Source organism: Sphaerodactylus townsendi, linkage group LG11, assembly GCF_021028975.2.
Source record: "Sphaerodactylus townsendi isolate TG3544 linkage group LG11, MPM_Stown_v2.3, whole genome shotgun sequence".
Classification (NCBI taxonomy): domain Eukaryota; kingdom Metazoa; phylum Chordata; class Lepidosauria; order Squamata; family Sphaerodactylidae; genus Sphaerodactylus; species Sphaerodactylus townsendi.
In genome coordinates this window covers 44,862,991-44,986,582 of record NC_059435.1, presented here as the reverse complement: position 1 = coordinate 44,986,582, position 123,592 = coordinate 44,862,991, and the positions used below count along the sequence as shown (strand labels likewise).

The following is a 123,592-nucleotide window of genomic DNA, read 5'->3' as shown; positions in this document are numbered from 1 at the left end:
TTTCTAATTAATGGGGTACTCCTAATTTTCAGTAATACACGCATTAAGGTGGCAATTTTGAATAGCAAGATGGCACACCTACTTGGCTTTAATTCAGTCTACCAGCAGGCCAATCACCACCTGTATGCAAGCATATCTATTTGCAAATTGATGGGCAACCTGCAATTTGAAGGAGCGTAGCCTTTGTGTTCATGTATGCAAAAGACAATGAACGACAAATCTGTCTGGCAAAACTCCTTTGTTTCTTATGCAAGTTATAATATTCCCTTGATAAATGGGCTGTCTGGATCATTTCTCAGATGTACAGGAGAGGGACCTAATCTCTGCTGCTCTTCACTGCAGATATGTCTTAAGGGTAGTACTATAAGGTTCTGTCTGGTCCAATAACTCTTCCTGGCTTCTCTAAATAACTTGTTGCTCAAATATAGACTGAACTGCTGCTAGACTGCCCATCCTTGCTTTCCCCCTTGCCTGCTGACTCACCAGATGGTCCACCTGCTTGATTATCTATTTCCTGGCTTGACTCATTTGTGCCAAAACCACCAGCCTTAACATTGTTGAAAAAAAGTTGCTTGGAGTAACTGATTTGTGGATCACTGCCATAGACACTAACTTGGTAGGCAGATTCGATCTCAGCATACAGCTATCATCTGAAATGAATGGCATTCCAGTATACTGGCTCAGATTGTTTTGGAGATAGAAAATGCTGTTGTCACCACCAATTGATGGCAATCCCATAGGTTTTCAAAGCAAAAGGTGAACAGAGGTGATTTGTCATTGCCTGCCTCGGCATAGCATCCTACAGTTCCTTGGTTGTCTCCCATCCAAGTACAAATCAGGGCTAACATGAAATTTCCAGGATTTGATGAGACTGGGCAAGCCTGGGCCAAATATTTTTGTTGTTCTGTTTTCACATATTTATTTTATTAGCTTTCACGTTTTACTGACGTTTCATTATCTTGATTTGTTTTGTTTTAGTTAGGTGCTGAACTGCCTCCAGAAAGGTGGCATACAAAGGTCCTAAATAAATAGATACTCTCTGGGATGAGAGCAAAATAGTTCAGTTCTGTTTATTTACAGTCATTTGACCAGAAAAATGGTAGCACAAGCATTTTCTAGTCAGCACTTAAAGAGAATCCCCACAGTAATTAGAAGCGCTACAACTACTCCCAACACTAGTTACTAAAGGTCTCTTTTATATACCACTTGTTCTTCCATTTACAGTTTAATCCATTTTAGTCCCTTAGGCTTGAGTGGGGCTAAATCTGGCTTAAATTGCAAAATGCATGAGCTTTACTGGGTGACATATTCCCAAGTGCTCAACCTTCTTAATTCAAGTTAATGAGAAGGATGCCGCTAACATGACAAATGCAAGATCAAGTACCAGATCACTACCCGTTTTTGTGGAAAAGACAGGGGAATTGCTCGAGTGTTGAAAAGCAGAATCTAGCAGTCTTGGCAGCTGTAAGCACGGAAGCTCGATTGGTACCTGCCTGCATTAGAACTGGCCACACCCTTTTCTGGAATATCAAGAATGTTGCAGGGTGGAATGGAGGTGTATTAAGCAGAGCTTTGTGTGGAAAAGCTTGATCTGTACTTGGCGGTCTTGTGTCTAGCCACAGACAGACTATGAGTTCTCTCCTTTAATACACATCCAATTTTACCCGCAAAAAATTACAGACATGATGAAATCTATTTTCCTTTTTAAAAAGCAATTATAAAGAAAGGCTTTCCTGAATTAAACTATTCATAAGGGCACGTTCAGCAAAGAGCCAGCTGTATCAGAAAGAAATTGTGTATTATAAGCAAAAATCACACCTTTAAATCCCTCTTACCTGTTTTCTGCACAGAAGGAAATGGAGAATGGGGTTGCCAAGAGTCACCATGACCCTTCTGACAAAGATCCCACCCCCTGCATGTCCCTGATCCAAACCATGAGTCTAATTTTATATTTTACACACATTCATATGAGTATCAATATAGGACACATTTGACAAGGTGAGCTATATTTCACAAACACTTAAATCTTTAGTAAGTAAATCTGTAAGGAATCTATGTAAGTTTACCCTGATATCTTCAGCTACTGCAAAAGTTAGGCCAAATTAATTATGCAGTGGTGCTGGAGGAGAATTGATGGGATCATTGGGATTGATTTTGCTGGCATGTTTTTAAAGATTATGAGCCCCATCCGAAGAGGGGGGATGAATTAACTGGTGGGAGTGGCAGGATGATCATGCTGGTGGATTTGCCTCCTGCAGGGCACTTATTCTGTTAGAGGAACAGATCCCATCAGGAATTCATATTCTATCAGTTTCTACTAGCATGGCCACACTGGCCAAGGCTAATAGAGAGGCTGATGGGAATTGTAGTTCCTGAACATCTGGAGAGCCGCAGGTTCCCTACCCCTGCGCTAGAGAGTAAAAACCATTGCTGCGAGGCTGCCACTACCCTCCCCCAGTAGCGGGATGTGGGTAGGATGCTGCGGCAGCATCCCTGCCCCTCAGCTGCTGCCACCACATGGTGGGCGAACGGTGGGCTGGTGGAAAGGAGCCTATTCCACACTCAGTCAGCCTCCCTCTGGCCTTGCTGGAAGTTGTAAAATTGGTGTGGGCCGCAATCCAAACTTAAGCCAGCCTTTTGGCTGGGGTAAGTCCACTGTGGCCCATTGAGGCTTCTTGGTGGCGGGGAGGCTGTTGCACTTTGTGAGCCTCTTTGGGAGCAGTGGGTTGGTGCCAGAGGCATAGCTCCAAGGGGGTGGGGGGCACGCCCCTGTGGGGGTGTGGCGAGGGTGTTCCAGGGGTGGGGCATTCCGGGGCAGAGTGGGGGCAGAGGACACACTGGTGCGCAGGGCACTTTTCCCCCTTGCTAAGCCTCTGGGTGGTGCCACATCAGTGCCATGGCCCACTGCCTCCACTGTGGTTGGGCTGACTGTCATTTGTCGTATAACATGAAGCTTAATGTCTACAGTAGTAAAGCAGCATTTACAAAGAAATATTAGATATCCCATAATACAGTTACAACCCACTGCCTGTACAGAGTGTAAAATGTAATTAAATCTAATTGAGGGGGGAAGCAGTTATAACTTTTGTCCCCTGTGTATAACTACTACAACAGATTAACATTCTGTTACCACGGATCCATTAAAAGTTTTGAGAATGTTTACATTGTTTCTAAGCCTGAATATCTATCGATGCATTGTTGTGACTTGATCCTCCATGTCCTGGGAGGCAGAAAAATGGTGGCCACCGTTGAGCCACAATGACACTAACTCCAGTTAGTTTATCCATTTGTCTGTCAGTGCAGCATTTCATTCTGCCAGAGTAATCAAAAGGTCCAGCAATTAAAATGCAGTGGAAAGTGCTGCTGTTAGGAGACTGATGTTGCAGGACATGTACATTCATCCATCTGATCAGGAGGATGTGCACCAAACTAATTAACTGATTATGGTGCTGATTTCCATAGGCAAAGAAGCCACAGGGTTGCTTTTCGTGGTTTCTGAATCTGACTTTCGACTGTGCGTGCGGGTGTTTCTGCACGTATGTACCACCTTTTTTTAAAAAAAAATGCTAGTAAATTAACCTTTCTCTCTTCTAAAGGGTACATTCTCCAAACTGAATGCCTCTTCCTCTTCACTGATCACCCCCATGCTTCAGAATGCATGCCTTCCAACATACAAACCTACTTTATACCAAGACATACTAGCCCTCTGAGAGGTTGAGAGATGCCTGGCCTTTTGCAGGATTCAAGCCTATACTAAAATTTTAAAAATGCCAACGTGTCATGCCCATAGAAACAAGTTGCAGGATGTATTAAATGTCCAAAAAAAAATGTATCTAAAGCTGTGGTGCCTTTGATTGGGAGAACCATGAATTGGGAAACCCAGAGTTGGCAGGCCTGTAGCAAGAACTGCAAACTCTGCAAAAAAACAACAACCCCAGATCAAAAATATCTATGACACCAAACTAGTTGTCCTCAAATTGCTGTATCCAGGTAGATAACTGGACTATTCAGTGGCATGACACTCACGCAGAAATTTGTAGGCCTAAACATGACCTTCTTCTCATAGTATAAGGGTTGAAAGTAATCTTGCTTTTGTGAACTTGATTTTCCCCATGCTTTATCCTTACGATGCTTACTAGTGGATGTTCCTTTAAGAATTCCATTCTTTAAACATTCCACCAATTGATTTTTCTAGCTTGCTGCTAGTATTCTTCTTCCCAGTATCTAATGAAGTTGGTAATAGCTCATGAAAACTCATGTACTAAAATGTTTTTAAAAACCTCAGGCAGCACAATCAGGAAGGGAGCCACACTAGGCATGGTGCAGCAACGATGAAGCCGAGCCACCTCCTAAGTGGCTTGCTGCACCATGGCCGCCAAACCAACAGGGATCGCCTCAACCCCCCCCCATGGGAGCCACTGTATGCAACTCTATGGGCTGCGCCTATTTTTTCAGCAGCGCAAGTTTGTGCCAGCAAATGTTGACATTCCTGTGCTGAAAGGACTCAGGGAACAGACTAATGCCAGTCCCACCCCTGGGCACAGACCAGCACAAGCCCCTGCCCCAGAGGTATGCTGGCATGCATGGCACCCATGTGTGGTACTACCATGCCACTCCCTGGCATTTATACCAGTGCCCGGGTCACGCCACCTCCTCAGCACCTGCCCCCTGGTGAATCATTGCATTTCTAGAAGTGCAGCTGCATTTTTAAATGGGAGAAAAAGCAGGTGCCCAGTTCTAAAAACCTGGGAAAATAAAAATATCTTCAACAAATGCCTACAATTTAAAAAATAAATTAGATTCTGACAAATGGATACCAGGAGGAATTTTACTGCCTTTGAACTGCAGAAAAAAAAAACAGCTCTTACCTCAAGAAACTACCCATCTTACCTCCAAAGGCTGAACCCTAAAGAGCAGGGCCTCTGAAGAAAACTGAGAAAGGGTCATGCAAGATAGTGGGGCTGTGCTTCTACACAAACTCCAACAATCTCCAAGTTCCCAGAGGCAGCTAGGAATGTATATAAACTTACAAAACTTCAACTATATTGATCAGTGTGCCCTCAGTCTTCACTCTGCAGGCTTTGGGCCTGACACACATTATCAATGTGGGAGGGTGGCAAACCTATTCTATTAAGACATTTTGACTGTGGCAAAAAAAAAAATTAATACAAAAGCAATGCACCAATAAAGTTCTTCAAATTCTCTGAATCTGCATCTTGCAAATTGGTGAACATGTCCAAGTCAAGTTTTTCTACTCAAATTCATATTTGCTCCTTGCTTGGTATTCTTCATATGTTTGGTATCTTTTAGAGACGCTTTCATTCAAAATTCTATCTATCCTGTGTCTGAGTGCTTTGGGAGTTTTAAAGATTTTGTTTGTTTGTGTCACCATCACACGGGAATCTGTCTCCTGCACATCAATGGCTCATAGGTTGCCATATTTCATATAGGGTGGCATAGATGTGTTAATCAGACAAGAAAAGCTGAAAATCAGGATTGGTTACAAGATGGACTCACCTTTTCTTAATGCGCTCTACAATCTGGAAGTGGTTCTGAGTGACCATCTGGCTCTGAGATTCTAAATGGTGCATTTTTCTTCATCTTTGATCAGAAGACAGTCAGCATCTCTCTGATGAAGGCTTTGCCAAAGTAACCAGTTCCTTTGTGCTCTCATGACTTGACTGAATAAGTGAAATATCTTGTATATCAATTGCTCCCAGGATGTCGCTCCTACTGCTTTAAAATATGGCTCCTTGATTAATTAATGGGGTATGAGCCATAGGAAGTATACAGCCTTTGAAGTCTATATTGCCTTCCTATGTGCCTCCAGGAAAAAAATATTGCTATTGATCTATAAAGACCTAACTATTTGGACTCATGCCTGACAGATCTTCTCTCCAAATTGTATCACTGTGACAGCTGACAGTTGCTACTTCCCCTAACATCTGAGTACTTTAGGATCTGGGGGTAGATATTTACTCAGTAAAAGTCCATTTGTCTGTCAGAGCAGCCAAAAATATAAGATCAATCTCCTCCTCCTCCTCCTCCTCCTCCTAGGCTGCAAGGAAACTAGGCAGGTGGAGTTCTGTTCTGTATACATAAACATAACATCAGATGATTGGGCAGTAGATAAGCTACCTAAGTTGGCACCAGGTGGGAGTTATGAGCATAAATTCTGAATGAGAAGTCCCCAGCTCACATTGTAGCTTGTAGCTCAGTGGGTGGCCTTAGACAAGCCACTGTCTCACACCCTTTGCTTCAATCTGTAATATATGGATAATACTGCCCTGAGGGTGACTTTAATAATGTATGTGAAGCACTTTGAGAACATAACAAAAACAATGCCGCACTCAAGTGATCTATGGGGGGAAAGCTGTCACTGCAAACAGTTATGATTGATAATGTACCTTCCAAAATCTGGTCCAAAGTATGGTAGTCAGGCCAGGAGTGGGATACTGGGATTATATCACCCCTGTGCTAAAAGGTCTTCACTGGATTGGCTGCCTGTCTGTCTGTTTTCAGTCACAATTTTAAGTGCCAGTTCTTTAATTTGAGGGCCCTAAATGGATTGGGACCAGGGTATTTAAAGGATCATATCCTCTCATATTGTCCAACCTGCCTGTTAAGGTCTTCCTCATAAGATCTTTACTTTGTTCCTCCCCTTTCAGAAGCGAGGGAGGTAATGATCAGAGATTTCATTGGTGGTACCTTGCCTTAGGACAGTTCTTCCCCCTGAAGCTCACCTTCACCTACCCTACTATATTTGAGGTGCCAGGCTAGAAGAAGAAGAAGAGTTTGGATTGATATCCCTCCTTTCTCTCCTGCAGGAGACTCAAAGGGGTTTACAATCTTCTTGCCCTTCCCCCCTCACAACAAACACCCTGAGAGGTGGGTGGGGCTGAGAGAGCTCCAAAAAGCTGTGACTAGCTCAAGGTCACCCAGCTGGCATGTGTGGGAGTGTACAGGCTACTCTGAATTCCCCAGATAAGCCTCCACAGCTCAGGCGGCAGAGCGGGGAATCAAACCCGGTTCCTCCAGATTAGAATGCACCTGCTCTTAACCACAACGCCACTGCGTAGGTTTCGTTTTATCCTGGCTTCTAATTAAAGAGTTGATTAAAAAAACACAAATTGTTACAGTTGGCTTCTAGCATGAGATGTGTTTTAAAGGACTGTGTGTTTTAGACTGTTTTTATGATCTTGCTTTTTTATGATGGGTTGTAATGCTGGAGGAGTCATTGTTTATTAATTGTTTGTTCTCATTGCAATTTAATTTCTGAGATGGTTCAAGCAGGCTGAATGGATAGATTGCATAGAAATTGGCTAAATACATTCCTTGGTTTTAAAAGACTAGACCAGGGATCGGGAACCTTTTCAGTTCAAAGAGCCATTTGGCTCGCTCGCCCAGCCCCCGCTCGTACGCCCCCTCGCTCACCCCCCCCGCCTGCTTGTTTGCCCACTCGCCCCCTTGCTCGCTCCCCCCACCCGCTTTCTCGCCCGCTCGCTTTCTCGCCCGCCCCCTCGCTCGCTCCCTTGCTTGCTCACACCCCCGCCCGCTTTCCCGTGCCCCTGCCCCCCTCGTGCGCTCACTTTCTCGCCAGCCCGCCCACTCGCCTCCTCACTCAAGGCACCCCCCGCCCGCTTTCCCGTGCCCCCGCCCCCTCGCTCGTTCGCCCACTTTCTCGCCACGCCTGCTTTCCCCTGCCCCCCTCGCTCGCCCGCCCGCTTTCTCACTCGCTCGCCTGCCTGCTTTCCCGTGCCCGCTCCTCTCTCGCTGGCCCGGCTCACTTTCTTTCGCCAGCCGCTCGCCCCCTCGCTCAACGCACCCCCACCCGCTTTCCCGTGCCCCCACCCCCCTCGCTCGCCCGCTGTCTCGCACCCCCCGCCCGCTTTCTCACCCACTCGCCGCCCCCTCACTCGCACCCCCGTCCACTTTCCTGTGCCTCGCCCCCCTCGTTCCCCACCCCTCGCTCGCCCCTCTGCCCTGCCTCGCTCCGCTCGCTTGCCCTCTTACCTGCTCGCCTCGCTGCCTTAATTTCTGCCCAGGCTTCCCCAGGAAGGGGCAGCCATGCCAGAGCCGCACGAAAAGCGGCGAAGAGCCGCTTGCGGTTCGCGAGCCGTGGGTTCCCAACCCCTGGACTAGACAATATATTAAAAGCATTTCTCCTTGGCTTTGAAGGTTGGGTTCCTAATGCTCAGACTTTGGCCTGAATTTTGGCAGTCAATCTCAGGGTGTCAAATTGCAAGTCCCTTGTTATTCAACAGGACTTAGTCCAAGGAAAGTGCCCCTTAGGTTTGCAGTTTGAATGATCCAATATCTAGGGATGTATTGGAGTACTACCATTATAGCTGTTCAACATGACCTTGCTAGCACTGAATCATGACATCATCAGCATCTTTCATAGGTTTCAGGGTTTTTTGCTGCTAAAGACCTGCAAACCTCTTCTCAAGGTTTGTTCATATTTTTAGCACAAGTGTTAAAATGCAGTTTCCATTTAAAAAGAAAAGAAAGCAATAAAAGCTGAAGGAAGTGATCACAGAGGAATTCTGTGCGTATGAGCTTAAGATGAGTTATACTTGACTAAACTCAATGAAGAAATTCAATAATTCTGTTGGAGACTGCACTGTATCCTGAACTAACCTAATCAGAATCCCAGTCAGGTCTACTCAGTGAAGCTTACTTCCAGGAAAATGTTCTTGAGTTTGCCATGTAAGAGTTCCTCATATCTTAATTATCCAGGGAAACTGATGTAGAGTGAACGGAAGGTCAGTTTTGTGCTGTTAAAACCTCCCAATGCAACTGGACTTGGTTAATTGTGGAAAAAAAACTCAGAGAATAGCACGTTATTCTGACATAGTTCAACTTTTCCTATGTTATCAAGACCAGGCATTTCTATGACACATTCAGTGTGGACATGGAGAGTCATCCAAGTAGTCTTGTCACTTTTTCTTAGTACTGAAATGAAAAGGAGATGTTTTCTCATTGACTGACTGAAGGAAAATTGTGAGTAAATGACAATTACACTTTTCAAAATAATCCCCCAGTTCATCAGGATCGTTAATCGTTCTTGTATATTTCAGTGGAGTTGTGCAATCACATTTCTCTAGCCATTAAATCTTGTGTTTGGCAACTTCTGAGGATGGGAAAACATCTATCCTTTCTTCCCAGTGTACATAAAACAGTGCACAGAATAAGCCCTGCAAAGGTCATGCAAGAGAATTCCCTTCCTATATAATATTATGACCATTTATAAACCTGTCAAGATCCTGTTGTCCTGATGTGCCCTAGGCATTAAGATGATTTTCAAAGAGCAATAGTATTTTTTAGAGCCAACACCTGTCTGCCAACACAAAAGGTCCAGAGGGTAGTGGAAGATATGCAGAGACAAGGATAAATTATCAGAACAGAGGCTTGCCCCTGCAATCCTCGCTTCCAGTTTAGATTTTTTTCCCCAAAAAGAGGTTAAGTAGTGAACAGACTGTGAGGAGAAAAAGGTCCAACAGACAGCAGCAGAGCTACTGCGAAGGAAATACTGGTAGTGAAAAGCATGTGATGGAATAAAAGCAGCGAGCAGCATACAAGTCTTCTTAGAGCTAAACTGCTTGTTTCACCTCTGGCCAGTCTTCAAAGGGAAGGCACTCGCAGGCCTCATAAAAACAGGGAGGAAATGGCAAGCCAGGCCCTTGACATAAATTGCTCAACTCATTGCAATAGTGAAGCTTCCCCTCTCTACTATGTCACTACCCCGGCATAAAGTACTTCAAAACAGAATCAAATGCAATCTGGAGCGGGATAAAAGAGCAAGTCCAAAATAAATATCAAATGGTAATGCACAAAAAAATCGTCAAGACTTTAAAAAGCAACAGGTTTGTATCCTTTGAAAAGTTCATAAAGAATACATTAGAGCTGTAGGAAAAAAAAATCTAGAGAGATTTTGTATTTTTTTTAAAGTACTTCAGTTTTCTGGGGGATGTTTAATTTATTCCAAACATTTCAGAGATCTAATAGAAAACAGGAGTATGGATTTGATGAGCTCAATTGGATAATCTTTTCCAATACGTGTTTTTCCTTTCTGAGGACATTTGCATACAGATATTGCATACAGAATATTGTTGCACGTTCTTTTCAGTTATACAGAATTTTGGCAGACTAAATTGGGTTACGTTTTCTATGCAGCCTCAGGTTTCTCTAAGAAATGTACTTTTCAGTTATGCTGGAAATGACATTAGAGTGAAAAGATGCAACCTAGGGATGTATGCCAAACAAAGTTTGTCTTTAACTGTAGTGAAGCCTATTCACACACATACATATATATATATAGCCAATCATACATGTAAGTCATGGTTCACTGCAGGAATCAAGTAACAAACATATATACATATCCGTACTTTGTTAACAGATTGGATTTTGCTGATCCGTTCATTTAGCAGAAGCTCTTTTTTCTGACAGGATGGTCATCTTGCATCTAGGAAAAGTCATCTTCAACTAGCAGAGAAAGAAGAAGTCATCTTCATCTAGCAGAAAAAAATGCCTCTGTTTAGAGGTGGATTTACAGGATCCCAAACACTATAGCTAACTTTTCTTCAGATCTAGTAATTCAAGAGCAAAAATTTTTTCCTCTGGCTGACGCTACTTTAGGACATAGGATTCCACTTGAGAGGGGGGAGGGAAAGCTGAAAAAGCTGTTTTTTAATGGAAAAATATGGGAGGGAAACAATTTTCAGTCTTCTCCCAATACACTTTGTATCTGTCCCCAACTCTACCTTGTAGGGAATTTGTTTTGACTCAGTTATGAGACATTGATCGGCTACCATCAAATAGTTTGGCCCTCAGAGTACTTGGTAGTGTAATATGTAAAATTATACACAGCTACACTGAAGCATATATAATGGAAATCTGGCCTGGCTACGATAGCACACAGTACAAATTAAGGAACAGGCCCATCCCATTATTCTGTGTAGGCAATCCCATTCTGACACCAATTAGTAACTTTCAGATGAAGTATTTGAATTAATGCATATTTCATGCTTCCATTGTAGTTAGATAGATAATAGGTATTAATTTCTTTGCTGAGTAATATTTCAATAACTAGTCTGAGCATACTGGACTCTTCCATAACTATTCAGATTGATTCATGATAGTGCCAAAAAGCCGTGGGCCATGGTGTTGCCAAGATAGGAATAATTGCACCCATCATTAAAAGCTTGCAGCCCAGTCCTGTGCACGTTTCCACAAAACTCTGCCCCACTACATTTAATGGGATTTACGCCTAAGTAAAATGGATGTAGGATTGGCACCATACCACAAAACATGGGAACTTTATATAGCAAAGAGGCACACTCTTTCTAGCCCACTGAATTCTAAAGGGCACAGCTGCTGAGGCAATGGTGAGGAGACTAATGGGACAAAATTCCAGGTCCCAGAATCACTCTGGGGGTCCACAAAGCTGGTAAGGTCATGTGATTTGCTTTTAGATGATGATTGGGCTAGATGTGCGTGATGTTGGGCAGAAGCCTATAGGAATGTTTGTCCGGGGGCCTGCGGTGACTCTTGACAGCTCTGCTGAAGGGTGCAGCTTAAATAAATTTAATTAAAGCTGGAGTAAAGTGAATGAGGAGTACATCCTGCTAAGTCATGGATTAAATTTTCAATATAATATTGTGCTAATTGTGTTTAAATTCACTACTTTGTTTCTAATTATCTAAGTGTTTTGAAATGACTGAAAGAGTGCCTTAGAAAAATATGTACGCAATAGCAAATCCATCCAGCAAATCTGGCACTGTTGCAGGGTTTTCTAAACAAGCACTTGCCAAACCTGTTCTTTGATCCAACAAAACAGCCATAATTTAAAATAAGGCCTACAGGCTTTCAAGGAATCAGGGAGGGATTTCATTCCTTTCTCCTTCCTTTTTTCCCCAAGGGGACCGCTTCTCCTTGCTGAGGGTGTAATCTACAAAGTGCTGCTCCTTCCTAAATTCTACCCAAATAAATGGGTCTTTCTTTCACTCTGCGTGTGGGGAGGGGAGCCCTGTGCCTTGTGTGGAATGCAACACCTTCTCAGGGACCACATTCTTTATCCAGATGCAGACTTGCAGCTTCCGTTGTAGACTAGAGGGCAGGCTGTGACTACTCATTTCAACTTAAATAGCTGTATAATAGCTGAAAATTAAATGCTGCTGAACAAAGTACTACCAAGATAAATGACCTTGGCTTAAATTATAAAATCAGATGTATACTGAACACATAGTGAGTCAGACTAATGGGCCATCTAATTTAGTACTGCCTTCTCTGACCTGCAGCAAGCCCCCAGGTACAGAAAGATCATTCCCAACCCTTGCTACCTGAGATCTTCGCTAGAGGTGCCAGAAATCTGCAGCATGTGAAGGGGATGTCCATTGCTCAGCCGTATTCTTTCCCCTAAAGATGCAAACTTTAAGAGCTGGTATAGCATAATGAGTGAGAACGAGCTATGATTTGGGAGGCACCCATTTCAGATCCTGTTTCTGTCATTGATCCACCAGTTCTACAGCCAAAACACCCAAGTGACTCCTTGAAATTACACAGTGAGGAGTGTGCAGATATATGGCAGGGACTCTGCTCATTCCCAGCATCTGTGGCACAGGAGGTGACTGGTGTGCCACAGGTGACTGGGTGCAAACGAAGTACTTGCAGCAGTATCACAAAGTGCCATGGACTCGAACATGACTAGGTGCAGCACAAACACAGGAGGTGGTTTTGTATGGGAAGCAAAATACTTTGAATTGGCCCTGTCACTAGAACTTAGGTAAACCATTCCCTCTCAGCCTCCGTCTCTCCCCTCAATCTTCAATATTAGAAAAATAGCACTTGCTTACTTTCCCATTGGAAAGTACAAGATAATATGGAGCACTTTGAAACTGTATTATATGAATGCTAAATGTTGTTATAAATGTACAAGCAGGACATGTATGAAGACTAATGGGAGAATCTCATCTTTTCCAGGTATCTCCCTCCCCATATTATTTCCTCTTTCCTTCACCCTGGCAGTCCCCATAGCTTCTCTGCTTTTCTTCTTTCCTTCTCTTCCACTCTGTAATCCACTACCCAACTTACCTTTTTCTCTCCCTCCAACTTTAGCTCCCCCCCTCCACTCTTCTTGGCTGCCTTTCCCTTTTTCTTCTCTCCCACCTATGTTGTTTATTCTCCCACTCCTTAAGCTACTTTTTCTTTCCTTCCTCTCTTCCCGCCTGTCATTTACTTTTTTTAGTACCTTCCAAGCACACACACCTTTTGCTGACAGGAAACAAGAATCGGAAGGCACAGTCAGTTTGTTGTAATAGCCTAGCAACTGCAAAAATGATCACAGACTCATCAAAGTACAGTCTTATAACATCTCTGTGGGTGTTGATCTCCTGCTTATTTTTATTTATATTATTCACAGTGCAATCCAAAGGGGGAATAAAAGTGCAGTGGAGGTGGCATGACTTCGGTGCCAGCGTAAATGTCCTTGTGTCCGCATCAGGGGCATTTACAGCAGTGCCAGGCCACATACACAAGCACCAGGGAGTAGTGGGGGCATGACAAAAAGGCACCAGTGCAGCCCTCATGTCAGTGCACCTCCAGCACAGGGGCTCCCACAGGGGCTTGCCAAGGGGGTGTTTCTAGGGGCAGTTGATGTTAGCTCCATGAGGCCTTTTGGGCCAGCAACGCCCACCGTCTATGGTGCAAAGTTACACCTGCAAAAACTGTAGCATAGCCCATAGAGCTGCATTATCAGACTGCAAAAAAGCCCCCCCCCCAAAAAAAAATTGGCACAGCTCTGCTTCCATGGCAACAGTCAGCTCTGGAAACTAGCCAAGCAGCTGGCCAAGGGGGTTGCAATAGAAACTAGTCCAGACTAGTCCAGGGGGAAAGCAATGGAAACTAGTCCAAACCCAGAGGAGCATTCACCTCCTGCAGCTCCAGTGCTGCTGGCTGGGGGGTGGAGCATCATGTCACCATCTGGCTCCTCATCTGGAGAGTCCTCTGAGTCCCTAGGTTCAGCTGAGCCTGGCTGGGCCATGTCACTAGCACTATGCACCAGCAGTCTGATACCTTGGACTGGCACTTTGCACTGTGGGGCTGATCCACTACATAACCCTTCCAGGACAGCAAAGTCCACACCCCCTGTGGGACAAGCCCTCCATCTGAATTTACTTTGTGAGCTGTATGGCAAAGCAACCTGGAACCAGCAGCCAGAAAGCCAACAGATAGCGGAGATGCCACTTCCACAGGTGAGCTCCCCTGCTGCCTTTGCCTGGTTCTACCCAGAGTTGCCCAGTAGTCAGTCACAAGGGCACAGGCATGGCAGGAGGGGTGAGTAGTTGCTCCCTTCCATGCACCAGAGAGCACCATGGCCCCTCGCCAGGCTTCCAGCAAGGTAAATGTGATGACTGCTCCAACCTCTGGACAGCTGGACAAGACAGGGAGTTGGCAGTGGCACAGCCCCATGTTAGGATAGGTCTGTGGGCAAGCCTCCAGCTCCATCCTCGGAGGTGTCACCACCTCCACAGCAGCAACACAATTGCCAATGGCCTGCCCCTGCCAGCCAGGGTCCTCCCTTCCCAGTTGTCCCCCTTGACATTTGCATATGCTGATGGACTGCCAAGGAAGGACTAGGGTGACCAGTATGGCTGCAGTGGCCAGTATCACTGCAGCAGCACATGATGGCCTGTGCTAATGTCCATGTCTGTCTGCTTGCCCTGTGTGTGGGAGTCACCCAGGAGGTTGGTCCAGCCAGCATGTGTGGGAAGATAGGGGCATTTTGGGGCTCCCTGTGCCCACATCAGGGATCAGTGTCATCTGAGCTTGGAGGTCCAGCTTTCAGAAGATGGGGCTCAGGACTACCCTGGTTGAGGGAATCTGGTTAGATGTGTGCAATTCCCAGGAACATCCATGGGGCGGTGTCTTTGCAATGCTTGCAATTGCTGCATCAGGCTGGCATCGGGTGACCTAACCAGATATAATGATGACCCAGAATACTCTTGCAGGAAGCAGGACTTCGAAACTCAGAAAGTGAAGCTGCTCCTTCCTTTCATTGGGGAACCCCTTCACATGTGAATACTGGAACACTCCATGTTGTCCTTCCATGGATTTTGGACTGTCCCATGGTCTTCTTCTCATCCTTTTCAGGCATTGTGGATGGTAGCTGGGAGCTCATATGCCTAGTCCCACCTTTCCCTGATCCTGGGCTAGCTTTGTTGGCTCTCGCCTCCCCATTCCTCTGCTCCCCTGATGGATGGCTGCTGCCTCTTTGTCAGGGTCCTTGCCCTGCCCTCTTCACGCAGGTGCTTCTGTGCTGTAATTCCAAGTCCATGGACTGGCTTTTTGCTCTGCTGCCCCAAAGCTGGCCTTGGCAAGTCGTTTAGAAAGTAGCTCAGCTGTGCCATTGTTGCTCCATCTCTGACCACAACGCAGCTTCCCCCTTTCCTGCCAGATTGTCCTCCTTTCTGACTGGTAATCAAGGCAGATTACACAGCGTGCAAGCAAAAGGACAGGACATCTAACAAACAATTCAATTGGATTTTGATTATGAAAATCTGGAACCAACCACAAATCTAAAAACAGAACTGAAGCAAGCATAACTATTAACATGACATGTACAACAATGAAATATTACATTGTGCAAACGATACAATTTATTGTTTTTCTTATGCCATTAAAAGTTTTTGAAATTGAACATAGTAGTACAGAGCACAGTCTTTAATCCCTTATCCAAGTATCTTTTTGAACCATCTAGTTACAGTACAGGCCTATAATCTGTGTGGAAAAGGATGGCAAAGACATTCTTTCTAATATTTGGAGTTTTATTAACTCCAACATTTAATATAATTTATTTATATTCCAGAATTTTCTGAAAATCTGGGTGTTTCCTCGAGTTTGTTCTTGGCCTCATCAAACAGATTTTTCTATCCTCACTCTAGAGCTTAATTCAGAATTTTATATAATGAGAATGTAAGAGCCTTGTTGTTTGTACTATGTATTCTATAATTCTCTTTTCACATAGCCAACCAGATGTCCTTTGAAAATGTATAACGATAGTAAGAAAGCAATAGCTTTCTCTAATTATTTTTTCTGTCAACTACTATTTCAATGGTGCCCTGGCATTCATGGCTGATATTTTTATAGAGCAGTTTTCCAGGGATTTGTCTGATCCCCTTTGTACTAGAGCAATGGGGGGAAAAACTTTACTTTCAGGGAACACTGAAGTCTGCCATAAAACCTGTGCTTATCCTACAGGATTCTCAAATGCCCAACCATAAACTACTTATTAGGTTGTGTGATCTGGCTGTCACTCAGAACTTAATGTCATGTAGAATCTTCATTGTTAGTGAAGTCTGCGATCCTTGATAACTAGAGATGCCAGACTTTCTGTATGAAAAGTGAATGTCTGTTGCTAAGCCACAGACTTTCCCCTAAAGTTAAGTTTGGAAGCTCATTGGCATAGTGTCATGACTGCGAGTTGGGAAGTGCCTCGTTCCAGTGCCCATTATTGAATGCTTATCTCACCACATATGTCTCTGAAGGGGAATGTATGGTTCAAGACAGTGGTGGGATCCAAAAATTTTAGTAACAGGTTCCCATGGTGGTGGGATTCAAACTGTGGCGTAGCGCCAATGGGGCTGGGAGGGGCATGATGGGGGCGTGGCCAGGCATTCCAGGGGCGGGGCATTCCTGGGCGGGGCTGTGGCAAGGATGCAGCTGCTGCACCGGTCCTTGGGCAGGAAATGAATGCACACAGGCTTAGGCTGCCATGCACACCAGTGCACCTCCTGCTAGACTGCTTCAAGTTCTGTGCGCTACTGCTGAGAGGAGGGGCGTAACTAAGGCAAAAATCACGTGGCAAAATCACCAGTTAGTAACCCCCTCTTGGCACACACAAATAATTAGTAACCTACTCTGGGGAACCTGTGAGAACCTGCTGGATCCCACCTTTGGTTCAAGACTGAAAGAATTTTCAACTGTCAATGTTACCAGTACAGGCTACCACAAACTTAGTAGTAAGTTTTTGAAGATCAACCAACAATTTTCTGTGCAGTGGCAAATTGGCCCTTTGACTTACTCGGACAATTCTTGTTGGACTACTAAACTGAAGGACTGCTGGTGGCCAGAAGCAGGTTAAACTAAGCCTCCGTGGTTTGGCAGTGTTTCACGGCCACTTAGAAGAGGTCCACTTGCAGGGGCCATAACAAGTGTGAGCTCACTCATTGCTTCCCTTCTCACCATCACCAGTTTAGTATAAGACATATGCCCTGTTATTGTTGACACTATTAGCTAGTTTTAAGCTGGGCAGCTCCTGTAATTTATGCCTTGACTGAACTGGTCTCTAGAGTATGATAAAAAAAATCCACATGATGGATTCAGGAATAAGTATGATGGATTTTAATGGCCCAGTTTGTGCCTGTTTCTATGGAGAAAATTGTTTTATCTCTGTTATCAAAACACCCTAAACTACTTGGAAGGAAATCTCACTGAAATCAATGGGATTTACCTTCAAGTATCTATGGTTATGATTGGACTATCATCTCAAATGGTTTCCAAAAATACATTTCTCAGTATTCTTTATAAAAGAGTTTTTATATGGGCTTATTTGTTCCTCTCTGGATTATCAGGTCTACAAACTCAGTTATGAACATGAAAACAAAGTTATGCTTTTCCTGGCTCAGACATTTATAAAGCTGAATATTATCACCAGTAATCATGTTCTGGCAATCAGAAATCTTGCTGATGATGCATGAAGCAATTTTGTTTAATTATTGTGACACCCGCTATCCTAGCATTGACTTTTCACATTTCTTTGTTATACAAATCCACCTGTCCTTTTTCGTACTCTGCCATGTTTTCTCTTTTTGTACTCTGCCATGCCATGAGCAGACCACAAGCACATAAATAGTCAATGATTCATTCTCATTGGTTAAAATGACAAGGCAGGAAACTGGAAAAGCCAATACACATATGCTTTGCTCACAGACATGTTGCTCCTGGTGGGCAGGGTGCTGTTAGGAACAACATTAAGGAAGAGTCAGAGATCTGTTGAAGAAGGAGGGGGATTGGCAAACATTCCCCTTTGCATATGTGGAAATTATCAGTGGGCTCTAACCCACTGAGTTCACTGGGATTTACTCCCAAATAAATTGGTATAGGGTTATATTAGACATGTGCCCTGCTGCGCTGTGAATACAAAGAACTCAAACTGATTTGGACCCTAGAGTCAAAACTCAACAGCTCCAGCATAAACTGAAAATCATGTCTCAGGTCCACAACAATTACATGTTTGCTGCACAAAGCGCTAATTGTTACAGCCCCAGACTTGCTCAAAGACAGTAATCAGTACTTTAAAGTATGATTCTTGTTTTATTGATGACAAGCATAGAATAGCTGATAGCTCAGTGTTTGGAACCCTTACAAGTGGCAGATTATGTTTTCCTAGCTGAAATATGTTAGATCCCCCCCCCACACACACACACACATGAAGCAAGAAGACACACACACACACACACACACAGCTCCCAGAGGTGAAGAGGGAGGTCACATATACATGCACATTCCAGAAGAAGATAATATTCTTGAGCTGATAACTCTTTTTCCCAGTCTGAAGGAGCAGAAAGCCCCAGTAGCAAGAAACATGGCAGGACCTGGGCTAATATAGTGGAGGCCATGACACTAATATTCTGAACTTCCAAAAACTATGGTCCGAAGTACATTATATTTAATTTAGGGAGATGAAATCAGATGAGAAGGTGGTCCAGTTCAGACATGTAACTGGTATGATGGAAGAGAAAATGTATGAACCTTCTTTAAACATGTTTTACAATGTGGGTGGTAGGCACTTCACATATGTGTGATGGCTTCATTCATAGTCTTCCCTTTGTGCTTAAAGGGAAGAATGATAGATAACAGGCAATCAACTGAATGAGTCTCCATATGGAATTTCTGTTTCACAAGTTGCCTTCAATAGAGAAGAGCACCGAATTCTTGCTCCTGGATTGCTGCCCAGTGAAGTGTTTGAGTTACAGGATAGTCTCTTTCACAGGTGAATTCTGAATCTAAAAGGGTATTTCAGTTATCATTTAAAGTTTGACAAAAAGTTCTTGGAGATCCAAGAGGAGCACAGATCAGTTGCAGAGTGGTCATTATACACCTCCACAGAGTGCCATGATTATTTATTCGTATTTTCTCAGTCTGTGTGATGGTGATTGCATTATTATTACATAAATCTAAAAAATAGCTTTCACCAAACTCTGGTTTCATACCATGGATTTAGTTATACCAGATGTTTAAAAGAGATGGAAGAGAGCTACTTTTAGCTTTGCATATTTCCATTTCCAAGACTTTGCAAAATCAGAAAATTGAATTAAAACTGGGTTTCCAGCTGTGTTCTGTGGAAAACTGAGGCTCCTTAGAAGATTGCAAGATTCCTCAATGAGATTGTTTTATTTTACTTAAAACATTTCTATGCTGCCTTCCCTCCCAATTCAGGCTACACAAGGCAGCAAATATTAGAACAAAACATTAAAATATTTCTGATAATAGCAAGTATTTTATTTCAGGTATTATTTCAAGTATTATTTCATTGGAAAGACAAGGATTATACCTGAGACCTTCTACATTTACAGTGGATTTAAAGTGGATAGTTCCCATAAAAGGAAATCTTCCCCATAATGTTTTGTGCTACTACAGAAGACTATTCTAAGAGGGTGTTCATGCAAGTTGCACCCCATAAAAGACCTAACTTCCCGCCTCACATAGTAAGAACAAATTCACGCACATGCTGCACTGCAGTGCTAGATTAATGCATTTTATACCTCCAATGGAAATAATAGGATATACACCTCAAGGAAGGGGTGGGTGGTTTCTATTGTGAAATAGTTTAAGTAGTTGATATCCAGTGGTCCCATTTTTGACATCTGATTCTTGCCCATTATCATACAATTTTGCATTCCAGACTGATTCCCTATTAATTAAAAGAGGTAGCTATATAATGCTTTTCATCACTATACTTAAAAAAATAATAAAGCTGAATTGTTCCAGCATCTCTGGCATCTTCTTGTTTCTTACGCGAGGCAAGGGAAATGATAATGGCAATGATTTTCACTGCTGGGCAAGTATAAAACTATCAGAAACAGTGTACAAACATGCCATGTGCATGCCAAACCCCCAGCAGAAGGTGTGTGCATGGATGAAAACTCATTTTTCTTTCCACTTGTCAGCAATCCACCTAGTAAGATATCTTAATAAACATTTTTGACAATTTAGTGTTGAAACATTTAAGGCTGACAGCTTGTTTCATAATGGAACAGATATGAGAGTCGTCTGTGGTTTCATTAAGGCATCTATTGCTTTGATACCTGAGGGTCTGTACCAAAGCCCACTGACGTCAGTGGAGGTAATTCCATTGACTTTTAGGGTCTTGGATCCGGACATTAACTCTTGTGAAGAAAAAATGTTGCAGCGTGTGCCCCAGGTGGAAACATTCCTGTTTCCTTCCTTGTTCTCAGTATGCATGTTACAATATGAAATGGAAGAGGAGGTAAAAGAACAAATCTGGAGGGTAAGATGTAAGATGGAAAAGATTAAAACGTGCGAAGGAGAGGCTTTTAACCATTAAGAAGAAGAAATTATTTTTGTCAGTTGTGGCAAGAAAGATGACATTGTGGCTGCTTGTGTGCCTTTTCAATTAATGCTACCTGGGTCAAGTTTCTGCCCTAGAAATAGCCAAATACAGGCAGTGGTTATTTTGTTCATAGTATGAGGTCTGTCTTATTGATATTGTCATCATATTTTACATATTAAGTGATATTCTGCTCTTCTTCATATGTATTGCTTTCCATATGACTATGCTTTTCTGAGTGACAGAACTATCACTCAAAAACTCACTTCTGATCAAAATCTGGGACACATGTTGGCTTGGCTCAGATGGCTTGGTAGTACATGAACAAGCCTCCCTTTCGTCATTCCTTAGAAAACAAGAGCAAGCTATTGTCCATTGTTTCATCTAAACTGACAAACAATGGACTTGATCCAATCAGCTTTTCTGTTGGTGAAAAAGATAAGAGAGGTTCCCTTTGACTACCAAAAAAGACTGTACTGAAGGGAGGGGGAATCTGTGGACTTATGTGGGCATCCTGCTCAAAATTGAGGTGTAAGAGTCAAGAGAGGGCTGAAGTACTAACACTTAGATGTTGTTCCAGTGAAAATGGAGGGTGAACTCAGACCTTAAATACCCCTCCAAACATTTTCCAGACTTCATGAGAGGTTACTCTTTGGACTGCTGGCAGAAGCAAGGCCATTCCTAGATATACTGTAACAGATTTGCTTAGTAAGAAAAAAAAATTATAATGGAAAACCTTAGTCATCTGCGTTGTTTTTGTCCATTATCTTCTCCCTCCTGCATTCCTTTTCCAATCGCCATTAGGATTTTGTTGTTCTTCAGAGTGGTAGAGGGGAAAGGATTTTGTTTTGCTGCAAGTGTTCATAAACTTTAATAACAACCAAAACATAACTTAATGCAAGTGTTCTTCTTTTCTCCATATTTCCAGCTTGGCTCAGGATAAAAATCATTTTAATCTGACAATGGCCCTGACAATGGCCTTTCCAACATTCTCTTTCTTCTTGTGTAAAAGTTCCTGATTATTTAAGGTTTTTTTTAGAATTCACATGTTTTACTCCATCTTGTGATCCATTCGCCATAGTAGAAGGTTATTTAGCTTACTTCCTTGCAAATTTAAGGAGCAGCTTTTTACTCTTTATAAAATCAGCCATTAGAGGAAGCAAAACACATGCAGAACTTTTTTAAAAAAAACAGAGGCCCCTTCCGCACACGCAAAATAACGCATTTTCAAACCACTTTCACAACTGTTTGCAAGTGGATTTTGCTATTCCGCACAGCTTCAAAGAGCACTGAAAGCAGTTTGAAAGTGCGTTATTCTGCATGTGCGGAATGAGCCCAACTGAACAGCAACATGGAGATGAGGAAAAAGAAAATGCAGAAAAGCCCAATGGGTTGGAAGCAAAGTTACACACAATAAATGTCTCTAGATTTTCTTTACTTTCATGCACTAGTTACACAGCCTGCACCCTACCTCCCCCCACTCTCTGCAATCATCTAACTCATCCCCACTTTCCCATGCCTGCTGTTTACTCTGAGTCTCATCCAGCTCAGCTGGTCGGCTTCCATGAATCTCTTGTGAGGAGCCCAGGCTGAGATATAGCCCTGGCTGCCCCATCCAACACTGGAGGTCTGAATGTTGGCTCCCTCCCAGGCCCTGGCTCAGCAGTCCTGCTGTCATCCTGGGAAAGCCAGATCCTACCATCTGGTGGCCAAAAGTTGCAGCTGGGCCTGAGCTGGTGATGAAGCTGCCCTCCCTCCAGCAGGACCCAGTAAGCCTGAGAAGGCATGGGGAAGGTGTGCACTGACACTCCCCACCCCCAATAGTTGGGGAGGCTCCTGGACTCATGGCACACTTGCGAGGAAGGTGGGAAGGCTGGATGTGGGCTGACAGCCAGACAGGATATGAGTCAATAGGTGTAGTGCTGAGAATAATAAAATAGGATATTGGATTCTTGGGTTCAGATCCCCACTCTGCTGTGAAGCTTTGTGGGTGATCTTGGGCCAGTTACTTTCTCATCCTAAACTCCATCACAGATGAGGACAAAATGGAGGCACATGGAAGAATGTGTTGTGCTCTTAGCTTTTTGGAGGAAGCTGCCTGGAGGTAAATTCTCCGGATGGGAGTGGGAGGGTGTGTGTGTGGAACAGTCCTTCATTCCTTCTCAGAGTGCCTTTTTTGCTGTTAAAATCAGACTCACCTCTTTCAATTGCACTATCTGTCTTGGGCACTTTTGGAGTCTAGTGCCCCTCTCTCCAAGCAGAATGTTTTAGAGTCTGCCTATAATAGCAAAGAACCCACTTCTCCTGCAATTTCTGCTGACTGAGAACAATCCAATATACAGTAGAAAAACTGTGCTGAGGCACACAGTAAGGTTACACTATGAGGTATCCTATAGAAGCAAAGTGTCTAGGTACTGTGTATTATTTTATTACCATATTAATTACATCTAAACTCACATAAGACTGTTACTTCACAGTTAATACATTCTTTTATGTGTCCAACATCTCAATATAACTATTGAATAGTTGCTCAACAATACATGCGAAAAATGGATTATACAAGTTGATGTCCAAAAGTACAAATAGTCACACAGCATCCAAAGTAACACATTTAAATGTCATTTGTTTTTCTGGGACGACGTCAGTACTCATCTCAATTTTGTATTAGAATGTTCATTAATTTTTGAGGATACTTATGTATTTTCAAGGATACTGCCTTCTTTTTGGAGGCTAACTGGTAGTCAAAGAAAATAGTCCTTCCATGCTCTTCCTGCAGCTAAAAGACTTGAATTGCAACCCTGGAAAGATAAATGCCCATCTCTGGTAAATCAATGGATCAACGACCTTAGAACTTTATCAAAATTTGAATCAGTATTTGACTATGGACTTATTTTTTTTTAGCTATTTGGAAACCCTTTATAGAAACTTATGTGTATATTTGCCACCACTATTGTTATATGCCTCTATCTTATATATACTTTTTTCTTTAATACTGTTCAGTTGCTAGATTTTGAGATTTCCTTCCCCCTCTCCCCCTTTCCTTTGAAAAAAAAAGAAATTAAAAACCCAGACCTCCCACCTGCTCTTTCGAAGTGATCAGGGTATGGTGTTCCATGTTTAAACAGACAGAACTGCTGCTGACACGTCTAAGTTGGCCCTGAGCAACTGCATTAAATCCGCTGTTCCAATTGATTGCCAAAATAAGCCACACATGCTGAATAACTAGAAAGACTGTCACATTTTGTAAACAGGAAAATCTGACTGGCTGCAACATACTGTGTGGAAATATCAGGTTACCGCTGTGACCATTCTTTGGCAAGTTAAGAGGAACTTGAAAAGACACATTGGAAGAACAATGGCCAAAGAAGTACAAACAAGAAGGCAGATATGACTGAGTGGATCACATATACACAATCTGAATGTATACCTCCTCAAATATTCAGAGGAGGAGCTGTATAGAAAATTGAATGAAGCATGAAACATTGGAGCATAGCATAATCAAACATCAGGATTTTTCCATTTCTGTCATTTTCCAAAGGCAGCAACCTCTCCTCTTGAAATTTCCATTTGGATTTTCTTGAGTGGGGAAGAGAGCATCTATCCACAACAAATTCTTGTTTGATTATCAAGTGCTGCCTAAAGATAAGCGCCTTATGGACCTATGATATGTAACCCAAGGTAGATACTTCCTCATGACATAGCATTTTTGTTGAGCTGAGTAAAATAGCTTTCTGTGGCCCTATTCCTAAGGAGAAAAATAGTTCTCAGAGTCTTGTTGGACTCAGGCCTGGTTCAAAGGTGCAGAAGAATGAAATGGAGAAGAAATAGTAGAATAGACCGAACCATTTTCAAGATTGTGTGTGTGTGTGTGTGGGGGGGGGGGGGGGTCAGTTGTTCTGTAACACTCCAGGGAAGTAGAAACTAGCAAAGCAGGGAGAAAAGTTCAACTCCTTTTTGCTTGCTATGCTGGATTTTTGTTTGTAGATGATTTTTTTTACACCTGTGAAAATTTTGAAAACTTCATGGTTGTTGAACTGCAGTCTGACACTGTGCATTCATACCTCATAATACAACCATCTCATTCTTCTGCATATGTGTACCCAGACCTTTAACTCCACTTAATTACCATAGTTCTTTTTCCCCCCTCCATTTTTAAATTCTAGACTACGGTCAACAGCTACGTGATGCCGCCTTGTACTGAGTGAGATTATTGGTCTATCAGTATTGCCTACTCAAACTGGCAGTAGCTGTCCAGGGTCTTAGGCAGACTACTATCTGGTCCTTTTAACTGGAGATGTTGGGGACTGAACTTGGGATTTTCTGCTTGCAAAACAGGTGCTCTACTATTGAGTTATGACTCCTTTGGCACAGCTGTTGTTCAAAGTGATACATGATAACGGAGAAGGAATCAGTGGCTGGTCTGTTTGCCTCCAACTGCATGATGGCCATAGTTTTCTTCTTTGGCTGAAACTCAGAATAAGGAATGTCAGAATGAATATTTTTGTGCAAAAGAAGAAATGCCTTTTAGTGAATACTTTGGCGGTAGCTCAGTTCCCTTACTCTTCCCCTCTCAGAAAAATTCTGAATTTATGCTTGGGGGCTAGCGTGGCCAGAGGTCACTCTAATGTGTACGCTCCATCTTTAACAAAGGCAGTTTCTGACATCACTAACGGGACGAGATGCTCCCATGACATTTCTATAAAATATTTGTTTATATGACAACTTGGAGACCTGGAAGAGAGATAAACAATTTGGACATTCCCCTTCTAAAGCTCAATAACATTGCAGAGTATCATCCTGCTCCTCCAGCCCTGAAACTCAGAAGGCTAGGACTGAATGCAGGGACAGCTAATAAGTTCCCCATCTAGCTAAGGTCCAAAACACTTCCCCCCATTCCCTTCTCATGTAGTATGGGAGACACTGAGGGAGTGAGTTTGGGTTGGAGAATCCATACTTCAAGATATGCAGGCCCTAACCCTAATTTCAGTCCTTTTTTGGTTATCATGAACTTATTTTTGTTCTGTCTCATTTGCAGTTCAAAAAGTCGTCAAGGAGATGTGGGTAAGTCGGACAGGAGAAACCATTTTTTCTCATGCTAATTAATCTGTACTGGCTGCCCATTTGTTTCTGGCAGGATGCACTAGCAAATGCTGGGAGATTTAGGGGCAATGTCAGAGTTTCAGGAAATGTAACATCACATCCTCTGCTGTGGAGTTTTCCAAATCTCTATGATAAGAACAGAGAGACTAGGAAAATTTCTAGAGCCTTACAGATGATGTGACATTGCTTCAAAGGTGGAAGATATGATGTCACAGACAATATAAGGCCTACAAAGGGAACTGAAAGAGCAGCAAAATAGATATAGATATGCAAGCCATTGCGCTTGTTCATCTTATCTCCACTACACTTCTGCTAAATTTTAAGCACAAAAATGTTATCACGTCTTGGATACACAGGCATATATTTGGAACTGTTATGCCTAGAAGGAAGCAGAAATTCTTTTTAGTAAGTTCTAGGAACAGATGTTTGAAGATTGCCATCTAGTGGCTATAAGAAGTGAGAACAAAAGCATATTTTATCATCTGTATGGTATATCTGTATGCATATCCACCTAGTTAATCACAAATCATGTATCTATATCTGTCTATACCTGTACCTTGGACTATGACCTGTAGAAATTCATAATAATTGCCACAATATTGTCAGGACTTGCTCTGGCCAATCCTTAGTGTGGGAAGGAGATTCCTCAGAGTTAAAGACAAGAGAAGCCCCTCCTATAGTACCTACTATATCCGAGGCTCCATGTACCCTAGAATCTTCCGTGGGAGGCTCTGGTGGAGGGAGGGGGGTCCTCTGTACACTATAAGATTCGCATCCAGTGGAACTGGCAGATCAGGAACCTTCTGAGTGGATTTGTCTACCTCCAGCATCCCCACAGTCTTTCCTAGGACAGTAGAAACAAAGCAAGTAGAGAGCCAGAACTGAAGCTTGGGTTAGGAGGAGGAGTTTCTGCGTCCTTGCTCAGGAGGACAAGACAGCACTCTAGAGCAGGGGTATCCACCTCTGACCCTTCAGATGTTCAAGGATTATGATTCCTATCAGCCCCTGCCAGTATACTCTAGCTATGTATGGACAAACACTGTTTCTCATGGGACCAGGGTGTCAGGGGAAGCCTAGTTATCTACAAAGCATGTGATTTCATAACGTCAAGATCAAAAAAAGAATGCCCCAGATGGCAATGGTAACATATAGCAGGCTGGTTACATATATCTTATAGCAGCATTGATTTGTAGTTACAAGCAGTTACATTGAGCTAGGAATGCATCTAAATCACATAGGCCATTTCTGCACGGGCATTTAATGGCGGCCTGGAGACAGCAAAAACGCCGTCTCCAGGCCGCCATTCGCACAGGGGGCGCAGCTGCATCGCAGCCGTGTTGCCCTTGCGCCGCCTGCCAGGCCCGAAGCCGGCGTTTCCCCAGAGCGCCGGAAGCGGCTCTTGTTGAAGCGCCGCCCCGAAGCCGCTTCGCGGCCCGAGCGGCAGCGGCTTCGGGACGCCTCCCCCACCTCGGCACCTTACCTTGTCCCCTTGGGCCTCCGGCGCGTGCGCCCGAGGCCTGGGGACCGCCCCCACCCCCTGCCCTTAGCCCGCTGGAGCTGAGCGGCGCCAGGCTGCCAGGGTGGTGTGTCCCCAGGCCTCGGCGGCAGCATGACGCTTTGCGTATACCAGGCTACATGCTGGTCGAAGCTGGGCCAAGCGCCGGCTCCATGGCGCTCGACTTGCCCTGCTATTGCCAGGACCCTCCGTGCAGATGGTCCCAGCGTCGTCGGGTTGGCCCGTGGAAATCGCTTGGCTGACCCTGGCCGGTTTTCGCCTCACGTCTTGGGAAAGCGGCCATAGAATCTGCAAATCCCTGGCATTCCCTTTATGCTTTATTTTTTATTCTGTTATTGCTTTTTTAAAATGTTTGGTCTTCTATTTTATATTTGCATTTTTAGCTCTGGTTTTTAATTGGCTTACTAGTATATATTTATTGTACTGTTTAAAATGTTAGCCTTCTTGGCAGTTCTGATTGGACAAAAGGGTGGGATGTAAATGTTATTTTTTAAAACCCAGAGAAAAGTATGCTTTTGTTGTGAATGATAAGAACATTTTCACACTTCATCAGCTGTTCATAACACAATAGGCCTGTAAGTTGTTAGTTGTACATGCCTTCGCTATACACATCAATGCAATTCAAACAAACAGTTATCTATTTATGATTTTGGATGTGTTGCTGAGTTGTGAAACCATGTTGTGGTTAATGAGAAACAGCAACACAGCTGATACAATAGCATAACATTTAAGTGGTGAATTCAGCAAAGTTCGGTAAGAATTACATTCCAAATGTATGGAACATGTAATAGTCATTTATGCTGAGCTGTTGACAGAGAAGAGATGTTTCCTGGCAGCTTGTAACCTTTATGCAATTGGGTGGCATTATTTTTGTCAGGAAAGGGAAGTGAAATTATTACATAGCCCCAGGGTATTAAGAGACATATAAGTAATATGAAGGTGAAAATGATGAACAACATATTTATCTAAAGATACTTGCAGGTTTTTCAAGTTTCCAATTAATATAACAAACGAAAATCTTCCATTTTTGGCCACGTCCTTTACTGACAGTAGATATAGTCCATTCTTTTCAAAGGCAGATACAATATTGAAATACCTTTCTATACCTTTTGTGGTGGGCAGCCCAATCCACAAGCCCCCGGTGGCCAGGAATGGTGCTGTCACACCACCATGCCACCTCCAGCGGGCTTTCAGGCAGTGTGGAGAGGCAGCTGAAACACGCCCCCACCCCTGGCCTGCCTGAAAGCTCTCCATAGGGTTCAAAGGAGTCAACCAGCCCTAAAGCCCTGGTTGAAGCTGACTAAAGTTGGCTCCACCCCTGGGAACAGCTTAGCCTACCCTCTGTGCTCCGGTATCCAGTTGGACGCCATTGTACTTCCACGACAGAATCTACTTCTAGGTTTTGTCATGGTGGAGATGAGGGATGCCTTGTCACTGGCACCTTTATTCTTTTTGCTGGTGAGGGTGCCTCTTAAGCCAGTATGGTCCTGTACTGCCTCCATTTGCATCCTCCCTATAGTTTGGGCCATTGGTTATATAACAGATAAATTTTTGTGTCAGTTTCCCAGTAGACCACAGAACCTTGTAATTGGTAATCTGCTTCACACAGTTAAGAATAAAAAAGAGAGGGGATTCCAACCTAACTCATGTTCTCCACACCCCAAAATTTTGTAAGTCAATCTCTCTAGTAGCTATCCACAATGTAGTGCCTATATGTGCCATTATGTCCAGTGATGTGTTTCCTAATGCCCACTAGCTGCTTCCCCAAATTTGAGAGTCTATCCTAGCTTTTCTCCTCTTCACTGGAGTAGAACTGTCTGTTCATTGATCTGCTCTAGAATCTTTCCTCATGTTGATGCATGCTGACTGGGCAGTAATTATTTGGAACTTCTTTTCCCCCTTTTTGAAGGTGGGGACCACATTTACCTCCCTGCAGTCTTCTGGGACATCTGTTCTCCAGAAATTCTCAAAGATTATTGTCAGTGGTTCTAAGATGACTTCTTTCAGTGCTTCGCCTTCATTTTAGAGCCCTCCCGGGCAGTCTGACATATCTTTTGTTAAGCGACCACTTCCACTCCACCTGGCACACCAAAATTATCAATCAAATAAACAACATAGGTGTATCTTTTGATCAACTCCTACTGATGGACGAAAGACAGGCTTTTGGAGTTTTGAAACAACGCATTACTCTCTTGACATTGAGAAGAGGCAGCTTCTCACAGCTGGAGACTGGAGAACTTGTTCTCCCACATTTTATGGCATTTCACCACCATTGCCGGGTTTTATGGCTAAATATATGAGTAATCTAATCAGTCCACATCTCCGTAGATATTTTATGCTTGCTTGGCTTAATTTGCTACCGACTGCCCAAACAAGAGGCAGATATCACGGCATCCCACAGGAGAACAGGACTTGTTCCTGTGCAGCGGGCCTACCCGAAACAACTGAACACATGCTCCTTCATTGTAAAGATTTGGCAGACTATTGGTCGCTTTTTCTTGAGGCCATCTTGAAGAAATTTTCAACAAGATCAGACAAGGAAATAGTTTCATACTTGCTTAGTGACCATCATCCCCACACTACTGAATCAGTTGCCAGGTTTTTAACAAAGGCACTTGGATCAAGAGTGAAACCTTTGTGTAAATTTTAGTCAATTGGTTTTAACATAATTTGTATTTTACCACTCTTTATATGCCATTAAAGGTTTTGTATTTGTATTTGACTTCTTCCAGTTCTTTTAATACCCTTGGATGTAGTTTATCAGGCCCTGGAGTCTTGGATTCATTTAGAGTAGCCAAGTATCCCTGGAATACCTTTTTATCTATTCTGTGCTGGATTTCCCCTACTGCATAATCTGCTCCATTTTTCCTAGGTTTACTGTTTTCCTTTTGGGAGAAGACCACAACAAAAAGGTGTTAAATTCTCCATCCCCTGTTACTATTGTTTGGGTTTGGGAAGGCAAGGAGGAGCAAGAAAACCTGAGGAAAACTAAATGCATGGTAATTTCCTTTGTTTACCCTGAGAAGAGAGAGAAATTGTACTTGAAAAGCTTTCAGAAGCTGAGGGGATTCTCTGATATGACAGTGGGGTGAGTGCCAAAGGGGGAAATGCATATGTAACTCAGAATCAAACCCCAAGGGAATGTACACTAGAAGTGAAGGAGATCACGTGTGTAAGTTGCCCGTTTGTGCCTGAAAGCATTGTAGAAAAGTCTAACTATTATCTGAAGTAAAAATTAGTTTAAATTCAGCCAGATTTCTCCCTTTTCTATCTGGAGACCTGTGCTGCTAGTTTATTCCTTTAAGACTATCCAGTAAATAGACAAATCTTCTTAGTTGATTTATTAATCCAGCTTCAGTGATCTCAATAATCTCCTTTTGTACCACAAAATTTATCTCACAGCAGTGAACCCAAAGCTTGTACATTGCTACCTGTAGAACATCTGGACACTATGGGTTTATAGATCAAAATGAAAATCTTAAGAGGCTGTATGCATCCCCTCAGTAAGGAAAAAAAGGCCTTTCATCCCACCCTACTCAATCTAAATGCCTACTCTATCTGAACCCATCCCACCCTACTCAATCTAAATGCCTATCAGTGAGTCAGACTGTTCAGTCACATTCCATTTGATCTGTCCTTATAGAGTTCCAAAGTAGTTTTATTTCAAACATGGTTTTTGTCACACCTAATATAAATATCATGTTTTGATGTTTAGTTTTGCTTCAGAACTGTTTTTTTCCCCCCTTGCTGTAGGGAGTCATGTCGAGTGAATTACTTCAGGGTTTTTCAGCACTTTAAAAAAAGACATGGTGGTATCCTTGCTGCTGTTCATATAGCTATAAGGAATCCAAGTGTTCTCACTGTAAGTTTTGCATTGTTGAAAAGTTTGTAGATAAGATGGAGGCTACCACACCAAATTTATGATTAGCTATGTTTAGCTTTTTCTTATCATCAGTCTTTTTACAGGAGTAATGACAAAGGAGTACAGAAACGTATGGAGTTCATTCTTCAGGACCATCCTTTTCAAGTTTGCATAACAAACATACATTATACATGGCTTTTAATTGGCTCTGTTGTCATGAAGAATGGCTCTTTCCACTGCATATAATTTCTGTTAAACCTGGCACTCTGTAACTGCAATGCTAAATAGAAACATTGTTCTGTAAACAAATGTAAATACATGTTTTGAAGTGGTTTCACCATATTCTTCAGATCTTTCTTCACCATTAGCAAAAATGGTAACAGCAATGGCAACATCGTAAACCCCAATGTAAGATGCATGACTTGCAAATCTTTATTGGTGTGAACACATTGTATTCAAGTGTATACTGTATGGTTCACAAAACACTTAGACACAACTTGAGTCAACAAGGATGCAAAAGATATGCTTAGTTTGAAAAAAACCCCACAGTATGCTAGACAATTCAGAAAAGATTCAAAAGTGTTTTCTGTTTTCTGTGGTTGATTAATGCAATAAAAATACAATAATTTGTTTTATTTATTGAATTTATAGCCCATTTTATTGAATTTAAAGTCAGGCTCAGGATGGCATACAAGCATATTTAAAAAGTGGGTAACTAACACATAAAATCCCAAGCACGTATACCATTTTAAACCTCAAAATGACAAGCAAAATATAAACCTATGAAGAATCACCCAAACATAGCTTGGATATAAACCCTAATTAAAATACTGCTGGAGTAAGGGAGGAACCACAAAGAATGACAATGCATTGATGCTGTATTGTTATTTTAGGGCGCACGGATGTCCTCAACCAAAGGCCTGATGGAACATTTCTGCCTTACAGGCCCTGTGGAAATATTTAAGATCCCACAGGTCTCTGATGTCAGCTGACACAGAGTTCCACTAGAGCTGGGGCAGCGTACTGAAAGTGGGAAAAACTTGGAAAGACTGTAATCTGTGTCTTTCCAGGTTTTCCCCCCTCTCAATAAATTGTTTTTCAAACATCCTTTACTCTTATATTTTTGGAAAGAATGCAGCTATATGAGTTAATATGCTAAGGGAAAGAATGGTGCACATTTTCTTGGTGGAAAGATACTGCTCAGATCAACACCATTCTCATTTCTTTAGTCTCTCACAGGCACCTTTTCCCAAACATTTTTCCCTATGTGGCCACCAGAGGGCTTTTTGCGGTTGTTTTTTTCTTAGTTGAAGTTATGACAACCTTTTACCATTGATCTCTACTGTGTGTAAAGTACTTCAAGTCACAGCCAATTTATGGCGACCCAGGAGGGGTATAATACCATGCATTCCATCTTCCTAAGAAGCCAATTTCTCATTTTCTGTAAACTGGAGATCAATTACATTTCTTGGAAATCTCCAGATGCTACCGTAAAATATGCATTCACACTCTTTGGGTCATTCTGTCGCAACGACGACCCATTGATATATCTGAAGCTCCCCTCATTAAATCAAAACCCGTGTTTTATCCCTCATTTTGCCATGGACACGCAAAAAAGTACATCACGAGCCAGCCATTCTTCCGGCCCATCTCAAAGTGATTGAGGGAGGAAAAGAAGGAGAAAAGCGCACAGCTTCCACCAATCGACCCATGCGTGCGAAGAGAAACTCAGTCTAACTGGACTTAAACCGGGTGAGGGATCAACAAAAGGCTCAAAAGCCACGACGCAGTCTGAGAGCCACCTCCCTCTGCCCCCATTCTATAATCTTCACGCAATAGCTGCAGTCAGCTGATTGGCGTTCTCTTTTCTCCGCCTTTCGCGGAGAAGCTGTTAGGATGGTTGCCCGGGAAACGCGGGGACAAAATGGCTGCTGCTTCTGGGGGCAGCGGGGGGCTCAAGGGCGAGGAGGTAGGTAAGGAAAGGCGAGGGACTCTTTCACCTGCTGTGTCCCTGGCAGGGATCCTGGGGCTCTTCGCTGAGTCTTTCACGTAGAGGTAGAACTGGACCTTCTCGTCCAAATGTCCCTCTTCCATCACAGATTTAGACTATTTATTCATCGAAAGTATGTTAGAGATTGTGGAGAAATAAAAATAAGTAACCGACCAAGGAACAAGGAAACTTTTTCATGAACTGGGTAGGGCTGAAAGGAAGGGAGGGGACAAAATAACAACTAAAGGGTGTTTTTAAGTCAAAGAAAAATGCACCTGGGTCAAGGGAACTCCTGGTTCATCTTTGGCTTCACATGTGTGGTCATGTGATCAGTCCATAAATGAAGGGGCCTTCCTTCTATCCGGAAAGGTTTAATATAATGCGCGGAAAAGAGCCAGTGGGGTCTCAATGCGTGTAATCAGGATCCTGTCAAGTGCGTGGCCATGATTGTCTACATAACTTATATTTTTTAAAAAAACCTCATACTGGTGGGTGAGCACGTTCACTTGTGCTTCCTGCTGCAGGGGCATACACTGTCAGCACAGTAACGTGTGCGCTTTTGTAAAGCTACAAATCAGTCCACACTCAGTTTGTTTTATGAAGTGAGTCAAACACTGCCAAGTGTCAACATCAATTAACTCAGTTACAGAAACTTTCTTTCTCTCTCTCTTTGTCCCTAGCAAGGGTGAAGCACCAGCATGTTCCCTTCAATATTCTCTTTTCCCACCTTTGCTTCCTAAATGGAAAAGGGACATTTAAACTGCAACATTCACCTTTCTTCTACTCCAGTCCTGTAACTGTAAATCATATTTGAAAACTTGCAGGCAGTTTGCTGTGCCTATACGTTTTGTATTCCATTTTACAGATTGGGAACTGCGTTGATGTAGAAACAGGAGGTATTAATCCAGTGCTACAGTGGGAGTGTATAGTATACATGAACTTTTGAGCCAAATCTTTTCCATTCCAAGACCACCCCTGGACCATTGTTTTGTTCACCATTACATTTTCTGTTAATTTATCTTCAGTGAATGTTAAATATCTGACTATTAAATATTCGAATGTCTTCCCTAAACTGTTAACTGGGTTGTCTGACACAAGTAGTAAGAGATGAAAAAAATCAACAGTTTTACCATCATGTATCACCTGTATTTTGAATACATCAGGAAAATTAAATGCTAAGAGGCACCAAACCCACATTTATTGTGTGCTTTTAAAAATGATACAGTACTTCAAAAATAGCAGTGAAACAAACAGCAATAAGAGAAGAAGAATAGTTTGGATTTATATTCCTGTAAGGAGACTCAAGGTGGCTTACAAGCTCCTTTCCCTTCCTCTCTGCACAACAGACACCTTGTGAGGTAGGTGGGGCTGAGAGAGCTCTGAAGAACTGTGACTAGCCCAAGGTCACCCAGCAAGAATGTAGGAGTGCGGAAACACATCTGGTTCACCAGATAAGCCTCTGCCACTTGTGTGGAAATGTGGGGAATCAAACCCGGTTCCCCAAATTAGAATCTATCTGCTCTTAACCACTACACCATGCTGGCTAACAATGACAAGCATCAGTCAGGAGAAAGTATGAATTTATTTCATGCTTAAAAGCTACAAACAGTATCATTCCAATAGTTCTTTCTGGGCAGGCATTCCAACAGCATGGTTCCACAGAGAAGGACGTATCTTGTTAGTACCTTCTTAATATCTCAAGTTGAGAGCATTCATTGCAGGGCTTTTGATGATGGGATGATGATGTAAGTGAACAGATAGATTCACATGGAAGAAGGTGGTCCCAAATAGTTTTGAATTTATAGTATAGTTACAGGGACAATCCACCCCTGAAGTGAATACTGCAGGATAGAGGGACCAAAGTCAGGAACATTTCTTACACATCAACTCAGTTGTATGAGAATGTTTGCAAGATATTCTACAGAATCTCCATTTAAAACATAGTATGGATAGATGCGACCAATGAATTTTAGGACATTAGAAATTTAGGAGAAACCGACAAACTTAAAATTCCTTCATTCCCATACACTTCAGTGGTATATAACAGGAAAGAGTATGGATACCATTCCCGTAGTCAAAAATCTGTCCTCCCATGAGCCTTCTGAATGAGCAGCCTGATTCTGTGGGATAACTTCAGGATTGTAATGATGGTAATTTAACATAATCCTCATCCTAAAATCTTGGAAGTTCACTCTTTTGCTTTTATAGATATAAAAACGATGAAGCAACATTCTTGGACTTGACTGGTTATTGTGGGTTTTCTGGGCTGTGTGGCTGTGGTCTGGTTGATCTTGTTCCTAACGTTTCACCTGCAACTGTGGCTGGCATCTTCAGAGATATATCACAGAGAGAAGTATGTTACATGCTGTGTACAGTGAGAAGGGAATATTTAGTGGGATATATATTGTCCATGTCTCAGGGTGGGGAACCAATCAGTAAGTGTTTGGGTGGAACTTTGTGGCTGACTGCATTGTATTGTGGGTGGGATTTTCAGTCCATTTAAATTTGAATTCACAACAACCAGTTGAGTCCAGCCGAGAAAGTTTTCGACAATTCTTGGACTTGGTTTATGGAAGCATATCTTAAGTCATTAATGGTTCTGCAAATGCTGGAAAGACATATGTGTAAATGAGGCTATAAGGAAAAAGAATGCCCTTTCCAAAATAATAGTAGATTGTCCCTCACTAAAAGATCTTTCATCTTGGGTGCTGTGTGGTTTCCGGGCTGTATGGCCGTGTTCTAGCAGCATTCTCTCCTGACGTTTCGCCTGCATCTGTGGCTGGCATCTTCAGAGGATGATCCTCTGAAGATGCCAGCCACAGATGCAGGCGAAACGTCAGGAGAGAATGCTGCTAGAACACGGCCATACAGCCTGGAAACCACACAGCACCCAAGTGATTCCGGCCGTGAAAGCCTTCGACAATACATAGATCTTTCATCCTAAACTTGTCATAATAGTTTTATCCTGGCTTGGGATATAATTTTATCTGATTATTTTCTGTTTTTTGTCAGCTCAAATTCAAGTATATTTATGAAAAATATGGTTATCTCACTAGCTCATAACTACAATGGATACTGGGGTAAGTTGGACAGCTACATATACCGTCAGTGATCGCACAGAAAAGTTCCGACTTCACATTTGGGGTTCTATGAGTTAGTCTTTGGTGACTCCACAATAAAATTGTGCCAATGTAAACTTGTATTCACACAGCAGTAGTTGATTCATTAACTTGATAGCACTAGAGTATTTGTAACCATATGATTATAGACAAAAGTCTGAATATGTGACATGTAGGAGTGAAGCTTTTTCAAAATCTCACCCCTTTAGGCTGGTAAATCATTGAAAGCAAAGAACTAATAGCTGAGAGCTAGATGAGCAATTCTCTTCTCTGTTTCTTTCTCCATCTTCTGGGAACCTGTTTTGCCCCAGGACAGGGTGCTTGTCTTTCCCACAAAAATGTAGTAATGTATGTACTGAAGTTAAATTAAGGAACAAAGATTAAAAACCAGAATGTAATAGCTGTAGGTATATTTAGAAACACTTACAAACAAATCCTGTGTTGTGACTTTCTACTTCTATATCTAATATTTTTGTTTGATTATAGGTAAAATTTCTGTCAATGATCTATTTTCAGGTTTTAAAACATCAGTTGAAGATATGTGGCTTTAAGAAAAGTAATGATGTCACAGAGTTGTATCTAGGAGAAAGGTAATTCATTTTGGCACTATTTGATAGCTCCATAGTCAACTCAGAGGCCTCATTCATCCATGAGTGACTGATTCAGTTTTACAGTTTAGGAAACCAAAACACACATTTGCTTCAATAAACAAAAAAACATGTTGGGCAAAATAAAAACTTAAACACGTTGCAAATGAAGACTAAAGAGAATTTTAATAGTGTTGATAGACAATAAAGTACTCTTAATAGCACCCTATCAATTAATTTACACTAACATGGAGTGTTAATAAAAACCATTAAAAAGTGGCTTCATTAAGAAGACAAGTTTGAGCCACTTGAAAAATCTTTACTTTAAAAAAGCTCTGTTTCTTCTTAATGAAATGAAACATGGCATTGAAAAAGATTACCGATTAAGCTGTGTTCTTGAACCAGTCAGCAGTTCACCATGTTTACAGAGCCCTTCGGGGATGGGGCGGTATATAAGTCCAATAAAATAATAATAATAATAATAATAATAATAATAATAATAATAATAATAATAATAATAATAATAATAATAATAATAATAATGTTTTTCTTGTTATTAGCACTCTATGTAGCCATACGTCAGTTGTGATTTGATGGCCTACAGGAGGAGCCTACAGGAGGAGCAGCAGTGGCGTAGGAGGTTAAGAGCTCGTGTATCTAATCTGGAGGAACCGGGTTTGATTCCCAGCTCTGCCGCCTGGGCTGTGGAGGCTTATCTGGGGGATTAAGATTAGCCTGTACACTCCCACACACGCCAGCTGGGTGACCTTGGGCTAGTCACAGCTTCTCGGAGCTCTCTCAGCCCCACCTACCTCACAGGGTGTTTGTTGTGAGGGGGGAAGGGCAAGGAGATTGTAAGCCCCTTTGAGTCTCCTGCAGGAGAGAAAGGGGGAATATAAATCCAAAACTCTTCTTCTCTCTATGTTAACATAAAAAGAATGTTAACAATTATTTTTCCTGTTTGGAGTTATCGAGAAACTTTTTTGATGTTATCAACACCTTATGTTAATATGTTGTTAGTATTGTTGTCAGCATCCCATGTTAGTGTAAATAGAACAAATATAGTCAGTACTCCATGTTAGTGTAAATAAAATAAAACATACCTTGCTGTTTGATGCTTACAAGACACTCTTCCTGTGGTCATTATGTTAGTGCAAGTGTACAAGGTTAAATTAGCACTTTATGTCAATGCAAATATGTTATTAGCACTCTTGTGTTAGTGCAAACAGAAAAAAAACATGTCGTTATTGTTGTCAGCACACCATGTTAATGTAAACAGAACATAAAAACCTTTCTATTTGATGTTTATAAGAATGGCATGGAGTTAGGTTCTTTTACTCCCTTTCTCCATATTCTTAAACTGGTCAGTAAGTCTTTTCTCCCCTACCCCATAGAAGGTGAAAGGAGAGAAGGTCCCAATTTATCCTGTTCGTGGTTGCTAAAAACAGCCCAGTCCTATACAGAGCTGCACACATATGGACTTACTGATGCACAACATAGAGCAAGATCAGACTGTAAGCTTTTCTCTCCTCTTTTGCATTGCTTAACTTTGGCAATTGAGGAGGAAAGCTGGATGCCAGGTGCCAGATTTGGCCTAGAAAATACTAGTTGCCAGCCCCTCATTGGCCTGATTTGACTGGTAGTTTAGGCAGAACATTTTCCAGAGGTTAGAGCTCAGTTGCCACTGAACAAATCCATTGACATATCAGGGAATGGTGGAGGAAAGTGCTATCAAGGCACAACTGACTTATGGCAACCCCATAGGGTTTTCAAGGCAAGAGATGTTCTGAGGTGGTTTGCCATTGTTTGCTTGCACATGGGCTGAGATAGTTCATAGAGAATGGTGACTAGACTGGGCTAGGATCACTTAGCTGGCTTCATGTGGAGGAGTGGGGAATTGATCCCAGTTCTACAGATTAAAGTCTTCTGCTCTTTGCAACTATAGCATGTTGGCTCTTTTATCAGGAAAGAGGAATCAGTTCTGCTTCTGGATGATGTTCCATAGACATAAGATTTAATGCTGATGTCATGCCTCTAGAGACATTGTCACTATTTTCCTTATTTAAGTCTCAGTTGTACCCTTAGTTAGAATGGGTTTAGTTACCTTTTGTACAGAATTCTGTGGGAGGGAACCTTGGTTAGACCCCGTCCCTTTAAGAAGCCCTCTAGAGGCAAAACACTTTAGCATTCTTATTGGTTAGCAGTTCCTGTTTTACAGTTCTGTTTTTAGTTCAGGTGTCTGGGAAAGGCTGGAGACAGCAATATCTCAGACGTTTAAGGTGTAAAAGATCCATGATAATTTAAGTAATCCAGTTCCAACAGAATTCCAAGGAAACAGAGTCTAGTTAGAGGACACTGGGAGAACTCAGAAGAAGAAGCAAGTGGCACAGACTTCCTTGGAAGCAGTTAAGGAAACAGTTGGTGTCTGCAAATTCTTCAAACCATCTCCAAAGGTTTCCAGCATTTCAAGTATTCTTTTATTAGATAGACTTCATGGAAGGAGTCAGAGTCCTAAACTTTCAATATCATTAAACCGTTTTTGAACTGTTACTTATTTGTCTGTGGGTCTTACACTCTGGCCAAGTGCAAGGCACCTGATTTTTAGTTTGCTTGGGGAACAGAGCAGCTGTCCCATTAGTCACTGTCATTGAGCATAAATTGGTCTTTATGAAAATGTTGGGAACAGAACTCAGTGTAGTTTGGAATTCCAGTGGATCAGTCTAGGATTGCCATCAGCCTGGAAGAAATGTCCCTTTAATAGAGGTTTAATGGACTGTTATTTACCAAGTAATATTATTTACTTGTATGCTATAAGAAGCTTCAGCTGCCCATTTCCACACATCAATTCTATGCTAAATGGTCAGGACATTTTTCGTGATACCTTTAGGCAATCCTAAATTGTTCTCAAAGATGTATTGCCTGGTGTTAATATGACCTGATGGTCTGCTGACTGGAAAAGAAAACTAATCTGTTAAAATCTGTGCATTACAATTTGCAGTACTATTAAAAGAACATAGGAACGCTTGCTTCAGAGAGCTGTCATCTTCAGGAAATTGATTAGTATAGCAGTATGCAGGAAGAGAATGCTGGAGGCCTAAAAAGTTCAGCTTAGAAAGGACATGCAAAGACTAGAAATCTTTTCACAAACGGGCAGGCTTTTAAAAACATTATTGGAATTAAGTTCTACTTGGAGCAAATTATATGCCTTTGGGTACAATCATCAGGTGAGTTTCTCAAGTTTTGTTCCATTGATTAGCTGAAGACTAAGGTAGTTTGAGGAGTGCAATATGATCATCAAAAGGAACAGTGTAAGCCTGGAGATATAGGAAGCGTGGAGCCAATTAAAATGAAGTTTATAGTTTTAGAAGGGAGAGACAAAGTAGTAGAGACAGTGTACTAGAAAGTCAGTAATGAGATGCCTTAGTTTTCTGTCTCCGAAGCATTTCAAAAGTTTTTTTAAAAAATGGGCCAAGAGATGAGAATTTTTGTCCAAGCATGTAGAACCTGGCCATTTTTGTAATTTTTAAGATATTTTGTTATAAATCAATCCTCCAAACAGAACGAAATAAAAAAATCAGAAAATAACAACAGTCTACAGATAAGTATCTATAAAGGTTTCCAAATATCTAAAAAACATGTCCATGCACAGTTAACATATATATTCTGTACATTCAAATACTGATAAGGTCGTACGGTCCTCAGTCTATTGGTTACTGGAGGTGGGCATTTAGCTTTGCAGTTTTGTAATAGAAGTCTTTTAGCAACAGCAAGGACTCACAGGGTCCATTTCCCCTAATCATCAGTTAGCCTCCAGGAGACTGGCAAAGTTTGAAAGCACATAAGCATCCACAAAATCAATGAATACTGTAATACAAAATTTAAATGAATAATTGCTTCCTCCCCAAAAGACCAAATAACTGGACAGGCCCAAAGCATATGCTTAGAAGATGTGACATGTGACAATGCCAGCAGAAACTTTATTTAGTTCTTTACTAACAGTCAAGCATTTCATAAACATATATTTTTTTTGCTGAATAAGTTGCAGAAATCAGGCCCCAGAGAAACAATAGTTGTGGAGCCTGGTCATGTAAAAAGTCATGTAAACTGTAAACTGTAAACCATGGTTCAGTTATTAAGGTACACTATTGTCAAAACTGAATTGGCTATCTTGAAACTTGAATTCAACTGATGGATTAGCCAGCTGGTTTTGATAGAAGACTGAAACAAATTTCATTTGGCTTCCATTATGAGCATTCTATTTTAAGACTCTTCCACCCAGTCAGCAGAATAAACAGAATATAGTGGTGAGAAGGGAAGGTGGGAGAGGGAAAGAAGGTCTACCTTCAGATTTCCCATTTGTGATCATGCTAGAGTCAAAGAGGAGAGAAAGAGAAAACCAGTGAGAATCTTAAGTAGTACTGTGCAGTGATCAGAGCTGGCAACGTTCCTCAGTGTTCCAGACTCACCAGAGGACAAAGCTAGATGTGATGTTGGGAGGCTGGTGAGTGAACGTAAAAGTGAAAATTAAGTTTGTGGTACATATATGTGAATCAGGGCCGTAGTATTCAGGTAGAGGGAAGGAGTGTTTGACATTTTAATGTCAGAGGTGCTGTTGGGCCTGCAGGAGGTAACATACAGATACCTATATAATATAGCAATTTAAGTTTATGTATCCTAAAATAGATAGCCAGCAGGATGCTGCTGTTCCTTACCCCACCATGCTCCTTACTATTGCCTGAAGATCTTCTAAGTTTGTGGTTAGTGGGAGACAATGCATTTGTAGATGTTCTCCTCCTCCAAAATTATTCCCAGCCTTTTATCTGATGGGCTCAGATAATCACTCAGAGAGCAATCCTATGCAGGTTTACTTAGAAGTAAGTCTCATTTTATGTACTGTGACTTATTGCCAGGAATGTGTTTATTCCAGCCAGAGCGCTGTGGTGTAGTGTACTGGATGTAATATATGGATATTTAAAAAATAATTGTACTGTTATACTCAATGCTTTATACAAGAAACATTAGTAGGAAAGGTACCAATGTGGTGTGTGAAATGTATGAGTTTATGTATAGATGCTTCCAAATATCTGGACATTTTAAGGTAACAGTATTGATTAGAGACAACATCAGTAATGTCATGATCTTAAATACCGTTGCTACATAGGTTAACAGGATTTATTTTATAGTGATGATGATGAAGAGTGCAATCCAAAGGGGGTGGGGGGCTGAATGGAACCATGAAAGTGGTGCTGAGTTTGGTGATATTGGTGCCCCCTCTGCTGGCGTAAAGGGTGAATACACCAGCAGGGGCTATTGTACGTGCTGCTGACCCTCTTCCGCAGGAGCTCATGCAAGTGTAGTTGGGGGAGGTCCAAGGATGTTCCTGGGGGCAAAACAAACTTTAGTTGGCTCCCAGAACTATTCTGGCCTGGGAACACCTCCTTTTTGTGGCACAGACATATGCCACCAAAAAGGATGGCGTAAGTCATCCTTGGCGATGGGTTTCCTGGGGAAGAGAAGAGCTTACTCTCTTTGTCCCCCAGCACCTGTGCCTCCAAAGGTCTCTTTGGAGGCAGCATCGTACGTGCTGCTCTATTGCCCCCCCCTTTGGTCTGTACTGGAAATATTATTAGCATTAGGATCTATGTTGGTTATCATTTTTGTATCCCTTTTTAAATATTGGAAACCACTTTTTTTAGTAGCAGAGAGAGTCAGAGAGAGTAACAAGAGTCAGAATAGAAAATAATTTAATAAAGAAATAATAAACCATGATCTCTTGACAAGTGTAATATTCAGTCCTAATGGTGCATATGCACACTTAGTAATTAAAAATGCCTATTTCATACTAAGGTAGTTGCATAGCCTCTGCAGTGCTTCTGTAGAAGCTCTTACAGTATAACATATAATTGAACATTAAACTCCTGAAGAGTTGCTTGAGCACATTTTGTTTGTTTGCCTGAAATTTATGAAATTTAGACCCAACTTTTTTTCTTAAGGCCCCAACGTTGGCAGGCTCTTGCCACCCTTAATTTTAAATTGAATTATCTGTTGAACAATCAGGATCCTATGTGATTGGAAATTTTGGGCAGTTTTCTGATCAATACTCTGGATTAATCTTTTGGATTCTCTTTTCTGTTCATAGTATTCTTATATCTTTTGGACATTCCTTCCAGTTCTCTCATTCTGTTTATTTGTATTTGTCAATTCTCGTTTCGATGCCTGATGAAGGTTTTTGAACTGAACTGATTTTTAAAAAATTAAACATTAAAGTTGTATTACTTATTTCCAGAGGTTTGAAAGAAGTCCCTGATTTATCACAGTTCCGGATACTAACGTATTTGTGGCTAAATAATAATAAGGTAATCAGGCTTGAAAATATAATTTCAATGTACTATATTTATATTTTGTAAAATCATTGACAGTTAAAGTAATGTTCTTTGTAACATCTGAAGCTTTGCTAAATTCCACACTTAAGAGTTACCGGTAATTGATTTTAAAAGGATAGAATAAAACACATCTTCAGTTCATCCAGTGGAATGTATGACATTGTATTGTTTTGAATGTATTGTTCTCTTTATGCTTTATATGTGTGACATTTAAATGTGTGACACTGAAAGAATTTTGACTGTATTGTTCTATTTGTACAAGTATCAACCTATTTTGGGAAAGACACGCTTGGGGTTGAGTACTTTCTTTTAGCCAGTGTTACAAACATCATTTGAGCCACAACCAGCAAGGCTGGTTTCTATGTTTCTATGTTTGAAGTATTTGGGCTTCTAGCTGTCACTTTGAATATGAAACTCATTTTGAAGCATGAAACCAGGTGGTTTTAGGCAGTTTTTCAAAAAGGTGGGTGCAGCCTGTAGAATCTCAAGGCAAAACATATCCATATTTAACAGAGTTCCACTATTTCATCAATATAGTTATAAATATATATGTGTGTTTTTAAGATTAGAAAAATGTATCCTCTACATAATTTGAGAGTGTATATATTTTGTTGCATTGAGAGAGTAGTAATTGTATGCTATGTAGCATTAACTGTGTTGATAATAAACATTCTTGACATACAACAACAGTTAGCCAGTAAGCAGTCTGCTGTTTTTCATACTTCAGTGCTGTGCAAAAGGCACCTTCCTGTTGGAATTCTAAATGCTCTTTGTGACCTTTCCCAAATCTTTGTGGGGAATTGGGAAGGGAGACAAACTCTGCCCTTCAATCTGAATTATCTCTCTTTTTCCTGCATGTCATACTCCCAATCTAAAACAGAGCTCCCATGTATCTGAGAATTAAGCTGTAAAATTTGCCCATAGCTCCAACCATGGCACATGTTTGATTTGACAAGACCCGGGAGGGATCCAGAAACACTGTCACTTATGGTCAGACCCTGTCAAACTTGAGTGGGAGATCATGAAAAGAACTGTGACTGGCCCAAGCTAACCCAGCAGGCTTCGTGTGGAGGACTGGGAAATTGAACTATGTTCTCCAGATTAAAGTCTGTCGCTCTTAACCACTTCACTACGCTAGCATTACCACTTCAGTTTATGAGAATTTTAAACCAGAATTACTGTGCTGTAGTTCTTGGTTTAAAGGTGGTTTCCAAAGACATGTTAGGCCTCATGGAAATGGATGAAATCATGAATATTTTATAGGTTGATGATTAATGTTAAAAACTGCTTGTTTTCATATTGTACATTTATTCACTGTGTCATATTTCTGTTATTTTGGAAACTTTGCGGGAACATTTGAATGACAGATCAGAGCCAATATATTTAGTTGCAGCTCTCACTGATACAAAGACATAATCCTATTATTCTGATTTTCACATTTCAGATTGAGAAATTAACTTTTTTGAAGCACAACTGTTACTTGAGAGAACTGTACCTCAATAACAATGAAATCAGAAATATAGCAGGTATTCTGTTTGCTGTGTTTCTTTTATACAACAAATGGTCTGTGATTTCTGTGAATACAGATATATTTGAATAATGACTAAAATTGTTGAGCGAACTAAATATATATGGCACTTTGTGTAAAAGTGTAGGCAGGAGATGATGTAATTGTTCTAAAGAATGAACAATATACTCTTAAGACTTTGCTATTTTTTGTTGCCATTGTTGAGCATGAATTACCCCATAAAATACCTGTTGTGAAATTCATTCTTTATGAGGAGGGCATCTTTGATGGATGGGCAATTCCTTTCATGGGTGCAGAAAGAAGGGAATAATTTCCTGATTCCTTCATTTTCTGTTGGGAGGCACCCTCTTCCTCGTTCCTTTTGCTTGTAGACTTGGACAGGAACTTAGCAGATCTTGAAGAGTTCTGCCTTTGAAACATGTCCAGGCTAGGATCCTTTCCAGTCTTTCTTTTGGGCTCTCTGTAGTCTCCCTTTCTCATTTTTTCTCTCCCTACTTTTCGGTCTTGCTTGTGGTTAATAAAAAAGAAGCTTTCTTTAAAAATTTGTACTAATTCTGCTGACTCAGCCTAGTTGATGTCATAAACCTACTCATCTGAAGGAAAAACCCCCAAGGGATTACAGTGTAAAAAACAAATCAGAATCACAATACACTGGGATAAAAAAAACACATTCACAATTATTTGCTCCACAGAAAATTAAATAAATAACCAACAGATGTAAAACATCTACAGAAATTACAAAATGTGACCAAAAGGTAAATAGTAAACAATTAAGGCAGTAAGAACATTCATGCATTAATAGATAAATAGTTGCAGAGATTGGGAACAAGAATCTGGATGTAATCCCGTTCTGACAGTTTTCGTCAGCAGAAGCTTAGTCCTTAATACAGTGAAGAAAAATCCTAAGGAGTAAAAAAGGAACTGTACCAGTCGAACCATTTATAAAGAGGTTGGATTTTCCTATTGTGATTTTGGTTTGTTCTACTGAAGAGGCCTTAGCTGGGTCTAGAGGCCACTGTGTCCATGCCCAGATCCAGGAGAGTCCTGAACCTGGAAGTGACTGATTGACAAGAACTGGCAAAGCTTCAGTGTGAAGCCAAAAACTCAACTCAATGTAGACTTCAAGGCAAAAAGTTTGGCACCAAATCATGAATGTTCCAAAGGAACATTCAGGGGTGGTTAGAAAGCAGCTTATCCTATTTAACAGTAAGCAAATTGTAACAATTCAACAGGGTAGGCTAAGTTTCTTCATAGCTGTGAACATCTCAAATCCCCCATTCTCCACTCAAGACAGAAGATTTAATGGTTTCTGCTGGCCCATAAAACTACTTCTGTCTTGTAGGAGAGAGCATCACCAACCTTGATTACAGCCTTTCCCCCCTTTGTTTCCAATTAACATTTTCTTGACTTCAGAACCATTTTAGAAGGACTACCCTGTTCAAGCTAAGCTTTCTTTCAAACCATCTCTAGATATCAGGAATCTGTGTAGTAGATACCATCAAACACTTTCCTTCCATCCAGGTGATAAATTTGGTACCCTTGCAACAAAGATTCTCCAGCATATACTCAATATACTTCATAGTCCCTGGTAAATAATGGCTGTGGACTAGTACTGTACCTCAGACACATTAACCAGTGTAGCTGGCAGGCCAGCTCTCCAATGCTTGCAGTATTCAGATTAAAAGAAGGCCAAAGAGCAATTGTGGGCCAAGGAGGAATCTGGCACGGCGATTCTTGCTGGTGATCACTGATGATTCATGCATAGGGATCACTTGGTCTGAGGCCCTTAGGTCATGCTTCCAGTTTGCAAGGTAATGGACATTCAGGCAGGCAGGAAGCCTTGAAATTTATTATGGTTGCCGATTAATTAATTAATTTTATTGAATTTGTGTACCGCCCTCTCCTGGAGGGCTCAGGATGGTGTCCAACAATCATATACAAACATTTAAAACAATCATATACGACATTTAAATTAAAAGAGTCAATCCCCACTAAAAGGAACCATAAATATATGATTTCCATACTTTCAGACAGCATTAAAATATTGAATAATGAGGAGATTTCATAGAATCAGTAGATATACAGCATACATGTAGGTGAGTGAGTGAACTAAACAAAGTACAAGATTCCAAGAGTTGCTGTATTACAATCTGCCCAGTGAAGCTCCTGTCTTTGATTGGACTTGTTCTATACATGTACATTATTGCTGTTATGTATATCTAATGGGAATTGTTCAGTAATATGTTTGTACATATTTTCTTGTTTCTTGTTCTGCACTTCATTTGATTTTCAATTGCACTGCCTATGCCCCAGTAGTTTTCTCAGCAGCATGAAGTACAGTGATTGGTTCTTTGTTCTGTTAAGAAAGCGATCATGACGAAAAGGCAAGTGCAGTAGTATTGAATAGACTGGTAATGTGGTTCCAGTTCTTAAAATCATCAAGATAGAAACCAGTTAGTGAATGGCTCTGATCCAGTTCTTTTGTTCGAATTATAGCAATTGGTTTTATGTGCGGATGATCAGGTTTGATTGGAGCCAGTAAGGCTACCCAGGTGAGGTCCCCCCCCCCCCCACAATCTTTAAGCTGATTCCATATTTTACTCTGGCTCTTTCCGCACGGGCCGTATAAAGCACCCTAGGGACGGCAAAAACGCCGTCCCTAGGGAGCTGTTCGCATGGGGGTTGCAGCTGCTTTGCAGCCGCGCCACCTTTGCTCCTCCCCAGCGGCGTGAAGCCGCCATTTTCCCACCTCGCTCCCCGAGTGAGGTTTTTGGAAAACGGCGGCTTCCAGCTGCTGCCGTGCAAACGGCAGTGGCTGGAAGGCGCCATCCCTCCCCCCTTTCCTGATCGACTTACCTTCCCTGCAACCGTCCGGCGCGTCGCCGAGGCCTGGGGACATGCCCCCCAGCCTCGGCGACGCGCCGGACAGTCGCAGGGAAGATACGTTGATCGGGCGATGGCGCTCTGTGGCGCCGTCTTCCCTGTCATTCCCCGGGGGGGGGGGAGTTGGGTCGGCGTCATGTACGCCGACCCAACCCCCAGCGTGGCCGTGCGGAAGTGGCCTCTGATTGTGTTACTGTTAAGGTTTCATGGAATGTGAACTAGCAGCTCTAAAATTTTCAATTTAGATGTAAATATTTACAGGCCATATTGCCTTCTTTGTATATATTATCCTAAGAACCCAATCCAGTGTGAGAGGACAAATCCCCCACTTGGATGCCTACTCCATTGACATAATGGACACCCCCACCAGCAGTAAAGGCACCCCTGCCTCTGGGGTAAGGTTGCTGCGGAGCTCCATGGCACCCACATCCAGATGGCTGTGGCACCCATCTGACACAGAATTGCACTCCGATGGGGGAGGGGGCATTCTGGGGGAAGGTATAGGAGTGGATCCAACTGCAGGTGGCTTCTACTGGGCTTTTGGAGCCTAGACACCACTCGACCAGCCCCAAACTTGCTCCATGTTTTTCAGGTGCAAGTTCGGCTCATTCCGCACACGCAGAATAATGCACTTTCAAACTGATTTCAGTGCTCTTTGAAGCTGTGCGGAATAGCAAAATCCACTTGCAAACAGTTGTGAAAGTGGTTTGAAAAGGCATTATTTTGTGTGTGCGGAAGGGGCCTTCCTTTCCCCCATGGGGTTCCCAGAGACTGAAGGATTTCGCAGTTCTCTCCCTGCCCATGCTGCCGGAAAACCTGATAGGAGGAGATGTGGTGGTTTTTCCCGATGCTCCCCAGCTCCCATTTGGATTGGGCTGTTAGAGTATCTGCGTATTTCACATTATACAATGCAGCATCAATATGTACATTATTGTTATCATTACAGGTTCTCTTAGACATGCACATTCATTGCAGATCCTGCTGCTTCATAATAACCAGTTGAAGAACCTGGAAACAACTGTGAAAGAGCTAAAAGGAATGATGAGTCTACAGACCTTAAGTAACTTTTTTTCTGTATAGAGCAACAGTGACAGGACCCCTACTAAAATATTTCATATCCGCTATTTTTGATTTGAAGAAATGGAGTCAAAATTCAACCTTTTTAAAGGGTCATAGTTAAACATACCACTATATGTTTTAACTAGTGTAGGTATTTTTTTAGTATACTGAACAGAGCAAGGGTTGAATGAAAATGCCTGAGACTCTTAAATTTCATATTAAGATAAACAAGACAGTGCTGGCGCCACTACGTTTTGCTGTACAAAATTGCCTTCAGGGAAGTAAGATTATAAGCTGTTAACCTATGGAAAGTGAAAGTGTAAGAAATCTTTCTGTCTCTCTTCTGAAAGAATGTGCTCATAGATCATACTAGGCTTTCAGAACTTTAAAAAACAGTAACTAATTTAATGTCGTAGTAAAGTAACTAATGGAAGTGTTTAATATCACTCAAACTTCATATAAATTCAACAGGCTGAATGATGGCTAACAGTATAAAGGTGACTTGAACTTGAAGCTGAGCCAAGTTGAAAACAAGTCAAGCATATAAGGATGGTGCATCAATCATATTATTCCCTTTCTTGTTTTTAGGATACATCTTTGAATTAATTAACACTGGTTAGTTCTGCCTTGACTATTAATAGACTCCAACAGTCAATATTGATTGTCCTAAAAACAGATTATACAGGAATGAACTCAAGTTACCCTTTTAAATCCACAAACTAGCATCATACCATGATCAATGGACATGGCCAAATAGTATGGAAAAGGAAATGCTGGTAAATAATGGCATTTAATTAGGCTTAACTGTACAGCAAGTAAACTTCACATTGTGTTCAATTTCATTGGGTTATAATAGTTCAGAGTCATTTCTTTGCCTCGAGACACCCAAAACAACATGCAACACTTAAATTCAGTATCGTTATTTACATAGAAAATATGTATTAAAATACAAAATCAAAACCAGCATGTGCCTGTCCGTGTGAACATGTTTGCATTACTTTCTTTAGCTCTGTTTTGCCTTTCAGTATTTGTAAATGGAAGAGCAATCTAGCTGCCCTGATAAAATAGTATTTCATCCGTTATGTGTTATATATGTGCTATATATTTTTCTATCTGTGTGAAATTAGAGGCTGTATGCACTGTTCAGCATTAACAATATTTGTAGAGACTATGAGACTAGCTGTTTCAGAGCTCTGGAAGCAGTGATCTTTCTGTTACTGCCATCTTGTGGTTCTTTGAAATGAAATTAATTTTCTTGTTTATAGTTATGCAGCAAAAGAATTCTCAAAAGGAATTGCTTTTTAAAAGGTGGAAATAAATGCAGATTCTCCATATCGATCTATTTTTCAGGATCATCACATTATAGGTTGATGATATGTACACTGGGCTGTTACCAGAACAGATCACTAAAATATTTCCAAGAATAATATTAGTTCAACCATTAGGTATTAAGTGCACTGTGACTTAGCACCAATTTAGCAACTTACAGTCTTATTAAACGTTTCCCAGTGATGTAAAGAGAAGGAAGTTACACAACTTGGTTTAAGTCTTATGGCAACAACTCAGCAGGTTGTAGGGGGAACTCTGTAAGTATCATGGCACTTCTGAGGTTTTTCCTAAAATTGGGATGGGTAAGTGACAAGCTTTTTACCAGCTTAGGCTATTTCACCAGGTACAGCCATACTGGGAAAATAAAAAATAAGATGCACCTGAATAACCAGGGGCAGCCATTGCTGCTGGGGTGAGCAGCGCAGCAAAATAAGGGGTTGCAAGGTAGGAATTGCATGCTGCAGAACCGCGTGCATTGATTGGCTCCCAGCCGCTTTGGCGGGAGGAGCCCGGGTATATATAGACGCCTCTCCAGGTCCGCGCCCTTCCCGGCGGCGAGACCCAGCAAGGCGTGGCCCACTCCACCCTCCCTGTAACTGGGTTGGCGAGGGGTTTTCTTTTGGGGAGCCTTACTGTCAGCGAGCCTGGCGGGTTTGCACAGCGATTAATGTCGCTACATCATGGGGAGAGAACGAGCCTTCCGGCTAGGGCTCCTGCAGGCTTGCGCCCTATGAGGGCCGGGTGGGGCGGAGCAGGCTGGCAGGCCGGGCAGGCTGGGTCGGCTGCCCGGACACCCCAGGGAAATTATGAAGGGTGATTGGAGTTGGGCCGGTAAGGCGGCCATGGGCTTAGCCGGTGCCCGACACCCCAGCAAAGGCAAGGCAGGAGGACGGGCTGTGTGTGCGGCCTTGGGGCTTAACCGGTGCCCTCGCTCTCCTCAGCATGGGCGTGGAAGAGGGTGGAAGCAAGGAGTGTTATCTCTGGGGCTTCCCTTCCCGCCAGTCCCATATGATGGGATGGGATGTGCGACCCGTTTGCCGCCCAGCTCTTTTGTATATAGTTATTGCTGTTATGTTTGACATTTCAATAAACGGGCTGCGGCCCATTCCTTTTCCAGCCTGTCGTCGTGGTGTATTTATTGTGCAAGTAAGTCTCACCATCTGCAGCAATTGGTTATTATTGCACATGTTTTGGTGACATGCTGGACTACTGTAACATTCTCCATGTGGATCTTGAAGATAGCCTGGAAACTTCACCTAGTAAATGCAGTGGTTAGGACTGAGTGGGGTTCTTGGCAGATCTGAAGTTCTTTGGTTTATTGAACAATTGCAAGCAGGTTTGGAAATAGGTCTGCTTTGAAGGCAAGTGGGAAAAAACTTGTAAGGAACACAACTGCACGTAAGGAAGAACTCACCTGTATCTACACTGTGTCGTTGACTTAAACGATTGCAACTGTACAACTGAGCTTAAGACATAAACTGTGGCATAAGGCTTAAACTATTGCATCTGTATAACTGTTTGACCCAGGTAGAAAGGTAGCATTCTGCATGGTAACTGTTGCCCACATAACAAGATATTTTGCACAACTGAAATCACTCAAATTTCCCAACAAATAAATGAATAATGTGTATTGAAATATGGATTGTTATTGTTCAGCTTATTCTTTGATCACTTGGTGTCTCTGTTTCCATTCCTGCAGATCTGTTTAATAACTGTCTGTCACAAGATTGCAGATACCGTCTTTATGTTATATACCACCTTCCTTCAGTTCTGTTGTTTGATAGAAAAGGTATCAGTAGCTTTTATTTTCATCACAAACTGGGAGATGTATTACATGTGTAATTATTTTGGTCCAGAAGTAGAATTGTTGTTGGACATCCTCAGGCAAGGAAGAAAACAATATGTCTTTTTGAAAAGATTTACCACATAAAAGTTAATGTCATTAATTTTGTAAATAAAGACTTTCTGTGACAAGAACAATGATTTGGACCTAACTTTAAGAAATTTCTTTGCAAATTGAACAGATATTATCTTCAAATTGTGCAAGTTAAGTTGTGCAGATCTCAAGGAACACATACAAGCTGAAATAAATTAACTAGTCTGGGTATCAAAGTTAATTTCAAAGTAAATTTCCTATAGTCCAAATGTTAGTTCTCTATAAAATTTATGTTTCAGACTAATCATTTGTTGGTAACTTATTTTAAAGGTGTTTCAAATATCACTTCTGCATCTTGACAGAGCCAGGGGAAAAATGGACATTTTTGTATAACACTAACAGTGCAATCCTATGGGGGAGGCAAAACTCCTCTAAGGAGGCAGCATGACATAAATGCCCCTTATGCCATTGCAGAGGTACTTGTGGTGTTGGGGAGCCATGTCTGGGTACCAGCAGAGCTGCTGTGCCTGGGAGCCTGCAGGGTCAGCTTCCTGAGCCCTTTCAGCACGGGAACACCCCCATTTATACCGGCAAAATCAGTGGGCCAGTCCAGGGAGCTGCATGGGCCACTTTCACGGGGAAGAGGCAATGTTGCTTTTGGCTTGCTGCTGTCTCTGGCCTCAGCATAACAACCCCCTCCTCAGGATTGCACTGCCCATTAAGCACTCCTTCTAGCACTGGGCTGAGCGCCAACTGCTGATTTTGTTAAAATAGACTCCTGGTTTGTGGGCCAAAGCATGAAATGCAGTTGGTTCCAGTTAATTTTTTGTCTTCCAGGGGTAAGGAATAGCGGGGTCAGAACCTAAAGTGCCTAAAATATCCCATCTGTGATTTCTTTTGTCACAAACACCAGTTCCTCCTACCACTTGTTGGCAAATTGAGTGGTCTGGTGTTACTGTGAGGCTGGATTTGGCTCTGGGGCTCCCAGTCGCTGCTTGGTTGCAGCTGCAAGTTTTATTATTTGTAACCTTGCCTGTAGCCCATAATCCAATATTTCTTTAAGATCACTTGATCTTTTCAAGGAGTTGCTCTTTGTTCAGCCTTGCCCACAAGAACCCTCCTTCAGTGCAGGCTGCTGTGCTGGAGGAGACCTGGTGCTGACACCTGGGCACCAAATTGTCACGTGGCTCCTCAGCACCAGTGTAAGTGCCCTCTGCGCTGGCATAAATGCCTCTTACACTGGTGAAAGTGGCATTTATGCCGGCATTGGGGTCACACTGACCCCTTAGTGGTCGTCCCCCACAGGAATCCACTGTAAATGGATCTGCGCCTTATCTATTTTCAGTTTGTTGGCTGAGAAATATGTTTTGGGTAGTGGTGTTCTCCATTATATTAGCAGATGGTTAAACTTATAGAGAACATTATCTGTTCATATTTTACAGAAATAACTGCTGAAGAAAGATCATTGGCTCTGAATATTTACAACCACAAACAGACCTTTGTCCTCCAATCTATAGGATTTGGGAAGAGAATAGATGTCCCACTATTGCCTAAGGCACCATTTAATAAAAGCTGGCCGTTAACTAAAGTGTTGCGCTTGCCTCCAGGTATTTACTATGTGGCTTCAGTTTATAAATTTCTGTAACTGCCTTACTGTGAGCAGATCTGTTGAGAGTTTGCTATGGTATTTAAATTTACTGACATGAACAAACTTATGCTTGCTAAATAAGTTGCCATGGGTTTTAGGTCCAGGTCCTGACCCAGATGGTCCTATCCTGACCCAGATGGCCCAGGCTGGGCCAATTTTGGAAGCTAAGCAGGTTTGTCCTTGGTTAGTATTTTGGATGGGAGACCACTAAAGATGTTGAGGGTCACTACGCAGAGCAGGCAATGACAACCCACCTCTTGCTTTGAAAACCCCATGGATTCACAAACAGTCAGCTGTGATTGACAGCACTCTTGACCACCATCGGTTCTAAAGTAGTTTTATGCCAATTTCAGCTTACATGCAGGGAGCATCATTACTCCTTTTTGGGGACTTTTGTGGGTTGTGCCAACCTTCCAGGCTTGGCAGAAAGTGTATACAGGACACTTCTTGGGCAACTGAAGGTCAACTCACACATCACAAAAATCCTTGTGGCAACCTTAGGGGCTTTTTCTGATTCCAGGGAAAGGGATTATTCTGAGGTTTTTTTGCCCATCCCCAGTTATTCCCTAAAATGACTGTCATCAGACCCATCCAACGTTCATTTTAATATTTTATAAATTACCCCTACTCAATGCTCCTCTATCATGACATGAGTAATTGGTATTCTTGCTTACAAAATAAGAAAAAAAGCATTTGCTTTACCAGATGAAAACCCATATGGGTTACAATAAGTACTGATCAGAAAAAAATTAGAAATCAATTTCACATTGAGGAAGGGTTTAGATCACATAATGTCTTTCATTCATAATGATAGCATGTAGAATTGGTTCTTATGGTTCAATATTATGCATTTGTTGACTAAAATGATATACAGATTTTAATAACTTGTTCCACACTTGTTTTAGGTTGTGAGTTTGGAAATCACTTGGTTAAGTAAGTAGCTGGATTATCTCTTTAATTTCTATGTGTTAAAGCTAATACAAGATTTTCAAGAAGATATTTCAAAAATATATTTAAAGATCAGACGCATATCAACATTTCACACCCAAGGACCACCTACTGCCATATAAACCTATCTGATCACTGTGATCTTCAGATCACTTCTTTGGTGCCCCTGCTGTTTGAGGCTAGATGGGTGGCACCCCAAGAAAATACTTTTTCAGTTATGGCAGCAAAACTATGGAATTCTCTCCCTTCTACCCTCAAGAGAACTTATCTGTGCCCTTCTTCGGTATATGTGTTTTAATTATTTTCATGTTATCTATTTAAAAAACTTGTTAAAAAAACTTGTTAAAAACTTATGCTGCTTCCACTGCCAAATTCCATACTTAGAATATCTTCTAGGAACGGGAATTGCCAGAAGTCTTGACTCTCAGATGTTCAGGAACTACAATTCCCATCAGCCTCTGTCAGCATGGCCAATTGGCCATGCTGGTAGGGGCTGATGGGAATTGTAGTTCCTGAACATCTGGAGAGCCGCAGGTTCCCTACCCCTGTTCTAGAAGGTTCCTTGCCCCCATTTCCCAACTGTTTTTCTCTGGAGGCTTAAGCAGGAAGAGAGATGCAGATAAGGCTTCCGTGTCTATTGTCCTGTCTATTCAACTCAGTGCTTTCAAATGAAAAACGCATATCTCATAGTTATCCAACATGTACCAACATATGCTCTGCCAAAGATTCTCACTGGTCCAAGACAGTGTTTGGCTATAGGTATAGCAGCATTTATAGGTATAGCACGCTCTAGCATACACAGTTGACTGCATAAGAACGTTCTTTCTCAGCAAATGTACATTATGTTGGTTTGCTTTGGCACTGTATTAACTATTAAATAGATTGTAGTGGTTTTCCTAAAGCAATTTTAATACTTAATTTTTAAAGAGGTCACTCAATCAGATTTAAATGCTTTAAAAGCACAATGATTTGGATGCAAGAAGCTGACTCATTGCAAGAGTAGCATTTGTGCTTTTCTGTAGCGTTTAGCTTCTTTTATCTGTATTCTGAAGAGACTGCTTTATTTCATTGTGATTTTACATGACTACTATAAAGTATTATCAAAATATTCGCAAGTCAATGTCAGCAGTCACTTACCTTAAACTTTAGTTACTTCACTGTGTTAAAAAGTTATCTTGTAATTTGCTCTTTATTTAAGAATTCCATTTGAAAATCCAGAAGATGCTGTCTTTGTGAGGGCAATGAAACGTTCTATAATGGAGTTCCGTACTGTCAATTGGGATAAAGTGCCCACCTCTGAAGAAAAATACCTTGGCACCAAGCCAGAAAAACACCCGGAGAGACTGACAGTAAAATTCAGATAACTGCAAAGTTTCCTTAGGAAGCAGTGTTGTAAGAACCTCTCTTTTGTCATTATTTATTTTCAGAATTTGTTATAACCTTCAAATGGATTATAAAGCAGAAGAATGTTCAGTTTTATAATTTAATAGTATTTGAAAGCATCACCTGTTGATCAAATGCAGTAGCTGAGCCTTCAGCAGGTAGTTAAGAATTAGGCTGAAGCAAAACAGATACTCTTGTTTATGTGAACAGAGACAGAGAGCTTCAGTAAGTGGCTAAAAAAAATTACAGATAAGAACATTATGCCTAGAGTTTTGTGGCAGATACTTTCTTGAATACAAATTTACATTTGTCATTCCGCCATCAACTTTTCCAGAATGCAATCAAATTGAAGCTAAAGCATTGGGTGGTATGAAAAGATTTGATAGGAAACACGATCCCACTTCAATATTTTTTTAAATGAAATGTTCTGTAACTCATTTTAATATAGCTTTGTTTTAACAAAGTAATAGTTCAGTTAGGTCAACATGGATTTGTTTAATGAAAACAGAGACATAAGAAAAATAGCAAAATTCATTTTTAATATATAGTTGAAGTTCCAGAAGAATGCAGTATTTGCTTTTCAGATGACAAAGCCACATTGTTTAACAGGGGTTTGATTGTTAATTTACTTCATTTATATTATTTTAGTACAAAGAGACTCAATATAAATTTTAATAACATGAGTTATTTCAATGCAACACACAAGTTTTCATTTTGCAAGCGAATGCCTCTGTGGCCGAAACACATTTAAAGTCTACTCTGCTCAGTGTAGCTACAAAGACAGATGGACAGGCTATTCTGATTTTGACCAGATGGTTAAGCTCTTGTCCTCAGAATGTAGGATAGTGTGACACAATTATACAGGACAAGCAAGTCGCCATATGTTGAATCACAACATATGTGATTGAGTGAGCACAACTGCACCCTGTAGACTTGTGCTTCACAACACTGTAGTAAACAGCACATCTTTTCAAAAAGTTTCTCTCTCCAGCTGGACCTCACTTACTCCTCTGATTCATAAGCTTTTGCAACAGCAGTATTTGTTAAATTAGACTCTTCAGAGAGATTGTCAGGTGAAAATGGTGATATAGGTATCTGCTTGTTGGGAATGATTTCTTCAGTTTTATCCCCATCACATTTTGGTTCTCTCTCTTTAGTGTTTCCAGAGACCAACTGTTCTTGATTTGAAATAGATTCTGCTGCTTGTACAGCTTCTGGGGAAAAATAGGAACAATAAATTACAATCATAACAAACCTATATAATAGCCAAATGTGGGCTGATCTGCAGTCATCTAAATATGTGGAGTGGCCCCACACTGACAGGAGAGTATTTTGCAAACCTGGAAGGTCCAGGTTGTCTCTGCTTGTGCTGATTAGTTACCTGAGCAGCCAGTGCAGCTGCTCCCAAGGGCCCTGCCACTAATGTAACAAGTTTCTAAGTAAGGGCAATGGCCCAAGAGAAAGTCAAGGTATGGAAAGGAGGAAAAGAAATTGAAATTGGGGGTGGGTGGGGGTGGAATTGTCAGAGAAGGTATGGGGGGAGAAAGAGGGAGTAGGGAAAAGGGGTTGGGGGAGAAAGGGGTGGATGATAGTTTGGGGAGGAGGGAAAGGGAAGAAAGCAAATGCAGGGGGTTGGGATGCACCCTCCCTGCAAATTTCCAGCAGGTCCCCAGTTATGCAGATGTAAAAGCAAACGAACAAACAGGCATATAACACCACTGTTTCAAAAATGCTCTTTTAAAGCATGTATAATGAAGTCATAATAGGTCCAAGAGAGTCAGGTTAGTCAAGGCGAAATCTCACGGGCAGTTTTTTTAAAGAGTGGTGGTAAATTTTGCTTGGGAGCACAATTACAACTTGCTTCTGCCCCTGCTCATTAAGGATATGGATTCAATTGGAATAAAAGAGAGGGGGACAGTGATGTATTTTTTAATCAGCTCAGTAGGAGCAAATACTGAATCTTGATTTCTTTATCTACTACCTGACTGGGGTTATAGACCCATAGCCCCACTGATGAATGGGGCTTTATAGGCAGTTACTGACACCTCCATTAGCAGCTACTTGCCCTCACCAAGTTATAAGTACAAATGCATAGACATACTGCTATAAACGTACAGAAGCACAGCATTTCTTAAGTGGGAAAAGTATCAGAAAACTTGTCCATTAGATCAATATGCTGGCACAGGTCAGGCATGGCCATATCAACATCAATGTTTTAAAGACTGTCCCACAGTGAAAGACTTTATCATAAATGGTGTTGTAACAATGTGCATCAACCTCTTTTTTGCTTTCTTTCTTGCCGTTTTTTCTCATTGGCAGCTTTTATTTCCTGCTTTTCTTGGGCCTCTTTTAGCATCTTGCATACTTTTTTGTGTGCAAACCAGTGCATTTTCTGGCAGTTCTGATCACAGTAGATCACCTTGGAATGAAAAAAAAATGAAACCAAACAAATGTTTTTGGAATTTATTTTTAAGTGATTTTATATTAAAAAGAATGGTCAGTTAACAGATATAAATAGCAAAAAATCACATCTATATTAAAAATGAATCTTGATATTTGTTACATTCTAAGTTTTAGAAAACCTTTCTTTTCCAATCAGCCATTAAACTAAAATTGTTCTTTTAAGTTTAACTTTCTTTTAAAAATACCTATTCATCATTAAACATACTGACTGCAGCAATAAATAGAATACCCTAAATTATACTAATTCAACATTAAAATCTATTACCATCACTATTGGTATAAAACACTATACCCCCCATATATTTTAGTTACTTTTCTAGTTTACAGAAACGTTAAGACATATCTGCACAATACATGAAATATAACTTCCGCTTCTCATGAAACTCCTGTTTCAGCCAATTGTTTACAAGGCTGGTAAGCTTTGCCATTGTAACGTATTCTCTTATCTTCCCTTCCCAGGCTTTTTGATACAGACAACTTTCTGCTTTAAAAGTCAAGACAACTGACACTACTGCCTTTATTAGAACTGTTCAGGGTGTGATGCGTACACCTTGATGAGCAAGATCAAACTTTAAACTGGTAATAATTGATTTTCAAACAGGAAATGCAAATTCTCACCATTTTGCATGTCGAACATCTTTTGGCTGCTCCCTTTTCCCCGCATGTTGTGCAAAACTCAGCCTCCACAAAGCCTACTTGGCCAGTAATGGCTTGTGTGAGTACAGAGAATGCTGTAGGATCAGAGCCCTGAGGATTGTGGGGAAAAATAACCGTGACTTAATGTGGAAACAAACTGCACTAATGAAAACAATTAGAAGAATGTATCCATAATTTTTGAAAATATATGCAGCAAAAATCCTTTACGTATATAATTTATAGCTCTTGGGGTAGCTCTCAACTGAGCATTCAGTTTCTTTGCCTGATGGGTTATGAGAAGAAGCAAACTGATTACTGAGATTAGCTTGGCTGGATATGGTAACAGAAGATGAACTGGTGATGGCATGCTAGCTATAAAATAATGCACTATATTTTGCTTATGTCCTTAAAATTTACAGTGAGAGTTTAAGGAATTTCTGTCTTGAGTAGGAAGAACATGGTGAGATGTTTACTATCTTTAGAAGAAATAAAAAGACATCCGTATTATATGAATTCTGTGCAAAAATTGCACTACCAGTATTTACTGAAAAACATAAAATAGCATAGCTTTTTTTGAACTTCCTATCTGGTTTTCATCATCAGTACACAGTTAAGACAATCATAACATAAGCAACTTTACTAGCAATAGTGATTCTTTTTTCTATCTTACTTCTAACCCCCCCCCCCTTTTCCTGTTAAGGAGATTCCCATCTTGTAACTGTGATCTTTGCATCTATTGCAATTTTAAAAATGTGCACCATTCAAAACCTGCAATAAAAAAATCCAGTATGCTCTGTTAGTTACAGTTTGTAAATTCTACTTTTTCAAAATTATAGTAACATTTGTTTTTTCTAAGTATGATTTTCTATTTTTGATGGTGAAATATGGAGAGAAGGGGGCAGCATAATCTCAAGTGCGGATACTGGTTGCGGTCTAATGGTGCACTACCAGCAGCACTAGGTTGGTTGCATTAAATGTGTTCTGAAGAAAAAGCAAAGGCTTGCATTACTGTTGGACTATAAGAATCTCCACAGTCCTCACTGGTTAGGACTTCAGAAAGCAAAACTACATCCAGATTTTACCTGTTAATTATTGGCAAGATTGCTCTGTCAATCGACTATTTAGATCTCTCTACTTTGAAATGGTGGTGAAGACAGTCACCTGCATGTTGTGCATTTCAAATACTTTGCCAAATAGGTACAAAAAGAAATGGGCTGTTCAGTCCCAGAGACTCACAATTTCAACTGGAGCAATGCTTCTCACAAGCTGCTGGAGCAATGTAGCTTCACAGTAAGGAAATTTTCGAATACACTCTCTGATGAGTTTCTCTTGATATACTGGAAAGCCATCTTTATCTCTGCCTTTTAGTAGGCTGAAAATATCAGAGCATGAAATGACAAAGAAAAGTCATGGCTTTACTACTAAATACTTTTATTCCATTGTTCTATAGCCAACACTGTCCCCCTGTCCTGCGTAACAGTAAAGTGTGCGCCAAGATTTAGCAGCCTGGCTGAGTGTCTACAGCAGAGATCTCCAAAATGGTCGATATTGACCCCTGGAAGTGGAAGAGGGTAGGGTAGGACTGGGTGCTTGCTCCATCTTGCTCCATTACCCTAACATTTAATTTGAAAGTTCTTCAATGTTTCAGCAAGCTGTCTGCTATTTTCTTGGAGCACTTTGATATCTTTATACAACAAATGGGAGGAGGTTTCTATGATGAATTCAATGAATTTGTAGGTATAATAAACTAACAAAAAACTGTTAATGGAAGCTTGGCATCTAGTGCTCCTGCTGCAGAAGCATCTTGATTTATTTATTCATGTGCTCTTTCCCTTGCCTCCAGATTTTTGGCAAACCATATCTGAATGGATAAGCTGCAGCTTGAAAGTATTTTCCAGTTCTAGTTTGAGGACTAAGCAGAAGGCATGTTTTTCCAGCACAGATGCTAGTAAATAGGCTTGCTGCAGAACAGGAAAGGATGAGAGACATTCAAGACATGCTTGTGCAGTGCCAAGCCATATCAGATAAGCAGAATTGCTAAGGGAAACCAGCAGAGGGGGCCATAATAAGTTGATTTAATAGTTGCCTGATCCTGCTTAAAAATAAATTGGGAAGAGAAAAAAGTGAGGGCTAAAATTGTTGCTAAAATAAACTGAAAGAAGAAATGAGCCTCTCCTATAGACGTTCTTTTGGCTGTCTTTGTGATTATTCAAGCAAATTTGTGAGTACACAAAGATTATGCCAGGGATCCTCAACCTTTCTGTGTCTGTGGTCCAAAGGTGTAGTGGGAGAAAATGGCACCTGGATCCTGCCCCCCTGCGGCACCCCCCCCCCCCCACTTACTTTAGTTCAGCTGGTTGTAAAGAGCAGCTGGCTGAAAAAGCAGCTAAGGTCAATAGGGGGTGGGAGTGCAAGTGGCGAGGGAGGGGCGCCCCTCTGTGCTCCTCATTCCTCCAACTTACCTTATTTTAGCCGGCTGAAAAGAGCTTCTGCTGGGCCTGGCGAGGCAGGGAGGGGTGTGGGGGCAATTTTCCACCCCCCATGTGACCCCAATGGCTCTTGCCCGGGACACAGCACCCCCACCCCATGGCAGCTAGGCAACTGCTGTGGCCACTTTTGGAATTCCTACATCTGATAGGAACAACCACAAAATGGCTGCAATGGGAGCCAACGCTAACCGCTATCTCTAATAGTAGCTTTTCAGCAGAATCTATGTTTAACAAGGTTTACGTGTGTGCCGTTAAATCACAGCTAACTAATGGTGGCCCCATAGGAATTTCAAGGCAAAAAACTTTCAGAGCTGGTTTGCCATTGCCTGCCTCTGTGTGGGCTGAGAGAATTCTGGGAGAATTGTGACTGGCCCAAGACCTGGCTCGATGTGGAGGAGTGGGGGATTTAACCTGGTTCTCCAGATTAGAATTTGCTGCTCTTAACCACTACACATCAGTTCTTTTAACAAGAAGCCTTGTAAAACTAAAACATATATTTTTTAAAAAAAACAATTGTTGCATATATACAAAATAAGTATACATATTGAACAAGTCAAGAAATCCTTACAGGAGTAATTGCCTTCAATTTGCAGGCATCTATTACACTCATGCAAAAGAAAAAAAGGGGGGGGGATGTTTCTTTTCCTGTCTCCAGAGAAAACTGCCATTTTTGTCTCCCTAACCCTACCTTTTATTAATAATTCCTTTGTACGGTTAAAACATAATGCACTGTCTTTTCACACATGCAATGCCACATTACACACAGTAGAAATAATGTCATACCTTTTAATTAATCCATCCAAAGTATGCTCAGGTTCCTTAAGAAAAAGGATACATCTCTGGAAAATACAGCTGATATAATGCATTTTCATTGACAGTACTTCGTTCATATCTCTTTGCTTCATGCACTTCTCACAAATTAGATCCAACACATAGTAGCATTTTTGCATCGCTTCAACTTCAGCCAGGAGAGGATTCTCTTTCACTAACAACACTATCTGCAGGAAAGATTAACAAGAGGCTTACCTAATAAGTAGGGCTGTTTCTGAAAAGATTATTCCAAACAGAAGCTACATATAAAGACTTGCTCCTCTTCCTTGAACTGTGCTAGTTTATCTAAAGCAGCTTGTCATATTATCTAAAGCAGCTACATTCATACTGTGAACACAGTCGCCTTCATTTTTCAATACACATACAACAAATGTAAGAAGTAAGGATCATACAACATTAATTCCACTCTGATCAAAGCAACCATCCAGCATCTCTGATAGCCAGCACTGCACAGTATTTAGAATGCTGGACTAGAAGGGCTGGGGTTCAGTTCTCAATTAAGACATGAAGTTCACCAGATTGTCTTGGACAATCATTTACATTCAGCCTAACCTACTACATAGGGTTATTGTGGGGGAGGGAAGTGTTATTTATGTGCTCCTGAGCTCCTTGGAAGGATGGGGTGAAAGTGTAAAGGTCATATAATCAGTGGTGGGATCCAAAAATTTTAGTAACGGGTTCCCATGGTGGTGGGATTCAAACTGTGGCGTAGCGCCAATGGGGCTGGGCGGGGCACGATGGGGGCGTGGCCGGGCATTCCGGGGGCGGGGCATTCCTGGGCGAGGCTGTGGCAAGGACGCAGCCGCTGCGCCAGTCCTTGGGCGGGAAACGAATGCACGTAGGCGCAGGCTGCCACGCACGCCGGTGCACCTCCTGCTAGACTGCTTCAAGTTCTGCGTGCTACTGCTGAGAGGAGGGGCGTAACTAAGGCAAAAATCACATGACAAAATCACCCATTAGTAACCCCCTCTCGGCATACACACATAATTAGTAACCTACTCTCGGGAACCTGTGAGAACCTGCTGGATCCCACCTCTGCATATAATACACATCAGCAATTATAAAACTTCATAGTGATTGCCCCATAGCAAACACATGCCAATACTATCATCTTGATTCAAGCAATCATAACATTTTACACAACAGAAATAAAATAGAGACCTATCTATATAGCCAGGAGCTTCTTCAATGCATTCTTAGGCTTAATTTATATACAGGGAAGGAGCCCCAAGTTTATTTAAAAAAATGCCAGATAATTAATTTCTCTCCAATTTGGAGTTTTTTCCATTTGAAGCCTATTTAATACAAATATTTTGCCAAGTGCTGAAGCCACTGCATGCCTGACTTCTGCTTGTCTCAAGAATAAACTCAGAATCATGTTTTAGCCAAAGACCAAATTTAATAATTCAATTCCATGGGTAGATATTTCCCTTACAAGATTTTATTTATTAAATATATTTTTATTCCTGCCTTTCCCCTGACCAATTCAGGACCCAAAATTGGTAATCATAACATAAAACTATACACAGTTAAACAATTAAACCTTCCAACAATAAATATAAAATACATTAAAAGAGGTAATCTTAAGACACCTTAAGAGCTAATCTTAAGATACTGTTCCCCATATTCAGTCTGCCAAATACTTTCTGGAATAGTTGTTTACAGCCTCACTGGAAAGCCAAGAGGCTGTTCCCCAAGCATGGCGGAAATCACTGGAGAATCCCCAACCTGGGCTGTCACAGAATAGACAAAGGGGACACTGACAATAGTTCTCTATGGATAAACAAGGCCAGCTGCATAGGAACATACAGGAAAGTTCCTCAAGTATTGGGACCCGCAGCTTCAACTGACCCAGAAACAAACAGAATTGACTTCATTCAGCAAGTTCCAGGTTATTTAGTGTAAGGCCGGAAACAGAAGCCATAGTATACCTTGACAGGATGCAAATTAGTAGTTGTGATGATCTTATGCAGAGGCCCAGCTAACTTAACTGGAAGCCTTGGTTCTTTATCCAATCCTTGTGGTTTTGTGTAGTAGTCTAGCTTTTTTCGAGGAAAGAAGTTGTTGATAACAGTCACACAGTCATGCTGACCTGAAAAACGACAGCAGATTTATGTATCTTTAAGAAAAAAGCTTATGAATCATCAACTCCTGAAGTCAATTATGCAGAAGTTATGAAGGTTATTTGTTTACCAAAAACCTTAACAAATCATTATATACTTTTAGTGTCATGGCTATGCCATGATAAGAGCTAGAATTATGGAGTTTATGATAAAAGCACAAACTATGTTATATACAAGGGATACCTGGGAAAGTCAAGTTAAAGTCGGGAGATTACTGCAGTTCCTGTAATAAATTTAGAACTAAAACATGCAGTCAATTGCGAAAAAATACAAAGACAGTATTCCAATACGAGAGACCTATGGTTCTCTGAGACAACTTATATAACTTCTGTAAGCTGACACAATACTAAAACCCTTTGATGTCATTAAGAATTACAGGATATGCCCTAGAATTATATTAAAATTCTATTACAGTAATGCTGCACCGTTCCTTTCAAGGAAAACAATTACAGATCATTTATCTGTAGTTCCTGAGCAGGCCAGGTAGCTGGCTGGTTACTGTTCTATAACCTGTTATAAAGAAAAAGCAAACAGAAGGCAAAGAACATTTATAATAATGCACACCGCTAATTACAAAGCCACCATTTTTAGCTTTATGGTATATCCTTTGTATATTTTCCAAGTTGCATGCTTGTATCATAAAGTGAATAATTTTTTTACTGTTGTATTTAGAAATAAAGAAGCACAATTCTAATAAACGACTAAAGGAAGGAGGGAAATACTTTCTTATAAAGCTGTTAAAACTCTTTAAGATTCAATGCTAAAAATTAGGTACTAACTTTTCCTCAGAAGGAAATTGACTTGAGAACAAAGCAACTTTAAAACAAAAGAAATATATATATCAGGGTTATGGTTATAAACTTGAACCCAGTTTTATAAGCTTGAACTTTTTTTGATTACTGAACCAATTCAGTCTAGGAAACAAGGAAGATGCCATGTCAACGGTACCATCCCTTTTGAAAGGTAACTACATTACCACAACTGAAAATAGATTGCGTCAAATTATAGGACTATAAATTGTCCAATTTGTAAACAGGTGGTAGAATGACAAAGCTTTGCTTTCAGAGAAACCAGTGACAAAATTCCATTTAGACAGGCAATTGCATCACAAAGAAAGTGACTGAATGATTTATTTCCCAGGACTATTCAATATTTATTGGATGTAGGGCATCTGAGGTTTTAAAAAATTAAAAAGTTGCTCCTTAAAATTTCATTGTAGGTGCTAAGCTTTCTCTTATGCCAAACCTGGCAAACATTTTGTACCTCAGATCTAAAAAGCTACTAGAAAACAGGAGGATTTAAGTAAACCAGCTGCATGACACTGAACACACTGTACAGTGATTTGAATGCAAATATATAAAAATGCCAATATATTACAGTGATTTACAAATATGTAAAGTGAATGCAAATATATATAATTATGTGGAAACTGGTTAATACTACATAGATTAAATACAATCAAAATCACGTCAATCATCATCCTATAGCCTCCATGAAAGCTATGGTGTCAATAGGCTCCATTTACCTACAAAGGCAGCCATCTGAGCAGCAGTCCTTCCCACAGAGTTGACAACATCTGTCTCGGCTCCAGCCTCCAACATAATCCAGGTGATTTTTTTGTTGCCTAATATAAAAAGACATCCATACAGAAAATCTTTGTCTAAAGTACAGTTTTGTTGGTGGGCTTTATTTTTTTTTTTTTTACAAAAGGCCTTTAAAGTGGTAGACAATCTGATATAGGTATTAAATAAATGAAAACCTTGCACACTTTTATTAACAGCAGTTTAAATTACTCATTAAGTAGCAATTCTTTAGAAACAAAGAATCAGATTTACTCTACCCAGGTCCAATCCTGCCCTCTGTCAGCACAACCCAGTCTCACAGTCATTAAGCGCTTGTAGCTCTAGTCTACTCCCTGTGGGTACCATTAGATAAGCAAGTTGATCACATTGAGAAGTACTTTCTGCCTTGCTGTATCTTTCTGCCTGCTGTATCTTTACAAATTCAACTAGGAATTCAGTTTATAGAATAAAAAAATATTTCCACAGCAAAATTGGTTTGTTTGTTTTTTGAAGATCAAAGAACAAAGTTTTAATCCAGACTTTTTAATTTAAGTTTTACGTTAATATGTGAATAAGAGTTAGAGAGAAAATGTGCTGATGTGACCTGGGCCTCAGTTTGAAACACTTCTACACATATAATGGCATCTCATACTACAATTTAAATGGGCATCACAGTAATCCCATGGACCTAGAAAACCTGCGTTCAATTCACAAATAAGTACCTAATTACATGTTACATTTCCTCTAAGTTTGCCCAATCAGATGGGTGCTTAGAGCTTTATGAGCCCAGGCAAACGTGGGCTGGTGTCAGGGTCTGTTCCCACGCTGTGTCTGACAGCGAGGATGATTTTGACTCCAACGAAGGTGAGACCCCCGAAGCCAGACCTGGCAACAGTGACTCATTGGAGGATGAGGAACCAGCTGCGGCCACACTGGCCTCTGATGGCCTTACAGAACCAGGGCCAGCTCAGCAAGCACCCCCAGAACAGTCCCAGCGCTCACCTCCAGCCCCGCCCCCAGCTTGCAGCCCTCCTGGTTCCCCTACCCCGCTAGAGAAGCGCTGGCAACGGCTGCGGCGGGATCTGACAGAGCGGTGGCCATCAGCCAGACAGGCTGCTCGCAAGATGTGAGTGCTCACAGACTCGGCTCCCTAAGCAAGATGTGAGTGCTCACAGACTTAGCTCCCGGAAGCATGGAAATCAGTCCCACATGGAGAAAAAGGGCTGGTTGCTGCTTCATGCCTTTGCAGACATCAACAGCTCACGTTGATGGCTGCCCTGCTCTGAACTTCTGACTTCTGGATTACAACCCTGTTTATGGTTCCTTGTGGACTTCCTTGTATGACCTTTGCTGAACTTGTGGACTTGCTCTGTATGGACTTTGCTGCACTGGGCCTTGTGGACTTAGTTTAAGTGAACCCAGCTGCACCAACGGGACGGTGAGCTTCTGTGTATTTCTTTACCTATCTTATATAAAGTGAAGCTGTAAGTGTTCAATACACCTTGCCTCGTGCCTCCTTTGTGGCCAGCCCATGACAGCTGGAGTTGTAGTGAAACCACGGCACATGAGAAGGGGTGTCAACTCCCCCATAAACCAATTTCCTGACCAGAAGCAGCCTTGGAGGAGAGCACAATTTGCCCTGCTGAGCAAATCTAGATGGTACCACATCAGTACACGCTGAGCCTCTAATGAGGCAAACAGTGCCTTTCTGGGATGATTTCAGTTCAGAAAAAGCTGTGAGGTGGGGGGGGGGGCACTTAAATGCAATGGAATTAACCCAAATTAGGACTATGTTCCCCCCCCCCCCCGAACTGAGTTCCCAGCACAAATTTGCAATGCACAGCTGTTCTCACAGACCTGCTGACTATATAATGTGTAATGTATTGTTGAAGGCTTTCACAGCTGTAATCAACTGGGTGCTGAGGGTTTTTTTAGGCTATGTGGCTGTGGACTAGTAGTTTTTGCTCCTAATGTTTTGCCTGCATCTATGGCTATCTATGCCAGCCATAGTTGTGGGCAAAACACTAGGAGCAAAAACACAATAGCCAGTATATAATGTGTAGTGAGGCCCTAAGCAATTTTATGGCTAATGTTCTTACACAGGTATATCTCAGTATGTGTATCTCTGAATGTGGCCTTGCCAAAATAGCTCTCACACTTAGCTCCCTATGTATAACTTTGGAACAGCAATTACCTCTTGCTGAGGAATAAATATTGATTGTGAGGTACTTGGATTTGTGAATTCAAGGTTAAGCCTCACGTTATTTTTGATCCTCCTCACAAACCAAGATTTGTAGAATTCAGACAGTTTTCCCAACCTTCATCCACAGTTGTACAGTCAATAGCAGATATATATCCACAGTAACCCACATTATGTTCTTGGATCTTTTCTTATACAAGACATAATCAAGGAAGAAGGCACAACCATTTTATAACTCAAAATCTGGACCAGAATGTTAAGAAATAAAGATACAATCAAATGAATCTGAGGCAGCAAAAGAATTTGATTCTGAATACCAGAATTCTGCTTCATTGCTCTAGAACAAGATGGCTGCATTTCTCATGTATCTGATGAAATTCCTGTTCCAAACAATGAAATCCATTATTGCTACAAGGTGTTACTTTGAGCCACTAACTTCTAGTGCTGAATGCAATGACTTTCTAACCTTGGGTTCATGATCTTACAGCCTTATTATGGAAAAACACCTGGATAACATCCAGTTCTTCCTCCTTGTTCCCACAAGATGTTTCATGTATTAATAAATATTGTTTATCATCTGTCATCCTTGCAACTTTGACAGAATAAACTGTCCTTTGCTAGAGAAAGACATTTACCAGACCCTGGAGTCCAAAGCCATTTAAAAAGTTTTACCCTAAAAGGAAGTGTTTCAGCCAAGCCCCAAGATCTCCTTGCCCAGACAGCTAATGTTACCTAGACATATAATGTTTTATTTTGTCCTAATAAAAGTTATGGTACCTTACACTGAAATAATAAAATCCTTATATACAAATTATATATCCTTCATTCAAAGAGTTTAAGGCAGCATTTGTTGTTCTCCACTGCTCCTTTATCTTTATGACAACCCTGCAAGTCAGTTTAGGCTTAACACACTGAGAGCACCACATTTGCTAACATCACAGTATGTTATATCTGGTATGAAATGAACAGAAGTTATGGGAGCCTCACATTACATGGAGTAGCTAAGTTCCCAGCAATTTTATTCCTTTTTCAAAGAAATGAACAAAAGTAGAACTCATCTTAGAGATTTATCCTTCTCACCTCAAAATACATTAAATGATCTTGGACTAATGCAGGAAAGCTTATACTATGCCGGCTTACCTGTCTGAATAGGACCTTTCCTTCATTTGGTCTCAAAACACTGTTTATATAAACAGACATTCTGCATTCCCACAATTATGTCTCCTTTTATCTCTAAAGACGGGAGATTGAAAGAAAGGCATTTCATCCAAATTTGCTCTTAGAAGAACCTTCATGTTATTCCTTGGATCATTTCTGGAAGATATACTTAACCAAACAAGCATTTAGTTTGGCAAGATACCTGCTTCAGATTACTAGATCACAAATGGAAGACTGTTCCAAAGATGGGGAGTAGCCGCTGAACACACATATGCTGCCTTTATACATGCAACTCCCCACCAAAAACAGAAACTGCTGAAGAACTGACAGGAATTATCCAAAGTAATTGCATCTCCAACAATCCTCCACATCAGCAGACTGAAGGATACACATGAACAAGCCTCAGAGTACCATAGCCCATGTTCTGAACTGGCATCAAGCCAACAATTGCAAACCCACAACAAAGCATGAGAGCAACCTTTGCCTAAATATAAAGACCCTCCAGCATTATGAAAGGAAGAAAGCATACCTGAAAGCCCAGCAAACATCAAGGCAGTATATCCATGTTCATGTTCATTGCAGTTTACATCAGCCCCATGTTGCAACAACAATTTGCACATGTCAACTTTCCCTTTGTATGCTGCATGCATCAGAGGGGTCATACCATGCTAACACGAGAGAGAAAAATAAATGCAAGAGTTTTAAATATATCTTCTTGTTTTTTCTCTACTAGCATTTAAATGCCAGTGCACAATGTTGATCTGCTACATGGTTGGTACAAGAAAAGCAGCCTATGAAAAAATTCTGAAATACTCCCAGCAAACTAATTCCAGGTTCTTTTTGTTACGCGTGGTCATGAAAATGCACTTAACTATGCGTTCTCTATACAATAAAGCTTTTAAAAACCAAGTAGTTTCTTCTAGTTTGCCAGAAGATACTTTTACATGTATTCACAATTATGTGAGGTTTTTTTTTTTTAACCAAGATGGAAACTGGCAGTTTGCTATACAAGCAGTTGCAATTCTTCTGTTCCCCACTCTACATTTGTTTACTGAATTGGGAACATTACTGCAGCTTTTCAGTTCATGTTTTGAAATGGCATACATATCAACAGACCAGATTTCTTAAGTGACTTGTTAGTCTCCTTATCTAGATCAGAGATACAAATAATTAGTTACAAAGCAGCAATACTTCAGATACTATTTTTTAAAAAGGAAGGCACATGCCATCACGTAGCTGAATTAATCAACAAACAATTGAAGCTGCTTTCCAACGAGTAAGGCCACAGGTATGCCTAGGTCAGTGGTGGCGAACCTTTGGCACTCCAGATGTCATGGACTACAATTCCCATCAGCCCCTGCCAGCATGGCCAATTGGCAGGGGCTGATGGGAATTGTAGTCCATAACATCTGGAGTGCCAAAGGTTCGCCACCACAGGCCTAGGTCAATCACCTACCCTAGCTGCAATGCCTCTGCAAGGTATAAGAAAGAGAAACGTCTTCCCTAAACACCTGCTGTCTGGTAGCATTTTTATTCAGCTGTAGCTAGAGCTAATAAGGAACTTCCTACATGGGAACCATATGCTCTATCCCTAGCTATGGTGGTGGTGGAAAGTACCATCATGTCACAGCTGACATGGCAAACCTGTAGGATTTTCAAGGCAAAAGGTGGGTTGCCATTGCTTTCCTCCTCGAGGGCTGAGAGAAAAGTGTGCCAGGCCCAAGGTTACCCAGCAGTGTTCATGTGAAGAAGTGGAGAATTGAGCCCAGTTCTCTAAATTAGAGTCTGCCACTTTTAACCTCTACATTACATTGGCTCTGACCAGAACTTAACTAAGTGTAATTAAATGTCATTTAACTATTACCACAACTGAGTAAACCATCCACGGAAATTAGTGATAAAATTCATACTCTTTTGAAGACGAGCTGAACATTGCTAAGATTACGAGCTTCAGCAGCTGCCTCTAGCAGCTGCAAATGCTACTGCTTTTACTGATATCTAGGGAAATGCCCATATTATGATAGGTAGGCTGTACGTGTCAGGAAGGCATCTGAAAAGTACACAGTGCATCTGTGCACTCAGAGGTACACTGAACCCTGCAGCAAGATCTCTATCAGCGAGGCTGCACCACCCGATGTCAGAGAAGTACTGGGAGCTTTATGTCCAACAGTATTATCCTCAAATGCAGCACTTGAAATGTTGGTTTCTACAAGACTGGGTTCAAAAGCAGGTGAGCCATCTTTGCGAATGCTGTCACAGACATATACTACTTGCATGATCTCTTCCTATAGACACTGTTCCTAATCTGGACTGTGGTATGGAAGGAGCTTCAGCTTGCCCTGCCTTCCAGCCTGTTACCTCAAAGAGAGAGAACCGGGGGAGGTCGCAGTTATATGTCCTTTTGCAGAACTTCACGTCACATCAACCAATGTGCAAAACAGTCTTCTCAAAGACAGTTTGGGGTAACAGTAAGAGGGAGAAGTCTTGATCCAGAGTGAGCACAGCATGCACAGGAACAGAGGAGATCATTACCAGTAATCTGTGGATTCTTCACAATCTTTGTTAATTGTCTGTTGTGCTAAAAACCTTAATTCCTTTGACTTTATAGTAACAACCAAGCATTCAGAAGACAGAAAGTGCTCCACTTGGAACACTATTGCTTCCTTCCCCTGATAGCACCAGCTACCAAGAGTCAGGTTGTTCTGATCTACATGTCCATCCATGGTTTTATTTTTTGGTCATACTAAACTAGATTGTGTAGTTTTCATTACTGATAAATGCACAGGGAGGGACTAATAGCCAGCTCCAGGCCATGAAGGAATCTTGTGTGAAATGTCAGTTTATAAATGGATTAAAAGGGAAGCTTCACAACCTCTGGTTAAAGATGATGCCATTTTAGACTAACCATACTGGAAGCACAAATGAGGTTTTTTTCTCCCCACTTAACAGTATCCTGCTGTTAAGCCCCAGAGAGACTCTTTCACAAGATCAGCAGCCTTCCAGGAACAACTGGCCAGAGTGGTGGCTGAACAGTTAGAAAAGGCCAACTTCCAAGTAACTGACTAACAGTCTTGAAGGGAGGGAAAAGTCAGCAATCCCCCAAGACAGTCCCAGGCTAAACAACCCCTGGCAACAATGTGGAGGAAAAGGTCACCAGAAGTAGAACTGTCCAAGCCAAGAAAAGATGCACCAAGAAAACTAAACATTGGTGATGTAGAAATACCAGGAGCTATACAAAAGCTCTAATGAACAGATGTCTAGAAACCTACTACTATGTGAATAGGAACACTGGTTGCTGGGAAAAGTCAGTGCTGTTGGGTTCAAGTTCTCAAATAAACTTTATCCATAATGAGCATCCAGCTCTGAATGGAAAGGAAATGGATGTAGCTGGGGTAAATTGGTGACTATTATTAATGACAAGTCACTGTGAGAAAGAGTAATTTGGCTCCTAGTGATGTTGGAGATTCTAGAGCCGTGGTGGCGAACCTTTGGCACTCCAGATGTTATGGACTAAAATTCCCATCAGTCCCTGCCAGCATGACCAATTGGCCATGCTGGTAGGGGCTGATGGGAATTGTAGTCCATAATATCTGGAGTGCCAAAGGTTCGCCACCACTGCTCTAGAGACTACATGGATTGTCATAATCACTACAGAGATTTCCATTGCAGTTGTTCTTGGAGTTCTTATTCAAGAGCATCACAAGGCTGTCTACAGGCTCTATACCCACAATCTAATTACAAAATTAGGCACAGATAAGCCCACTGACTTTGTACTGGATTGTGGCCAACATTTAGAAATTTTAGTTTGAATGCATAAAATATACTAGTGGTGATCTGTGTTCTAATAGGGAAGTTGATCTATAAATATACTGCAAGCTTTCTCCCACACTTCTTGCTCAACAGACTTTGACACGGCAGTGAACTTCTTCTACGGCCTGTTATACAATACCCTATTTTCATTTTTCATAAATTAATCTTAAGAGCCTGGGAAGTTTGAAAGTATGATCCACAGGAACATGACAGTAATAAAAGTCTCAGTAATTGTTGCACAATAACTAATTTGTTTACACTGTGACCATCAAATGCCAATCTTCTAGTTTCAACAAAATGTACATACCAGCATGGCATAGTGGTTAAGAGCAGATGCACTCTAATCTGGAGAACCATTCCTATGGGTGATCTTGGGCTAGTCACAGTTTGTTCAGAACTCTATCAGCCTCACCTATCTCACAAGGTGTCTATTGTGAGGAGAGGAAGGGAATGGAGTTTGTAAGCTGCCTTGAGTCTCCTTGCAGGAGAGGTAGACAGGCTACAAATCCAAACTCTTCTTCTACATATTCAGTCCCTTTATTTCAGCATTTAAATCCCACTTTTCTCTCATTAAAAAACACATGAGGACCCATTCAAAGACGCATTTAATTGCCATTCACCTCATCCAAACAATTGACCCGGACATTCTTGTTGCCTAGTAGCCTTGCAGCTTCTTCAGTGTTTCCTAAAAAAATAAATAAAAAAATCACAAACTCTGAAGACTGATCTAAAAAAAAAACCAGCAACAGAACATAGCAACTTCTATTCTCCCTTAAGCAAGATATGTTTCATTTCACAGCCTAATATCCCAGTAAAGCAGGGAACCCGGTAAGCATTATTTTTATCAATTATCTCATTTTTTAAAAAATAAAGTTTTCAAAGACCTTAATATGCTATTAAACTTCTTGCCCAAATACTATTCCCTTCCTCCCAAGAATCATCATCATCTCCATCATGCTAAGTAGCATATCGGGTAACAAGTGCTCTCCAGCATTTCTGGTCTTGGTCGAGTGTTTCAGCCTCTTCCCATGCAATATTCAGTGCCTTCAGGTCTTGCTCGAATGTTCTCCTCCAGGTGTTTCGGGAGCATCCTCACTGTCATTTGGTATCATGAGGTATCCACCTGATTGCCATCTTTGGTATTGGACTGTTCTTCATGCGAAAGACATGGCCAGCCAGTTGAAGTCTTCTGTGTGCAGCGATGGTATGGAGTTGCACATGCCACTCCTTTGGAGCACCTCTTCATTAGTGATGTGGTCATAATATTGGATGTTCAGGATTTGGCGTAGGCACTTCTGTTGGAAGACGTCGAGCCTGTAGTTGATACCTCCCAAGATGTTTAATGCCCAAGAACTAAGCAAAAAAGGTTAAGGTTAAGATAAGCATATCAATTACAGTAAAGGCAGGATGCAAAATGTGGTTTAGGGAAATGGTGACATGGGAAAGCATGCTTTTCGCACTCAGTTCCCAGTCTCTTAACAGCCATGGCTTGACATACTGAACCAGTATCTCCACTGACCATTATTTTGCTTTCCCATAATTATAGACACACTAAATAAACACTAATTTTAATACTTGTGTGTCAATAAAAATAGATAGAAATAAGAATTTGAAAGGAGCGTGTTTTATCTTATGAACTTTATGTTGCATATCAACCTTATAAAATCTTTGGATACTAGCTTTTTACAGGTCTAGTATAACTTCTGCGTAGCCAGTAATATTAGCAAGACTAAAAGACAAGCACCTGACCTAGATAGCACAGGCTAGCCTAATCTCATTATATCTCAGATGCCGAGCAGGATTGACCCTGGCAAAGATTTGGGTGGGAGACCTCCAAGGAACACCGGGGTCATGATGAGGTGGCAGCTAATGGTAAACCACCTTGGAATGTCTCTTGTCTTGAAAGCCCTACCATGGGATGTCATAAGTCAGATGTGGCTTGATGACAAAAAACCAACAAAAAAATTGTGCAGTTTAAAAGACTAAAAGATTTATTGAGACAAAGGGTTTCTAGACAATGCACAACACAGCCTATTTTGCAGAATTATATACACAGAATTGGGAAGAAGAAAGTTAAAATCTAGAAGGTCCAAAGGCCATGAGGAGGAGGTACACTGTGACCTTTTGACGCAAGATTCAAATGTACTGTATATAAGCAGTAACAATAATGGCCATACTGGGAGAGAAAGTTCCAGCAATTTCATCTTCTAAAAAAGTAGTCTTCAATATAACTAATCTGAAGACCCCATGCATATGGATTCCACTGAACTGCAAACATGTGACAGAAGTGACACAAAATCAAGTAACATGACTGGAAGTGATGGCAAGGACAATAGGAACATGAACAGCAGACCAAAAAAAAGCTAGGAACAGGACACAGAAGCCAAGTACCAGGAGGCGTATCATAGAGAAAAACAAGCCCAGGATAAGCGCCATGGAGGAATCCTCTCCTTCGCTTGGTGATCACACCTCAATGTTACTCTTTTCAGCATGCAGATAGAAGCAGAGAGATACACATTCACCCTGAGGTGAACAGGTCACATTTGTGCAATGTGTTTTCACGAGAATAGAACATTTTAGAGGTCATTAAGCAGAGGTGACGACAGCACTTAACACGCACGCATTTTCAGGAGGAATTAAAAATCTTTACTGGATTTTTTTCCTATTAGAGAAACCCATCCCCCAATTTAACTTTACAAAAATTCTGTCAAGTCACTCTAACAACACTCTGTTCCACTGAAAGGTAAAAGCAGATTTGTATATTCATCTGCCACTAACGATACCTTCTTTGTTATAGAACGCTCCGCTTGGGATCCAGTACCTAAGTAGTTCAGTGGAACAGTGTATAGACTCCAAGCGAAGCTGACCATGCTTAGCTTCTGAGATCTGATGGGATCAGGCCAGTCTGGGCTATCCAGGTCGGGGCACCAAATGCTCTGCTTGGCTATATACGTTGGCATGGGAATCCCTCTCCCAATGAAAGAATTCCAATGCCTCGGGTGCAAACTTAATCTTTGGTTATATTGGTGCAAACAGCTGACATCCAGCAGAACAATGTATTTTAATGTCCTACAATTCAACACCCAGAGATTTGTACACAACAAATGCTGGCTATCACAAACCCATAGGAACCCCAAACACCAGCTATCTGCAGTTAGCATGACAGCAGCTATCTGAAGTTAGCAAACACCAGCTATCTGCAGCTATCATGCAGCTAGCATTCTTTGTGGAAACTGTTTCTGTCCCTAGGGAATTGCATATTGTTGCTCTACAAAGATCAGGAAAAGAGGTCTTAGCCTGGGGGTATAAATGTCCCTATCCTCACTAGTAAAGGGAAGCAAAGGCTTGATGGAAAAGAACGATAATATGCCAATCATTCACACAACGGAGGCCCAATAGCAAAAAAGACTGCCTTAGGAGGGACCTGCCATATCTCCAGGCCACATGACAGGCGACTCAGGGTCTTCACATTGGCCAGGACAGTGGACTTCCGCATTTCTGGGCTGCTGTAATCCTTTCCTTGCCCCCCTTGGCCGCTTTCTTCAGAGAGCTGTAAACAACTGTGCAGCAAATGCACATAATAAATTCGCAGGCAGGGGCCATTGCTCAGCTGCAAGCAGTTCAGTGAGCCGCAGGCAGCCATTGGAAAGATTGACGAGGAAGAGGAGGGAAGGCCTACACTTATAGGGCCCCCTCTCTTTGCAAAAACCACAAAAAGGGGCTCCCAAGGTAACCCGCCCTCCGCTTGCTAATGCTAGACTTCACTTAGCGCCATTATCCCGCTCTCTTCCACCGACACATCTCCGTATCCAGACACCAGGGTCGACCCTGCTTAGCTTTCGACATCTGACATGCCCGGGCCATCGCGTGCGTCTTACCTTTCCCAACCACTTCCAGCAGCTCTTTCTCCTCCTCGCTTAAGTCCCCTTTCTTTAAAGGAGCCATGGGCTAGCTATTTTAAGCAATATATACTATTCGTATCCCTATTCTCCTTCTCAGCAGCTCTGCGTTAACAGTCCCACTACAGAGCCTTCCTGGACATATCCGTGCGACCCCAGAAACAAACCACCAAGCTCAGCGGGAGCGCAGCAACCATAACAGCCCCCTCCCGGCACTCGCGCAAATGCGCCTGCTCAAGCTCCGCAGCTCATTGCTTTGCCCCACTTCATTGCCTTGAGAAGTGGGAGGGGAAAAGGTTTAAACCACTTGCCTTTAAAAGGGGAGCAGCCGCGGCGGAGGAAACAAAGTAACGTGGTGCGCTTTACGGGTTTGTTTGCATTAGGTTCGGATCACGGATAATTCAGGCTCGACTGCTCATAAAATAAAAGCGCCTCAATTTTGACGTTTGTGGAAACGCTCGTGCGCCTGAGACTATTTCCCCTCCCCCTGTTGTTAAAAGCATTGATCCCGCCGGGAGGCGGAGTTAGGGGCAGCTCCGTGTGTCAAAGTGTGTGTCCTTCACTTCTCCATTGTCGCGTACCGCTGCTTACCGTTGCCCTCTGTTTGCTTCTTCTCCGTAGATCAGAGCAACTACCCCAAGAGAGGTAAAAGGTTCTGGGGGGCGCGATGGGCGGGTTGTCTGGCGATGAAGGGAGGGGGAAATAAAAGGTGAGCAATAGCTTCAAGCTTGTCATGAGGGCGAGATGACAGGCACGCGCGTTCCTCTCTTTTGAGGCTCTCCTTTTGGGAAGGGCATAATCAGGGTAAAGATTTTGTCGTGCACCACCACCCTCCTTACTTGACATATTCCAGGCTGACCTTGGCGTTTTAGCAAAGGTTGAGTGGCAGGAACCGGCGTGTCTTTCGGGCACCTGTGACCTGGAACTGAGGGTGGCAAAGGGTGGCTTTTTTCTTTGGTGAACTTCGAGGACGGAGTAGGTAGCGGGGGGGGGGGGGGGCTTCCTGAAACAGGGCAACGGTAAGACACCTTGAGAGCAGGGTAGTCGCTGAAAAAAAAAGCAATGAATTTCGATGCCCCCCTTTAGGGGCGGGGGTTGAAGTCGAGTGTGTCGGTGGCACTTGGCTGAAAATCAGCTTTGCAGCGCTCCTTTGGGGGCTGCTTGCAGAGAGAGGTTGTGCAGCAGTTGGGACGGGTTCTTTCCCGGAGAAGCCCTCGCCTTTGCTGTGCAGCAAATGCACCTTGAGAGTCCTTCTTAAAGACTGGTTTGGTTCCTGTCTTGGCAAGGCTGGTTGCTTAGTTTTTGGACGGGCGAAACAAATCTGTGCGTGGCAGGAGGCAGCGGCGGCTGTGTGCGCACTTTCATTCCGGAGTCGCTCACTAGCGCCATTGAAGTTCGTAAAACCTCAACCTTGGCCGCGGAATCTGGCTTCTCTTTATGAGCTGCGCGGATCGAGGGTTTAAATGTGCCTCTCTGTGTGCTTTTAAAGCAACAAGCTTGGGTGAAAATTTGTAAAGCGAAAGCCTGGGGTCTTAGATTCTAAAGTGTGTTGTTACAGGTGTGTGTGTCGGTGGAGGCAAAGGTTTTTATTGTTATTTTTACTCAAACCCTTCCATTAAACTGGAGATCTGAGTTCACTGAGAAATTCAGGTGTGAACTCCTTCACTTGATTATTGCCTCATAACCATTAAAATGATTGAGTTTATTTGCTATAATAATCCAGCTGAAAATGATGTGACCACAATTAACCTAGTAATATGGCCTCTTGCTCATGTCTTTTGCATCCGAGGGTTAATGGAATTTCCATTGGCATTTGTGAGTTGTAAAATAGTATCCTTTCTAAAAACTAATAAACAAAAGGATCTGAATTACATTCAGTTTTCAGAACCTTAACAGAGTTCAAATTAAGCTCTCTTTGATTCCAGTCTTAGAAGTTCCACTATATTCTGTGGAACTTAATTCCTATTTAGGATCCCAGACTTAGAAATTCTGTTTAGATGTTCTTGCCCTCTTCCCTTCAAAGCTCAGTCTGGTGGCAAGAGTGGCATTTTGCTCTTCATTCAGTGCTTGAAGGTGGCATGTGATATGAATAAGCTTTTTCCCCCTGTTGTTTGAGCATAAAACATGGAAGTGTGGTAGCTACACTTATGGCAGTATGTGCCGTAAAACTTTATCAAGGTTTGCAGATAGCTGTATTGTCAGACTGGAATCCAAGGCTGTCTCCTTCTCTAGAGTTCCTTACCTTGGGCTTGTTGTGAAGGAAGAACTTGAGAAAAGAGCAAGGAGGTGCATTTTTACATTCTCATTCCAGCAAGTAACCTCTCCCTGATTGCCTTAGGTGAGGTCTGGCCCTTCTTCCCTGGTTCTTCCAGGGTGACCTTTTAAAAGGCTGCCTGGGGATGAGACAACTCTGACCTCACTTACCACTCTGTATCCTGGGGTTTGGGCCTATGGGATTGGCAGGTCCTAGGCCCAATGGAGAGCAACCTGCCTGGAATACTATTTTCCCCCCCCCCCCCCCCCGCCTTACAGGGTTCTCCTTTGATCTTTGCTGGCTTAAGAAAGTCACCACAGCCTGTGTCTTGTCCTACCCTTCCAAATATGTCTTCCTACTCCCACAACAGATGAGGAACAGGCCATCACCTGTGGTGGGTACTCCTGCTCTTCTGCCATCCTTGTTGCTTCATGCCACTGCTGCTGACCCTCAGGGGCGGGGCAGCCCCTGGCCTGCCCAACATCTCTGGGTGTCATGGTGACCTGGGAAGCTGCTCCTGCAATACTATAGTGGGCTTTTGTGGTCTTCCCTGGATGGTTCCCTTGGCATAGTCTGATAGCTCATGTCTCCTTAAAATCTGGACCCCAGACAGGCATGCTCTTAAAGAGTTGAAACCCATAGGTCTAAATGTTTTGTTACAACTTGTAAGTTGCAAAATTTGTATTTCTTTACCCTTAAATTCTGAGCAGTTGGTGCTCTATCTAAGCAGATGGTCTCCTATCTGTCTTGCTCAGACCTACCCATGGTGATCATGAAATCACCTCCTCCCCCCATGTTCTCTTAACCCCCCACCCTGTCAACTTACTTTCTTGGTATACCATGGAGCTACAGATGATGAAGCGGGACAACTTAGACAGCTATACAGAATTTGGCAGTATACTTATGGTGGAACTTCAAGAGCATCTTATAGGACATTTTTGAAATTCAGTGAGGTGGTAGTAAAGGTTGCTAAAAAGAAATTTTGGGCAACCTCCATTACTTCCACTAGCTCCCAACCAGCAAAATTATTTAGGGTAAAACAAATCTTTCAATTCTTTTGATACATCTAAATATCATGCAGTGTTGAATCTTCCATTCCTGGCTGAGGTAGTTGCAGTGGCATAGCTGCCATGGGAACATCTGGGGATAAATGCCCTGGGCATCCCCGTGGGAGTCAAGTTGGGGTGTGTGGAAAAATCGCCCCCACATTGCTGGGAAAGAGGAGGGGCATGGCTTGACCTCGGTGTGACATGTGTGCAACACCCGGGCCAGGGCCTGCCTGGGTGGTGTGCGCACGTCATGCTGAGGCCCAGCCACACCCTTCCTCCTTCCCAGAAGTGGCTGGACCTTGGCTTCCCCATGGTGCCCCCCTGCGGTGCCCCCACCCCCACCCTGCAAGGTCTCCTGGGAAGTGTAGTTTCCACCAGGCTACTTATTCACCTGGCTGCTTTTTGCACTTTGCATTTTGTCCCAGGCACCATTTCCTCCCTACACCACTGGGTAGTTGAGAAAGTGGTGCTGGAGCAGCTCCAAGTTTTCTGCAGAATGCCTTGGTTCTGGACCCATTTCAGTCCAGCTTCTGGCTTGACCATTGGACAGAGATTGCACTGGTGGTCCTCACAGTAAACAACTGGATGTCAGTGGACAACTGGATGAGGGCAGGTCAGTGCTGCTGCTATTGCTAGCTCTCACAGCAGAGTTTGACATGATCAGTCATGATCTTTTGACTCACTGCCTCGCCAATTCTGGGTTACATGCAGAGGTGGGATCCAACCAGTTCTCACCACTTCTCTAGAAGTGGTTACTTATTTTTTCGGAGTGCCGAGAAGGGGTTACTAAAGCAACCTCCCTGCCCAATAGGGACTGGAGGTACGTTCGTGCGGCGGCACCACTATGTGAATCCCACCACCATTGGAACCTGTTATTAAATTTTTGGATCCCACCACTGGTTACATGGTACAATCATACAGTGGTGTATTTTGGATGGGGGAGGATTGTGACCCAGGCACCACTCCTCTTGGTCACGTGGGGGGCAAGTAGTATGTTACCTAGCAGACATAAGCATGACCTGTTGTTGGAATTAATGCTGTCTACCAAAAGACAGATATAAGTGTTCTGCTTGTTTCCCTACACATTTAAATGTAGTTAAATTAAATACTTCTGGTTTACTCTTTTATGATGATCTGAAACGGGGGGAGGGGAATTTTGCTTGTAATAGCTTTTCCCTGCCCAAAATGTGTGGATTTGCAAAGTTTAGTACTTGAAATAATAAGTAGCACATTAGCAGAGATTTCTGTGCAGAGTAAAGCCAAGGATGGTTCAGTGGTTTTGAAGAAAGTAAGAACTGAAACTAGCGCCTGTTCTAAAATTAATTTTTTCTTGATGCATTGAAAAGTAAAGACTTTTAAATCTGTTAATTAAGAAAAAAAACATTTGTAGTGAGTTTCCTGACCAAGGTCATTGATGTCGTGCTTGAAATAGAAGCTAGTGTGGGAAGATTGTATCATCCAAAAGCATCTGGAATATATGCATGCCTAATTTTTAACTATGGTGCTATCCAGTTCATTGTACTGAAGTGGAGCTCTGTACTTGTGGGTTGTGTGACTATTTTGATGCTAGCTTTCCCTGTTTCAGAATCAGAATGTAATACCTTTCTGAGACATGGGCCCTACACTGATTAGTTTGCTTTTGTAATAAGGTGATCTTCAATAGCAACAGCAACCAAGTTAAAAAGTAGCAAAAGCAGAACAATGGGATCAGACCTTTATAAACAGACTCAGCATCATAAATATACCAAATCAGTTTTTGTTGAGTGATACCAAGTGGTATTTTGAGGAGGAGCTCATTCTACAACAGTGCGTTCTGCCATATGTTATTATTAAACAGAATATCTTATTGATTTTCAGAGGAATGCACTTCCAACTAAAAGATTAATGATTAGGGTGTTGGATAGATTTTTAAAAACTTGTTTCCTGAGCTGTGATTATGCCTGAGATTGAAGAATCCCCCTCCTTGTCATTCATAAATACTTCTTTCTGGCCATTATATTGAAATAAGTTTGTTCCTTTTCAATAGGGTTAAAAGGAGACCACTTTCACACAGTACTGCACTCCATCTCCGATTGTTGGGCAGCAGCAGTGAAATACCAGCACCCAGGGAACCAGATTGTATAAACAGACGATTGCTGATATCTCTGCTATGAAGGCAAAATGCTTACCTACCGGATAACTAGTATAAAATGTGTATGAAATCTGTTTGTTTTTTAATGCTCAAATCCACCCCAAACCAGCATCACTTTTAATGTTGTTTTATCTGGGGACCCCAGATTCTCCCTTTAAGGTGGATTTAAAAGGAGAATCTGGGTTCCCTAGTTTAAACACTATTGAAAGTGATGCTGTTTGGGGGTGGATTCCAGCATCACAGCGGCCATCCATGGGCAGAGGGGCGGGGGGGACCCCCACAAAACTCAGATTTTGCACCAGGCTACATTTTCCCTAGCTACGCCTCTGCCGGAGGGGAGGGCAGAAGGGGCTGCCGGCTGGGAGATGGGGCAGGTGGGGCATGGCCCCGCCCCTGAGCCCACCCCATTAAAAATCTATACCTATGTCACTGGTGTGACCCCTATGTGGTTTTGAATGTGATGTGAATGTTCATTTGCTGTCTATTTGTTGAGAAACCAGTGTGCAACATTTCTCCATGTAGGAAAAATGCCCTGAGACAAAAGATAATACAGATGTTTATCTAGATGTCAGTACTAGATATGATAATGTTTCTAGTGACAAGAAACCCCTATTTTTAATTTTTTCAGTGTTTCCCTTCTGAAGCAAATTTTTATCCACAGCTTAGGGAAATCTTGCCAGGGAATAGTGCTTAGCATGGGGCAAAATAATTCTTCACAAGCTTTTGCTTGTTTCAGAGCTGCACAGTGTGTTGAAATGAAAACCACAGTTGGGGGGGGGGGGTTCTATTTATTTGTTGAAAAGCTTGTGAACATAAATATTATTTATTTAAAACATTTGGTTTTTTTCTCATCAAGTTCAAGATGGCTTACAATATAGATAAAATACATTAAAAATCACAAGTTGGGATTGCTGTTAACTTAATCACATGCAATGCTAAACAAGCCATCTTCAACTATCTGTCTGTCTGTCTGTCTGTCTATCTATCTATCGATTTATAAACCGCCCCACCCCCTAGGGTGCTTCAGCTCTGGTGCTTCAGCGACAGCTGAAGCACCGGAGACCAGGGGGCGTGTCCCCTTCCCTCCTCAGAGCGACGAAAGAGCGAGGCGGCTGCCAGCAGAAGGTAACGAGGCATTTGGGGCCGGGGAGGGGAAAACTCCAGCTTCCACCCGCTGCCGTTCGCATGGCAGCGGATGAAAGCCGGCGTTTGCAGGAAAACTCGCTCCTCAAGCGAATTTTGAATACACTGTTTTGGCGGGCACAGGGCGCTGTTGCATCGTTGGCAGCGGCGCCTGTGCGAAGGGTCCCCGCCAAAACAGTGTTTCATTTGCTGAAACCGTTGCTTTCAGCCCATGCAGAAACCGCCTCAGTTCTGACAATATGCTTCCTCCCATCTTTTTTCTTATTTGCAAACTAACATTTATCTCTGTGCATCAGGAAGTCCCCTAAGCATGTAGAGACTGAAGATGGCTGCTTTTCATTGTCTTCCTGGTAAGCATGGGGTCATTGTTCGCTATTAGATGGATCCAGCAGAGGACCTTTGGGAAGGAAAGAGAAAATTCCATTCCACTTACTGGACCCTGATTGTCCCCATGCTGCTTTTTTCTTTCTCCCCTACTCTTACGCCACAAGTGCCTTTCTCCCAACGCCATGTTTTTCTGCTGTCAATAGATTCTGACATTGTAGGGGTTTGCAAGCAAGCCTCAAACTAGTAAACTAGTGAGATCTTATGACATAGCATTGCAAGATCTTCAGATATTTCCCAGTGCAGAGCCGGCAACCTCGGCTGGCAACCTACACTAGATAATGGTGGTTCTACTGCTGTGCTTTTTGAAACATCTGCTGGTCAAGGGAGAACATTCCACCAGAACTGAATATTTCCAGCTGCTCAGCACCTCCTCAGGTTGCTTTTCTTAATTGTTGCATTATAATTTTAGATTGTTGCTAGCTTTTTTCCATTTTGTAAGTCTCTTTGAGTCCTTCTTTGCAGAAGAAAAGCTGGATACAAATGCTTAATAAAGAAACCATTCAAAGTCTCCTGGGTAGTTCTCATTTGAATAAAATGAAGAAGTTTATCTGTGCATTGTTGTGTGTCCATATTTATCTACTCTAAAAAGCTGAAATTATATTTCATCAGCCCTAATGTAAATGTTACATGAAGGGCTGCCAACCTCCAGGCAGGGCCTGGAGTTTTCCCCAAATTACATCTGATCTCCAGACTTCAAAGATCAGTTTCTAGGAGAAAATGACAGCTGTAGGGGAAATCTCTCATCAGATTCCCTCTTCTATGGGCACCATTTCCAAATCTCATTTTCAAATCTCAAGGATTTCCCCAGCTGGAGTTGCAACCCTAGTTGTATATTTAAAATTTTCCATGGAGGGGGGTGAAAAATTTTCCCACCAATTTTTCAACATTCTGAATATCTCCACTTGGAATGAAAGTGTTAACCATTAATTTCTTGTTCAGATGTCATATTAAAAACACAACATGAACTGGAAGAATAAAATATGTGAGGGAGAAAAACCTACCCCCTGTTCTTGATTCTGACATATAACTGCACAAAGGCTATGTACAAGCAGTGGAGGTAATGCGCAGGCAAGGAAGCTGTGATTGTTCCTGCAGGCAGAAGTCATGTATGTGGCTGGACCCCGCTCTGATTCATGTGAATATTGCATGTGGCACATTCTAAAGTAATGGCTAGCTTTAATAGTGCAGTCTTGCAGCGTATGCAGCATGAATCCATGATCAAAATCGCCATTCAACTTCACCAGGAATTGCATTGATCAGGTAGAATTCTAGGGGTTTAAACACTGCAGAGAATATTCATTTTTCCTACTGCTTTATGTCAGGGCTCCTTTTTGGGGGGATATTTAACTTTAGATTACTGTGTAAAGATGCTTAAGTAATCCTATTCACTGGCTAAGATAAGCATAACAAATACATTTACTCAGATTACAGGTGGATTTAAATATCTGGCAGAAAAGAATGTATAAATTCATTTTGCCAATGATGTCTAAACCTTTACTTTTGATGATTCAATATGTACTAAAATCTGTGTGCAGTAAAAGTATACATATTCTATTCTTTGTTACTCTTAAAACAATTAATATTGTAAATCAATTCTTTGTGAACTTTAGCATACCATATGAGGTTGTAACTTTTTGTCATTAGTTTAACACTCTGCAAAATGTCACATAATACTTTCTTCCTGACCATTAATGCACCTATCTTTTTTGAATGATTAATTTTTATCTTATGTGATCTGAATAATAAAATTATGAACATCTGTAATAGATAAATATAAAAAGGAAAGTAATGGGAAAATCTGAATCTAAACACTATGCTTGCGAGGGGTCAAATGTGTTTAATTTCTGATCACACACTTGAGACATCATGACAGCAAAGTCATGATGGAAACATTCATCAGGAGGGAAGAAGACCATCAGAAGAACTCATTAAGAAACTGGCTGGTTTTGACATCTCATATTCTGAATAATAGCAAAATCATGGTGATGATCAAAGTCCTTATATTTTTATCCTGATTTTTTTAGCCATTTGTAAGATACTCAAGTTTGCAGACTGTTGAACAAATTGAGTATCCTCCTTCCCCCAATGACATAATATACACCTTGAGTGGAAAATGTTAGGCTCATCCTCCTTTTAAAAGTGGCTCATCAATCAGGTTGTTTAGGTCTCAGGATTTTAAAAATGCATTTCCTGAGAGACTGCACATCAGCTTGGCAATGTCTCTATAATGAAATAGCTTGCTTATTAATGAAGTGAATTGAGTTGGAATTACATCAATAACTGCCTAGAGACTTACAGGCTGACCTATCTGTAAAAATGGCTTCTGCGAGCCTTTAATTATCTACTCTTTAATATGTGCTTTAGAGATCACCATGACAATTATTAGCTACTGAAAACATGTCTTGCTTCACAGATGAGTTAAAATTTTTGTGCGTCAACCATTTCCAACAAATCATGAGAAAAGGGGAGGAAGACACTTCAGTAATGACCAAGAACTTGTTGCTAGACACTGCACACAGTCCACTGAGAATTTGTCCCAAACAAATGTCATAATATACATTCACATAAATGAGCTGAACTCATAGAGAAGAGACCATAACTTAGTAGTAGAGTAGATGTTATGCATTCAGAAAGTTCAGTCCTTGGGTATTTCCCTTGTAACAGAGTTGTGAAGGACTTCTGCTCAACCTTAGAGCAAAGGTGAGCAGAAGGTAGATTGGGTTTGTTAGGTCATGGTAGATCTTGGATGAAAAACAAAATCCAAATATTCACTAGCAGTGTGTGGTAAGGATTTGGCTGGAAAGTGGGGTTCCAGATGCATTCCTGTCATCACTTCACAGTATTTTTGCTTTCTCAAAATTGAGTGATGGGTACACTTTCAACTTACAAATTTAGTTACCATCTAATTTTGGATATCTCTTTTCCTGCACTATGTGACAGCAGCTTATAGTACCTGGTAGGTTTTCTCACCCTATCAAAAAAAAACACCTTTCCACTGGTGTTCTTTAAGGCACCCACCTTTGAGCTGCTTTGGTCTTTAGTATTAAGCTTTAGTATTAAGCTTTTTTAACACAAAAAGTGTACTAAGCAACTGAATACAAAATAGTGAGGCAAGATATCGATCGTGTTTTTGCTATATAGTATAACAGTATTTTCCCAAACAGGAAGTTTGATAATTAATGTCAAATATAAGTAATAGTTTCTCCTTCCAATGCATATTTTGTCATGGTCCCTGGCATATGGCCAATGAGTTTTTGAGATACAATTACACAATTTGAAACCAGCTATTAACACTGCATTAAATAACATCAAATGAGTTAGCAGAGAACTGGATTGTGGTTAATGCTGGACAGGATCATGCTTTCTCCTGTAATTTTCCTCACATTGCAGAGTCTGTTGCCTCAAGGAGCAGATGTAGTAATACTGCAGCTGACCTGGCATCTCATGACACAGTTCTCCATGATTTTGTCCTTTTAGAAGCCCCATCTTTCAGAAAGAGATGAGGTAGCAGCCGAGCAGACTTCCATTGTACCAGGACCAAAACATCCATCCATCCATCCATCCATCCATCCATCCATCCATCCATCCATCCATCCATCCATCCATCCATCCATCCATCCATCCATCCATCCATCCATCCATCCATTTTATTTATATTTTTATTTATTTCCATTTTTATCCCACTGTTCCTCCAAATAATTTGGAGTAGCATGCATGATTTTCCACTGTCTTCTTTATCCACATGGTAACTGTGAGGTAAATGAATCTTGAGGAAATTAACGACTAGCCTAGAATCAGGGAAGCCTAGATAAATTCAGGAATCATACCTTCATCAGTTTCTACCAGCATGGCCAATTGGCCATGCTGGTAGGGGCTGATGGGAATTGTAGTTCCTGAACATCTGGAGAGCCGCAGGTTCCCTACCCCTGGACTAGCCCTAGGTTAGTCATATACCTGAAGCAAATTTGAATATTTCTAATACCCTGCTCTTTTGTATGTCCCCTTCTTGCATTATTCCTCCTTGACCACTTTGTAAAGCCTGCCCAAAGCAGATTAGAATGCAGTGTGTTTAAAGCTAAATATAGAAGACAGATCCTATTCTTGTACTAATAACTTTGGGAGTGGCTCTAATATATGGTACTACAGCATAATTATTGTTGCACTGTTTGAAATACTTTATTTGTGCCTTGTGAAAAAGCTAGATCTTTTAACTGTCCCTTTCTTTCTCTTCACCTAACCCCCCCCCCCCAAAAAAAAAAAGAGAGAGAGAGAGAGAGAGAGAGAGAGAGAGAGAATGAATAGAAGCCAGGTTGGTGAACAGGATTCGTAGCATGTGCCAAGACTGTTCTGTGAGGAGGCTTCCTTGGTCTAGTTTTCTGTTTGACGTATACTGTTCTTTACTCTTCTTGCCCCTAAAGGAGAAGAGAGATCACCTTTCATATCTTTCACAACTGCAAAGTCAAGCAGCTGGTGTCTTTACTCAACGACTGTTGTGTGTTGACGCCAGCTTTTTGTGAGTTTATGCTCAGACAAGCTCACAGGGTTGCTGAGCTGTTCTGTGTTTGTGTGTGTTTTAATTTTCCTGCTTTGTATCTTTGTATTATCTGAACTGCCTGCTTTTCTGTTGCACAAAGAAAATGTTATTTTCAGCCAAGCCATTAGATTTGTTTTTCCCGAGGGGAAGCAAGTGAATAAAAATCACCCTTGTTGCTGATAAATCACACTAGGGGTGTGTTTGTGTTTGTCAAAGTACAACAGCATAATATTTCTACTGATGTTCATCCTTCCCAGACTGTTATCAAGCATACTATTTTTTACCTCAAATTAAAGCAAATGGATTGTCTAAGTATTCAGCTGGAAGGAGGAAGAATCAGAAAGATCATAGAGTCATATTTTTGGTATATTTTGTAGCTCTTGTTCCTATTGTTGCATTTAAAAAGAAACAGTTAAGTGGTATATAAGAGCTGGGGAAAATGTTTATAAAGACAGACTTGTTTTTTGTAGGGATAGGAAGAAGTAAGATGACCACTGTAAAGCAGACATGGGAAGTTACAGTATGGTACACAGCCTCTTACCACTCATAAGTTGCCTATTTAGGACAGAGGCATTCCTGAGTCCCATATCCCCATAGTTGCTGCCATTGGTCAATGCCTGGGGCCTGCCCCAATAGTTGTGCTGTTAGCTAGAATGAATAACAGGGAGAAAAGAGAAGGTCTCTGCCTCTTCTGCTGAAGGGAAGCATTTCTTCATGCAACACATGAGTGGTGTTTGGAATATGCTGCCACAGGAGGTGGTGATGGCCACTAACCTAGATAGCTTTAAAAGGATCTTGGACAGATTTATGGAGGAGAAGTCGATCTATGGCTCCTTGATCTGAGATTGCAAATGCTTTAGCAGACCAGGTGCTTGGGAACAGCAGCAGTAGAAGGCGATTGCTTTCACATCCTGCGTGTGAGCTCCCAAAGACATCCGGTGGGCCACCTGCGAGTAGCAGAGTGCTGGACTAGATGAACTCTGGTCTGATCCAGCAGGCTCTTTCTTATGCTGTTATGTGGTGCTGAGTTGGGAACAGATCAGGGTGATTAAGTGAATAGCGAGTCAGAGGTGGCCACAGCTGTGATCTACAATGACATTTTTCTTTGGAAATAAAAGTGAGTGAGCAGCCCTCATATGAATGTTACCAACTGTCCATACAACAGCAGCAACACCTCTAAGGTGCAGGAATAATGATTGCTGCATCAGGTGACCGAAACAGTAACTACAAAGGGAAGGAATGATTTAGTTATTTGGTTTAGTTCTTTGGGGAGGGGATACTAATATTTTTAAAAGTGTGTGAAAAGTATATGTTGTATGAGGCTGCCAAAGGATAATGGTATTATTGGGGAAGGGAATAAATTGACATTAGTTCCAGTGAAACGTTTAAAATCTGACAGCTGGTTTCATGTGGAAATGATGCACATAATAGCTTAGATTGACATACCATTGTTATGCAAGAGATCATCATGTTAATTTTAAAGATGTGCTTCATCTTAGAGTCATGGTTGTTCTCAGATTATGATGAGGCATTGCCTATTCTTTGTGTTTTTAATTGACCCTTATATTAAATTTCTTTTGGTATTTTTTTTGTGGGAGGGGTATATCTGGAGGATCAATCACTCCAGGAAATTACCAGATTTGCTTTTTAAAAGCCCAGTTAACCAGAGGATTTAGCAATGTCATAAGGACCTTGCTTTTCATACTGTACAATTATTATTTATATTTACATATTAAGAATCCTCTTTAGTCATATCAGTACAAAAACCAGGCAAGTTGGACTTATAACCTTGTAGATCAGTGGTTCTCAACCTGGGGGTCGGGACCCCTTTGGGGGTTGAACGACCCTTTCACAGGGGTCGCCTAAGACTCTCTGCATCAGTGTTCTCCATCTGTAAAATGGATATGTTAGGGTTGGGGGTCACCACAACATGAGGAACTGTATTAAAGGGTCGCGGCATTAGGAAGGTTGAGAACCACTGTTGTAGATGAAGAGGTATGATGGCTTCCGTAAGGCTGCTTAGTTGGGAAAAACCTCTATGTAATGCTTTGTTTTACTTTCATTTATTGTATTGTTAATTTACTTTTCAGACAATTATCTTCCAAAGCAGTCACATCAGTAAAGGGAAGTAGGCCTTACTCTTTCCTACAAACAAAAAAAGAAACATAAAGGAACAGGAATAGAGGGAGAAAGTAGAAGAATATCAGTCTGGCAATATCAGAACATTAGAGTTTTCATTTAGTTGAGGTCTGCTTCATATTTGGCTGATGACAGAGTTCAGAATGGCCTCTCTTGTAAGGGCAAGTGGCTTTAAGCAGTATCAGCCAAATGTAATCCCTTAGCTTGTCTGCAACCATTCTATAAGAGGCTCTGTAGCAATAGCGTGTTTCTCAGGATTTACCCTGAGCCCTGACTGTCTGGAGAAGTAAACGGCTGTGATGAAATAGCCAAGGAAAGTAGCTAATAGATAGTGAGCCTGCAGACTGAAAAGAGAGTTGTCCCAAGCTTCAGTGGATTATACAAGAAAGGTAATGGGTGGCGTGGATGGCAGTAGTAAATAAAAATTAAATCTTTGTGGTTAAGAGGACCTACAAGAAACTTTTTGCACTAAGACTGCAAAAATAGACATTTTCAAGTGCTATAATAATTCATACCTTGACAAGAATTGCCAAGCAGGGCAGGCTGGCAATCAGTGGGAGATCAGGAGGTAGGGACATGGGGGGACAGGGGATGCTGTCATGTGTCTCTGTAGGAATCACCAGAAACCTTATGGTTTTGCCATAGAGTTTTGACTAATTCCTAGAGAGGTGTGCTGTCACTTGGGGTTTTCCCAGAAGTGATGTTACATGGTTGACCCAATAGGCACTTTAAAAAAATTGTCACTACATTGAGTGGCAGCAGGAAACAGGAGCTGGGAGCAGAGGGAGAGGGCAAACCTTAGTACATGATAGGTGTGTGTGCTACCTACAATCCTCACAATATTCATATGTGCCATTTTATCTGAAATTAGCACTTCATGTACTTTCCATTTCACTCTCCTGGCAGGCTTCTGGTATGCACAATTGGATATCCCCAAATGCATGTCTGGAAAAAACTGGTTACAGGGTGAGGAAGTAAAGATGAAAGACTGAAGGATCCAGTTGAAATTAGCAGGTTAAGTTGACCTGAGTTTCAGAGTGGAATGGAGGGTACAGTAGCAAAAATTAGGCTGTATGGGTTAGAATCTTCAGAGGTGGTATAACCATCCAGAAATGTGCTATCAACTAAAATGGGAATTTCTTGGCAAGCATGTGCATGTATTTTTTTCCCTAAATCAGGATGCAGGATGTAGCACATAATTGGTGATAAAGTATATTTCACAAATCACATGATGCGGTGCTTTCTTAGCAAGACTTTGATTTTAGAGTCTCTCCACTAAAAACATATTTTTAACATTTTAAACTTTTCTCCCCAGAAATTTTATGAATAAGCATCAGAAGCCGGTGCTAACAGGCCAGCGGTTCAAAACTCGGAAGAGGGGTAGGCTTGACATTTCCTTTTTTCCCCTGCAAGTTAGTGTAATTACTTCTTTATAAAATATTGCAAGATGGATAAAAATGACTAATTTGTATTTGAGATAGGGTTATCAGGTCTCTCCTGGCAACCTTCAAGAGCTTCAGGAGCATCCCATGCAGTGACCTCACTTCCAGGTTGATGTGTAAGTGCTGGCATCATGCCAGGGGGTGCTGTAGCAGTTGCTCAAAACTTCTGTGGTTTCCATAGAGTTTTTGGGGAAAGTGCTTCAGGCCCTCCCACTGTACGATTCCGGCACTTCCACTTCAAGTTGGAAGTGATATCATCGTGCAGGGGATGCAGATTGCTCCCCCTCCTTCTCCTGGTTTGCTTCTGCCTGCTGAATAGCTGAGTATTGGTGGGCCCTGGCACAAATTGGTGGGCAATTAGACTGTAATAGTCAAAGAGCTCCATCCGGAGATGAGTGATTTCTTTCTTCTTTTTTATGGCACTAAAATATTGATGTTCTAACTTTTTTAAGCATGTGGAAATCGGGGATAAATTAAAACAGTATGGAGCCAGTTGAGAAAACCCCATGTGGAAAAGCCCATAATGAAAACCCCATGAAGAAAAGCATATAATAAAAGACTGTTTTTAAATCATTAGAGAAACTTACAGATCAATCCTATGTAGTTATAACAGTTTAGGCCAGTCAATCATCTACCTTGAAGAATCTGATGCAGATGGCTTTTTTTCTGCAGACCTGACTTTTGAGACTTTTCTTAAAGGTGTAGGATTATAAAAGTCTGATGTAATTAAAAGGAATCCACTTAAAATACTGTTGATCTTGCATCTGGGTGAATGGAAAAATCAGTCATGAGGAAAGGGTTTAAAGATAAGTGGTAAGGGATGTTAATTGAATAAAAATGGCAGTTTTCATCATGAAAAATGTCATTTAACTGCAATATTTTCTGATTCCCCCCATTACAAGAGATTGAAAAAGTGAAAGGCATGAGTCCCATCCCTGCCTCACATTTAGCTCACTAATATGCCAGCACCAATTATACTGCCCCTCATCTTAGGAAGTAAACTCCAGGAAAACTGCCATGAAATATCCCCATTCTCAATTACTCTACTTCCTGCTTAGAAGCTGGGCATACCTTCACTACACTGGGGAAACCCATTGAATATAAGGAAGAAAAACAAGGACTATTTAACAAAGAACATTTGTGCTCATCCAGTAAATGTTCTGAAAGCAACAGAGAAGTTGCTTGCAGGCTTCACATGGTGATTAATGATAGTTTTCTGCTCTAGATGAAAAGGAGAAATTTGAACCCACCGTCTTCAGGGATACAATTGTCCAAGGCCTCAATGAAGCTGGTGATGACCTGGAAGCTGTAGCCAAGTTTCTGGATGCAACAGGATCAAGGCTAGATTATCGTCGCTATGCTGATACTCTCTTTGACATCTTGATAGCTGGCAGCATGCTGGGTAAGTATGTCAGACTGAAAACGTTAACACTTTCAGAGCTAATACCACATACCATCTTGGTTTCCTTTTTCTGGCAACTAATATTACTCTCACTCCTTGATCCTGGTACTATTTTTGTTTGTTTATTTCATATTATGCTGTGTATATTTGTTTCATGTTGACAAACAGATTGAATTTTGTGGCTGTTATAGTAGAAATGCTGTCCAGTACGCCTAAATTTCTTTAACATTTAGCTGCAGAGTTGCCTGTGTAACTACACTATGCTACAGTGAGCGCCCTGCTGATTGGGATCCAGCCAACTTTTTGCTCAGTTTGATCCAATTCTCCTCTACACTATTGTCTTTCAATCAGTCTGATCTTGGCTTTCCCCAGCTGCGAATTTTCCTTCTGCATGGGGTCTTAGCACGGTCCCCCATGTTGGCCAAGAACCAAATGATCTGTTTTAAAGTAAAACAAAAACACTTTTCCTAGGAATACTTTCAGATTGGAGAAGAAGAATTGGTTTTTATACCCCACTTTTCTAGGATTTTCAAGGCAGAGTACAATAAACCACCTTCTCTAACCATTCCTACAACAGCTACCCTATGAGGTTGTTGGGGCTGAGAGAGCTCTGAGGGAACTGTGACTAGCCCAAGGTCACCCAGCAGGTTTCACATAGAAGAATGAGGGAATCAACTTGACTTTCCAAATTAGAGTGCATCACTCTTAACCACTCCATATCAGAAGATTTTGGGGTTCCTGGGCCAGGACCTATCTGCCCCCTTTTCCTTTCTGGCCACCTCTTGCCTGCCAGAGGGATGTGTGTGTATTTGGATGTGTGTGAAAGCTAGACTAAAAAGGATACCCCTTCTCCCTCTTCCTTTTGAAACTGTCCTTTCAACACCACCTCTCTTTGGTTGCCAGGTAACCTAGGTACTTCTGACTGTTGTCTTTCCAGTGCAGTCCCAATAAAGTCCAGAGATCAAGGTTTAAAAAAACAGATAAACGTGTATTCTACAAAGTACAGATGTTCGGCAAGAATTCATTAACAGGTAGAATTAAGGCATAATACTGGAAAAAGAACATAAGAGGTATTTGCTTACTGATCTTTACTTTAAAAAGTTTACACATCACTCTCCTGATGGATGGGCCCAACACTAGGTTGTTTAGAGACCAGACACCTCTCATCTTTTCACTGACATGGAGTTGTGGGGTCTGTCTCAACCCCTGGGTGCCTCATTTATGGACTTTCCTCCTAGTTTGGGAGTTTCCTTCCTGGCCCAATCAGAACTTGGGTTACAGGTTCAGATTTTCCCTCCAAGAGGACTTTTGACCAATCATTTTAAAATTATAGATTAAGGAAGTACCAAAATTGCCCTGTACAACTCAAAACTGAGATGAAAAGGTAGAAAACCTAGGTGGGCAGGAATAATTTATCAGACAGATAACAAACAATGAAACTGTGTGAGTGAATTCTGCTCATCCACCACCATTACAATGTTGCCCTGTAGCCAGAATGCAGGTTGGGGTTTTTAGTTCACTTGCTAGCCACCCTGAACCTGTCCCTTGGACTGAGAAAGGGCTGGATTGCGAGTATAAACAAACAAACAAACAAACAAACAAACAAACAAATAAATAAATAAATACAACCAACATATACACATGTGCTATTCTAATGCATATTTATCTTTCCACGATAATTACAACCACCATTCACATTACTTTTTCTATGCAGGTCATATGGTTCCCAGCATAACTATTTTGAGTAGTCAAAGAGGACCTCTCCCTTTTTCGCCAGCAGAAAAGCTGGTTGGATCTTACTCACTGTGGACCCTTCTTACATCCATACTGAATCCCAAAAGGTTGCCAGCACTGGGTTGTGTATTGGACCATGCAAATGCATTTGAGGCCCCAAGTACCAAGTCAATGGTGAGACTAGCTGTGTGGTACAGTACAATCAGGAAATCTTGATCTTGCTCATGATTAATGCAGTTCTCATGTTTTGGATTTTTGCGATATATTCTTTTCCCTCTCCATCCTTTCCAGTTTTTTTTCCTGCTTCTTTACCAGCAGAGATACAGCTTATTAGACTGCAGTATTTTCCTTGAGTCATTGCCATTTTTAATGGATGAGTGGCGGGTCGGGGCGGAGAGAAGGCAGGAAAAAAGAACATAAGCTGGAGAAATCCTGTGTTTGTGATGCAGGTTAAAAAAATGGACACATGAAGCTGCCTTTTATTGATTTGACCCATTTATCTGTCTAAGTATTATCTACTCTAATGGGCAGAAGCTATCCAATATCTGGGACATACTAATGCTTGCTACCTGATTTTCTTTAATGGGAGACGTCTGAGATTAAACCTAGGACCTTCTGCAAGCAGAGTATGTTTTTGCTCTCCAAGTATTCCCACTACATATAAAAATAATTATTTATGCAGAGGGGACATACATATAAAAGGATAACAACAGACTGCATTATTTCTAACTTAGAAGTCGTAATTAGTGTATTATTTATGGATCATCTGTAATTGTGCTGTTTGTCTCTTTTTAGCCCCAGGAGGGACACGAATAGATGACAATGATAAGACCAAGATGACCAATCACTGTGTGTTCTCTGCAAATGAAGATCATGATGCCATCCGACATTATGCTCAGGTCAGGGAGTAATTGAAATGGAAGAATGAACCATGGGGAGGGGGGGGGGATCTTTTGCAACCAGTAGTTTGTGATTGATGACAATCTCTGATATAAGATGGGTTTAGCAGGATCATCAGTTTGCTTCTGGTAGTATATATAACTGGTGTACAGTATTAAACAAGGAAATCACTACACTTCATCGGTTTATTACTGTAGTTGCTGTTAGTGGATTGGCAGTTTGCCTGAAAGAGTGGGACTGTCCAGCTATGAAAGGGCTTAACTAAAAGTGTTGGTTTGTGTTTCTGAGTTCTAAAGTAGGGGTTAAATTGATGCATTCCTTACTCATATTTTTTTAAAGTTCATAATTTGAATATAGCATTACTAAGTAGATTGGCTTAATGATGCTGTTGATTAGAGTGAATTATTTAATGCTATCATTGAATTATTTAAATTCATAGATGTTTACATTTTTTAAAAAATGCCAACAATTCTGTTTCAATTAAAGAAAGCAACTTTTGCTTTTTTGCCACTTAAAAGACACCTGTTTAAAATATATTTTGCTTTTATCATAGATTAATTAAAAGTGCATTTTATAGGCCATATAGGGAGAACAAAGTTCTACTTTTCTTGTTAACAAACATGTTGACTACTGGTTACATTTAGGTCTTCAATAAACTCATCCGGAGATATAAGTATTTGGAAAAGGCATTTGAAGATGAAATTAAAAAGGTAATATTGCTAATATATTTTGGGGGTTAATTACAGTTGTCTGTTTGATGCTACTGGATGCCAAGGTATGACATGGAAACTTCCCACTAAATGGCAGGGCTGTTGTGTTTCCATACATATTCTAAATAAATCAGGCCCCTTTTTATAGAGTATCTTTTTCAACAAAAACTATTTTTCAGAATATGTAACAACTTATACAGAGCTACATATGCCTGCTTTATGCAAAACAAATTATCCCAGTAATCTCTACTTTCATTTAAGTAAAATTTCTTGGTGCAATCCAACTTGGAGGTGTGAGAGCAATGTATAGTGCAGTCTCAAAAATGGAATAGAATGTCAATGGGAAATGAAGAAGGATTTTCCATGTTAAACAACCATCTGTACTTAATGTAATTATGTTCTCCTTGGATCTGAGGCTCAGATTCAGAATCAGCTATGGGAAACAGTAAATAAATTGCTGCTAAGATATTATGTCAACATCGCTGAAGAAATTAATGAAAGAATGTACACCAACCCCTATCCAGCATGCACAGTTACCTGACATTTAGCATATACAAATTGTTTATTAAAAATAAACAACATTAATGGAGGAAAGTTGGATGTCAACTGGTTTCCAAATTTGTTTCATCTGCATGTCCTAATGATTGTTATTTATTTGAAAGGAACCCAATTTATTGAGATGTCTGAAGACATTTAGACCTCATTTAGAAAACATGGGGACATGTTGGAGATTGTGAACTATAGTGTAAATACATGGCTAGCTGCTCCAGAAGAGAAAAAAATTGCTATGGAATCTCTTTCCTTACCTTGTTCTATACTGAATTTGAGAGAATAAAACACTTGCCATGTTGGTTATTTATCACCCTGGTCTTGGGCAGCTGTTAGACACTGTGGGTGGATTTCAAAAGAATGGGAATGAACTAGGAGAATTACATTTTGTTGGAATCCTGAGGAATATCTTACATGCTATGTGATGTAAAAAGATGGAGTTGCTCTTGTACCCTTCCTCTTACAAAGTGAGTTTGGACCTGTGCATTTGTTATATATGTTTTGCTTCTTGTGTTCTGTTGTGGAAAGATTTTTGTACATTTAGCATAGATAGCTTTTGATTGATGCCAAGTGCATAATACCTTTTTTGCTTTCTAAAACTAAATGTGCAGTTCTCCCTACTGCACAAACCTGGTTTTACTTTTAATTACAGTAATGTACTGTTATGAGTAATCCTGACTCACTGTGTTCAAGCCATCCTTTTTCCTTTCCTCTTCTACCTTCACCCCAACACTGGAGATCCTTAATTGCTGGGGGTGCTTAGCAAAGTTATGGCAAACTGCTCACAGTAGGTAAATGCAATCTTGTTTTAACACTGTGGGCTTGGAGTTTAGTGACAGAAATAGCTTGACATATGTCAAATTTACATTTCTGGGAAGCCTCTCTAAAACATGAATTTCTTACTGAAAGTTCCCCCCAAAATTACTTCAGCTGAGGACTGTAAGTTCTGTAAGCACAATTCAAAGAACATGCATACAGTTCACAGCTACATGTTGCCAGCTGCTTGAAAGAAAGAGCCAGCATGCATCCATTTTAAAAATAACACAAAAAACAGTACTCAAATTAATGCTTGGTTTTAAATTGTATACTCAGCCATACGCGCATTTAATGTAATGTAAGAATTCTTCAAGATGCATACAAAGGGGAGGAATCATGTTTATGGAAGGTACAGATTATACTTTCAGCAGGAACTGTCTAAGAAACGGCCTTCCCTCCTATGTGGGGGAAGAGGAAGAACGGCTCTTCTAAGAAGTGCATGGCATTCATGCATTTGTCAGCATTTCATTTATTTAATCTAAAGTCTGCCTTTCTGTAGAGGATCAAGATGGATTTCAAATAATGCTGTAGGAAGAGTATAAGACATAAATAAACAGTGTAGCAAGGCTGGATTTCAAAGTTAGAAAACGATGCAACAAAAACTGCAGAAAATATGGCATATAAGAAATCCAAAAACCGAATAACAAAAGTTGCGAAATAATACAGCAAGATAACACATGTAATAAAGACATCCCTTGACCTTTTACATCCTCTTGAACAGTTCTACTTCAACTTTAAAAAGTCACCTTCCTGAACACTTCTGATCTACACATGCTGTGGAATGATAGAATTATGGGAGCCTTCTTCACTTTCTCCATGAGGCCATTCCACAAAGAGGCTGCCAGAATAGAGAATACTGAAATACAGGCAGCTGCTGATCTTACCCATTTACCATTTTAAAATTAATGATTTTTTTAAAAGGAGATATCCCGATCAAAAATATTTTCTTTATAATTAATTGATAAAAATCCCTGCCCTGATCACCAGTGGCTGATCCTGCCCCTCTCCCCCATGCTTCGTGCCTGAGATGTTTGATTCTTTGCTTTAAGAGACTGTAGCAGCACCTAATGTAGAAATCATTCACTGCATGAAAATTCTAATGGTCCCTTGCTCTCTTTTATCATTATGATAAAATGACTGATAAAAGTTTTTGTAGGAGAGATCTGCACGGGAAATGCAGCACCTCGTGGACAGCTGTATTTTAAAAGCTCTTTAGTGCAACAAAACTCTGCTGTTCCTCCTGAAATTCTTGATAGCTCCCCATTTACCAAGGATATTGGTAAATTATGACTGACTAGCAGAAAAGCCCATTTTCTGAACAAATAAAATGGGCTCTAGAAAACTGTTAGTGGGTTAAGGGGGCCACTGAGGGGGCCAAATGCTCCTGTCTTTCTTCCCCCTGGCCAATGTTGGCTATTTTGTGCTCTCTCTCCTTCTCTGCCTGCTTCTTTCTTTGTCTCTTGCTCACACATACATTCATTTACACCCCCAGATCCTCTCTGTCTCTCCCTTTCTGACCTCCCCTTTGTTGCATCTTGGCTGTGAAGTGGATTCATTACCGTAAACATCTCCCTGGGGTGTCAGGCAAGGAAAAGGGGGACAAAAAAGACACAGCTTTCATTAGCAAGGAATAGTGAGATTAGCAACCTCATTTCTGAGAAGGTGAACATCCAAAGCCCTGGCTTGGAGGCAGGCACTGGACTTGAAGGGCAGGGGCAGGGGCATCCACGCACTGGATCACTCACTCACTCTCATAGACACTCCTCAAGCACGCAGATGCACATCTGCATGGACTGAAGCTGCTCAGGATTTTCCATGGAGTCACCTGGCTATGCTTGTTCCTCCCCAGTTAAACTCACTCCATGTCTCCCAGGACCCTGCAGCTTGCTTGAGAAGCTTGGTCCTCTTCTGGGCACCCCCCCCCCCGGCTTCTCCTTGGAAGGTGTAACGAAAGTGAGGCAGGAAGGGTGTTGCTGGGGATGCTGGAGCGCTGGAGGAGCAAGGGTGAGGAAGCGGCTGCTTGTTGGCTCTTAAAAGAGGATGGGGGGGGGGGAGTGACAGCTGTCCATCCTTTCCCCCATGTGTTTTGGCTCTGCACTGCCCTTGGTTTGTCTCCTCTGTTTCTGATGCATGTTCACAGCAGATGGATGTATGAAGAGAGTGACAGAAAGAAAAAAGGCAGTCACCTATGGGGTCTGTGGAAAAGAAACAGGTGGAGGAAGGAAGGGTGAGGGAGGGAAAGAAAAATGCGGTCTGAGGGAAGGAAACAGGTGGAAGAAGGAAGGACAGGCGGGAAAGAAAATACACCTTTCGGTTATGAGGCAAGTCCGCCATCAAATGGAAAATGGTAGACGGGAAGGCAGCCAGCAAATGGCAGTTTTAGCGGCCTGTCATGCTCAAACCAGTTCAGCCATTGGAGCCTTCACTCATGCCTTGTCCCCAAGCCATGTGTACTGCAGCTGTCCTGACCTCATTCATGTATACAGCAATTGGCTGGAGTAAGGCATCGGGGATTGGCTGGGAGTGAGTCGTCACCACCCGGCCAAAGGCTTACTCAGTTATATACAGAGATGCTGTTTAGCTGGTGCCAAAAAAGAAATACTCTTGTTCTTCAGAGTACATAGTGGGAAGCTTGAGATGGTTCAGCCAAGAACAGCATTCTTCTATATATGCATATGTGAGCAAAACAGTCTGTTCTAATTCTCTTTGGCCCCTTCCGCACACGCAAAATAATGCGTTTTCAAACCACTTTCACAACTGTTTGCAAGTGGAGTTTGCCATTCCACACAGCTTCAAAGAGCACTGAAAGCAGTTTGAAAGTGCATTATTCTGCATGTGCGGAATGAGCCTTTGTATCCAAGTGATAAGTGGCACTGTCAGTTTTAAGTCCAGAGTAGCATTTTGTATGCCGTGTACTGAAATATGTATGTTTACAGCACCCATTACATTCCATACCCCATCAAGCCAGGTTGAACCATAACACAATCCATTGATGGAGAGAAATAAGCATTCCAAGCACTGTTTTCCACTGGGCCAATCCCCATCACAGAGAAGAGAGAGCACCATCCTTTTATCACTATTTAATTATGTGGTCTACATAGGCCAGTGATGGCGAACCTATGGCACTCCAGATGTTCATGGACTACAATTCCCATCAGCCCCTGCCAGCATGGCCAATTGACCATGCTGGCAGGGGCTGATGGGAATTGTAGTTCTTGAACATCTGGAGTGCCATAGGTTCTCCACCACAGACATAGGCCAATTCAGATGTGTATTTTGTCTTGCTTTTCTGTACTTTACTGCAGCTCACATCATGGGTATTTTGGACCAACATCAGTTTTATTTCTCTGGTGAAGGAGGTTATTGTCTATGAAAGCTTACAACAAAAAATGTCGTTAAATAATATAGAGCAGGGCAAGTGGGCCTTTTACATGCTTTGATTTTTTTTTCTTTTTGAGGATTCCTGCAGAGTTCTCTTTCCCCATCCCAATTTTTCAATGTTTTAATAAACGCTCTTTACTTAGCTGGTTCTGGAGGGTTTTCCGGGCTGTGTGGCCGTGGCTCTTTACTTAGATATTATGTATACCCTGCATTTTCCCCTAACCCAGAGCAGCTTACAACATTGTTCTCCTCTCCTAGCAACAACCATCTTGTGAGGTAGTTGAGACTGAGAGTGACCAGCCAAAGGTCACCCAGTGAGTTTCTATGGCAGAATGGGGATTCATACCTAGGTCTCCAAGTTCCTAGTTTGATATTCTAGCCAGCACACCGCATACATCAAGTTTAGCACTGGTTCCCGCCTGCTGCCATGTTTAGGCAATAAAAATAAAACTTAAGGAATTGAGCAAGCCTTCTCTATTCCCAAAGAAGAAAAAATAGGATCTGATCTAACGCTTATGGAGTTGTTTGTGCTATTGAAGTTATAATGAATTTTCAATTGTCAGATATGGGTTTTTTTGTAATGTAAGAAAAGGACTAGAAGCTTATTGCAACAAATCATAATATGTCACTATTTGGAACTCCTCTTGCAAAAAAGTAAGTGTTCAAACACTCCTGGAATGTGACACTGAAATTGGAACTGGGCATGTTGCTTTTCCTAAACGCAATTGGCCTTTGTAGTACATATAGCTATCCTGGTGCTTATCTGATAGCAGATAAATTGGTGGAAGGGGAGGTAAGGAACTCTTCTGAATTACTTCAGTGTTTCAGGATGAACTCTGCAGATCTAATAACTGAAACTATAATAGGCAAGTAAAAACTCTGAAAGAAGTCTGTGTCGCAAGTTGGTTATAATAACCGCTTGGAACTGAACATCATGTTCATTTCATGAAAAGTCCTAAGTGGGGTAATTAGAATTGGAATTTTCTCCCAGAACCTAATTTGGGCTATGCTTAACAATTGAGCAAGGAACAAAATGATATATTTTGAACAAAATGAAAATTATTTCATATGTAAATAGAAAGATATTCCAGTGTTGTCTGATGCCAAAAATTCAGATATTGTTTATATTATATGATTATTATCTCTCATGAGAAGGAAAATAGGTGCAGGAATAGATAGGCTCCTGGTTCGAAGGCTAAATCCAGTAGGATTTGAAGGCAAAGCAGTAGGATCTCCTAGATTCTAGTCCAAGAACCATCATACCACACTGAATACCCATCCACTGGGTAACATATTTTATTGAGTTAGATCAATTTATTGAGGTCTTCCTACTAATTGAAGAGGTTACGGGATCAAGTTCATTGAACTATACAGCCATTAAGTTTTACTTTTTTTTCAATACAAAAGAAAAAGATGTTCTTTTTATGGCTGCTTTTTATTCCTTAGAAGATTGATAATTAACTCATTATTATGACGTTTATGGTTCTTTTCAGAGAGTTCAGATCCCTTTCCTAAGATTGGATCTTTAAATGTTCTTTTGCTTTTTTCCCCTTGCGCAACATGCTTTCTTTTGTAGACCAAGCCTGTCCAATAAATAACTTCTGATAAACTTCCCATCGGTTTCAAGATCATTGTTTCAGAGTGAAAATTTTCTTTTAAGGGCAGTATTGCATGTTCATGGTGTTTTGTTTTGTTTTTTGCTGTCAAGTCACAGCTGAGTGCAACCCCATTGGTTTTCAAGGCAAGAGACGTTTGGTAATGGTTTGCCTTTGCCTGCCTCCATGTCATGCCTCTGGTATTCCTTGTAGCTCTCCTGTTCAAATAATAGTCAGGGTCATGGATAAGCAATGTTCATGTATGTGGTTTATTAATTTAGTGCATTTTAGTCTTGTTTCCCAGACAAATCAAGGTCACCCAGCAACCTTCAAGGCAGACCAGGGGATCTGAATCTGGATCTACCAGATCCTAGTCTGACTTTCTAACCATTCTACCTGGATGGATGTAACCATGCAACCCTCAGATGAGGCTTTGCTATCCCTGAGCTGCCTTTATGAGACTGCTAGTAACACCAATGGAGCTGGCATTTCAAGATAGCTTGGGAAGACTGGGTTGGGTAAGGTGGGTTTAAAATCTGAATATTCAAAGCTGTCTTTATTTCCCTCCCGCATCTTTCAGCTCCTGTTATTCCTTAAAGCCTTTTCTGAAACAGAGCAGACAAAGCTGGCAATGCTCACTGGTATCCTGTTAGCCAATGGAACGCTCCCTGCTACTATTTTAACAAGCCTTTTTACTGACAACATTGTCAAAGAAGGTAATTTTTTCCCTTCATGGTACAATGCTTGTTCTTCTTTATGCTGCTTTGGCTAGAGGGATGAGAGGTCTCATCTATAGAGGAACAGAAGGAGAGTATTACAAGACCTATTGTTGAGTGTCCTAATTTGAACAAAGCTTGAAAGGAGAACAAATGTCTTAAAGCAGTGGGTGTTGGCGTTCTCCAGAAAGCGATATGGCTTCCAGCTGAGCCTCACATTAAACCCACTCTGGGACATGGGCAACATTTGAGCACTCATGGAGTCCAGTAGGAAGGCATGGGGGAAGGTGTTCTCTGCTCATTTATTGTACCTGACTGGCTTGCTTCTCCCATTCCCATCAAACTAATTGCAGCTTTAGGCAGATGGGAGGGCAGCACAGGAGGGAAGGGATCAGCAGCCCCTTCCCAACCCAGTATTCTTAATCTTCAAATGAGCCATGTAGAATTGCAAATGAGTTTGTGTGGTTTTTTTTTTAAATCGCAATGCAATGGGATATTCTAATGCTGCATCATATCTGATTTGACCCTTTTACCTGGTTTCTAATCAGGTTTACTAGAAGTGCATCCAACTGATTTCTGCATGTGTGTCGAGAGCCTCTGCCTTAATATGGAGTGCATCTCAAACTATAATGACAGTGAGTTCTACCCCAAATGAAAAATCCTGGATGGGGCAAAGGGGAGGCTTCTTGAGACCATAGTATATATTTATGTTGAGCTTCCCACCTCAGCCACGTAGAAAAGATTCTAAGAATGGAATAGCAAGGTACATTTTAATCATTCTCAACAGATGATTACCATGGCAACTCCACTGCCCGGTTCCTGCATCTAAAACCTGCTATTTCGCTCCACTGTGGTTTTGTAGGATAAGAGATCTGCAGCGCAATCCTGATGGGAGGCAGGTGAAACTGCTTAAGAGGTGGGGTGAGCACGTGCTGGCATAAATGCCACTTGGACTGGCATAAGGGGCATTTATGTCAGTGCAGAGGCACTTCTTCTGGGATGGGGAGCCTTTCAGTGGCACAATACTCAGACGCCAGCATGGTGTAGTGGTTAAGCGCTGCGGAGAACTTGATTCCCTGTCCTCCACATGAATGGGGATCTCTCATCTGGTGAACTGGATTTGTTCCCCCCCTTCTACATATAAAGCCTGCTGGGTGACGTTGGGCTAGCCACACTCCTTTCAGAACTCAGTCCCACCTACCTCACAAGGTGCCTGTTGTGGGGAGAGGAAGGGAAGGAGTTTGTAAGCTGCTTTGAGACTCCTTATGGTTGAGAAAACTGAGATGTGAATCCAAACTCTTCGTCCTTCAGCTCCGGAGCCTCTGCTGGTGTTGAAAGGAGCATTCCTGGGGGTAGGGCCAACTTTAGTCAGCTCACTGAGCCCTTTCAGCCTGGGAATGCCCCATTTGCTGGTGCGGATTAAGAACAGTAAAATCAGTGGTGCAGTTCATTTTGCTGCATAGGCTACTTTCAGGGGGAAGTGGCAGCATTGCTGTTGACTGGCTGGCAGCAGCGCACAGCAAGTTTCTGAGGAATTGGCGTGGCTCTGCTGCAGCTGTGCCATTCCATGCCATGGCGCAAGTACCCCCAGCCTCAGGATTGCACTGTTGATCGTCCAGGTATTTATACCTATTTCTAAAAACATTCAGTGGAATTCCCTAGCGCCTTCCCATAACTGGGTGCTTTTATCTAGTTGAAGAGAGTTTAATGTATTCCTATGTTGAATACTTCAAACAGAAGCAAAACAGAAGTCTGTAACTGGTATCTGTGAAAAATATAGCCATTTCAGTAGATATATGATTGACTTTCATTTGTTTGTTTTGAAATTGCACATACATTGGAAACCTATTGTGTGGTGGTATAATTACCTTTTTTATTTGCCTTGGCCCATAATCCTCTTTTGCATGTACTTCAGACACTTGGATTTTAGTAGGTCATATCCCTTAGGTCCATAATGTCTTACTATGCAAAACAGCCTGTAATGTCAACATTTTATTGCTTTCAGGTTGACAACTGTTAAGCAGTTGTCTGTACACTGAAAGTGTATAGCTGTACAGCAGCTTGCTTTGTTTTTATTCTTTATTTTTCCCCACAGGTATTGCCGCCTCATTTGCTGTAAAGCTTTTTAAAGCATGGATGCTAGAGAAAGATGCCAATTCAGTTACCTCCTCCTTAAGGAAAGCTAACTTGGACAAGAGGTTACTAGTAAGTATGTGCTTTTAAAATATTTGACTGCTAAGCAATGTGAAATGGATGCAGGCTTCTCACTTCTGCATACAGCCTGGCTCCTGCTAAAATCTGGGAATACTTTGACAGTTCAATCCTAAATTCCAAGTAGCAGTGCATTACTAATATTGGCAGGGCACCAGAATTCCTGTTCTACATCTTACGCTTTCCCAGTGGAGCTAATAAATGGCAAAGACACCCAACTTCAAGCAACTGGAAACACAGTAACATGATCCACAGCTACCAATAGTGGACAGCATGCTGGTAACGTCATAAGATTTGGACTAAAGATCAGTTGACTCAACAGTGATTCTGTTATGGAACTTTGATGTGTTAGAGGGGTCTGCAACCTGTGGCTCTCCAGATGTTCCAATTGGCCATGCTGGCAGGGGGTGATGGGATTTGTAGTCCATGAACATCTGGCGAGCCACAGGTTGCAGACCCCTGTGTTAGACTAATGCACTTGTTTTTGCATTTCTTGGGGGTGGGTATACACATTTGTGTTTTGTGTTTCACATTAAATGCAACATATTTGGCATTCTTGTATTTTTGTCTTTGCCTTGGTGTAGTAGCTTCTCTTTTGTTCCCTGTTGCAGCTCCACTTGTCATTTGTTACCATGTACTTGACATCATAAGATTGCCAGCCCAAATGGTGGGAATCTCATCTTGCAGTGGGAGGGGGGGGGTTGCCAGCAATGCAGTGATGTTGCTTCTGATGCAGATCTGATGCAGTGATGTCACTTCTGATTCAGTCTTCCTCCTTGCCCAAGTCTGTAAATTACATAATCCGTTATGCAGAAAGAAAACATTTTTGTTCCAGGAACTGTTTCCACCCAATCGGCAGAATGTGGAGCATTTTGCCAAGTATTTCACTGATGCTGGCCTAAAAGAGCTCTCAGATTTCCTCAGAGTCCAGCAGTCCCTGGGGACTCGGAAAGAACTACAAAAAGAACTCCAGGAACGTCTTTCTCAGGAATGCCCAATTAAAGAGGTAAGGGAGAGTCACCACTGGAGTGATGCTATCCTGGTAAGTCCTGGGTTGTTCCTGTTTCTATTTTAAATATATAAAGGGGCTTGAAGGGGATAGACCTGGCTGTCAAGAGTTGGAGACTATCAGCTGTTAATTGGAACTCACCCATTTAGAATGTAAAGGGACCAGATGCCACCAAACAGCTATTTCCCCAGGGCTCATTTAATCTCTCTCCCTCCTTAGTCTTGAAACTCAAGTCTTTTTGAAATTCTAGGAGTTAACTTTTTCTGTTCCCAGAATTCTGAGTATTTGGATCATTTTGGGTATCCCCAGGCCAGTCTCAAATGGTTACTTTCCGGTTTAATTTTAGCCCAAATTGTGACTGCGTGATAATATTTATTGACTGATTTTTGAGGTGCAGTGAACATTAGTCTTTTATCTAAAATGCTTTGCTTTCTTTTGATTCCTTTTTTCAGCTTTTCACTTTTATGTACATCAGGGATAAGCAAAGAGTTGTGGGACACATGCCTGCTGCCAGAAAACTTTGAAATAAAGAGGTGTTCAAGATTTTCTTTGCTTTTCTTTGTTGTATCTGTCTTTCATTGCAGATGGTGCTTTATGTAAAAGAAGAAATGAAGAGAAATGATCTGCCAGAACCAGCCGTGATTGGACTCCTGTGGACTTGCATAATGAACGCTGTGGAGTGGAACAAGAAGGAAGAGCTGGTTGCAGAACAAGCCCTTAAACATCTGAAGGTGCGCATGGATGCAAATAGGGCAGTGATGGCGAACCTTTTCGAGACCGAGTGCCCAAACTGCAACCCAAAACCCACTTATTTATCGCAAAGCGCCAACATGGCAATTTAACCTGAATTCGGAGGTTTTAGTTTAGAAAAAACGGTTGGCTCCGAGGCGTGTGTTACTCGGGAATAAGCTTGGTGGTAGTCGGTGGCTTTGCTTTGAAGCAACCGTGCAACTCTTCCAATGGGTGAATCATAACCCTAGGAGAGTTTACTCAGAAGCAAGCCCATTGCCAGCAACCAAGCTTACTCCCAGGTAAAGGATTGCACTTTCATTCTTCGCATGAAAATCAGTGGGGTTTAACAGCGCTTAACAGGGTTAACCATACTGCTTCCCCAAAACTAGGTCTTAGGTTTAATGCTAATAATCGAGCCCAGCAGCCCAGGCCATCCTAGATGTGTGAGGGGAGATGGGGGCGACTCTGTTTCGTGTGCCCACAGAGACGGCTCTGAGTGCCATTTCTGGTACCCATGCCATAGGTTTGCCACCACTGAAATAGGGAATACTTGTGCATTAACAATATATGACTGAATCAAATGATACAGTTGCTTTCACTTTGCTCATTCAAGGAAAGGTGCCTTTGGATCCAGTCAGGTGGGTAGCCATGTGGCTTTGAAGTAGCAAAAAAAATGTTTCAATCCAGCAGCACCTGTAAGACCAGCCAAATTTTATTCTTGGTATAAATTTCCATTTGCATGCACACTTCAATTTGCATGCACTTGAAAGTTTATACCAAGAATGTAATTTTGTTGATGTTATAGGTGCTACTGGACTCAAACTTTTTTCCCCTTTGAATCCAGTCATATGGTGTACAGGCTTCCATGCATTATGTATTAGGCTTGGTTATTCAATAAAGCCAAATTAGCAAACTCCCCGAAAAGCCTAATTTGGCTTTTCTGGGTTTTATCTGTCCCCAAATATAAGTTGCAACAAAATCTCCCAAGCCGAATACTTAGAAAACCTGATAAGCTGCTAAGGTTTATTCCCTGGGATATTTCAGGTCTGGATTTTGGGTGCCTGGCTGGCCCAACAGTATTCATTACTATCCTGGTTCCTGGCCAGCCCATTCCAGATTGAGGTAGAGTGACAGTTCTAGATTTCCCTTTGGCTCTTGAACTTGTTCTCCCTGTGTCTAGTTTTTGGACAACTTGTCTTCATGGGATATCACCAGTCATGTATGTGATGTATCCCCTTTAGAGTACATGTTAAGCTTTCAGCAGTGTTACAACATCTGAACTTCCCAGATCTTTTGACTCCAATGCTCAAATTACATGTTGCATTTTGTACTGTGATTAAGAACATTTTCCTAAATGCAGCTGCTAGATTTTTTTTCAAGGAGACAACTTGGGGTCTTTTCAACTCTTTTCTATCTTTCTATTTTCCTGTTGAAAAAGTATCACCCTTTAGTCAGTTTTATTCAGGCTGTGAAAATTACTAGTTTTCACCAGCAGAGTTGAATACAGCTTGACAGTGGTTTATTTTTCCCATCCTCAGGAAACCAGCAGAGCAGCAAACATTAAAGAGCCCTCCTTGTCTAAAAAAAGGAGTCCCAATGGCTATATTTAGAAAATGAGAAAAAAGTATTTTAGACTTTTCATAGAAGAAAATGCAATTTGTAGATTTGAATACATTGGAAAATCAGTTTGTTTAATCAGTTTACTGTACAGTTACAGTACTTATAGTGGATACGACAATCTATACTATTAGTTGTATTATTCTGATTCTGGTACTGAAAGCCATAACTCTGACAGGCAACAATATTATATATGTCCACATCTCCTTTATGGGAGTGCCCGTTGTTCCTTTATGGGAGTGCCGATGGCTCAGTGACAGAGGCTCTGTTTTATTTGTTTGTTTGTTGCCTGTCACAATCTGATTTTATCCTTCTCTCCCTGATACAGCAGGCTCAGAGCAGTTTCTGACAGCATTTCAATGAATTTCGATTGCTATGTTTAAGTCGCCATTTGAGTATTTTGGTCTTATTTCTTAATGCATTATTATTGTTATTATTGATTATTCTATTATATTGTACTGTTTTATCATGTTAGCCACCCTGAGCCTTTTGGGGATAAGGCAGGGTATAAATTGAAATTGAAACCATACACACTTCCTCATGATACCTTAAAAACCTCAACTGAAGATGGAATAATTTAAAACTTGAAACATTCCCCTTAACACCATACCACATAATCAATCCAAAGAACAGAAAGGGAGGAGCAGGGAGGCCAACCAAGGAAGAGCAAACCCATTGCTGCCTTCAACTATAGGCCTGGCAGAGATCTTCATCTTACAGGCCCTGTGGAATTGAGATAGATCTTGCAAGGCCCAGGTCTCATTAGACAGAGCATTCCACTAGGTCAGAGCATTCCAATTGGTCATGCTGGCAGGGGCTGATGGGAGTTGTAGTCCATGAACATCTGGAGTGCCATAGGTTCTCCACCACTGCACTAGGCTGGGGCCACAGCCAAGAAGCCTCTAGCTCTAATTGAGGACAGCTAGACACTTTTGGGGCCAGGGATTGCTAGTAGATTCTTGTTGGTAGAGGATAATGCTCTTGGAGACATACTGAAAAAGGTAGCCCTGCAAGTATGAGGTTTTGCATGCAGAAGGTCCCAGGTTCAATCCCAGGCATCTCCAGTTAAAATGGACCAGGCAGTAGATGATGGAAAATACATCTACTTGAAGTCCTGAAGTTTTGTTGCCAGTCTGAATAGATAATATTGACCTTGTTGAACTGAAGGTCTGATTCCATTTAAGGCAGCTTCATGTGTGGCCACATAGTGTAATGTTCAGATCTCTTTCATAGTACTAATTAAATGACCTTTTTCTCCTCTAATTTTTTTAGCAATACGCACCTTTGCTGGCCGTGTTCAGCACCCAAGGCCAGTCGGAGCTGATTCTTCTCCAAAAGGTTCAGGAATATTGTTACGACAACATCCACTTTATGAAAGCTTTTCAGAAGATTGTGGTGCTCTTTTATAAAGGTATATATATATATATATGTATAACTCTGGTTTTATTGAAAAGTCTATAATATGATGTCAAATGTGCTGTTGTATGATGCCAGCTTTCTGCAGGTGCTAGTCTTCAAGAAAGGTCTTGATAAATATGATAAAGGCACAGTTAGAAATTAGTGCTGCTGCTGGTTAGACTTCCGAACATTCAGAGTGAAAAGGAACAAAGTTGTCCTGATTCCATTTGCAGTACAAGAAACACTCAGTGGGAGCCCAGCATCTGGATATGGCCCACCCACCCTAGCAGAGGGAGAGTGGGAGGGGTGGCATGGAAGGGAGGGAGGGGGCCCAGCATCTGGACATGGCCCACCCACTCTAGCGGAGGGAGAGGGAAGGGAGGGAGGGGGAGGGGTGGCATGCAAGGGAAGGGGAGGGAGGAGGGGAAATCTTGGATTTAACCTCAGGACTCTTCCAATGGAATTGTCTTATTGCATTTGATGGAGACAGTCTTTGTTTGTTGCCCTACCCCTCACCTTAGGTTGACTCTGCTTCCTTAATATACCCTAATGAGCATATTTGCCACCATTTCTATAGCTTTCTTTCTCTTGTTCTGATATTCTGTTGCCACATAGCTTTGCAGCACTTGCCAGAGGTTCTTTAAAAAATAATGCAGTTAGGTATGTGTTCCAGCCTGGAGAAGGGGGATAAGGGCAGATGGTATGGGGACTAATATCTTCTGTTTGAATGAAAGTATAGCATTTTTCAGTACTTCCATTCTGCAGTGTGGAATCTAAGAATAATGTATGTACCTGGATACTGCTTATGCGACATACAGATGCCTCATTTATGCAGTTCAGCTATAAGCAGTCCAGTGAATCATCCTGGACTATGCCTCATAGGATGGCCTTTTCTTCACTCCTCTGCCTGTATTCAGAAGGTTTACTCTACAAGTCTTCCTTTTGCCTTCCAATATTCAGAATTGATCCTCTGAGAGTTACAATCAATTATTTGAGGGGTTGTATCCTTCCAGTGGATGCTGAGCATACCTTAACTATCAAGCCTATCAACATATGAAGAGCTGTGCTGGATTAGACCAGTAGTCCATCTAGTACAGCCATAGTACAGTTTCACGCAGTTGTAAGAGATCAGATGGACCCCTCCCCGTGAGAGTGCCATATCGGATACAGAGAACACTAAGCTGAAAGGAGAGCAAGGCTAGAACTCCATGCATAATGGGTTCTTCTCTGGGAAGCTGGTATCTTTCGCATATGCCAAGGTACATATGTCTGTACTTTTGCAGTGACATGGAAGATATGCCAGGCTAAACCAAGGAGGTCAGCAGATCAGCGCTCTGATATAACTTTGCTTGTTTTACTTTGGAGCTATCTCTGAATTCATATTAATCCATCAGGTACTCGCTTGCAATTCCAAGGGGACTGTGGATAAACAAGATATTTGAAAACATCTGTATGCATCACAGCCATTAAGTTGCATCCTTGGCAAATAGTCTACAAACGGTTCAGGTGCATCTCAAATGATAATATGTAGCCTGGGAAAGCAGTTCAAAGCATTCTCTGGCACCCCGATGAATCATCCCACTTTGGGGGGGGGGGGCATTATAAAGATCAGGATTAGAAACTGCAGTTTTTCTTCCTTAAATGTGTTGCCATTCTAAGTGTGAAAGTGCATAGGAAGTTTAGATATTCAGTCTCGGCTTACTTACTTTTGCTTTACTGATTTAAACCTAATGATATACATAAACTGTTTCCACACATCAATTTTCAGTACCTCTACTCTTTAACTCATCCTACAACAGTTCTAGATTTTCCCTACATTCTCAGGCATCATCCATTTACCAACCAACAGTATTTCTCATGTTGAAGAACTGCATTCATATAGGTGTCTTTTTAATCATTTACATGACATGCCTCATCAATTGGGAATTGTCTACCATCAGACACTGGTTCACTGTTTCATGCCTTTTTCTCTGTGATTCTTCTTCTTCACTTGGATAAGTGGGTGGTTGGAGTTAAGGCTCCAGGGTTGTTGTTGGTTTTTTTCCCTTTCACAAATGACTTCAGGCACTTCACCCAGGCTGACATTCCTTAGGATGCAGTAAAAACTGTACGTCCCACAAAAGTTCACTTAAAATTGCAGCAGTATTTAAAATGTCATCTTAATCATCTTTAATCAAAAATAGTAGAATATAAATTCCCCTCAGTATTATTGTGCTTCAGAAAGCAACCTAGGGGTATGATTAACTGTGCCTTTGCCTTCCTGATTGCTTAATTGAGCATCTCTCTGATGACAAGAGAACATTACCCTTCTTGAAGTACTGAAGGCATGAATAAATTACAAAGAATCCTTCTCAAAGTTAAAGGGACCTTTAATTTTGATCTTTTAATACCTACCAATGACTTGTTTTGTTATCTTGTGGTACACATTTCTGACTTATTCAAGGTCCCCTCATTCTTCTTTTTTAAGCACACTTTCTTAGTTTTTCTCCACTTCCCTGTGGCTTTTCCTCCTCCAATGATCCCTCCCTTTTGTTGTTGTTTTTATTCTTATAGGAGGGCTACAGTCCTTGTATCTTCAGTCAGCCAACAGCCCCATTCAAAGGGCAGGCACCCAGATGTGGTGCCACAGCAACTCCAGGCCACTGTTCCCAAGAGGGCTTTCCAATGGCTTGGGAACGAAAAAATCCACTAAAAACCCTCCCCAGTAAAAGGAGGCTCCCTTTGGGGCATAAATCCAAAGCCCAGGGCACCAGCGTTGTTGGCTCCTCCCCTGGTCATGCCTCCAGATCGCCCCTGCTATGCCAGCATTGGCGGCGGGGTCATGGGAACACTAGTGTGGCACTCTGCGCCATGTTTGACCACCACAAAGGGCTGCAACGGATCTGCCCCTCTGCTTGGGTGAGTGCCTCAAGCAGCAGATTTACCCCCCCCCCCTTTGGATGGGGCTGTAATTCATAAACGGTTTAACAGTCTGTTGATTGCAGAAGCGTGCACACCCATGTTGAAGAGATTTGAGTAGAGTCCATGAATGGTGATAGCCATTTTGATACTATCAATTGATTATTATACCCCTGTAAATAGACCACATCTATTTACTCTGTGTATTATTCTGCTGTCACTGCATTTTTTTTCTACTGATCTACGACTATTTTTACATTGTATCTAATGATGTAATACTATTTTTCTGGATTGTAACTGTATTCTGAACCATGTCTAATATTCTGACTGTTTTCATATTTCTTTACCTTAAGTACACTACTAATTAGATGCCTCATCCTATTGATTAGGTTGTGTAATCCACCTTAAGTATCAGTGAGGAAGGTAGACTATAAACATAGTTAAACAGAAAATGGAAAATACATTTTTGCATTTGAAATATGCTTGTAAATACCCTGAAAATCTGTGACTGAGTTCTGTCGTATGCATACACTAAGAAGAAAACTGCATATATTACGTGACTTATCAACTAATGGAGCAACCTTGATCTGAGTTACACTTTTCTAGGCTCATTAACTCCAAAGGGTATAACTGCTTAGAATGCTCTGTAAAACACAAGGGGGAGTTTGGCTGTGCCACTTTTAACCAATGATTAATCTTTTCATATTGCACACAAATCAGCTGTCTCCGAGGATGCAGGTTCCCAAACAAAAGATGTACAGCTTGAGATTTTGTCTGTGCCTGAATGGTCCCTGAAACTCAGGAATTAGTCCCACGGCCTATGGTGGGAACCATTATTATGAATGGCTTTATTTTTAAAAATTGGTAGAATAAACCACTCGGTGGCTATTGGCCACAGAAGCTGGAATGCAATCTTGATGTTCAGAGACTGAATATCTGCAATACCATGGATAAGTATAATCTTTTATGTTTTCAGGAATTGAAGTGACTGCTATCAGAAACTGGATGGGCCAGACCAGATGGACAGCTGGTTGACTTCTGATAGCAATTCTTATATTCCAGTACTCTGGAATGTTCTGAATTATTAAGCTTTTTAAATTTAGCAATCAGCAACAAAATTATTTCTATGTGATATGAAATGGTGGTAAGCATTGGATAATTTGCTGTTAAATTGTTAATGATTTTGTTTCTAGTTGCAGCCTAGTACCGGATAGTGTTACTACTTCCTTTGACGAGATAAAACTTGCAGCATTCAAAATAAAACATTTTCTTGTGCAGATATTTTGATTTTTACAATCTATTGATATTCCCTGGTTTTGAATTGCAGCTGATGTCCTAAGTGAAGAAGCCATCTTGAAGTGGTACAAAGAGGCACATGTTGCTAAAGGCAAAAGTGTGTTCCTTGATCAGATGAAGAAGTTTGTTGAGTGGCTGCACAATGCTGAAGAAGGTATGACTATCTGACTGTGAATAGTTTCTTGGCTAATCTCTTATTAGCTAGTTGGATTGCCACTGAACATATGATGCTTCCTTATAATGAATTTATAATCCATCAAGGTTAGAACTGTCTACCAGATGGGCAGTTGTTCTCCAGAGTCTCAGTTAGAGGTCTTTCCTATCATCTGTTGTCTGATTCTTTAAACTGCAGACACTGAGAATTGAACTTGTGACCTTCTGCATGTCAAGCAAACACTGTAACACTGAGCTTTCTTCTTCTTCCTCCTTAATCTCTCAATAGTTACCTTGTCTGCCACTGGCCCTCCCCACTACAATACCTGGATTTGTTTCCTGTCATCCAAGAACCTCTGGTGACAACTTCCAGTGCCAACCACCAGCAGTGGCTATGTGGCATTTTGCCCACTACAGTGTAGCAGTATAACTAGATAGATAGACTTGAGTTGTGACTCTAAAATGCTGACAAGGTCTTTAGGGCTCAGTGTATTACTTACTGGGGGAAGGATGGAGGAAATACTACAGTGTAAGTAATCATTTACTAGATGCTGTTCTATGCTAAGCACACTTCTCAATATTATGGAATATTGGCCTACTCTATTTAGCATTGAGGCTAGGTTACAGGACAAAAATTCTGTTTCAGTATATGGGATACTTCAGGGCTAGAGACAGTTCTTTGTGGATGTCCCCATTGGTTCTGATTCACGCACAGAATAAAACAACCCTTGCTCACATGGAATTCCATTGTCAGATAGGGGCCGCAAGTCAGTGCTACAGCAGATGTCTTCCATGCAGCAAGTTCCAGGTTCAATCCTTGGTATTTACAATTAGAACATTCTAGGAAGTAAGACGTGGGAAAGAGTTTTTCTGCCTGAAACCTTGGAAATCTACTGCCAGGCACAGCAAAAAATACTAAGCTAGATAGACTAATGGGTATAGAAAACCAATGACAGGCGAGATGCAAAAGCGCAGTGCAAAGCAACAATATCGGCCAAAACCCTATTATTATTATTATTATTATTATTATTATTATTATTATTATTATTATTATTATTATTATTATTATTATTATTATTATTATTAATTTAGTACACCGCCCTATCCCCGAAGGGCTCAGGGCGGTGTACAGATAAAAATTACTCGCTCAACAACTAGGGAAATGTATATTCTTCTAATTATTAAATGTGAAACTTTAGGTAAACATCAGTAAAGTGCATCAAAAATACATCAAAAATACATCAATAGGACAATTCATTCATCAACTACAGTATATGAAGCATACATCAACGGGGATAGTCCATTCATAAATGTATAAAGTTTTACAATGGCGACAATAAGCGGGTTAGTATAGTCCGAAGACATAGATGTTCCGCTATTGCTTCAAATTATGTATACAAAAAATTCTTCAGGACTACACCACGTATTAAATGAATCACAGGTAAAAAAGATACAAATTGCACTCCAATATAGTGACCATAACAAGTAAGTTGTACATAGCTGTATCGGCAGCAAACAGTGGCACGCAAGTAGCTCGTAGTTATGTCGGCAGCAAAACGCCTGCACGCTAAGAATGCGTTTTCAAACTATAAATCTTCTTCAGTGCTTATACAACATTCATAATTCCAGTATGTAGTTCTTGAAACATTATACAGTAATGCCTCCACAATTTTCAGTCCTATCTCGTCACCATTACTGCAGCCATTTCTGGGTATGACATGAAACTTTTAGTTGGCTTTTCATATATTTCTCAGTCAGGTGTTCTTCATGCCTTGTGGCAAGCACCTTTGTGAAGCTGAGTAGTTTGTTCTATGTAAGTAAAAAGCAAAACACCCTACACACAAACCAAAGTACTTGGATGCACTTGAAGTAGTGGCTTGGATTTTAGCCTGCATGGGCAAGTCTGTGCACATGCATTAGAGTTTTTGACTGAAGGCCAAATCTGATTTCAAGTCAATGGACAAAATTCCTCTTGCCCTGATAGCAATGGAGTAGAAAAAGAAATGTCACCCTCTCAATGGGACAAGGGAAATTTTTAAAGTTTAACAGTTTAACTGTGGAGTCCGCCAAAAGTTAACAAGGAATGAAATAAAAAAGAATTTTGCTTTTTTCCCATCCCCAGAGTTTCCCAGCCCCCAATCTTATAGCTCCTGTGGAGAAAAACTTTTCCTTTCTGCTTTAAGTAGTTTCCCCCCTCCCCCTGGCCTAATCTCATATTAGCCATCTATGTGGTTGGCAGGCTGTAATTATTAGTTCCCTCTTGTTTTGCCTGCAAAATCTAAACTTAGTATTGCTTCACTGTTTCCATCAGCCTTTTGGGTTTTTTTTTATTTCGAGTTGCTAAACGAGGGATATAGTTTTTCAAAAGTGATAAGGTTTTATAATTCAAATCTGAAAGAGATACTTCACATAGCGCACAACACTAGAAAGATTATTTAATGGACTAATTATCTACCAAACATATTTTAGGATTTTATATATTTCAGACAGCAGTTCGGCCCCTGGGTGTGGTGTTTTTGTTTGGTGTTGAATTCCTATCAGTTTTGTTTGTTTATGGCAGATACAATAACTCTGGCTGAAGAATTCTCAGTAAGGAGGTAGTACTCAAAATCTGAACAAATTATTATTTTTCTGAGACAATGGGTTTTACATACAAGCCTTTACAGGAATTAGAAACAAGTTGACATTGCTGAAGAGGCACATAGAGAGGGACTTGGTGGGGAAGTAGAATCAGAATAGCTAAAGGTGCTCATAGTCTTAAGTGCGGATTCCTAACGGTTCCTGTCTCTTTAGCAGAAGGTTGCATTGACCAGTTGCGGTAATAGGAAGGTTAAGGAAGATTAGGGTCCTTGTTTTGAAGGGATATTGGTGAAACTTGGACAGATCATCTGCCCAGAAGTTTGGGTCTGAATCATGAACTCTAATGGGAGTTTTTTTTAAAAAAATGCATTAGTAGAATAAGGATGGTCTAGTGATCTTTTCACTCAACTCTTTTACTTTGCAGGAGCTTTACACAAAAGTCAACTTGGGCTGACTTTCCAGTTACTTCAGTTTATGCAGGTGTGGGTCATGTCATCCACCCCATTGGTCCTGTTTGTTTTTGATGTACCACTAAAAGCTCCTCTAACAAGTGATTTTTTGTGGCACACCAGAAGCCAGTTGTGGTTTTAATCTTTGGGTATATTCAACTCACAGTCATCTCCAGCTGGCACCTTGTGATTGCCCAGGAACATGATAGTTGTGTGAAAAGATATATCAGTCTTCACAATGCTGACTGATCAATCTGTCTTGACATCTGACCCAGCAATTGTGTCCACTTCTGTCAATACAGCTTTCTATGTCACACTACCCATTATGGGCTAGATCTAACTGTGTTGGATCCAACTACCTTTTCTGCTGGTGAAACAAGTCAGAGGCATCCTCTTTGACCACCAAAAAGGATTGTACTAAATGTGGGACTTGCATATTCAAAAACTATGGGGAATGGAGGCTGTTGTATAGAGAGGAAGTGAATGAGACTGACAGCTCCAGACACAGACCAGGCGGCCGGCTGTGGCACTATGGCCGTGCTGCCCCACTACTCCCAAAGAGGTTTCCTGGTGGTTTGGGGAACCTGCCCAAGCATGACAGCCTCCCCGCTGTCGAGAAGCCTCTATAGCACATAACACACTTATGCCACCTGTGTTAACATGCCAGATAGCTCAGAGGGAGCCAACTAATGTTGTCTCCTCCCCCAGTCATGCCCCCAGCCCACCTGTGCTACATCAGCAGTGGCTGAAGGCACAGCAACGTTGATACAGTGTCCTGCACTGCATCCCCCATCGGGGAGGGTGGTAGCTGCACTGCAGCAGTTCTTCCCCTCTGCTAGGATAAGTGCCCCGGAGAGGACAAATTTGTCAGCATGGCCACCCCAACGCTCCCACAAGCGGATTCGGCTCCCCATCCCACTTTGGGGCTCTTAGTGAACTACCTGTATCCAACCCAAAATCTGTTCAACTAAGTGGAGTTATGGTGCCTTAAGCAATTATTGTTGTTTCGTTAAGCTGCAGTCCATTTATAACTGATCTACTTTAGCTTTCTCTAGACAAATGGAGTACATTTGACTACAATCACGCTGAAGTTAATTAAAGAAATCTTATAAAAGTTACTGTAAGATCTGTTATCATAGAAGTAGAAAAAATTATCCCTCTCTCCTTTCTTTTACCTCCTAGAATCTGAATCTGAAGGTGAGGAAAACCAAGAGGGTTGAACAAAGCACAAACGTATAGGCTGCGGCAGACTGCTTCTTCTGGGGAATTTTTGTACCGTTCAAGCAAGAGACTCCTACTTCAGTGTCATACCGAAAAATCTAGGCTAGGCTTTCCTTTTGTTTAGAAGACTAAAATATCAGAGCCCTGAGGCATTAGATGCTGTACGTGGGACTCCTCCTCACTGTGCGCTCATGTAGGCAGAGGCATTCATCAAGGGAGACATATAGGACAAAGCTGAAATGAAATACTTATGGACTCCTTTTTTTATTAGCAGTCTCTCCAGGTACTCTATGTGAACACTTTTGTGTCTGTTCATACAGTTGTTCAGTGTGTATAGCTCAATATTTGCTTGTGTCTGTGATTTGACATTGCCATTTTTTTTGGAATTAAATGGCTTTTATATCTTAAATCACGCCTCTGCACAGTTTTGGCATATAATGGCTTGTGTGTTAACACCACTTCCTTGGTCTCACTCTGAGCTTTGGTGGAAAGGAAAGTCCCTATGAAATTGACAGATATTATTAGGAGCATCCTATAATGCAGTGGGATTGGGAATTTCCATGTGAAAGGCATTATTAAAGAAATCGCCAAGATTTACATTGGGAAAATGTTTGCTGCATGACTGGGTAACATATAGACTGAAGTCAAGACCTGTGGATTAAAGGAAAGTTTCTTTAAAAGAAATTTAAAAAGAATGATCAACAGCAGAGTAAATGCCAGAATTGGAAACAAGATTGAGACAACTGTTCTTTTCTCATTTCATGGTGACTTCCATAGTAAAGTAGTATCCTCACAGAGTTGAGCTGCCTGAAGAAGACCCACATACAATAAAACCATGCACAGAGAGAGAGTCATAGCACTTCAAGCAAGCCTGATTTTTGCACCTTCTTGGCCAACAGTGGAAGTAAACTGCTTGCATCCATTGATCCAATTCACATCATTTATTTTGTCTGCTTCATTTATGTATGTTCACTCCTTTAGAAGAAACTAAAGATATAAGTGTGCACAGACAGACACCTACTTTGCATCACCCAGGTTACTGCATCTTGTGCCATCTGTCATAACATTTGAGCTTTATAAAACTCTATCACTCATGTCCAAAAGTACAGCAGGCAGGATTGTTACAGCCTGCAGTACTGTGTGGAAACAGTACACACCAAATTTTACAGCTAATATTTTATAAACTGCATAACTTGGCAAGCCGTATTTGTTTGCACTGAAAGGTACAAAGATATAGGATGTCTAGAGAATGAGACTGACAAATGGTGCAAAACTGCCTATGAATATGTTTCCCCAGCCTTCTGTTTCCTCCTCCCCAGCCACTTTGTTCCCATGACCTGCAAGCTGCCCATCTCTGTCTGTACATTCACGTAGCATTCATGAAAGCAAGTCCTACCCCTTGCTCAACGCAACAAAGAACAAGTGTCTTTTCTAGTCCTCTGAGGCATGCTCTTTATCACTGAGACAAAGGGGAGTTTTGCCTTATTTCAATCTCCAGCCTGCCTTTGGTTAGATTCAACTCCCCTCCCAGCAGTTTCTCACCTGGGTGCTTCTGGTCACTCAGCATTCTTTCTCTCCATCAGCCTCTATCTAAGGGTTCCCATTATTTGTTAGCCCCTTTGTATCCCTTCTGCTTTTTGCATCCTTTCCCACAGCTCTCTCTCTCTGCCTTTCCCACCTTTTCCTTCCTTAGAATTTTCCTCCTTTGGCAATTGTGGATGTCTGGCTTCTCTTTCTATATCCAACTCTGTGCTAGGATATGCTGTTAAAAAGATAACAGCTTTGTGCAAAGTGTTGATTCCTGGGATTAATTCAAAGGTTAAACTGACATTTGAAATATTCAATAGCATGTCACTCCTTAACTGGAGTCGCAGCACAACAAGCAGAAAACAGAACTCTATTGACTGCAAGCTTTCAACAAAGTAATAATTTAAGGGATATTGCTTTCTGAAAACAAAATGTAAAAGGCTCTCTTATAGGGTAACTATGACAACCAACTAATGAAAGTATCGCTAACGGAACACAGGCTGCGACTATCCAGTTAAACCTGCTGTGAAATGGTATGAAGCTATAGGGTGTCTTTTGACAGCACAGAAAAGACACTTGTTGTCAAAGCAACTTGAAGGTACCATTTTAGGCTATGAATATAAAAACTGGGTTTTCAGCTGAACTACTAAAAATGAGGAAAGAGAGGGAATGTATTTATTCAAAATAGTTATACCCACCCTCATCAGTGAAGTCTAAAGCAGCATCCGTACCCAAAGTTAAAAGCAATACGTGAACAAAGTCACCAACAGATAAACATACAAAATCAATGAGCCCAGCCGAATAAAAATGTACTAAACCAAATCTTTCGGTATCTTTTTGCTAAAAAAACAGAGACAATACTATTCAGAGCAGCATTAAAACCAATGAGCATAAGAGGCAGACCTCTGACAATCCTAAGGAAAAAATGTTGGTTCAGAAAACGTATGCTAGATGCCATGGTCATGGATAAGGTAAAGAGTGCTACACATGAGGTACCAAAACAGAAGTCCTTCATGGTGCTCCCCTGTATTCCAGAAAGTGCGGGTCTACACACCAAGGTTGGGCTTGCAAAGTTTAGCTCTCTGGCCATCTTACATAGGCAGAGAGAGTTCTTTTGTCTCTTTTGAAGAGTAAGTAAGAGATACATAATCAATGGAGCAATAGCTTGTGAAACATTTTTTAATGTTCAGTGTCATACATAACAGTAGTTTCACTGAAAAAATGTTTCTTGTCTTTCTTGATTGGTCTGAATGGCTGTACATAACTTTTTTTAAAAAAAAATTTTTGCTTGCTGGTAAGGATCATACAGAATCATTCAAAAGCTTTGTGACTTGTTCATGTGTTTCTATCAGAGAAAGTAAGGAAGCAAAACAGAAGACCCTCTCAGACAAGGGGGTCTTTTACTGGATGGATATAATTAACTTGCTGACTGTAAATTTCCTGAGGACTTGCAAAGGGCCGAGAGGAAATCCCCAAAATGTCAGCATCTGGTGCTTTGCTGTTCTAGTAGATACAGCCTTCAACTTGAAACGGCTTTCAGTGTCTCTGCATCTGACGAAAAGGAACAATTACCCAGACCTTGGCTTCGGTTGCATTGTGAAAGGAACTGGCTGACAAGGTAGCTGCAATTTTTATCCGCCAAATCAGCTTAACTTCAAAGAGTGCTGGCTATGCTTGAGAAAGCTGACACTAAAGAACTTCCAACGAAATGTCAAGTTGGTAAGCCAAACTTGCCTCAAGTGCTCCTTGTCAGAAGATGGCAGATGAGCATCTCTGCCAGGGCTCCTTTATTCTGTTCGTCACATTATTTACCGTTTGAATTTGCTGAAGATTCACAAGGCTGCTGTCTCTGAACCCAACAGCCACTGGGAATGAGAGGTGGCTTGTTTTGAACTGTTTGTACTGCTGCACATACACCAGAACTTGACACCTTCAAGGCTGAAATTGGCTGCATCGGTAGCTTTTGGCGGGGCAGATTTGGGTGTTGATAAGGTGGGCAGAGTGGGAGGTGAGTCAACGCATACAATAAAATCCACCAGGAAAAGCATGTGTGGAAATAAAAGCAAATTTCTTACTTGTATTATCTCGGGGGGGAGGGGGAGATGACAGTCCAACTTCAGCTACTTCATTTCTGATATTTGTCTACACTAGCTTACTCTTAGCCCTGTCAATATCAGCTCCGGTGAAAAAAGAATAGTATAAATGAAGCTCTTCCATTAAGACTGTTCAGCATCTCATTACCCATGAGAGTGAGGTTGTCCTCAGCTATAACAACGGTTTCAGCGTTCATTCCAGTATTGTGAAACTTTCATCCTAGGCCCTTTCCCCACTTACCTTAAGCCCCGTGCTACACTCCTCAAGTAGCGCGGGGTCCCCCGGCACTCCCCACTACAGGGGCGGCGACAACGCAGCCGCCCCGACGCTGCTGCTCTCGTGCCCCCTCAGCACACGGCATCCCTGGCACTCCTTGAAACGGTGCCTTTTGATGACCCCACGCAGAGCACGGGGACGCCCGGGCGGCTGTGGTGCCAGAGAGAATGCCGGCTGTGCTGAGGCCAGTAGCGGCTGCAGCAACCGAGGTGTAAGTGGGGAAAGCCCTGAGAAAGGA

The 123,592-nt window shown here is 41.5% G+C and overlaps 3 protein-coding genes across 8 annotated transcripts; 2 read left to right on the top strand and 1 right to left on the bottom strand.

Moving 5' to 3' along the window:
- Window positions 1-33,025: 33,025 nt before the first annotated feature.
- LRRC72 (leucine rich repeat containing 72) lies at window positions 33,026-58,924 on the top strand. Of its 3 annotated transcripts, XM_048510939.1 has the most exons (11): window positions 35,322-35,450; window positions 36,110-36,177; window positions 36,733-36,806; window positions 43,090-43,159; window positions 44,631-44,712; window positions 48,544-48,657; window positions 51,685-51,774; window positions 53,304-53,468; window positions 54,415-54,442; window positions 55,656-55,849; window positions 58,763-58,924. In XM_048510939.1, the coding sequence occupies exons 2-10, from the start codon at window positions 36,166-36,168 to the stop codon at window positions 55,819-55,821; spliced, it is 801 nt and encodes a 266-aa protein (XP_048366896.1). In that variant the 5' UTR covers window positions 35,322-35,450; window positions 36,110-36,165; the 3' UTR covers window positions 55,822-55,849; window positions 58,763-58,924. The 3 variants fall into 3 exon arrangements, with proteins under 3 accessions (XP_048366895.1, XP_048366897.1, XP_048366896.1); XM_048510938.1 differs by lacking the exons at window positions 35,322-35,450; window positions 36,110-36,177 and adding an exon at window positions 33,026-33,076; XM_048510940.1 differs by lacking the exons at window positions 35,322-35,450; window positions 36,110-36,177; window positions 48,544-48,657 and adding an exon at window positions 33,026-33,076.
- ANKMY2 (ankyrin repeat and MYND domain containing 2) lies at window positions 56,363-77,261 on the bottom strand. 3 transcript variants are annotated; one of them, XM_048510936.1, is made up of 10 exons: window positions 76,991-77,261; window positions 73,733-73,797; window positions 69,832-69,970; window positions 65,908-66,006; window positions 64,191-64,351; window positions 62,212-62,426; window positions 60,176-60,311; window positions 58,922-59,050; window positions 58,118-58,259; window positions 56,363-57,051 (listed from the first exon to the last, which is right to left on the bottom strand). In XM_048510936.1, the coding sequence occupies exons 1-10, from the start codon at window positions 77,055-77,057 to the stop codon at window positions 56,843-56,845; spliced, it is 1,362 nt and encodes a 453-aa protein (XP_048366893.1). In that variant the 5' UTR covers window positions 77,058-77,261; the 3' UTR covers window positions 56,363-56,842. The 3 variants fall into 3 exon arrangements, with proteins under 3 accessions (XP_048366893.1, XP_048366892.1, XP_048366894.1); XM_048510935.1 differs by having other exon boundaries at window positions 56,363-57,054; window positions 76,991-77,260; XM_048510937.1 differs by lacking the exon at window positions 76,991-77,261 and having other exon boundaries at window positions 56,363-57,054; window positions 73,716-73,796.
- Window positions 77,262-77,545: 284 nt separating this feature from the next.
- Window positions 77,546-119,866, top strand: BZW2 (basic leucine zipper and W2 domains 2). 2 transcript variants are annotated; one of them, XM_048510838.1, is made up of 12 exons: window positions 77,546-77,656; window positions 91,964-92,028; window positions 93,316-93,492; window positions 96,022-96,125; window positions 96,771-96,836; window positions 103,758-103,893; window positions 105,989-106,098; window positions 106,940-107,110; window positions 107,698-107,844; window positions 110,735-110,873; window positions 115,086-115,208; window positions 119,419-119,866. In XM_048510838.1, the coding sequence occupies exons 2-12, from the start codon at window positions 91,971-91,973 to the stop codon at window positions 119,454-119,456; spliced, it is 1,269 nt and encodes a 422-aa protein (XP_048366795.1). In that variant the 5' UTR covers window positions 77,546-77,656; window positions 91,964-91,970; the 3' UTR covers window positions 119,457-119,866. The 2 variants fall into 2 exon arrangements, with proteins under 2 accessions (XP_048366795.1, XP_048366796.1); XM_048510839.1 differs by lacking the exons at window positions 77,546-77,656; window positions 91,964-92,028; window positions 93,316-93,492 and adding an exon at window positions 95,271-95,400.
- The last annotated feature ends 3,726 nt before the right edge of the window (window positions 119,867-123,592 follow it).

Excerpts from the sequence above, each read along its gene's own strand:
- LRRC72 (XM_048510938.1), top strand. The coding sequence starts at position 33,032 with ATGGCTGCTGCTTCTGGGGGCAGCGGGGGGCTCAAGGGCGAGGAG. Across the intron at positions 44,713-48,543 it reads TGAAATCAGAAATATAGCAG|GTTCTCTTAGACATGCACAT; the intron begins GTATTCTGTTTG and ends TTATCATTACAG. Across the intron at positions 48,658-51,684 it reads GATGAGTCTACAGACCTTAA|ATCTGTTTAATAACTGTCTG; the intron begins GTAACTTTTTTT and ends CCATTCCTGCAG.
- ANKMY2 (XM_048510935.1), bottom strand. The coding sequence starts at position 77,057 with ATGGCTCCTTTAAAGAAAGGGGACTTAAGCGAGGAGGAGAAAGAGCTG. Across the intron at positions 73,798-76,990 it reads GCTGGAAGTGGTTGGGAAAG|GAAACACTGAAGAAGCTGCA; the intron begins GTAAGACGCACG and ends TTATTTTTTTAG. Across the intron at positions 66,007-69,831 it reads GATGTTTGCTGGGCTTTCAG|GCAACAAAAAAATCACCTGG; the intron begins GTATGCTTTCTT and ends TTTTTATATTAG.
- BZW2 (XM_048510838.1), top strand. The coding sequence starts at position 91,971 with ATGAATAAGCATCAGAAGCCGGTGCTAACAGGCCAGCGGTTCAAAACT. Across the intron at positions 92,029-93,315 it reads GTTCAAAACTCGGAAGAGGG|ATGAAAAGGAGAAATTTGAA; the intron begins GTAGGCTTGACA and ends TTTCTGCTCTAG. Across the intron at positions 110,874-115,085 it reads TGTGGTGCTCTTTTATAAAG|CTGATGTCCTAAGTGAAGAA; the intron begins GTATATATATAT and ends TTTGAATTGCAG.